This window comes from Myotis yumanensis, unplaced genomic scaffold (assembly GCF_028538775.1).
Source record: "Myotis yumanensis isolate MYYU_CA2020_CCGP unplaced genomic scaffold, mMyoYum1.0.hap1 SCAF_17, whole genome shotgun sequence".
Lineage (NCBI taxonomy): Eukaryota > Metazoa > Chordata > Mammalia > Chiroptera > Vespertilionidae > Myotis > Myotis yumanensis.
In genome coordinates this window covers 42,975,264-43,102,277 of record NW_027223768.1, presented here as the reverse complement: position 1 = coordinate 43,102,277, position 127,014 = coordinate 42,975,264, and the positions used below count along the sequence as shown (strand labels likewise).

At 51.9% G+C, this 127,014-nt stretch overlaps 5 protein-coding genes, 15 non-coding genes and 1 pseudogene across 22 annotated transcripts in view; 12 read left to right on the top strand and 9 right to left on the bottom strand.

Annotated features, from left to right (window-relative positions):
- MPZ (myelin protein zero) overlaps positions 1–3,902 on the bottom strand; it is a 4,649-nt gene extending 747 nt beyond the window's left edge. Inside the window, exons 1-6 of one of the 2 annotated variants that reach the window (XM_070395750.1) lie at positions 3,676–3,902; positions 1,312–1,478; positions 871–1,084; positions 615–750; positions 475–532; positions 1–404 (exon numbers count right to left, since the gene is read on the bottom strand). The exon at positions 1–404 is cut by the window's left edge and continues 747 nt beyond it. In XM_070395750.1, coding sequence (XP_070251851.1) covers positions 303–404; positions 475–532; positions 615–750; positions 871–1,084; positions 1,312–1,478; positions 3,676–3,880 — 882 coding nt within the window. In that variant the 5' untranslated portion in view covers positions 3,881–3,902 and the 3' untranslated portion in view covers positions 1–302. The remainder of the gene's footprint in view (positions 405–474; positions 533–614; positions 751–870; positions 1,085–1,311; positions 1,479–3,675) is intronic. The other variant, XM_070395751.1, reaches the window with a different exon arrangement.
- Positions 3,903–6,508: 2,606 nt separating this feature from the next.
- Positions 6,509–32,357, top strand: SDHC (succinate dehydrogenase complex subunit C). The gene is made up of 6 exons (XM_070397389.1): positions 6,509–6,561; positions 12,997–13,053; positions 15,494–15,595; positions 21,317–21,378; positions 27,393–27,556; positions 31,356–32,357. Exons 1-6 carry the CDS (start codon positions 6,542–6,544, stop codon positions 31,458–31,460), a joined length of 510 nt encoding a protein of 169 aa, XP_070253490.1. The 5' UTR covers positions 6,509–6,541; the 3' UTR covers positions 31,461–32,357.
- Positions 32,358–32,818: 461 nt separating this feature from the next.
- On the bottom strand, positions 32,819–36,079 carry CFAP126 (cilia and flagella associated protein 126). Its single transcript, XM_070397387.1, has 5 exons — positions 36,017–36,079; positions 34,685–34,747; positions 34,477–34,557; positions 33,903–34,079; positions 32,819–33,580 (listed from the first exon to the last, which is right to left on the bottom strand). Exons 1-5 carry the CDS (start codon positions 36,041–36,043, stop codon positions 33,380–33,382), a joined length of 549 nt encoding a protein of 182 aa, XP_070253488.1. The 5' UTR covers positions 36,044–36,079; the 3' UTR covers positions 32,819–33,379.
- Positions 36,080–48,916: 12,837 nt separating this feature from the next.
- Positions 48,917–48,989, bottom strand: TRNAV-CAC (transfer RNA valine (anticodon CAC)). Its single transcript has one exon. It is a non-coding gene; the product is annotated as a tRNA-Val (tRNA).
- Positions 48,990–49,906: 917 nt separating this feature from the next.
- Positions 49,907–51,904, top strand: LOC138995498 (large ribosomal subunit protein eL15-like; annotated as a pseudogene).
- Positions 51,905–54,973: 3,069 nt separating this feature from the next.
- Positions 54,974–55,045, top strand: TRNAD-GUC (transfer RNA aspartic acid (anticodon GUC)). The gene has a single exon. It is a non-coding gene; the product is annotated as a tRNA-Asp (tRNA).
- A 2,443-nt stretch (positions 55,046–57,488) lies between these two features.
- LOC138996558 (U6 spliceosomal RNA) lies at positions 57,489–57,590 on the top strand. The gene has a single exon (XR_011468833.1). It is a non-coding gene; the product is annotated as a U6 spliceosomal RNA (small nuclear RNA).
- Positions 57,591–57,931: 341 nt separating this feature from the next.
- Positions 57,932–58,014, bottom strand: TRNAL-CAG (transfer RNA leucine (anticodon CAG)). Its single transcript has one exon. It is a non-coding gene; the product is annotated as a tRNA-Leu (tRNA).
- A 978-nt stretch (positions 58,015–58,992) lies between these two features.
- TRNAG-UCC (transfer RNA glycine (anticodon UCC)) lies at positions 58,993–59,064 on the top strand. Its single transcript has one exon. It is a non-coding gene; the product is annotated as a tRNA-Gly (tRNA).
- Positions 59,065–59,279: 215 nt separating this feature from the next.
- On the top strand, positions 59,280–59,351 carry TRNAE-CUC (transfer RNA glutamic acid (anticodon CUC)). Its single transcript has one exon. It is a non-coding gene; the product is annotated as a tRNA-Glu (tRNA).
- A 538-nt stretch (positions 59,352–59,889) lies between these two features.
- On the bottom strand, positions 59,890–59,960 carry TRNAG-GCC (transfer RNA glycine (anticodon GCC)). The gene has a single exon. It is a non-coding gene; the product is annotated as a tRNA-Gly (tRNA).
- Positions 59,961–60,444: 484 nt separating this feature from the next.
- On the bottom strand, positions 60,445–60,527 carry TRNAL-CAG (transfer RNA leucine (anticodon CAG)). The gene has a single exon. It is a non-coding gene; the product is annotated as a tRNA-Leu (tRNA).
- A 386-nt stretch (positions 60,528–60,913) lies between these two features.
- Positions 60,914–60,985, top strand: TRNAD-GUC (transfer RNA aspartic acid (anticodon GUC)). The gene has a single exon. It is a non-coding gene; the product is annotated as a tRNA-Asp (tRNA).
- A 796-nt stretch (positions 60,986–61,781) lies between these two features.
- Positions 61,782–61,853, top strand: TRNAE-CUC (transfer RNA glutamic acid (anticodon CUC)). Its single transcript has one exon. It is a non-coding gene; the product is annotated as a tRNA-Glu (tRNA).
- Positions 61,854–79,253: 17,400 nt separating this feature from the next.
- On the top strand, positions 79,254–85,615 carry LOC138995475 (low affinity immunoglobulin gamma Fc region receptor III-like). 2 transcript variants are annotated; one of them, XM_070395954.1, is made up of 5 exons: positions 79,254–79,448; positions 79,831–79,851; positions 80,143–80,397; positions 83,147–83,401; positions 84,443–85,615. In XM_070395954.1, exons 1-5 carry the CDS (start codon positions 79,376–79,378, stop codon positions 84,613–84,615), a joined length of 777 nt encoding a protein of 258 aa, XP_070252055.1. In that variant the 5' UTR covers positions 79,254–79,375; the 3' UTR covers positions 84,616–85,615. The 2 variants fall into 2 exon arrangements, with proteins under 2 accessions (XP_070252055.1, XP_070252054.1); XM_070395953.1 differs by lacking the exons at positions 79,254–79,448; positions 79,831–79,851 and adding an exon at positions 79,860–79,970.
- Positions 85,616–86,542: 927 nt separating this feature from the next.
- On the bottom strand, positions 86,543–86,613 carry TRNAG-GCC (transfer RNA glycine (anticodon GCC)). The gene has a single exon. It is a non-coding gene; the product is annotated as a tRNA-Gly (tRNA).
- A 4,270-nt stretch (positions 86,614–90,883) lies between these two features.
- TRNAL-CAG (transfer RNA leucine (anticodon CAG)) lies at positions 90,884–90,966 on the bottom strand. Its single transcript has one exon. It is a non-coding gene; the product is annotated as a tRNA-Leu (tRNA).
- A 471-nt stretch (positions 90,967–91,437) lies between these two features.
- On the top strand, positions 91,438–91,509 carry TRNAG-UCC (transfer RNA glycine (anticodon UCC)). The gene has a single exon. It is a non-coding gene; the product is annotated as a tRNA-Gly (tRNA).
- A 498-nt stretch (positions 91,510–92,007) lies between these two features.
- Positions 92,008–92,079, top strand: TRNAD-GUC (transfer RNA aspartic acid (anticodon GUC)). Its single transcript has one exon. It is a non-coding gene; the product is annotated as a tRNA-Asp (tRNA).
- Positions 92,080–94,524: 2,445 nt separating this feature from the next.
- Positions 94,525–94,598, top strand: TRNAN-GUU (transfer RNA asparagine (anticodon GUU)). Its single transcript has one exon. It is a non-coding gene; the product is annotated as a tRNA-Asn (tRNA).
- A 16,767-nt stretch (positions 94,599–111,365) lies between these two features.
- On the bottom strand, positions 111,366–117,106 carry LOC138995744 (low affinity immunoglobulin gamma Fc region receptor III-B-like). The gene is given in 6 exon segments (XM_070396406.1): positions 111,366–111,571; positions 112,991–113,245; positions 115,797–115,875; positions 115,877–116,055; positions 116,387–116,407; positions 117,030–117,106. Coding segments are annotated over 6 exon segments (759 nt in total). The 5' UTR covers positions 117,070–117,106; the 3' UTR covers positions 111,366–111,386.
- Positions 117,107–127,014: the final 9,908 nt, after the last annotated feature.

Here is a 127,014-nt window from a genome sequence, read left to right as displayed (position 1 = left end):
GGAATGAATTTTGGAGTGAAACTTACATCTCAGAGGGAAGTGAGGGCAGGGCAGGCAGCTAGAGGGGCAAAGGGAGCCCGGACCCCCGGCTCTGGCAGGGCCTGGGCTGGTCACGGGTCCGAGTCCCGGCCCATCATGTTCTTGAGGGCGTTCTTGAGGCTGGTTCTGCTGGGGGACTTGACTGCGGGCCTGAGCTCCGAGCTCTGCTCGTCCTTGCGAAGCTCCATCTCGATGACCACCACCTGCGCGCCCTGGGGGGCCTCCGCCCCTGCGCCCCGAGCCCCCGCCCGGCCCGCTAACCGCTATTTCTTATCCTTGCGAGACTCCCCCAGCCCCTTGGACTTCTTCTCACTGGCCGCCTTGGTGCTCCGGCTGTGGTCCAGCATGGCGTACAGCACGGGCGTCTGGGGAGGGGCGCAGTCAGTCACCTGCCCGTCCCGCCCGCCCCGGGTCCCGGCCCCGAGCCCCGCTAACCTGCCGGCCGCGCTTGGAGTCCTTCCCAGACTTGTGCAGCTTCCCCTTCTCCATGGCGCTGCGGGGAGACGGGGTGTGGGCGGGGCGCTCCCCTCCCCCTGCCCCTCCCCCCCCCCCGCCCCCTCCCCGGGCGCCCCTACCTGAGCCGCCGCCGCAGGGCCGCCTGCCTGCGCAGCCAGCAGTACCGCACCAGGTAGAAGAGCAGCAGCAGCAGCAGCACCGCGCCCAGCACGCCCCCGACGACCGCGCCCAGCACCACCCCGTAGCGCGTGGGCACTGGGAGGGAGGGACAGTGAGAGACCCGCCGGACCTGCCCCTCCGCTGCGGGCGGGGTGACCCCAGCTGCCTCCGCCCGCCTCCCAGGGCCGCAGACCCGCCCTCCGTCTCCTCGCGCACCTTTTTCGAAGACGTAGAGTGTGACCTTCGAGGTCTTGCCCACGATGTCCGGGGGGTTCTTGACGTCACAGGTGAACGTGCCGTTGTCGCTGTAGTCCAGGTTGTGGATGACGATGGAGCCGTCCTTCCAGCGCGGGTTCCCTACCCACTGGATGCGCTCCTTGAAGGTCCCCACCTCGTCGATGTAGGGCTGCCCCTTGGCGAAGTGGAAGATCTGCGGAGCCAGGGCGGGGCGGTTCCAGCCACAGGCGCGGGGCCTGGGCTGGGGCGGGCGGGAGGGGACGTGCAGACAGGCTCCGGCGGCCAAGGTGGGCCTGCCCGCCACCACCGGGGGTCGTGGCTCATAAAGGACCCTCCCCACCCGCCGCCGCCCGAGTTCTCCTGCCTGTGGCCTCGGAAGCGCCCTCTCCGATGCAGCCCCAGGGTCCCCCAGGCACTCACTGAGATGGCATCGCGGCCCCCCTCGGGCTGGTAGCGCCAGGTGAAGGAGATGTCATCCGAGACCCACTCGCTGGACCAGAAGGAGCAGTGCAGGGTCACTCGGGAGCCGACAGCGCCATGGACCTCCCTGTCCGTGTACACGACAATGGCCTGGGCCAGGGACAGCACTGCAAACAGAGGGGAGCGGGTGCTGGGGGCCCCACACGGACACCGAGTAGGTGAGGGCAGGTCCTGCTCAGGTCAAGTGGGCCGAGAAGAGACTGGGGCAGAAATGATACATTCTGAGGCCCAAGTCTCCCGACTCACTGAATAGCAGATTGAAATGCTGTGTTGGTCCAAGCTTGTCAGCGGCCTGAGCGAGGAAATGGGCAGTGACTGTTCCCTGGGGGACAGCCAGGGGCTTGCGTTTGTCTGCGAGTCTCCCTTTCCCTGAGGCTCAGTTTCCCGTAAGCCATCCCTATGATGCAGGCTTTACAATTTTTTAAATTTATTATAAATTATACAGGTAACACATATTACATTCTTCTTATAAACTATTCAAGCAATAGAGATAAAGCTAAAGTCTCTCTTGAGACCCCCTCAACCAATTCCTTCCCTGTCTGTTATCATTTTTAAAAAATATATTTTTATTGATTTTGGAGAGGAAGGGAGAAGGAGACAGAGAACTGTCAATGATGAGAGAGAATCATTGATTGGCTGCCTCCTGCACGCCTCTACTGGGGATTAAGCCTGCAACCCAGGCTGTGCCCTGCTGGGAATTGAACCGGGGACACTCAACCACTGAGCAACACCAGCCAGGCTGTTATCAGTTTAATGTGTAGCCTTTTTCTGTGAATCAAATTCAATATGAACTTAATAAACTCAAGATATGCAGGTACTTATGCCTAAGAATATGTGTATATAAAATAATATATGTAGGGGTTTCCATGTTGATTCATAGAGACAATCTTCTTTTTAAAAGCTGCACAGTATTTCTCAGTAGAGCAAAATCAAATTTTTCTACAGGAAAAAAAAAAGAAGATAACTAGAAAGTGTTAAGTCTTCTTCCCTGGCCCAGTTGTCCTCACTGCTGAATCTCTGGTTGCCATACTGCTGACCCTTGACCGGGAGATCAGGAAGGAAATCCCCAGGGGAAGCTGGGTACAGCGCAAAACCCCAAGTCCAGAGCTCAGCTGACTGCGTGTGAGCGCTCTGTGGTTCCACCTGCTCACCCTCCTCATGGCCGTTCTGGGTCAGTGCCACGCCCAAGACTCACCCACACAAGAAAGGCCATTCCAGGGAATTGCGTGTGTGGGCTGGCCGAGTGGGGGCAATTGTAGACTCTTTTGTTCTACGAGATGGGGAGCGAGCAGCCAAACAGAGATCCGCTGTCTGAGCAATGTTGGGGGCTCATGCCGCCCCCACATGGTCCTGAATCTCCCACCTCAGCATGTAATACATTGAAAGTTATTCATTGGGTCCACCTCCTCTTCTTCCTGTTCTAATGTCCCCCACTGCCCTTCAGCTCTGCTCAGTGAGTGGGGCAGGTGCTGGGACAGAACACTCCCCCTCTCCACGCCTTTCCCCAGCGTTTCCTCAGGGGCCCCAATAGTCCAGTACAGCCCAGAAGAGTCTGGGTTTGGGTTGAGGACCAAGAAGTTGACAGCAGAGAACGTTGGCCATCCTGAGCAGCCCCCACCCATTTGCCTGCTGCTCCAGAACAGTTCAGAGAAGAAGGACCCGTTCAATCACCCTGCTTTGACCTTCTCTTGCTCACCCAACATCTACCATGGGGCAAGGAAGGGGTCGATCAACTTATGAAGGAAGACAGCTTTCGATGAACAAAATCCTAGAATCTCATAAACCCTTCCTCCCACTCCTTTCGCCCACATATTAGACAACTGATCCACAGAGGGAAACTGAGGCACCCAGAGGCAAAGGACCCAAGGAGCTGGGACCACAAACGTGGGGCCTTTCCTTAGATCACAACCCCTGGATGTTCCCTTCATGGAAACTAAGGGTTGGTACCTCTGTACTAGACCATGAGTAGGAACCAGACTCAGGTGTCTGACCCTGGTCCTTATCTTGCTCTAACATTGCTTCCCTCAGGCCCTCAGCATGGCTCTGGGCCATGTTACCGATTCCCAACCTGGGTCTAGTATGGTCCACCTCAGAGAAGCTCTCTACATTCTCTTTTACCTTCTCCCTTCACAGAATACCTTTATGCCTCCCTCCAAACTATGTATTTTTTCTCTGAATAGAATATCCTCTTCCTGGTCCTTCTCACTCTTTCTTTAATAGCAGTGGGCAGTACAGGGAAGGTAGTGGGAAGTTTGCAGAGAGAACCTGAGTCCCAGGGCCCCAGGCTGGGGTGGTTCCACTTACCCAATGAGGAGAAGAGCAGTGCGGCCAGGATAGAACTGGGGCTGGACAAGGGAGCCCCAGGAGCCATAGCTGGGGCAGGGTCTGCAGGGTTGGGAGAGTGGGGGACCAGGAACTGAGCGGGGGGTTCCTGGAACCCGCTTAAAATCCCCCAGGGCCCCAGTATGAGGGGGCTGTCCTGAGCCAGTAACCAATTGCAGCCTGGCATGTGCAGTTGAGAGGTGGTTGTAGGGGGCTGACTACAGGGAGCAGAAGGAGCATTGTGTCCTCTGGGTGGAGGGTGGGGTACACATACCACCCCATACACAGAGGGCTTTGTGTCTGCTGGCCTCCCCCTGCCCTAGGCTGGAATGTCGAGGGTGGTGGTGAGGGAGAGAGACAGAAAAAGGGACACAAGCACACTTCTCTGAGGGATGGATGGGCAGGGGGACCTGAATCCTAAGGCCACGAGAAGGGGATTCCTCCCCAGATGCCTTGCCTGAGATGACCCCCTAGGGCCCTGGGAGCTACATGCAGGTTTCCCAAGAGAACCTGGGAAGCAGGGGTCACTGTCAGTCTTAGGTGGCAGGACAGGCTTCTTGAGATGACCAGGTCCTTTGGGAGCCTTGTTTGACCCAACTCCCTTCGTCCTGGGTGATTCTTCCCAGATGGAAGCTTTTCTCCCTGGGAAATATCCAGGGAAGAATCTCCTAACTTCTCCCTCTTTGTCGGGAAGTCCTTCAATGCCATATGCTGCAGTCGTAGCCTATTTCAATTTAGAACAAGTCAGTAAAACCATACTGTGCTACCTAATGTAAAATGCGGGTGTGCAGGCAACAGAGAGAAGAATAAAACTGGTCCCCCTTCAAGGAGCTCAGGATCTAGTTTGGGAGGGCAGAGAGAGGAGGGTCAGAGGACAAGCCCATCGACAACTGACCATATGGACTGTGACACCTGCCACAGGAGAGTGCGGAGCAATGTGCTGGGCACCCAGGAGGCACGCTCAGCTGCACAGGCAGGAGACTGTTATGTGACGGAGATTTAAAAAAAGAAGGGTTACTTAACAAATGAAGTTCAGAGGAAGGGGGAGTCATGTCTGGGAGGCAATATTAGCTGTGGACCAACCATGAAGGATCCGTGCCTTTTTGAAAAAGAGAAATGTACCCAGGTAGTGAGAGTATCTAGGCAGGTAGAACAGCGAAAGCAGGGACAAAGAGGTAAGAACGTGCGTGCGTGCGTGCGTTGAGAAGGTCTGTGAAGTATTGGGCATATTCAAGGCAGATCTGGGGCCCTCCACTTGGACTTGGACTTGGACTTGGGGGAACCTGAAGAGGCATCATAGGAAACACGTCTGTAGGAAAGTTGAAGGTGGCTGTGATGGACCTTAACAGTGGATCTAATTTAGATTCTAAGAATTTCCTGAAGAGTTGGGGTAGTGTTTAAAGTTAATAATGGGAGTGTCTATATGCTCAGAGCTGAGTTTTTTTTTTTTAAATATATTTTATTGATTTTTTACAGAGAGGAAGGGAGAGGGATAGAGAGCTAGAAACATCGATGAGAGAGAAACATCGATCAGCTGCCTCCTGCACACTCCCCACTGGGGATGTGCCCGCAACCAAGGTACATGGCCTTGACCGGAATCGAACCCGCGACCCTTGAGTCCGCAGGCCGACGCTCTATCCACTGAGCCAAACCGGTTCTGGCGAGAGCTGAGTTTTAAGACAAACCTGGCCAGGAAATTCATTAGGATCAGAGCTCTCCTGATTGCTGCCTCCTCTCCTCTCCTCCTGGAACCCTCTGAAAGGATTTTGCTTTCCATGGAACCTCTCACACTCCCATCGGAAATGTTTTCCCTTCTCTCTTCCCCTGCCTTTCTCGCACCCCAAGCCCTGGGTAGACTCTGCTTCTTCTCCTGCTTAATTTTTTTTAAATTATTAATTCTCCTGCTTATTTTTAAGATGAGTCCTGGTGTTAAGAGGATTCACTGAATGTTTGGTTTGCATTTCAATGTGAATCTTTCCCATCGATTCTGGGCTCTGGAGTTAGCTTGAGGGGAGAGGTCCCGCTGCTCCTGCTCTAGGACGTGCAGGCTCTCCCGTAAAGCCACAGCGCCCGCATCTCCCCCGGCAGTCCCGGTGGGCTCCATGATTAGTGTTAAATTTGCGTTATGGAAATGCAAAATAGCATTTTCATTTGATACAGAAATAACCGCATTTATGCTATTTAAATCCTGAAAGGAAGGGTGCAGCAGTGTTAGCTATGAGTCAGGTCTGAATATTAATGTAATAATGTTTTGTGGTGGAGAGGAGCTGTCTGGGCTCTTCCCTTCACTCCTCCCCCGCCCTCTGCCCGCAGAGACTCCAGAACCTGCCCCCGCCGGGCCCTGCTCGCCCTCTCCCCGGGGCTCCCAGCGGCTCTGGAGGTGACTGCGGGGCTGGGTCCTCGGAACTGCTCCTCCGCATCAGAGCAGAGCGAGTCCTCGCGCCCACCCAGGCCTTCCGGCTGAGGGCGTCACCCCAAACCCGAGCCCAGGGGTAGGGAGCGCGGCCCGAGGTCAGCGGGCGTCCAGCGGGGCGCAGGCTGCGGGCGCGGAGACCCGCTGCTCCCGCTGGGCCTCCCGGGCGTGTCCGTGCGGGGAGGCTGCGCGCAGACCCGGAGGGAACCTCGCAGGGGCCCCGGGCGTTTCTGCTCCGCGGGGCCGGGGGCGCGCAGGTCCCGGAAGGTCTGGCGCGGCCTCGGAGCGGCTCCCGGCGGTGCTCGGAGGCCCGGGAGGCCCCGGCAGGACTCCGCGGGGAGGCGCGCGCCCCAGCCCCGGGCGGTCACGTGCCGGAGGCCCCGCCCCGCGCCCAGGCCGGGCCGCGCGTCACTTCCGCCCGGGCCGGAAACCAAGATGGCTGCGCTCCTGTTGAGGTGACTTTCGCGTGGGGCGGGATCGGTGCCGGCGTCCCGCCGAGACCCGCCAGGCCGCTGGCTTCGCGGTGACGGTTGTCCGCCCCGTGCCCGGGCGGCGGGAGGCCGTGGGGAGGCCCCGCCGGGACCCCAGCGGCCGCCGCTCCTGCCCTTCGCGGCTGGGGGTCATCGCCGCCGTCTCTCCCCGCCGGATCCCCGGTCTCCCCGCCGCCGGGAGCCGCCCGAGGGCTGAAGCAGGCGGACCTCGGAGGCGCTGCGCGTTCGGTTCCGGCCACGCAGAGAAGCGGGGTGGGGGCGCGGGAAGCCGCCGCTTTGGCTCGTGGGGGGGCCTTGCCTTAGAGAGAGAAGAGCGGCGCCCGGGAGCGACCTGCGGGGGCTCAGGTCCGCGCCCGGGGCTCGCAGTGGCTCCCGACGCTGCGGACGCCTCCTGTCGGCCGGACGGGCAGCGTCGAGCTCCCCCGCTGCGCCGCCGAGAGCAGGAGGCCGGGCCCTCCGGCCGGTGAGGAACCGGAGCTCCGTTTCAGCTCCGTGTAGGGAGGAGCAGGTGCCCGCTCTTCTCCGTAATGTCCGTTCCTTCCGAAGAATCAACACGGGCTTTCTCCCCCCCCCCCCCCCCGCGGGGTGCCTGGAGGTGCTCCCCCCCCAGGTACCGTCGCCGCCCCCCCCACCCCCCCGCCCCCCCAGCTGCCTGGACGGTGCTCCGGCCGCTGCACTCTCCTGGGTCCATCCCCGGTGGCTTTGTGCCAGCCCTATTGTTGGACACTAGTTGTTACAGAAAGTTAGCTTTAATGCCGTTGAGATTTAATTCCCGATTTACCCAAATGTCTCATTTCTCTTTCCACTTAAGTCACCCAGTATAAAAATAGACTTTATTTAGTTTCTCTCTGTTGACAAAATGACTCCTTTTGGAGCTGAGATCAGGAATGAGTCATCTTAGTCCTTTATTTTCCTCCCTGCCTCTTATTTCCACACGAGAGGCCTGGTGCGCCAATTCCTGCAGGGGTGGGGTCCCGCCCATAGGGCAGTGGGGGGAGGGCTGCGGAGGCTGAGCGGGGCGGGAGGTTGGGGGGCCGTTGGGGCCCCATCCGGAGACTGGCCTTCGCCGTGTGCGTCACAGCCACAGGTCCAGGGGGAGTTGTGGTTGCTTGGCTCTTATATATATAGTTGAGCCCTTTTCCCCTAAGCTGTGCCTTGCCCATTCTTTCCAGAATTGCCTCCATAATTGAATGCTTTTGGATTCTTTGATATATCATACTTTGGTAGTGGTGGAATTAACATTTAGCTTAAAATGATCATTTCTAAACAGTTCATTTTAGGAGTTTCAAGATCAGGTTTAGAAGCTGAGGATCATGATCCTCATGAACTGTGTTTAGACATCATCATCTTCAGTTCTGTAGGACTGTCACCACCAGGATTCCATGCCAAGAAGTCGACTTTTTCATTAGTGGCAATCCGAGGCTTTCATAGGAGGGGCACTTCTCTGTTCCTTTCTCACAGGGTTGTTTTTTTTTTTTTTAAATTTCTTTATTGATTAAGGTATTGCATATCCCACCATAACCCCCCTGACCTCCCCCACTCATGCCCTCCCCCCTGTTGTCTGTGTCCATTGGTTAGGCTTATATGCAGGCACACAAGTCCTTCGGCTGATCTTTCCCCGTACCCCCACCCTCCCCTACCTTCCCTCTGGGGTTTGACGGTCTGATCCGTGCTTCTCTGTCTCTGGATCTGTTTTTTGTTAATTAGTTTATGTTGTTCATTGTATTCCATAAATGAGAGAGATCATGGGATATTTGTCTCTCTAACTGGCTTACTTCACTTAGCATAATGTCTCACAGGGGTTTTATAGAAGGTTTTCTTTAAATTAAAAAAAAATTCCTGATGAATTTCTAGTTCTAACTCACTTCACTAGAGGAACTTGGAACTGTTTATAATGTGCTGATTTAACCCAAAGGAAAATACCTTCTAACTCACTTCACTAGAAGAACTTGGAACTGTTTATAATGTGCTGATTTAACCCAAAGGAAAATACCTTCTAAGAAATTAGAACTGGTTTCTAGTGTCACTACTTTATTTGGAACAAGTCAAGGTCATTGGTTCCATGATTATGGACTCCTCATTTGTGAATGAAAATAGTAATAACTTGGGCCCACTGAAGAGGAATATTGCTTAAACATTTTTAATACTTGGTTAAATATTATTAGTTATCAGAATACTGTATGTCATGGCTTTTGAATAGTCTATATTTTGTACTAGAGGCCTGGTGCACGGATTTGTGCACCAGTGGGGTCCTTCAGCCTGGCTGTGGAGGGACCCCCGGAGGGCTCCAGGGCACGTCTAGCCCCTCTCACCAAGCCTTGATTGTCTGGACCCCAGCAGCAAGCTAACTTATCAGTGGGAGCGTCTGACCCCTGGTGGTCAGTGCACGTCATAGCGAACAGTCGAACGGTTGGACACTTAGTATATTAGGCTTTTATGTATATAGACCCACTGCACGAAATTCATGCATGGTTGGGGTCCCTAGCGGCTGCTGGCTGCTGGGCAGGGCCTTCCTTCATTCCGCACCGCCCTCTGGTGGTCTGCACATGTCATAGTGAGCGGTTGAACTCCTGGTCAGTTGAACTCCCGAGGGGACACTTTGCATATTAGGCTTTTATATATATAGATACTTCCTAAGCAGTTCATGGATTAGCCAGTGACTGATAGCCAGCAGAGTAACCCAAACTCCATTGGCGCTCAGTTAAGGAATGACTTGCCGAAGCCAAGGCAGATAGAGAACAGCTGGGCTTCTACGTGACCATGTTCATGCTACTGAAGCCCAAAGTCACCAAGAATCACTAACCTTCTGGGCATTGCTCATCATATTAGATTCTACATGTGAAACATCTCCAAAAATAAGTTTTAACTATATATGTAACATTGTTTTTAAAATAAGCATGCTCATTCACAGACCATTTTCTTGAGCCTCTTCTATGTGTCAGACATTTAGAGGTATAGATGCAAAGTATTCCAGTCCTATCCTTGAGCTCAAAGTCTAGAGGAGATAAAAAATAGGTTAATTATTAAGCATCATAATAGATATAGAGATATGAACAAGTGGTGTGGGCTCTTGACAAGTATAGCAGGTAAGGCTAAAGAAATGGTGAAGTTGCTCAGCTGGTGTGGCTCAGTGGTTGAGTGTTGACCCATGAACCAAGAGGTCATTGGTTCGATTCCCAGTCAGGGCACATGCCCAGGTTGTGGGCTCAATTCCCAGTGGGGGGTGTGCAGGAGGCATCCAAATGATGTTTCTCTTTCATCGATGTTTCTATCCCTCTCCCGTCCTCTCTAAAAAAAATCAATAAAAACATCTCTATATGTAAAAGCCTAAGCGGTTGTTTCGACCTGTTGACCAGTCGCTATGGCACGCACTGACCACCAGGGGGCAGACACTCAATGCAGGAGCTGCCCCCTGGTGGTCAGTGTGCTCCCGGAGTGCCACTCAGCCAGAAGCCGGGCTCACGGCTGGTTAGTGCAGCTGCGGCAGCGGGACCCCCTCTCGACTCCTTGGCAGTGCTCCCAAGTGGCGGTGGCAGGCACAGCGAGCGGCATGGTGCCCAGCTTGGGCTCCTCCCTGGCTGCCTGCCACTTGGTGCACTGCTACATCTCCCAAGGGGTCCTGAATTGCAAGAGGGCGCAGGCCAGACTGAGGGACCCCCCCCTCCCCTTTGCATGAATCCGTGCACTGGGCCTCTAGTATTTTATAAGAAGAAAGAAAGAAATGGTGAAGTTGCCACCTAGGGATTACTGGGTTTTGAAGGATGAGTTTATCAGGCTATAAGGGAGGTTCCAGTCAGAGCAAAGGCATGTGGTCATAAGAGGGGTTGCGCCATGAGGGTGTGATGTAGCATCCAGTGTGGAGAAAGTATAGGGCTAAAGGGAATTCGTTGAAAAATAGGTCCAGAGATTGGATTGGGCAGTGCTGAGAAGGGCCTTGTTTGGCCACAGTAGGAACCTTAAACTATAAGCAGTAGGAAATGGTTAGTTAAAGACTTTTAGGCAGAAAAGCAGTGGAATCAGCTTTGTTTTTTAGTAAGTGAGCTCTGGTAGTTCTGAACGATAGGGAAGAGATGGTGCTAGGGGGATAGTGCAGGAGCTTCTGTGATGGAGCTCCTAGTGAGAAATGAAGAGGATGCGGACTGAAGCAGTGGACTGAAGTTTCTAGATGGTGTTGGTAGGCTTTGTATGCCTTGCATATATGTGGGGCCGGGGGGGGGGGGGGGGGGAGGGGTACGAGGAAAGAAGAAATCAAGGATGACTTGCATTGTAGCTTGGGAGTTAGTTGTGGGCTGATAACCAGAAATCAGAACTTTTGTGCATCCATGATTGCTTTTCACTGAGGCTGCATGTGAAAGCTACACATGTATCTAGTGTTGCTGCTATCCCAGACATTTATGAAACTTTTTGGCATAACATCAGATTAAGTGTAGAGATCATATAAGAGAAACTCATTATATTATAGTCACATCTTATTTTGGGGAAAAAATAGCTTTATTCAATTTGATCATATGGACTTGGCTTTGAATAATTTGTGGGGCTTTTTTCTTCCAAAAATTCAAATTCATTTTCAGCAGACAAATATTTTTATCACCACTGAGGGTTTTAAATAGAATATGATGCAAACTCTAAAGACCTTGGGGAGACCAATGAAATATTAGTATCTTCCATATATGTGGTACATTACAGTTTAGAGAATGCTTTCCCGTATATTTTCTCATAGAACCCTCTCAGCACCAGTGAGGCGAGTAATATCAATAGCATTTTATAAATGAAGAAACTGAAGCCCAGTGCCACACTAAAGTTACACAACTTACACAGACCTAGAACTCCATCGGGCTTTTTACTTTGTCCACTGTTCTTTCTACCTTGCTGTTGTTGCCCAAACCAGAGAAGTTGCAAAAGTGATTTGAGCAATGATCACATTTGGGGGTAATGCATTTAGAAGGGGACAACACTAAATAGAGATGATAATCCTAGGCTTGTTAATTAAACAATAAAAGAAAGGACTACTATTACTTTCTAGCTATCACATGTAAAGTACTATTTCTGGGTGGGAAAAGATCTTTTCAGAATTTCTGGTTTCACATGAAAGGCAAGGATGATAAATACTTTTGTCACATCAAATAAAGTTACGGCGTTTGTGCAGCTGGTTTCTGTTAGAGCCTGTGGAAAGTTGACTTTGGTATTTGTCTGGGAAACAATAGCACTAGAAAGAGAGAGGCTGTAGATTCCAGCCCACATCTGCAAGCTCTTGCTGGGGGGCCGAGGGACTGGACTCGCCTGGTGTGAGGAATGCGAGCCCTGCAGCTTCAGAGTCACAATTACTTCAATTGAAAGAGATTTGTTCCCACTTCTTTCTTTCTGGGAACCTTGGATACACAATGTCCGTATTCACCTCTTGCCTCCAAAGCTGGAAAGAGGGAAGAGCTGAAGGAAGTGTTGGTTGGATTATTTGTCCTTCACGTTATGGGTCCTTCTCGTTTCCTAGTGTAAGAAGGAGGTTCTTGAAATGTTGATGTATCTCCTCTCAGTAAAGGGCGGATGATCGTGAGCTTGCTTAGATCACGGGGTCTTGATAAATCCATATCCCTTTGGTGCCTTGACATAGTGGAGACACAGTGAACCTCTGCAGAGTCAGTGTATTTACATTTTAGTCCCAGAGCTTCTTTCTGATAACTTTCTTAAGTGCTTTTGGAAAGATTTGATACAAGGTGAGTGAAGGGTGTAGTCATCATACTGTGTAAACCCTGAGTCAGTGCAGTTCCTCTTCAGGTAGCATGTCTGGGCACATTTTAGTCTCAGACTTGAAATGTAGCAGCTTTTTTTATTAGAAAACTTGTGTGTCCTCTTCAAGTACCTGCCCTGCAGGTAGTAGAGAAGGCTTTGTGTTCCCATATTTTTGCAGTGTCATAGGAGACTTTTGACTTGGAGTTCATCCAGGTTGTTAGGAACTTGATGTGCTTCCTAATGAGAACTTAGTATTTAGGGCCCTCCCCGCACAGACCCCTGTCTCCACCTCTTAACCCTCTTCTTGCAGAGGGGTCGCTGGTAGCTCAGCTGTGTGCTGGGAGTTGCCAGGGGCTTACCCTGGTCTTTTTTTTTTTTTTTTTAATTTTTTAAAAAACTCATGTCTCAACCATCACCTCCTTTAAGACCTAACTTAAAAAGTCACTTTCTTTATACACTGATCATTTTCTACTTTGTGTTGTGTTTAGCCAAAACTTTATTTTGCATTTGTAAGTGAGATTTGTGAACATAATCTCAAGGACACTGATACTGTCATTGCTTCCATGTTATGTTTAAGTTTCCCCTCAACCCCGAAGTCTATACAGCGCGGAAGCAGAGAAGGCTCTGGGAGGGTCCTGCGTGTGCATTGACTCTGGCTCTCTTGTCTTGCAGACCTGTTGGCCGTTATTGCCTCCATGGCCACCTCAGTCCTCGGCTCTGTATCAGAAAGTAAGTTTCTAAATTTGTGGATATTATTATTTTTAAAAAATATATTTTTTATTGATTTCAGAGAAGAAGGGAGAGGGAAAGAGATAGAAACATCAGTGATGAGAAAGAACCATTGGTCGACTTGCCTCCCGCACGCCCCCCACTGGGGGTTGGGCCCCCAACCTGGGCATGTGCCCCTGACTGGGATCAAACCTGGGACCCTTCAGTCCACAGGTCGACACTCCACCCATTGAGCCAAACCAGCCAGGGCTGTGGATATATTATTAATTTTTCTCCCTCAGGGAAAAGCAATAGATTTTTGGCTTAGATTTTGGGGATACATATGAAAGCAAGACATTGTACATGGTTGGCTGAAAATACAGTGATTGAGGTCACTATTTTTCTCATCTTGTAGTGGAAGGAAAGAAAAAAAATATTTCTTTGGATTCTGGCCGATGTGGCTTTGTTGGTTGGAGTGTTATCCTGTACACCAAAAGGTGGTGGGTTTGATTTCCATCAGGGCATATGCCCAGATTGTGGGTTCAGTCCCAGGTTGGGGCGCATGCAGGAGGCAACCAATCAATGTTTCTCTCTTTCCCTCCCTTCCTGTCTGTAAAATCAAATTTTTTTTAAAGAGTATTTCTTTGGTCTTTTAAAAATTTTCCTCACTTTCAGCTTTTCTGTTGTATTTAACTCCGTTGGTTTAATCCAATTCTTGATTCCTTCCTTGATAACTAATTATTTTCTGATTAGTCTTTCTTTAATGCTTTTTTTTTTCTTGTAAACTTTAATTTCGGGCAGGAATTAATTTTTATATTTTTCTCTGCTATATTCATTTCTAGTCTATTGACTTCAACAGTTGCCTCTGTTATTTTTTTTTTTAACTTTTAATTTTGGAAATGTACATTCAGAAAAGTTTGAAGACTAATACAGTGAAGGTCTGTATACTGTATATTTTAGATTGTGCCATGTGAAATTGGTATTTCCGTAGGTCTAACCTGGTCTAATATTGGTAATTTAATGTGGTTCATTATATATTTAATTTTCGTTATCATTTTCTCTGAGTTCTTTGCAATTGAGTTGCAGGGATCGTGACGCTTCACTTGTAACTACTCATAAGAACAAGAACATGATCTTATATAACACGGTATAGTTATACAAGTGCAACTATCAGTTCAGGAAATTTAACATTGATGTACGTTTATTCACTATACAGTCCATTTTCAGATTTTCTATTTGTTCCAAATAATGTACTTTATAGAAATTTAGTTCGCCTGTTCCCATCCAGGATCTCATGCATTGTATTTGGTTGTCATGTTTCTTTAGTGTCTTTGAATCTGGAACTGTTTCTTAGCCTCCGTTGTCTTTTATGACATCGACAATTTGAAGGATAAGGGCCAGTTGCTTTGAGGAGTGTCTGCCAGGTTGGGCTTGTCTGATTGCCCTATGAGTAGTCAGGTTACCCATTCCTGGCAGGAGGAGAATGTGAGTGATGTGTGCAGCCTCCGTAAATTGGAAGAGGGGCACATGAGGCCATTTGTCTTATTATCAGTGATTTCAACTTTGATCATTTGAATAAGGAAATGTCTGCTAGACTTTTCCAATCTGCAGGTACTGTTTTTTTCTTTTGTAATTAGTACGTAATCTCTGGGAAGATACTTCTCTAGGGGGATGGAGTCATGCTAAGTGTAGGCACATAATCAGTTATGCTGTTGACATAGCTGTTTAACTGTTAGTTTCAGCCCAGTGACAAGGGAAACCAAGAAACTCATTAGAGGCACTGAGCTGAATGCAGTTCTTGATTTTTGTGAACCTGATAGGGAATCTTGAGCCAGTTGAGCAGGTGAGAATGTGTGAGGCAGCACGTGTGGCCTGGGAAAAGGGCAATCCATTTATGTAAATGGTTTTGAAATATTATGTTTGCCCTGATGCCCAAACACAAAGCAGTGGAGCTTCTGTTGGTGGACCTGGGCGTGGGGGGATGAGAAGAAGATTATCCTCTGATATAACCTCATTGGGTGGTTGAGGGTATTAATAACTGAGTCAAACTTGGCATAAAGATAAGGTGAGTGGTTGAACATGTTTTCCTTATACAGTGTTTCATCCAGCCCAACTTTCCTTTTTTGATTTTTAACTTTTTGTTATATAAAAAAATTTAAACCAACTTTACTTTTTTATTTTTTAAACCAACTTTACTTTTAATCATTTAAAAACCTTCTGGTTTGCCCTAGCCGGCTTGGCTCAGTGGATAGAGCATCGGCCTGCGGACTGAAGGGTCCCAGGTTCGATTCCGGCCAAGGGCACATGCCTGGGTTGTGGGCTCCATTCCCAGTGTGGGGTGTGCAGGAGGCAGCCAATCAACGATTCTCTCTCATCATTGATGTTTCTCTCTCTCTCCTTCTCCCTTCCTTTCTGAAATCAATAAAGAAATATATTTAAAAACCTTCTGGTTTCATTTTAGTGCTGTTCCTTTGGGAACCTCAGCCAAGGAAGAGATGGAGAGATTCTGGAGTAAGAATGCTGGTTCAAACCGCCCTCTGTCTCCTCATATCACTATCTACAGGTAAGGGCTCTGGGGCCAGGGAACCTAGCAGGTGGGGGCAAAAGTGCTGGACTGGCCCATGGCCTCCCTGGTTATTTCCCTCAGGCCTTTTATAAAAAGACTAGAGGCCGGGTGCACAAAATTCATGCATGGGTAGGGTCCCTAGGCCTGGCCGGAGATAGGGGCTGAGTGGGGCCTTCCAGCTGCTGGCCAGGGCCTTCCTTTGTTCCGCGCCACCCCCTGGTGGTCAGTGCTTGTCATAGCAAGCGATCATCGAACTCCGGGTTGAGCTCTCAAGGAGACACTTTGCATATTAGCCTTTTATATATGTAGATGGCTAAATTCTATCTTTTGGGCTTATAAGGGTAATCTATCCTACAGAGCTCCCATTTGGAAAGTCCTGGTAAGTCAAAATGTTGTCCATCAAAAAAAAACCTACAAACTATTTTGAAGCAATTTCAGATTTGCCTAAATGTTGCAGAAATAGTACACAGAGTTCAAGTATACCTTAAATGGGATTCACAAGGTGTCAATATTTCTGAGGGCTTTAAAACAAGTGCAACCCTGGTTGGTGTGGCTCAGTGGTTGAGTATTGTCCCATGCACCAAGAGGTTGCTGGTTCAGTCTCGGTCAGGGCACATGCCTGTTTGCAGGCTTGATCCAGTAGGGGGTGTGCAGGAGGCAGCTGATCAATGATTCTCTCTCATCGTTGATGTTTCTATCTCTCTTTCTCCCTTCCTCTCTGAAATTAGTAAAAATATATTTTTAAAAAAAACATTAAAAATGTGCTACTTAAAAAAAAAATGAACAAGTGCAGAGAGGATGATGCAGTTTCTATTACATCTGTAACAAGTTAGCACAATTGTGGCTTACAGCAAACATTGATCATCCAGCGGTTCTGAGGTCAGAGTCTGACAACATCTCCCTGGGCTAAAGTCAAGGTGTGGGCAGTGCTGGTCCCTTCTGGAGGTTCCAGGGCAGAATCACTTCCTGGTCTTTTCCAGCTTCTAGAAGCTGCTCTGAATTCCTTGGCTTGTGGCCCCTTCCTCCATCTTCCTAACCAGCAGTGATGGGTCAAGTTCGTCTTCCATCAACACTTTGACCTGCTTCCATTTCACATTCTTCCCTGACTGTCCTCTTCTGCCACCCTTGCAATTACATTGGGCCCATCCAGATCATCCAGGGCGGCCTTCTTATCTGAAGGTGAGCTTGGTCTGCAGTCCTACAATACTAGGGAGGTTGTTATCTGCCTTCCACTGTCCCTTAATACTTGCGTGTGTGCTTCCTGAAATCAGGGACTCTTCATTGTGCAGTCATCCCAGCCAGACATTAACGCCCGACTGGCGTGGTTCAGTGATTGAGGGTTGACCCCAAAACCAAGAGAACACTGTTTGATTCCCAGTCAGAACATATGCCTGATTTTGGGCTCAAACCCTAGAAGGGGGCGTGCAGGAGGCAGCCGATCAATGATTCTCTCTCATCATTGATGTTTCTATCTCTATCCCTCTCCTTCCTGTCTCTCTAAAAATCAATAAAATCATTTAAAAAAAAAGAAAGTTAACATTGATCCAGTCAGCATCCAATCATCAGGTTCCACACGTATTTTGCTGGTTGTCCCAGTAATGTCCTATATGTAGGTCCACGACCCCACCAGGCCGTGTATTGCTCAGTGGTCTTTTTAACCTCCCTCAGGATGGAACAGTTTTTAGTTTTCCTTATCTTTTATGACCTTGACATTTTTAGAATGTTGCTTATTTTAGGTTTGTCTGACGCATTCTTGTGATTTACACATTATGGGCAGGACTACCTCTGAGAGATGATGTGCTCTTAATCTATGTTTCTGGGGAGGCACCTGGTGGTTTAGTCCGTTACTGCTGATGCAGACTTGCATCATAGATTAAGATGTGTCTGCTAGGTTTGTGTTATTAATACTGAGTTTGTGGGGAGATACCCTGAGGCTATAAATACTCTATTTCTCACCAGACTTTTACCCACCTGAATCGTTATTACTATGATGGTTGCCAAGCAGTGGTTTTTCTAATTCCATCATACCTTCTCGATTCATTTATTACTAGGGTGAGGCTTGCTTTCTTCATTGGTACAGACTCAAGGATTCGTAAAAGGAAAAACTCATTCATAGCTCCTCCACTTTTGTGAAAACAAAAAGAAAACACCACAGTTTCTTCTCAATGTCACCAATGTTTAGGGTTTTCCCCCACACCAACCAGTTTTCCAGTTCTGGGCACCAATTGGACCTTCTGTGATCTGAACACTACCTACCTGACAGTATGACACTAACTGTCTGAAGTTAGCGAAGGCCCCACAGGTTAGGGCTCAGTCCCACATGACTGCCCCACTTCACATAGGTTGAGACCTGTATTCTACTGGCCAGGATCAGTCGGCTTCCCAGGATCCCTGCCTTGGGTTCAGTGATTTGGGCTCACAGAACTTGGAAACGTCTACTTACATGAACTCATTTATTATAAAGGATATTACAAATGATATTGGTTCCTGTGTGTATATAGTTCCTGACCTGAAGATGTATTTAAACCTAAAAACTCTCCAGCCCTAGCTGGTTTGGCTCAGTGGGTAGAGCGTTGGCCTGCAGACCTAAGGGTTCCAGGTTCGATTTTGGTCAAAGGCATGTATCTCAGTTGCAGGCTCAATCCCCAGCCCCAGGTCGGGGCACTTGCGGGAGGCAACCAATTGATGTGTCTCTCTCACATCGATGTTCCTTTCTCTCTCTTCCTCCCTTCCATTCTCTCTAAAAGTCAATGGAAATATATCCTTGGGTGAGGATTAACTACAACAGCAAAAAAAAAAACACACACACAAAAACCAAAAAAAAAAAACACCTTCTCCATGGAGGCTTCATCATATGGGCATGATCATTTAGTAATGCAACCTCAAGCCCCACCCCCTTCCTGGAAGAAGGTGGGGTAGGGCTGAAAGTTCCAAGCTTCTAATCATGGTTTGGTCTTTATGGTGACCAGCCCACATCCAGAGTCACTTCATTAGAACAAAGGATGCTCTTATCACCCAGGAAATTCCAATGGATTTAGGGACTGTGGGTCAGGAGCCTGGGTCAAAGACCAATTGTTAGGACAAAAGATGCTCCTGGCGCCCTGCTACTCGGGAGATAGTAAGGTTTTTTTAAAATATTTTTTAAAATATATTTTATTGATTTTTTACAGAGAGGAAGGGAGAGAGATAGAGAGTTAGAAACATCGATGAGAGAGAAACATCGATCAGCTGCCTCCTGCACATCTCCCACTGGGGATGTGCCCGCAACCCAGGCACATGCCCCTGACCGGAATCGAACCTGGGACCCCTCGGTCCGCAGGCCGACGCTCCATCCACTGAGCCAAACCGGTTTCGGCGATAGTAAGGTTTTAGGCGCTCTGTTTCAAGAACCAGAGCAGAGAGGAGAGGTAGAGGTAGGTAGATGCCCATAGGGTTACACTGTTGCGCTCATCTGTTTTGATGTTGAGGTTGTTCCAGACTTGGCCAGTGGGCATTCTTCAGGGTGGTCCTGTGAAATCATGACCTGGTGCTAGATGTGCTCATTGCTACCAGCTGTCCTTGCTTCTAGACCCTGTCAGTAGATAGAGCTAGGGCACGTGTGTGCACACACAGCATGCATGTACATGTGTGTCTGTTATCTGTGTCCTCAGAAGTAGCACTGATAGCTGTAATGCCAGTGTCTTCCCGAAGATCTCCTTTCTGGCTAACCCAGTGCAGCGTCCTGAGCGCTGCTGCCCTCTTTCCTTGTGTTCTTGCCAGGGAGCTTGGCCATTCTTCAGCCACCTCCACACATACCACAGCCCTTCAGACTTTCCCAAGCCGGATTCCAGAAATAGTTCTGATTGCAGAAATTGGACGAATGTCCAATATTAAAACAGAAGGATACTGATAAGTGATCTCAGTCCTTACTACTTTATGGTGAAACTTTTTCTTAAGACATAAAAGATTTGGGGGAGGATTATAATGATAAAGAACTCTTCAAATTATTCTGAATCTATATTTAAAGCCCTGGCCTTTCTTCATAGGTCATACAACAAATGTAGTGGGCTGGTGAGGTGAGTCTTGTCCGTTTGTCCTGTTTTGAAATTCTAGACACACTTGTGGACAAAAGAGAAATAGCAGTGAACAGGGGGTTGCCTCCAAGGTGACATGTCTGGGAAAGACGCCCAAGAAGTCTGAAGTCATAGTTCCTATTTCTAAGTTCTGGAGTTTTTTGGAGGAGGCATGAAGTAAATGGTTGAGTTAGCAGTTTCTGAAGCACTCTTTGGTTCAATATATTGAGTCAGTTTATCAAAGCAAAAGTGTATATAGGGATTAAGCTATCAGGAGAAAATGAGTTCTTCAAAAGGATGTTAGAAAAAAATTTTAGCCCGGCAGGTGTGGTTCAGTTGGGTATCTTCCCATGCACCAAGAGGTCACCGGTTCGATTCCCGGTCAGGGCACATGCCCAGGTTGCCTGCAGGAGGCAGCCAATTTCTGTTTCTCCCTCTCCCTTTCTCACTAAGCATTAATGAAAACATAACGTTGTATGTCAACTATAATTGAAAATAAAATTTAAAAAAACAGGAGTTCAAGGATGGTTGTATATTATATGAAACAGTGGATAAATAAATCTCACTTAGGTTTCCTTCTACTTCAGTTTTATGCCTGGAGAAACGGAAGGCCCCGGGGTTGTATTCTAGTGACTATTTCCTAACTGTGCAGGTTTATTAGTGTCTTTGACCTTGTTGCTTCTCTTCATGAAAGGAGGTGCTTGCGTTGCCATTCATGCCTCTTTTCAGCTCCGTCAGTGGTACAGTCTGGTCAAAGGGAAGGCTGCTGCTTAAAGAGATCAGTGCTCTTATTTAAAAACGAGAACGTGGACACACATGAATGTGAAAGCTGATTGTTTCTGTTTAAATACTGCCTGTTTCCACAGTGGTTTCTGTTCTCTTGGCAAGAGTGGACTCTAGTGTGGTGTCATCTTCTCCTTTTTTTTTTTTTGTTAATCCTCCCCAGAGAATATCCTGTTGGCTTTTTTTTATAGAGAGTAGAAGGGAGGGGTAGAGACAGAGAGAGAGAGAAACATCGATGTGAGACATATCAATGGTTGCCTGCAACATGCACCCCGACTGGAGCCGGGTTAGAGCCTGCAACCAAGGTACGTACACTTGACCAGTATCGAACCCACTACCCTTCAGTCCATGGGCTGATGCTCTAACCACTGAGAAACTGGCTAGGGCTCATCTTTTTTTTTTTTTTTTTTTTTTTTTTTTTTACAGAGAGGAATGGAGAGAGATAGAGAGTTAGAAACATCGATGAGAGAGAAACATCGATCAGCTGCCTTCTGCACACCTCCTACTGGGGATGTGCCCGCAACCAAGGTACATGCCCTTGGCTGGAATCGAACCTGGGACTTTTCAGTCTGCAGGCCAACACTCTATCCACTGAGCCAAACCGGTTAGGGCTAAAGTATGTTTTTTATTGGTTTCAGAGAGAGGGAGTGAGAGGAAGAGAGAGATAGAAACATCAATGATGAGAGAGAATCATTGATGGGCTGCCTTCTGCACAATCCCTACTGGAAATTGAGCCTATGAACCTACAACTGGGGGATGTGTCTTGACTGGGAATTGAACTGTGACCTCCTGGTTCATGGGTCAACACTCAACCACTGAGCCACACTGGCCAGGCTAGGGCTCATCTTTTCCTTTTTTTAGTTGCTTTTATGTTTCTTTGCAGTTGGTCTCTTCCCATGGCGATGTCCATTGGCCACCGCGGCACTGGTGTTGCCTTGAGTGCAGGTACGTATGTGTGTTCTTGTGCACACACACACCACACGCACACGCACATGCACACACACTTCTGTGAATAACTTTGCTGTTTCTTTAGCTACAGGCACTGCCTTCCTTGCAACTCAGCAACTTGATTTAGAGAAAACGATGAGTCTATTTTAAGCTTATTGTTCATTCATTGCTTTAACAATTAATTATGAGTTTCCATTATGCTCAGGTTCTTTGCTTAGGGATTTTAAAATCATCCTTAGCATATCCTGCTGGCATATTTACTGAAATCACAGTGCAGAGATAGAAATGTAATAGAGATGGGCTGGCTGACTGAAAGTTGACCCAACATAATCTGAGGTCAGTCATCAGCCTTATTCTTTTTTTTTTTTTTTTTTTTTTTATGTTTGAAAAAACTTTATTTTATTTTATTTTTTTTAATTTATTTTTTTAAATTAAATCTTTATTGTTCAGATTATTACATTTGTTCCTCTTTTTTCACCCCATAACTCCCCTCCTTCCAGCTCCCACCCCACCCTCCACCCTCACTCCCCACCCACTGTGTTCATCCATAGGTGCATGATTTTTGTCCAGTCACTTCCCGCATCTCCCACACCCCTTTTTCCCCCAAGAATAGTCAGTCTATTCCCTTTCTATGTCCCTGATTCTATTATAATCACCAGTTCATTCTGTACATCAGGTTATTTATTCACTTGATTCTTAGATTCATTTGTTGATAGATGCATGTTTGTTGTTCATAATTTGTATCTTTACCTTTTTCTTCTTCTTCCTCTTCTTAAAGGATACCTTTCAGCATTTCATATAATACTGGTTTGGCGGTGGTGAACTCCTTTAGCTTTTCCTTATCTGTGAAGCTCTTTATCTGACCTTCAATTCTGAATGATAGCTTTGCTGGATAAAGTAATCTTGGTTGTAGGTTCTTGGTATTCAGCACTTTGAATATTTCTTGCCATTCCCTTCTGGCCTGCAAAGTTTCTGTTGAGAAATCAGCTGACAGTCGTATGGGTATTCCCTTGTAGGTAATTGAGCCTCTTTCTCTTGCTGCTTTTAAGATTTTCTCTTTGTCTTTTGCTCTTGGCATTTTAATGATGATGTGTCTTGGTGTGGTCCTCTTTGGATTCCTTTTGTTTGGGGTTCTCTGCGCTTCTTGGACCTGTAAGTCCATTTCTTTCACCAGGTGGGGGAAGTTTTCTGCCATTATTTCTTGAAATAGGTTTTCAATATCTTGCTGTCTCTCATCTTCTGGCACTCCAATGACTCTGATATTAGACCGCTTAAAGCTGTCCCAGAGGCTCCTTACACTATCTTCACACTTTCGGATTCTTTTTTCATTTTGCTTTTCCAATTGGGTGTTTTTTGTCGAATCTTTGGTTTGATTATTGTACTCCTCTGGTCTGCTATTGGGTATAATATTCTTTATTTCAGTCTGTGTATGCTTACTTTCTAATTTCTTTATCGTAGCATCGAGGGTCTCATTAGTTTTCGTGAGGCTCTGCACAAATTTATGGCAAGCCCTCAAAATTGCGATTCTTAGCTCCATATCCTCCATTTCTGTCATGTTTTTTTGTCTCCGCATCTTTTATGCTTTCTTGGTGCACCCCCTTGTGGTCTCTGTGCGCAGTCTTGTTCTAGCCAAGCCTTAATTGTTGTAGTTAACACTAGAGGGATTTGACCCCCAGGCCGACTGGCTATAGGAATCAGCTGTAAGGAAAACGTCTGCCTTCTGGGGAGGCGCTAATCCAGCCTTTGCCTGAGGCGATCGGCAAATGGCTGTGCGCAGGGCTTGGGCGGGGGGGGGGGGGGGGGGGGGGCGGGATCAACAGGGCGGGCGGAGGGAGCAGTTATGGCCACGCTCAGTCCCGTTCCCAGAGGCTCTGCTTCTCAGAACCCCGGCAGCCGCTGCAAACCTCGGAGAGAAAGCTGCCCTCAGGTTCCAACTGATGCGGGATAATCCCGCTTCTCCCGTTTGAGTCTGGGTCCCTAGAGACTCGCCCGGATCTGGAGCCCAGAGTCTGAGACTCACTCCCGACAGAAAACGACAACCGCGCCCTCAGCCACCAGCCCGCTTTGCGCGCGCACCTCGGTACCTTTGTATTTTCCACACTGCGCCGCCTCTGAGCCTCGATTTGCTGTTCTCTTTCCTTCTAGTTGTAGAGTCTCTCTTCAGCCAGCCTTCCTGTGGTTCTGGGTGATGTCCGTTCAGTCTTTTAGTTGTATTTTTGAAATGGTTGTTTGCGGCAGCGGTCTCTGGTGTTTACCTACGCCGCCATCTTGGTCTCTCAAAACTCCATCAGCCTTATTCTTACAGAGACTCAGTTTTAGCCCCATTCCTTGTCATGCAGAATTGATCAGGCCCAAGGACTGACTCACTCTCCAGTCTCACTGTCTCAGCTACAGACCACAGTGTCTGCCTGTTTGTGTCATGTGAATATAGCCCGGGGTGATTGTACCCTGGTCTTAGTTCATCCTTTTCCGGGAGTGAGGTTTGTTACAGGTTCTGGGATTGGATGCATCTTTCCACAGGAGGGAGATAGTTTGTAAGAGGATCAGCTGTGTTTTAAACGTTCTCTGCTGGAGATATGCTCATAATATTTTTGTTTTTCATAATATGCTCAGGGTTCTTCCTAGGCTTCTTTTGTATTTATTTATTTTTAATCCTCACCGAGGATGTTTTTCCATTGATTTTTAGTGAGTGGAAGAGAGAGGGAAAGACAGAGATGTTGATGTGAGAGAGACACATCAATTGGTTGCCTCCTGCACAGGGAGGAGCCTGCAACCAAGGTATGTGCCCTTGACTGGAATTGAACCCGGGACCCTTCACTCTGCAGGCTGACGCTCTATCCACTGAGCCAAACCGGCCAGGGCTCCTAGGCTTCTGAGGACTATTTTACTGAAGTGGTTGTGGTCATCAGCAAGGCCGGTGGCTTCAGTGTAGGAGTCCTGCATTTAGGGAGCTGCAGCTGAGACAGTGGCAGAAGTTATCTAAAGCCACGTCTCTGCTACACGCAGCCAGATTCGTTTTGCTGGTGACGAGGTGAGGATGGGCACTCCCAGCTAAGATTTGATGCTGTCATTCCTTGGGCTGGGGAAGGGACAGAGTCCTGGCATAAGGATAACTGTGTCACCTGGGAATCCGGGGATGGTTTCTGGTGGTTAACCTACTTGCACTGAAATAACTGGATACATTCAAGATTAGGCTATTTCAACTATAAGTTCATCATCGCTGTATTTCTGCTTGCTTGAGTCTTGTCATTAAATGGATGCTTTCTGCTTAGTGAGGGGTATTGATGAGGAACCTCACCCTGCAAGCACTGGGAGAACAAGAGCAGCTTATTTCTCAGGCTGTAGTTCCCTGTGTTGCCTAAGCGTATCTATCACCACTGAATGGAAACAGTCTGATCATGGCCTCTGATGATAAAGTATTCGTTTGCTGAAATTAAATATATTTTTTTCACAACTGTACTTAGTAATTACTTGTTTTTTTTCTTTACCCCTTTGAATGACCATGTAGTCAGCATGTATCCTGTTCTTCCCGGTTCTCCCTGGCTCCAGGGCGGGAGGTAGTAGCTGTTCTCTGTGGCAGCAGCCCCCATGTTCCCTCCGGTGCTGAAGGGAACAGAGGCCTCCAGGTGGATGACTTAGGCGACTCCGTCAACTCTCTGAACCTCAGTTTGTTCCTTACAAACTGGCACGTTAATAATGCCTCTCCCAGAATTGATGGGATTTCAAGAAACTAGACTCTGGATGTTGACTTACAGGAACAGGGATGAGAAGCATGATCAATTTAATAGCAACAGCCTCTCGGAGAGCGATGTGCACTGGCCAGATGGCAGCGAGGCGAGGCTCATTTGGCCTGAAATGAATCAGTCCCAGCAACGTGATCTTTGCATGTTGTGGCTCGCTTCCAATTTATTTTTCACACATCAGCAAGAAAAAAATTTATAAAAAATATTTTTGAATCATGTCAGGCTTAGAATCTTCTATTTTTACTGTTCTATTACTATTATTTGCCTTTCCTCTTAGATTGAAATTCAGGCCTCCACCGCTGCCTAAATGCCCCGCCTAATCTGCCCCCTGACGCCTCTCTGCCTGAGCCCCCCTTGCTCTCTGCTCCCTCCTCACGGGCCCTCAGGCCCCGGGCGCAGAGCCGCTGCGGGTTTCATTCCCAGCCTGTGCCATGCGTGGTTAGTTTCCTCACAAAAGTGTCATCTCGATGTGCTTTGCTTGCTGCCATATCTGCAGTAGCTTCTATTTCTAGATCTATTGCTAATTTTTAGTTTCATAGCACTGTCCTTCATAGTTCTTATCACACTGGTTGTTTCTTTCATAGTTTTTATTATATAACTAGAGGCCCAGTGCACGAAATTTGTGCACGAGGTGCGGGGGGGGGGGGGTGTCCCTCAGCCCAGCCTGCACCCTCTCCAATCTGGGACCCCTTGGGGGATGTCCAACTGCCGGTTTAGGCCCAGTCCCAGTAGAATCGGGCCTGAACCGGCAGTTGGACATCCCTCTCACAATCCAGGACTGCTGGCTCCTAACAGCTCGCTTGCCTGATTGCCCCTAATCGCTTCTGCCTGCCAGCTTGATCACCCCCTAACTACTCTCCCCTGCCAGCCTGATTGACGCCTAACTGCTCCCCTACCGGCCCGATTGCCCCCAACTGCCCTCCCCTGCCAGCCCGATCGCCCCCAGCTGCCCTCCCCTGCTGGCCTGGTTGCCCCCAGCTGCCCTCCCCTGCTGGCCTGGTTGCCCCCAGCTGCCCTCCCCTGTTGGCCTATTGGCCCCCAACTGCCTTCCCCTGCCGCCATCTCGTGACAACGTGAGGGTGGCCATCTTGTGATGATGTCATGCAGCACCATCTACGCTTTTATTATATAGGATTTGTAATTATTTTGTTTGCTTAATTCTTATAAATTTGTCTCTTATTAGACTGTAGAGAGTGGGGCCTGCGTCTGTCTTATTTACACTCATACGCTCTGGCACTTAGGAAATCTTTATTTACTAAATGAGTAAATAAATGGATGTTTGCATGCAGTGTCCTTTCAGAAAGAACTGTTCATTCCTCCTACCTTCTAATTAATCTCCGGTTACACATTGGAAATTGGGGAATGCTATTAATAGCCTCTCCCCTCAAGGGTGGAGGAGTCTAAGGAGTAAGACAAGTGTTACTATGCATGGTGATAACTTTAATAGAGAGGAGACCCCAGGGGAGAGGCCAGCTGAAGGAGTGGGGGAGCTCGAGGGAAGGATGAGTTGAAAGGTCATGACAAGGAAGTGGAGGAGGGCATTCCAGTAGAGAAGTGACCTTAGCCACAGGCCTAGGGATGGGAAGCGCCAGTCGCTGGAGTGATGACTAGGGCTGCTGCTGGAGAGCAGGGCCTGTGGGAGAGAGCGCGCGGAGTGGCTTTGGTCCGCACACTGGGACTTGGTCCTGTGGCCGTGGGGGTCGGAGAGGTTCCTGCTCTCGCTTCTTCCAGCAGCAGAGCAGCTGGCCGAGACAGGAGGTATTCGTTCAGACTGTAGAGACTTGGTGGCCCATGTAGAATTCCAGAAAGCATGTTGAACTTGAAAAGAATGGTGACACTAGTTTGACTTTAAAATAGAATTTATTGAAAAAGAACTTTACAAACAATTCTTTAAAAGATAGAAAGAGGTGGCTAGTAACACCCTTCCATTGCTTAGGTTCTGTGGGGATTGATATACTCACGATTTTTCATAGTGAAGATGGTGTGGAAATCTGGATGAGACTAGGTAAATTCCTTGAGAACGGCAGGTGAGAACTGAGGGAGACAGAAAGGGTAAATTAGCATGATGAACAGATAGCAATAAAAGGAGTGACTAGGAAAAGCAGACACGGTGCCGAACAGTAGGTGTACAGGGGAATGGAGCTGTGAACGAACTGTGCTCTGGACGCAGGTGCTCCAGCTTGTTGGGTGCTGTCAGAGCCAGCTCAGACGTCACCTTGGTGGTGGCTGGTGGGCAGCTGTGATGGGCTCTCGTGGTTGTCTCCTCAGGGGTCTCTCTTTTTGGCTTGTCGGCCCTGTTGCTCCCTGGGAACTTTGAGTCTCATCTGGAACTGGTGAAGTCCTTGAGTCTGGGGCCGGTGCTGATCCATTCAGCCAAGTTTGCGCTCGCCTTCCCTCTCATGTATCACACCTGGAACGGGATCCGACACTTGGTAAGTTCATTGAGATTCGGGCCTTTCCCGGGTGAAGGGAGTGGAGAGGCTGGGAGGGCTCTCTCCTTCGTTGTCTGGGTTCAGTACTGTTCTGAGAGTTACTTGTGCTGGGCCTTTGCTCAGGGGGTTCCTGGGCAGCTCTGCTGGGGACAGAGCTGAGCAGTGTTAGGCCTGACAGTTTTCAGAGGGTTGTTACTACAAGAGACCCCTGAAGCCAGGCCATCCATCTGGCATGGAAGACATATTTCCTAGACCAGTGGTTCTCAACCTTCTGGCCCTTTAAATACAGTTCCTCATGTTGTGACCCAACCATAAAATTATTTTCGTTGCTACTTCATAACTGTAATGTTGCTACTGTTATGAATTGTAATGTAAATATCTGATATGCAGGATGGTCTTAGGCGACCCCTGTGAAAGGGTCGTTCGACTGCCAAAGGAGTCGTGACCCACAGGTTGAGAACCGCTGGTCTAGACAAAGATGTGGTGCCTCCTGGCTCAGGCACTGTTGCAGGCTCAGGGATTCCATTGTGAGCCAGAGGAACATGGTTGCTGCTTTCAGTCTGACATTCCTGTCAGCCCAGAGTGAGGTGTGGCTGGTTTCAAAATACACTGACTTTTGTATCTTTGTTGTTGTTCATCCTCACCCGAGAATATTTTCTATTGATTCTTAGAGACAGTGGAAGGGAGGTGGAAAGACAGAGAGAGAGACATTGATGTGAGAGAGAAACCGATTGGTTGCCTCCTGCACTCGACCCCAACCATGGCCGGGGATTGAGCCTGCAACTGAAGTACGTGCCCTTGACCAGAATCAAATCTGGGACCTTCAGTCCACGGGCCGACGCTCTATCCACTGAGCCAAAATGGCCAGGGCTGACTTTTGCTATCTTGACATTGAATTGCATTACCTGTTTTTGGTCTTTGTTTATTTTTCACTACTGGAGAAAACAAGGCCATTGTTAACAGAAACTGGGTGCCTATGATGCCAGGGTTTCTTTTATTTCTTTTGTGTTTTTTTTTTAGTTAATTCTCACCCAAGGATATTTTTCCATTGATTTTTAGGGAGAGTAGGAGAGAGAGGGAAAGACAGAAACATCGATGTGAGAGAAGCACATCGATTGGTTGCCTCTTGCATGGGAGGGTGGGGAAGGACAGGGGGACTTAGGTTGGAAGGAACCTGCCACCAAGATATGTGCCCTTGACCGGAATCAAACCTGGGACCCTGTGGTCTACAGGCCGACGCGCTATCCACTGAGCCCAACCGGCTAGGGTGGATCCCAGATTTCAATATTGGGTTTAGGAATGTTTTGATGGCCTGAGAAGCTTGGGATCGGTTTAGACTCGTGTATCTTCTTTATAAAGAAGATCACTCCCTCCTCCAGCACCTTTGAGATTTCGAATTCTGTGTCTCCCCACCCCTAGTCTTGGTTCCTTTCCCAGGAAGACAAATACAGTACAGTCTGGTTTCCCGTTAGCCGGAGCCATCTGTCACATGGATGCTTTTGCCTGAATTGACCTTTTATAGCTTCCATGTCAGAGCCTAGAGACAAGCACTTTGTGTGTTTCAGTCGTGTCCAATAGATAGTTTAAAAGAATAGAAAAGTGGGAGACAAATGACTGTAAACGTCAGTGTGTCTGTCAGCTGTTCTGGGACAGCGCTCAGTATCATCAGTGATGGCTTTACCTCCAGACTTCCCCAGAGCAGAGCCCTCAGGAGCACTGACCAGCTTCCTCGAGCGCGGCCGCCGGGCGGGGCCTTGCATCTGTGGGCTTTCCTCTCAGTCTGGGGGGGCGGGGCAGGGAAAGAATCTCAGAACGAAGGTGTGGTTTTTTGTGTGTTTTTTTTTTTTTTTAAATCCTGGCTGATTCTGATTTTCTTTTAGAGGGAGGGAGGGAGGAGAAGGAAGGAAAGAGAAACATTGATGTGAGAGAGAAACATTGAACCCTCGACCTTTTCTTGGTGGTAGGACGTCACCGAGCCACCGAGCCAGAGAGTGTGGCTTTCCTTCGCCTGTACACCTGCCGTCACTTTTCTCTTAGCAAGTGCGGCTCTGAGTGTGGAGCAGGCGTCTGTTCTGCGCAGCCAGGAGTCTTGTCCCCGAGCTGATGCCTGGTGCTCCAGAGAGCACCTTCCCGCCCGCCCAGCAGGGCTCACACTGTGAGACTGGCCCTGATGAATCTGATCTGGGAGAAGCTGTTTGGGGCTGGGGCGGGGGGCATCCTTTTGGTTTTCTCTGAAGTGCTGCTAATTTAGTCACTTTTACTTGTACATTCAGAGTGTGGGCGGGTGTGTGTGGGGCAGTCATGTGGGAAAGTGTGGAATCTGAAGACCTTCCTTTCACCATAAGGGATATAAGGGATCCATCCTTCAGCAGCTCAGAGCACAATGTGTCAATTCCCTGGGGCACGAGAGAGTCTAAGTCAGTGTTTTTAAATTGTGGCTTTGACCCAATGGGTAGAAAACCAATTAGTGGGTTGCTACCAACAAAAAAAGAAAGTTAAGTGGATTATTACACATAGAATGTAGCACATGGTGATTATAAGTATTGTTTTTTATTTATTTCATGAACTTTTTCTGTGCAGATATTAATAAAATTCAGTTGAGTACATTCAAAGACCTGGTTGGCTCTTTTAAGGCGTTCCTGAGCGGCAGCACCCCCTCCAGCAGCTGGGAGGAGCCTCCGGGGCTTGTGTCAAGGGCAAGGTTTTTATAGGAAGAACGGTCCATCCGGCAAGGGAGGTGTTGACAAAAGAAAAGAAAGGGTTGTTTTTGGGTCAGGGCAGGTCTTCTCTGGGTGGAGGAGGAGGTTTTATCCTGCAGATTGTCTCTTTTCTGTGGGGGATGGAGAGGCCCAGGTGCCAGGTGGCCTTCCTGGTGCTGACCAGCGAGTTCCAGGTGGTTGGCTGAGAGGGTGTTTCTGCGAGTCTGTGGCTCCTCCTTTAACATAAGTGGGTACTAATTAAAAATATATTTCTTGCCCTGGCCAGTGTCGCTCAGTGGGTTGGGCATTGTCCCAGGCACCAGAAGGTTGCCAGTTTGATTCCGGGTCAGGCCACATGCTCAGGTTTCAGGTTCGGTCCTCGGTAGTGTTGTGCAGGAGGCAGCTGGTCAGTGTGGATGTTACACTCTCATTGACGTTTCTGTCCCTCCCTCTTCCTTTCTCTCTAAAAATCAGTACAAATATGTAAAATACATATAAATATTTTTTCTTAGTGGGGGTCACAGTCAAGACAAAATTGAGAAATAGTGTTCTAGATTCCAAAGAGTCTTTTCTAGATGCTAGTTAGGCCTCAGGGCCGATAGCCCTTCTCCAGAGGGCTCTGTGTGACTGTCTCTGGGAGATCATGCCTATGAAATCCCCCTTTTGGAGACTCACAGTACACATCCATGAATTGTTGGGAAGTCTTGCAGTTAAATGTTTACCAAGTTTATCTGACTACACCCCTTTCCCCAGCCCTTTTAGCATTCTGAGGAGAGTGGGGCGGAGGGTCTCGTAACCCTTTCAGCATTCTGAGGAGAGTTTTTGAAAGAACGCACTTTGGGGAATGTTGCTTTTGTCCTGTCCTCACGGGAAAGCTTTGTTGATTCAGTCTGGAAACTTTTGCCCACAGGGCGCGGGTGCCTTTGCTGGGCTGGGCTGCAGGGGTGGGCACCCCGTGGCGGAGGTGTGGAGGGAAGGGCTTTCCCTGGGAGCCAGCTGGAGGCTGCTGCCCGCCAGGTGCAGTCTCCCTCTGAGAAGGGGGTTGTGGCCGTGACCAGGGTCCTGATTGCTGAAATGCTTTCTTTTTCCTTTTTCTGCAGATGTGGGACCTGGGAAAAGGCCTGAAGGTCCCGCAGCTGTACCAGTCCGGGGTGGCTGTCCTGCTCCTCAGCGTGCTGTCCTCGGTGGGGCTGGCCGCCATGTGAAGAGCTCCGCCCCAGCTCCTCCTCCCCCAGATGATTAGTTCCCTGATTTCCTCAGCTCTCTCCTGTTCAGACCTGTGTGCTTGCACTGTCCCTGGAGCTCAGCTGTGAGAAGGGTCCCAGGGCCCCCTTGTTTCTAGATGGGGTGCTGCAGCAGCTCCCTCTTCCTGCCCCCGCTTGCAGCCTGCTCGGGGCCTAGGAGCCCTTATTCTCTCCATATCGGGCCTTGATTTGTGCTGAGGGTCAGCTCTTGGCTCCTCTTCCTGAGACGGTGGAAACAAAGCCAGCTCTGTGGCCTCTCCCATGCCGACTGGGAGTGGGGCTCTGGGTGCCACTGCCTGTGGGTTGTGGCTTCAAGGACAGTTCTGTTCACTGGTCAGACCCAGGGTCCTTAGCCCCCACGTGGTGGGGGGTTAGCCTGTCCTGGCCAGAGGGAGAGAGAGAGGGTGAGTTGGCTTTTGAAGCAGGTGCTTTGGGGAGAAGATACATAGATTTTGATACAAGAGAAAAATCCAGAAAAGTATTGCTGAACCTGTTAAGGGTTATTTCTTTTCCTTGCAATTCCAGAAAAACAAGCTTCTAATTGTCATGTTTTCTAATCGACATTCATGTGACATCTTTTTCTGAAATTAATTAAAATACTAATTTTGTTGCCCTAACCAGTTTGGCTCAGCGGATAGAGCATTGGCCTGCGGACTCAAGGGTCCCAGGTTCGATTCCGGTCAAGGGCATGTACCTTGGTTGCGTGCACATCCCCAGGAGGGAGCGGGGGCGTGCAGGAGGCAGCTGATCGATGTCTCTCTCTCATCGATGTTTCTAACTCTCTATCCCTTTCCCCTCCTCTCTGTAAAAAATCAATTAAAAAAATATATTAAAAAAAAAAAAGAAGTAAAATACTAATTTTGTCTTTGACTCTTCCTTGAAATCTAGAGAAACCAAGAGAATGGTGGTGAGGAGGAGCCAGTTCCCCCTTCCCTCTGGTCGCAGGCATTTCCGTCCCCCAATCTGACCTCTCTCAGGAGAGAAACAATCTGTTTTGCAGCTGGGAAGGTTTTCAGGGACTCAGTACAAGCAGCAGAGATGTCCTGCCACGCAGGCGCCTCCGAGAAGGAGGGAGTGTTGGGAGGACTCACTCCCTCCTGCTCGATGACGCCAGCTTGGGTCCGAAGCTCCTCTGCCAGGGATGGGACCTGCTGGGACGCTGGGTATTGGACGGAGAAGACATGAGAAGTCGTGGGCATAGAAGAGAGTCTTTATTGTAGCCCAAGTAGCTATGGCTAACAAGGAGCCGTCTGACAAAACAGTTCTTCAAAGCAGTCCCAGAAGCAGGCAGCCGCACCCGGCTGGTGAACAATGCATCCTTCCCACAAAGCAGCCTCCCGCATAGGAGCTAGTGTCTGAGCCAGCGCCTGGGGCTCACAGCACACCTGTTCCGCAGGCAGCCATTAGAGCCAGCTACCTGCTGGTCAGTCATACGGCTTATAGCAACTTAGACCAAAGAGGCTGCTCCAAATAGTGGCCTCAGATTCTAGATGAGCACGCTGCGCAGTGCACAGTGAGAGTGTCCTTGGGGTGCTCAGGAGGAAAATCCGGGTGTGGGAGTGGGTGCTGTGATTCCAACGGACCTTCTGGCCATTTCTGGAGTGTAACCAACTTGGTCCTTGTACAAATGTGTCCCCCAAGCCTTTGTCATGTTTCCCCCTTCCCCCAACCCTTCTGGTTCTTGGTGATAAGAGGCAGGAGGGAAAAATCAAAATCAGTACAAGAGTCAACAGTGGTGATTATTTTCCAAATTCACCTTTATTCCTGCCATTTCCCTGACGGGCTCTTACTTCACTCATCTCTAGATGGGCTTCCTCAGTGGGGCCCGCGGAGTCCCAGTTTGCGTTCCTGGCCCGGCTCGAGTAGAACCCACCCTGGTCCTACGTGCATGGGCTTCTGGGTGGGCACTTGGGAGCGCTGGCTGGGCTGAGGGGACCCGGAGTGTGACCTGCTGAGGGGTGTGCACTTGGGGGTTGATCTGGGGAACTGAGGTCTGTGGCTGGGGACCTTGGGATGATGGCTGGACTTGGTGCTTGCTGGACAGAGTTCTGGGGTTTCTTCTGACTGGCTGGGTCCTGGGGCTGTCGGGTGGAATAGAAGAGAGCCTGGTCAGGCCTAGTCATTCCCGATCCAGAGGATTCTAAGTGTCTCTCCCCACACCATGGGCCAAAGGTCGGGCTCCAAACAAGAAGAGTTAGAGCTGATGCGCTGACCCTGGGGAGGTCAGATGGCCTTGTGCTTGGGAGCAGATGTGCTTAGCTCAGCCCTTAAGCACCCAGGTGCTGAGGGACTACATGGCAAGACAGATGGTTAGAGGTCCCTCTGCCGGAGTAGCAGAGGCATAACATTGTGGGGTTGAAATTGAGACGCTGGGATTGGAGGTTAGGTGGGATGAGTAGGTACCTTGCCCAAGATTTCTGGACGAAGCCCATTGGAGGCCTTGAGTAAGTCAGGATTTTTCTGGATCCATTTGGTGAGGGAGGCAGCACCAGCAGCTGTACGGGACGTCAGGGTCACCCGAGCAGGGGGTATCTTCAGAGGCATCTCCCAGGTGCCCATGAAGGAACCCCAAGGACTTGCCTAAAAGGAAGAAGCAGGACTTCTCACTCCTGGCAGTGGCAGACCCTGTATCCATCTGGTTTCCATCCTTTTCCTTTGGGACTGGAAGTGAGCCCCTCCCCCCACTCAGTGACCCTGTTCCGTGGCCTGACCTCTGCTGGCTTCACTTCTGCGTCCTCGGGCTGTTTGGCAGCGTGCCCACTGCAGAAGCATCACCGCCGTGGGCATCCGTTTTACACAGGTCACCCATAGTGCAGGGACCTGGTGCTAATACCCTGCCCTGTGGGTAGACTGGCTGGCAGCTTGGGAGCACTCGTGTTCCAGTGTGAATGAGACCGGACTTAACTTCCCAGGCAGCAGGAGACCGCACCTTCCCCAGTGCTCCAGTTGTTGGTAAGAATGGAGGCGAGTGTCTCACCTTGGAACGGGGCACTGAAGGCAGCAGATGGCCACGGTCGTTGGCGATAATCTGAGTGTAGCCTTCGTGGGAAGGAATGCTCTGGGGGAAAGTGGAAGAGAAGCACTGGGAGAGTGGAGGGAGTATCAGGGCTTGAGTGAGGGCTGAGGGAGTGGAGGATGTGGGGAGAAGGCTGGTGGCAGTGAGTGACGTAGAAACACGTGGATACCTCTTTCGTTGGCTTGGCGAGACACCAGTTCTGCAGATACTTGGGTGAGAATGCTTTTTCGTACTGGGGAGAGAAATGGGGGAAGCCCTCTGAGCTCCAAGCCCCGCCCGGAGATGATAGCCACAGAGTTCGTTGGATTCGAGGATCAAAGGCCTGCACTGCCTGGGGGGCGGTAAGAGGGTGTAGTTTGTTTGGACTAAATGTGTGTTGTCCTAATGGAGCCTCTAGCCCAGTGGTTCTCCACCTTCCTAATGCCGTGACGCTTTAATACAGTTCCTCATGTTGTGGTGACCCCCAACCATAAAATTATTTTCATTGCTACTTCATAACTGTAATTTTGCTACTGTTATGAATCGTAATGTAAATATTTGATATGCAGGATGTATTTTCATTGTTACAAATTGAACATAATTAAAGCATAGTGATTAATCACAAAAGCAATATGTAATTATATATGTGTTTTCCGATGGTCTTAAGCGACCCCTGTGAAAGGGTCGGTCGACCCCCAAAGGGTGGAGAACCGCTGCTCTAGCCACACGTGGCAGCTACTGAGCACTTGAAATGTGACAGTCCACACAGGTGCTTGTAAACAAAAAATACGCGGGATTTGAAGGCCTTGGTACAAAAAAGGGAACGTAAAACATTTGATTGTAACTTCTAAAATATTGATGATTAAATGTTGAAATAATATTTTGAATTTATTGGGCTAAATGAGATTATTAAAATTAACCATTTTAAAACTTTTATGTAGCTACTAGGAAGTTAAACTTGCATTTGTGATTCGCACTATCTTTTTGTTAGACCATGCTTGTCTAGACCAGCGGTCAGCAAACGCTGTGAGCCAGATCCGCCCGGACTGCTGGAGAGAGCGGAGAACGGTTTTTATAGATGAACATTTGCAGTTGATTTGAGAAAAGGGAACACTAAGTTTGTATCCCAATCAAGCAAAATGTTTCTCCCAAAAGAATCCATTCTTTTCATTAGCGTTATAAACAATGGCACTCAGTTGTTACACTCTGAATTTTGTGTTTTCTGTTGTTATGTAATTGTACTTTCTCATTTTGCCACTTGGCCCACAAAGCCTAAAATGTTTAGTTTCTGGCCCTTTACAGAAAATTTGCTGACCACTGGTTTAGACCTTACAAGTAACCCAGAGATGCCCTTTGCTGGTCCCTGGGCCCTCCCTACCCTGAGGAGCTGGGAAATTCTCCCTCACCCCCTCTCAGCCAGCCCGCCGTTCAGTGACCAGAATTCTAGGGGAGGTGTCAGTCCAAAGGTAGAATTTTGAAGGCAAAATTAAAAACGTTAAAGAGATGGAAAAAGAGAACTTACCTGGCTGGCACTGTAGTTAGTGGCCATGATCCTGCGACTTCCTGCTGTTTACATTGGTTGCCTGGCAACTGCAGAAGGCTGGCCTTGGAGACAACCTCCCAATTAGCAGGCAGGCACCTTGGGCTCCTTACTCACTTCTTTGGATGACACTACCCTGACCTTTTTTTCCTAGAAGCTAAGAGTATGTAAATGTGAGAAAATTAGCTGAATAGCAACGCTTTTTTTCTTTTTAAATATTTTTATTGATTTCAGAGAGGAAGAGAGATAGAAACATCAACGATGAGAGAATCATTGATTGGCTGCCTCCTGCACACCCCACACTGGGATCGAACCATGACCTCCTGTTTCCTCGGTCAATGCTCAACTGCTGAGCCACGCCAGATGGGCAGCAACCCTTTTCTTCTAGCATAACTGACCCCGCTTTTATCAACTTCCAGGTGGTCTTTGACTGGAGTGACAAGCCAGGGTCCCCCAGAGGTGTGTTCTTGGGCAGTGTGGTGCAGTGTAGCATGGACTTGAGAGCCAGACCTGGGGGTCGAGGCCTTACTTACCATGGGGACATAGAAGCTGTGTGGCACTGGACACTAGACTCTCGTGGGGATGGCAGAGCCCTGCTTCACAGGGTGAAAGGCAAAGTGAGTACAGAACCAGATAATGCCATGGTACAGTTGGTAGTCAGCACTGCTGAGGCCTGTTTGTAGGGGCCACTACCTTATCTTCCCAGGCACGATAACAAAGGAATAATGTTTTAAAAAGCAGCTGACTCAGATTTGTCCCTGGAAAGAAAAGCATATCTTGGCCGTGGTCCTCACGTGACTCCTTGTCCTCCTCCATTCCCTGGAGCCCCAGGTGTGCTGTGGGCTGGCTGAGGCAGGTGAGGAGCTGGTGCTGGACATGGAACAGGACGATGACAGAACCTAGTGCAGGCAGTCCTGTACAGCACACTGGCCTGCTTTGTTTCCTGGGAGGATCTAAGCCTCCCTCGATTGGAAATCGCTATTTATCTCCCCCATACACCATAAAACACAACTATTATTTTTTTTTAACATTTTTATTGATTTCAGAGAGGAAGGGCAAGGGAGAGAAAGATAGAAACATCAGTGATGAGAGAGAATCATTGATCTGCTGCCTCCTGCACACCCCACACTGAGGATCAAGCCCAAAACCCAGGCATGTGCCCTGACTGGGAATCGAACTGTGACCTCCTGGTTCTTAGGTCGCCGCTCAACCATTGAGCCATGCCGGCCAGGCAAAGAAACTATTCTGGGTAACAGCACTTCCTGAGGAGTCCAGAGGACAAGCTGCAGGCAATCAGAGCAACTGAAGAGACATCAGTGCCTCTCCCTAGCGGTGACGGTTAACTTCTGTTTACCTGCATGGCTAAGAGTAAATGGTGGTTATAATGGAAGCAGTGTAGTATGTGGTAGCTATGTGCTTCCACAGTATACAGGGTGGCCATAACGTCTGGAAATAGATACTATCCTATCTAATAATAGACAAACATGGTAATTAACTGTACCTCTGACACGCTTCCCATTGGCTAATCAGGGTGATATGCAAATTAACTGCCAACCAAGATGGCGGCTGGCAGCCAGGCAGCTGAAGCGAACAGGAGGCTTGCTTGCTCCAGTGAAGAAGGAAGCCAAGGTTTCCCGCCTGCCGCTGCTGGGCTCTGAGCTTGCATTCTAAGCAACTATGTTGCAATTATAGAAGCTAAACAAACCCCATGCTTTCAGCAAGTTGGCAGAGCTGGAGTTGCAACAGTGTTTCAATTATAGAAGCCAAACAAAGCCAGATACCTGCTTTCAGCAGCCGAGGTCTCAGAGCTGGAGCTGAGCCTCAGAGCTAAAGCCGGCTCTCAGCTCCAGTGACAGCCATAGAAGGTAAATACATTCCAGAATAAAAAAAGAAAAAGAAAAAAAGGAGAGGTTGGGAGCTTCAGTCACCCACCAGCCTGAAAACGACCCTCAGCCCCTCACCCAGACTGGCCAGGCACCCCAGTGGGGACCCCCACCCTGAAGGGGGTGTGACCAGCTGCAAACAGCCATCATCCCCTCTTCCAGGCTGGCCAGGCACCCAAGCAGGACCCCCACCCTGATCCGGGACACCCTTCAGGGCAAACCAGCCGGCCCCCACCCGTGCACCAGGCCTCTATCCTATATAGTAAAAGGGTAATATGCCTCCCAGCACCGGGATCAGCGGAGCCGAGAGGCCTCCCAGCACCGGGATCAGCAGAGCAGCGAGGCCTCCTAGCACTGGTATCAGCGGAGACTCGAGGCCTCCTGGCCCCTGGAGCAACGTGACAGGGGGCAGTTCCCAAACCCCCTGATCACCCTGCAGCTCTGTGTGTGACAGGGGGCGGGGCCACAACCTCCCTATCCGCCCTGCTCTGTTCGTGACAGGGGAAGGTGCCCCAACCCCCTGATCGGCCCTGCTCTGTGCCTGATAGGGTGGAGCTCCCCAACCCCCTAATCAGCCCTGCTCTCTGATCGGCCCTGCTCTGTGCCTGATAGGGGGGAGCTCCCCAACCCCCTGATCGGCCCTGCTCTGTGTGTGACAGGCTGTGGCGCCCCAACCCCCCCATGGGCCCTGCTCTGTGTGTGACGGGGTGGAGCCGCAACCTCCCCATCGGCCCTGCTCTGTGTGTGACAGGGGGCGGTGCCCCAACTCCCCTATCGGCCCTACTCTGTGTGTGACAGGGGGGAGCTCCCCAACCCCCTGATCGGCCCTGCTCTGTGCGTGACAGTGGGGAGCTCCCCAACCCCCTGATCGGCCCTGCTCTGTGCGTGACAGGGGGGAGCTCCCCAACCCCCTGATTGGCCCTGTTCTGTGCGTGACAAGGGGGAGCTCCCCAACCCCCTGATCGGCCCTGCTCTGTGCATGACAGGGGGTGGCGCCGCAACCTCCCCATCGACCCTGCCTTGAGTGTGACGGGGCGGTGCCCCATCCCCGCAATCGGCCCTACAGTGAGTGTGACTGGGGGTGGCATCACAACCTCCCGATCTGCCCTGCTCTGTGCATGACAGGGGATGGCGCCCCAACTCCCCAATCGGCCCTGCTCTGAGCCCGACCAGGGGCTGCACCTAGGAATTGGGCCTGCCCTCTGCCACCCAGGAGCAGGCCTAAGCCAGCAGGTCGTTATCTCCCGAGGGGTCCCAGACTGTGAGAGGGCACAAGTGAGGCTGAGGGACACCCCCCTCCAGTGCACAAATTTTTGTGCACCGGGCCTCTAGTCCTATCTAATAAAAGAGAAACATGCAAATTGACCATAACCCCGACACCCTTCCCATTGGCTAATCAGCAGGATATGCAAATTAACTGCCAACCAAGATGGCGGCCGGCAGCCAGGCAGCTGAAGCGAACAGGAGGCTTGCTTGCTCCAGTGATGGAGGAAGCCAAGTTTCCCTGCCTGCCGCCACCCAGCTCTGAGCTGCACTCTAAGCAACTATGTTGCAATTATAGAAGCTAAACAATCCCCAGAAACCTGCTTTCAGCCAGCCGGACCTCAGAGCTGGAGTTGCAACAGTGTTTCAATGATAGAAGCTAAACAAAGCCCAGATACCTGCTTTCAGCAGCCGAGGTCTCAGAGCTGGAGCCAAGCCTGAGAGCTAAAGCTGGCTCTCAGCTCCAGTGACAGCCATAGAAGGTAAATAAATCCCAGAATAAAAAGGAAAAAAGAAAAAAAAGGAGAGGTTGGGAGCTTCAGTCGCCCGCCAGCCTGAAAACGACCCTCAGCCCCTCACCCAGACTGGCCAGGCACCCCAGTGGGGGCCCCCACCCTGAAGGGGGTGTGACCAGCTGCAAACAGCCCTCAGCCCCTCATCCAGGCTGGCCAGGCACCCCAGTGAGGACCCCCACCCTGATCCGGTACACCCTTCAGGGCAAACCAGCCAGCCTCCACCTGTGTACCAGGCCTCTATCATATATAGTAAAAGGGTAATATGGAAACTGACCCTAACAGCAGAAGGACTGGGAATGACTGGTCACTATGACACACACTGATAACCAGGGGGCAGACGCTCAATGCAGGAGCTGCCCTCTGGTGGTCAGTTGCTCTCACAGCGGGGAGCTCTGCTCAGCCACACGCCAGGCTGATGGCTGCCAGTACAGCGGTGGTGGTGGGAGCCTCTCCTGCCTCCTCAGCAGCGCTAAGGATGTCCGACTGCAATTTAGGCCTGCTCCCCGCTGGCAAGTGGACATCCCCCAAGGGCTGCCGGGCTGCCAGAGGGATGTCTGATTGCCATCTTAGGCCCAATCCCCCGGGGAGTGGGCCTAAGCCAGTAGGTGTTCATCCCCTGAGGGGTCCCAGACTGCAAGAGGGCACAGGCCCGGCTGAGGGACCCCCCGACAAGTGCCCAAATTTTTGTGCACTGGGCCTCTAGTCCTATATAATAAAAGGCTAATATGCAAATCGACTGAACAGCAGAATGACTGGTCGCTATGATGTGCACTGACCACCAAGGGGCAGACGCTCAATGCAGGAGCTGCCCCCTGGTGGTCAGTGCACTCCCACAGAAAGAGTGCCTTTCAGCCAGAAGCCCTGAGCCAGGCTCACAGCTGGTGAGTCCAGTGGCAGTGGCGGGAGCCTCTCCTGTCTCCATGGCAATGCTAAGGATGTCCGACTGCCAGCTTAGGCCCACTCCCTTCTAGCTCTCTATCCCTCTCCCTTCCTCTCAGTTGGAATCCCTCAAGGGCTCCCAGATTGCAATAGGGCACAGGCTGGGCTGAGGGACCCTCCTGAGTGAATGAATTTTGTGCACCAGGACTCTAGTTATTTATAATGTACTGAAATATATCAACAAACCATTCATATGTATTCATTTATATTTCCAGATTTCTTGGCAACCTTGTACACATAGTACAGCTATCAATGAGGAGAGGTTAAGGAGAGTATGTGAGACGGAGAATAGGCCCTGATTGTCATCCACAGTTTTAGGAATAAAACTTAGGTGTGAGGGTAGAGTAACAGGAAGGGGTTAAGAGTACCCGAGAATTTCAGTGTTGTGCTGTGTGGGGAACCTAGTCCTCCTGGGTTTCTCATTCACATTGACACAGTGCTCCTGACACCAGGCCATCCCGTGACACCAGCTGGTATTCCACCATTTAACTCAGTTCTGACACCATTCACCTGGAGAGAGCTCAGGCCCACAGGTTAAGGGCTCAGCCAATAAGTCCGCCCCCACTTCAGAGGTCATTCAAGTCCAGGTTGTCACCTGTGCTTCTGACCCATCCACTGTACGTCAGAGGTTCCCATGACCCTCCTCAGGTCCACCTCATTTGCTTGGGCAGCTCACAAGGTTTAGGCAAGCACTCCACTTATTGTTTACCAGCTCATTGTAAAAGGGCATGATATCCCTACCCGGTTTGGCTCAATGGATAGAGCGTTGGCCAGTGGATGCACAGGTCCTGGGTTTGATTCTGGTCAGGGCACATGCCCGGATAGTGAACTCGATCCCTAGTGTGGAGCATGCAGGGGCAGCGGATCAATGATTCTCTCTCATTGATGTTTCTCCCTCTCCCTTCCTCTCTGAAGTATGTATTTTTTTAAAAAATATACTTTATTGCCCTGACTGGTTTGCTCAGTGGATGGAGCGTCGACCTGCACACTGAAGGGTCCCAGGTTCAATTCCGGTCAAGGGCATGTGCCTTGGTTGCGGGCACATCCCCAGTGGGGAGTGTGCAGGAGGCAGCTGATTGATGTTTCTCTCTAGTCGATGTTTCTAGCTCTCTATCCCTCTCCCTTCCTCTCTTTAAAAGATCAATAAATATATATATTGAGAGTTAGAAACATCGATCAGCTGCCTCCTGCATACTCCCTACTGGGGATGTGCCCACAACCAAGGTACATGACCTTGACCAGAATTGAACCTGGTACTCTTCAGTCCACAGGCCGACACTGAGCCAAACTGGATAGGGCTGAAATATGTATTTTTTTAAGTTACATCTTTATTGTTCAGATTATTACAGTTGTTCCTCTTTTTTCCCCCCATAGCTCCCCTCTACCCGGTTCCCCCCCACCCTCCACCCTCATCCCCTCCCCACTGTCCTCATCCATAGGTGCACGATTTTTGTCCAGTCTCTTCCCGCATCCCCCACACCCCTTTCCCCCCCAAGAATAGTCAGTCCACTCCCTTTCTATGCCCCTGATTCTATTATAATCACCAGTTTATTCTGTTCATCAGATTATTTATTCACTTGTTCTTTAGATTCACTTGTTGATAGATGTGTATTTGTTGTTCATAATTTGTATCTTTACTTTTTTCTTCTTCTTCCTCTACTTAAAGGATACCTTTCAGCATTTCATATAATACTGGTTTGGTGGTGATGAACTCCTTTAGCTTTTCCTTATCTGTGAAGCTCTTTATCTGACCTTTATTCTGAATGATAGCTTTGCTGGGTAAAGTAATCTTGGTTGTAGGTTCTTGGTATTCATCACTTTGAATATTTCTTGCCACTCCCTTCTGGCCTGCATAGTTTCTGTTGAGAAATCAGCTGACAGTCGTATAGGTACTCCCTTGTAGGTAACTGACTGTCTTTCTCTTGCTGCTTTTAAGATTCTCTCTTTGTCTTTTGCTCTTGGCATTTTAATTATGATGTGTCTTGGTGTGGTCCTCTTTGGATTCCTTTTGTTTGGGGTTCTCTGCGCTTCCTGGACTTGTAAGTCTATTTCTTTCACCAGGTAGGGGAAGTTTTCTGTCATTATTTCTTCAAATAGGTTTTCAATATCTTGCTCTCTCTCTTCTTCTGGCACCCCGATAATTCAGATGTTGGTACGCTTGAAGTTGTCCCAGAGGCTCCTTACACTATCTTCGTATTTTTGGATTCTTTTTTCATTTTGCTTTTCTGGTTGGGTGTTTTTTGCTTCTTTGTATTTCAAATCTTTGGCTTGATTCTTGCGATCCTAGTTTGTCCTTTTTCATAACCTCGAGTTTCTCACTAGATTTCTTGAGGGTCTCACTACATTTATCGGCGGTCTCTCCAGACTTTTTGAGGGTCTTACTAAATTTATCGGTGGTTTCTAGAAAGTTCTTGAAAAACCTTAAAAGTGTGGTTTTGAACTCTATATTCAGTCGTTTGCTTTCCTCCATTTCTGTCATTTGTGACCTGTTTCTTTGTCTCCGTATTTTTTATGCTTCCCTGTGTTGGTAGAGTGGCTTTGTGTGCTAGGTGTCCTATAGGGCCCAGTGGCTCAGCCTCCCCAATTACCTGAGGAGGACACTCTTGGTGCACCCCTTTGTGGGCTTTGTGCACAGTCTTCTTGTAGTTAAGCCTTGATTGTTGTTGGTATTACTGGGAGGAATTGACCTCCAGGCCAATTGGCTGTGAGAATCAGCTGTGTCTGCAGTGGGAGAACTTCTGTGCTGAAGACACCCCTCTGGGACAAGACTTGCTTCAGTGGGGCTTTGGTGCTCACTGAGTCTGCCCCCTGAATGTGTCCCTTATGGATCTGAGGAGTTATAATTGGATGGTCCCACTCTGACCACTGGGTACACTGGCTCTTGGATCTAAGGAGGTGCTAATTTAGCCTCTGCCTGAGGCTACCCAGCAGGAGCTACGAGGAGATCTGCAGATTCCCCTTCCTTGTTTGGGAATTGGAGGTGCCCAAATGAGGCCCAGCTGTGAAGCAATGCAAGCTGCTGTGGGGCCTTGGGCCTTCTCTTGGAAGTTCTGGGTCTGTCTGGCCCAGCTGCAGTTTGTTAGGTAATTTTCAGATTGCAAAGGGCCCGGGCATTCATATGCAAAAGCCTCTGCCACAGCCTGGGTGGAGCGGGGTCTCAGGGGATCAACAGGGCTGAGCAAGCAGCTATGGCTGATCCTCAGCCCTGCCCTAAGGGGCCCCGAGTCTCAGTGTCCCAGTAACACTGCAAGCACCTTTGAGAGAAAGCCGCCCTCAAGTTCCGAGTTCTGCCCACTGCCAGACAGTCCAGTTTCTCCCTGTATGAGTCTGGGTCCCCAGAGACTCACCCGGAACTGGAGTTCAGAGAAGTCGGGGGCTTGTGACTCCCTCCCGATTAAAAAAGACAGCTACGTCCTCAGTTGCCAGCCCTTGCCGCGTGCGCCTCAGTTCCTCTGCACTTCCGCAGCTCCTCTGAGTCTCAGTGTGCTTTTCTCTTTCCTTCTAGTTTTAGAATTTCCACTCAGCCAGCCTTCCTGTGGTTCTGGGTGATGTCTGTTTTGTCTTTTAGTTGTATTTTTGAATTTGTTGTGGGAGGCAGCAATTTCTGGTGTTGACCTATGCCGCCATCTTGGTTTCCTCTGAAATACGTATTTTTAAAAAACAATGTGATAGAGGGTACAGGTGAGCATCCAGGCGGAAGGGGACTGAGGCAAGGGCCATGGGAAGGGCTCGGGCTTCACTCTGCCCACACCTCCACGTGCTCACTCACCTGGAAGGTCTCGGGACTTTTATGGAGCCTTCATCACATAGGCCTAATGGATTATTAACTCCATTCCCAGCTTCCCTCCTCTCTGGAGGATTGTGGTGGGACTGAAAATTCCAAGCTTCTCATCATGGCCTCTCAGGTGACCAGTCCCATGCCGGAGCCACCAGAGTCACCTCATTAGAATAAAGACCCTTCTGTCCCTAGGAAATTACAACAGTTTCAGGATCGGGAATCAAACCAGTGACCTCCTGGATCCTGGGCTGCTGCTCAGCCACTGGAGCAGGGCTCATTTTCTTTCTTAGCCCAAGTCTCCCCCATGGGAGAGCAGTTTCAGAACTAGCCCCCACACCCTGCACCACAAAGGAAGAAATTTTTGCCCCTGTCTGCTTCGGCCACACCCTTCAATTGCTCAGGTATTAGAGTCACGGGGTGTGGGGCAGATGATGAGCCACGGAACAGCAAAGAGTCAGCAGCAGTTTTAGAGGAAGTAGGGGAAGAGGCGTGAGAGGCTCTAAGAGCCAAGATTTGCTTTTTTCAGCTGAGAATCAGGAAGAAACTTCAGCTTCTTGGTGGAGGATTGCCATGACCTCTGGCCAGAAAGAGGTCATACACAGCCATGTCTCTGTGTACCTAGGGAAATACCCCACAAGGCGTTGCCTGGGAGAAACCCTGGTGAGAAATAGTGCTGGGTAGTGATGCAGAGTGGGTCTCCTGAGCCAGGCCAGGCTGATGGGTAGGAGGGGGAGGCATGTCCCCTGCCCACAGGACTCCCCGGTCTCACTGACCACTGATGTCAGGTGACATGGGGGAGGGGGAGCTGGCACATCCTCTTCAGTTCCTGGAAGAGACTAGCCCACCCTGAACGTGGCCTCCAGCGGGATGAGGAGAAAGTCCTGTGTGTGGACCACCCTACATCTCATGGTCTCAGCAGTGAACTCCCCAGGGGCGGCGCGGGGGTGGGGCGGTTGCTTAGTGCTGAACTTCCCCTAAAAGTACGGACCATTTTGTCACACGGTGGTCTCGCCTTCTATAGAGAACGTTTGAGGGCTACCACCTCAGCATGTATCTCTAATTTCCTTTACAGTTTTCAATAACACAAAAAGTAATGAACACTAAAAAGTCTAGGTTCCTAAGTTCATTTTTCTGGTCCTATAAAATCTAACTCCTTATACAGTGAGATCATATGGTATTTGTCTTTCTCTGACTTTTTTTCACTAAGCATAAGTGCCTTCAAGGTCCATCCATGCTGTCACAAATGGCAAGATTTTATTCTTTTTTAAAAAATATATTTTATTGATTTTTTACAGAGAGGGAGGGAGAGAGATAGAGAGTTAGAAACATCGATGAGAGAGAAACATCGATCAGCTGCCTCTTGCACACTCCCCACTAGGGATGTGCCCGCAACCCAGGTACATGCCCTTGACCAGAATCGAACCTGGGACCTTTCAGTCCGCAGGCCGACGCTCTATCCACCGAGCCAAACCGGTTTCGGCAAGATTTTATTCTTTACTAGAGGCCCAGTGCACGAAATTTGTGCACAGGTAGGGTCCCTAGGCCTGGCCGGCAATCAAGGCTGATCAGGTTCTCCGCCTCCTGGCCTCCCTGCCTCCTCCTTCCCTCCTTCCCTCGCTCCTTCAATGCTCCACTGCTGCTGCTGGTCACCCACCATGTTCCGTGCTGCCCCCTTGTGGTCAGTGCATGTCATAGCGAGCAATGGAACTCCCAGTCTTCTGGTTGAACTCCCAAAGGGACAATTTGCATATTAGCCTTTTATTTTTTTTTCTTTCTTTTTTTTTATTCTTTTTTAAAAAAAATATTATAATAAGTATTACAAACGGTATTACATATGTGTCCTTCCCCACCCCCCCCCCGCCCTTGACAATCCCCTGCCCTCCCTTACCCCCCAGTGTCTTATGTCCATTAGTTATGTTTACATGCATGCATACAAGTCCTTCGGTTGATCTCTTACTCCCCTCCCTTCTGCCCCGAACCCTCTCTGGCCTTCCCACTGCAGTTTGACAATCAGTTTGAGGCAGCTCTGCCTCTGTATCTATTATTGTTCAAAAGTTTGTAATGGTCTTTATTATCCATGAATGAGTGAGATCATGTGGTATTTTTCCTTCATTGACTGGCTTATTTCACTTAGCATAATGCTCTCCAGTTCCATCCATGCTGTTGCAAATGGTAAGAGTTCCTTCTTTTTTACAGCAGCATAGTATTCCATCGTGTAGATGTACCAAAGTTTTCTAATCCATTCATCTGCTGACGGGCACTCAGGCTGTTTCCAGATCTTAGCTATGGTGAATTGTGCTGCTATGAACATATGGGTGCATATATCCTTTCTGATTGGTGTTTCTGGTTTCTTGGGATATATTCCTAGAAGTGGGATCACAGGGTCAAATGGGAGTTCCATTTCCAGCTTTTTGAGGAAACTCCATACTGTCTTCCATAGTGGCTGCACCAGTCTGCATTCCCACCAGCAGTGCACAAGTGTTCCTTTTTCTCCACATCCTCTCCAGCACTTGTCGTTTGTGGATTTGTTGATGATAGCCAGTCTGACAGGTGTGAGATGGTACCTCATTGTTGTTTTGATTTGCATCTCTCGGATGATTAGTGACTTTGAGCATGTTTTCATATGTCTCTTGGCCATCTGTATGTCCTTTTTTGAAAGGTGTCTATTTAGGTCCTTTGCCCATTTTTTGATTGGATTGTTTATCTTCTTTTAGTTAAGTTGTATGAGTTCCCTATAAATTTTGGAGATTAGGCCTTATCAGATATGACGTTGGCAAATATGTTTTCCCACGCAGTGGGTTTTCTTGTTGTTTTGTTAATGGTTTCTTTTGCTGTGCAGAAGCTTTTTATTTTGATGTAGTCCCATTTGTTCATTTTCTCTTTAGTTTCAACTGCCCTAGGAGCTGTATCAGTGAAGAAATTGCTTTGGCATATGTCTGAGATTTTGTTGCCTTTGGATTCTTCTAGAATTTTTATGGTTTCCTGTCGTACATTTAAGTCCTTTATCCATTTTGAGTTTATTCTTGTGTATGATGTAAGTTGGTGGTCTAGTTTCACTTTCTTGCATATATCTGTCCAATTTTCCAAACACCATTTATTGAAGAGACTATCTTGGCTCCATTGTATGTTCTTGCCTCCTTTGTCAAATATTAATTGAGCATATTGGTTCGGGCTAATTTCTGGACTCTCTATTCTATTCCACTGATCTATATGTCTGTTCTTGTGCCAGTACCAGGCAGTTTTGAGAACAGTGGCTTTGTAATACAGCTTGATATCTGGTATTGAGATCCCACCTACTTTGTTCTTTCTCAGGATCGCTGCAGCTATTCGGGGTCTTTTTTTATTCCAGATGAATTTTTGGAGAGTTCGTTCTAGATCTTTGAAGTAGGCCATTGGTATTTTAATGGGAAGTGCGTTGAATTTATAGATTGCTTTGGGTAGTATGGACATTTTAATGATGTTGATTCTACCAATCCAAGAACATGGTATGTTCTTCCATCTCTTTATGTCTTCCTCTATCTCTTTTATTATATAGTGTGATGGCTGAATGGTATTCCATTTTGTGTGTGTGTGTGTGTGTGCGCGCGCGCGCATTTTTGTTATCCATTCATTCATCAGTGGACACTTAGGTTGTTTCTATGTCTTGGCTATCTATAATAATAAAAGTGTAATATGCAAATCGACCAAATGGCCGAACAGCAGAACAACTGTCCGGATGACCACACTATGACACCCACTGGTGCCAGCCAGGCCAGCCAAGGCGGGTGCAATGCGATTGGGGGCCTGCCATCGCCCCACGATTGCCCCGCAGAGGGAGGCCCAGGCCAGCCAAGTGATTGCACCCCAAGCCTGTCCCCCACAGAGGGAGGCAACCAGTGAAGGGGGAAGGGGCGGAGGGGGGAAGCGTGCATAGATGGCAAGCAGTGGCAGCAACGGTGCAGGCCAGCTGCGGGGGTGGGAGGGGAGAAGGAAAGCCCTGATAGGCCCTGATCACCCGCCAGGCCTAGGGACCCTATCAGAGGGGTTGGGATTGCCAGAGGGCTCAGGCCGGGCTGAGGGACACCCCCCCCCCCCCCACCCCATGCACGAATTTCGAGCTCAGGTCCTCTAGCTGTAAATAGTGCTGGGATGCAGATCTGTTTTGAATTTGTGCTCAGTTAAGACAGCTGCTGGCTCCTTCCCCTGGCCCAGAGCTGCCCTGGGGGCTGATCCTCAGTTGCCTTTTAAAGGAACAGCTCAGGGAGGAGGTGCACACGGGGGAGGGGGTGAACACAGGGCAGGAGGTGGCCACCCGGGAGCAGGTGCCCGGCACCTACTAGTAGTCCCCCTCCAGCGCCCCTTCCCCCCTCCCTCCCACCGTGTGTGGCCACATGGGGTCCACCACCCGGGGCTGGGGCGGGGCGGAGCCAGGAGGAGGGTGCTCAGGGCAGACCAGACTTCGGAAGTGCCTGACCAACAGGGACTGATGGGCATGGGGAGGAGGCTGGCAAAAGGGGACCGTGGCTGTTCCCGCCCGGTTTCGAACCGGGGACCTTTCGCGTGTGAGGCGAACGTGATAACCACTGCACTACGGAAACCTCCAACAATGAAACTGTTTGCAAAGCCCTTAACAGTCCTCGAGGGCGCGTCCCTGCCAGGTGCCACCCCCAGCAACCCACATCCCCACTGCCCGGAAACCGCAATCCTCTCTCTGCCCGCTGGGCTCTGGGCCCCGCGGTGCTGGCCAGCGGTGCCCCCGGAGCAGCCGGGCAGGGAGCGTAGTTCCCTGGCGCCCCGGCCGGGAAATGGTGCCAACGACAGGCAGCAGGAGACCTGGGAACTTGGCCAACACAGGGACTCCAGCTCATATTTGAAAAAATAAAAATACACCTTACATTTGCCAGCACTTGATTCAGGAGGCACTTGTCGAGGAAAAACTCAGTTTGCTCCTTCCTATGTCTTTCTTTCCTGGGAGTCTCGTCACTAACCGCACAAACACCCCCCACAGTTGACTGTAGGACACCAGCGGGTCACAGAGAAGTGCTGGGCGCGGGGAAGCCCCGCACACGTGAAGGAGTGGCCGCTGTGTGCGGTGAGGGGTCTCTCAGGACCGGAAACGCACAGGCGGAGGGAGAGGTCGTGTGGAGGTGTCCCTTTTCCGCACTTTCACGTTTAGTTTCTAACACTGCAATGAAGGAAGTGTTAAAGGTGTTTTAAAATGTGTAAAGACAAAGAGACTGAGCTAAGTAAATCCGACAGCCGTTAACGTCGGGCTATACCTGGTCTTACAGGCACTGCACCCTCTCATCTGAGGAAGCCGGAGAGAGTGCAGACCCACCCACCCCGGAGGCCCGAGTGAGAGAGTGGGCCTGCAGGGGTGCAAGAAACCCCTGTGGATGGCGTTTAGGACCCCAAACACCTTGTTGAAAATGTCAGCCGAGGTTAAATGACCTTATCTTCTCAATGGTGTGGAGTGAAATTATCTGGGGAGGCAGGGAATGGAGACAGTTTGGGGATGAAACAGGTGAGAAAGGCATTAGAAAATGAAGAAGAGGATGAGAGAATCACTAAGACAGCAGTGACCACTAACCTGCTGTTGGCTGGTGCAAATGCCCAGCGCACTGCAGTGGCCCCTGCTGACTGGCTGCTCCCACAGCTGGGGTCTGGCAGGAGCCTGGAGAATGTGGGTGTGGGCTGAATAAGCAAAGGAGAGGGAGTTGGGGGTGGGGGGTGAGAACCCCAGGATGGTAGGTGACCCGCCTGAGCCCCTGTAGAACTCGAGAGGCATCAGAAACACCAGTGGCCTGAGCGCTCAGTGGGTAGAGAGTATATCAGGCTGAGCCGCTCTAACAGAAAATCCATAAATCAGCTTTAATAATGAGGGAAACTACCTCACATTCCAGGTAAGTCTGGGTTTGATACAGGTCCCCAAATTATTTTGCTTCTCTTGGTCCTTCCTCAGTGTGGACTCCATTCCTAAGCAGGCTGTTCACTCCTGTTCTCAAAACACCACCACCAGCGGCTTGGCCCACAGGCTCTGATGCATCTCCTGCAGGAACAGGGCTTCTTCCTCCCAGAAAGCATTATTGAAGAGATAAAGGGGGCCGTGCTGCTTCGTTTACCAATTCAGGCCTCTCCTGAAGTCAGCGGTGGGATTAATCCCGCTCAAAACCCATGGCTGACAAATTCTGAGCATCTCTAAGAAGAAAGAAGGAGGTAGAAATGCTGAAGTGGTACCTTCAAACGCACTAGACCAGGGGTGGGCAACCTTTTTGTGAGTGCGTGCCAAAACCAGCAAAATCTCTGACTCAAAATTCTTCTGCGTGCCAACCCTAATTTTTTGAGAACATGTTACGCCTACTTGATATCTCTTAAGGTGTACGTATGTGAAGAACCTTGAAGAAATAATAAAATTCATTCGAGCGACAAAAACACAGTATATGATGATGAAAAATACATTCATTTTTTAATGTATACATGTACACTGATAGTCCGACAGAAAACTTTGACTCCGTTTGATATTATCAGGGGGACTTTTGCTGCTGCATCACTGATGACAGAGATTTTACATCAGGTTTATATTTCGTGACCTTCAGAGATATGCACGAGCTACTACTTTCATCCGTCAGGCTACTCCTATTACCAGACTTAACAAAATTCATCACTGAGAACAAAGATTCACAAGCGTATGAAGGCAGAGGCATAGAAATTGCTCTTCCCCTCTCTTGTCAATCCATGTCTATGGTCTTTAAGATAACTTGTTATGTAAAATTATTTCTTTATCTAAGATGCACCTACACTGAATTTATTTGAAAAATAAAAAAGTCGATATTAAGAAAAAAATTGTAGCTTCCTTTCCATCTGGCCGCAGCCATCAGGTAAACCAAGATGGGAGCTATGGAGGAAGAAGCAGTCGGACGCAATGCGCTTCCTTCTCCCGGGGCGCTGCTGGCAGTACCGCCAGCTCTCGCGCTCCACAGGGCGCCGCGCCCCACCCGGCCGGACAAAGCGCGCAGGCCGGGCTACAAGGCCAAGCAAGGTTACGTCATATCGGATTCGTGTGCGCCGCGGTGGCCGCAAGCGCCCTGTTCCTAAGGGTGCGACCTACGGCCGGCCTGTCCATCAGCGTTAACCAGCTGAAGTTTGCTCGAAGTCTTCAGTGTGTTGCCGAGGAGCGAGCTGGACGCCACTGTGGGGCTCCGAGTCCTGAATTCTTACTGGGTTGGTGAAGATTCCACGTACAAATTCCTTGAGATTATTCTCATTGATCCATTCCATAAAGCTATCAGAAGAAATCCTGACTCCCAGTGGATCACCAAACCAGCCCACAAGCACAGGGAGATGCCAGGGCTGACATCTGCGGGCCGCAAGAGCCGTGGTCTCGGGAAGGGCCACAAGTTCCACCACATTATTGGTGGTTCTCGCCGTGTAGCGTGGAGAAGGCGGCAACACTCTCCAGCTGCACCGTTACCGCTAATATAAGTAACGTTTGTAAAATCCTTACCTAATAAACAATTTAGGACAGTCATGTCTGCTTAAAAGTGTTCTTTGATTTGTTAAAACTAGTCTGCAGATTGTCTTATGAATGCATTGTCACATTATAAAAGTTAAAGTGCAATAATGTTTGAAGACTATAAGTGATGGTGTGTCTCATTACTCATAAGATAGCCGCTTTCTTGTCGAAACCGGTTTGGCATGGTGGATAGAGCGTTGGCCTGCGGACTGAGGGGTCCCGGGTTTGGTTCAGGTCAAGGGCATGTGCCTGGGTTGCGGGCACATCTCCAGTGGGGGGCGTGCAGGAGGCAGCTGGTCAATGTTTCTCTCTCATCGATGTTTCTAGCTCTCTATCTCTCTCCCTTCCTCTCTGTAGAGAATCAATAAAATATATATTTTTTAAAAGATAGACGCTTTTGCCAGGACCGGTTTGGCTCAGTGGATAGAGCGTTGGCCTGCGGACTGAAAGGTCCCGGGTTCGATTCCGGTCAAGGGCATGTACCTGGGTTGCGGGCACATCCCCCCGTGGGAGATGTGCAGGAGGCAGCTGGTCGATGTTTCTCTCCCATCGATGTTTCTAACTATCTATCTCTCTCCCTTCCTCTCTGTAAAAAATCAATAAAATATATTTAAAAAAAAAAAAAAAAGATAGACGCTTTTGTCTTGGCTTTATGTCAGTGATTTTCAACCGTTTTCATCTCATGGCACACATAAATTAATTATTAAAATTCTGCAGCACACCAAAGAGTAATGTTTTGCCAATCTGACCAACAATAGGTATTTTGATCCATTCTTTTTTAACTTGACAATCTAAGCGGGCTAGAGGTGAGTGCCCCTGACTAGTCAGGTATTGCATGTTTTAAAAATTGTGTCCCACCAGTGTGCCGCAGTACACTGATTGAAAGTCGCTGCTTTATCTTACTAGGGAGTTTCCTGTGTCAGTGCTTGGTATAGGTGTGACATTCTGTGAAGGAGTGCAAAACTAGCCAGTAGATTTGTTGGTGCATGTGATGAAACCTACAGCTTTATTCGGGTAATGCAGTGCTCTCTGCTTGTTTACTCTCAAGGGGCTGTTTTTTGGAGTTTGAATTTTGCTTGGAAATGTGAAAGATAACCTAATCCATTCTCATGGTCCTGTGCAGAAAAATGAAAGTTAAGTAGGGGGTTCACATTTTTTAGATTAACCCAATATAACTGCTGCTTCTGAAAGAAGAAAAGTTTAAAAGGATGCCACCATTTTTTAGGAGAATTGAATGATTCTGTTGAAAGAGGGTTCTCTTAAAATTAAACACTCTAGTTTACCTAAACAAAACTGGTTTGGTCTCTGTAGTACCATTCACTTTCACGTAAACATTAGAAGCCCTGATTCAATCCCATGACGGAATTTCCTGCAAAGTAGTAATAGTAATGACATTGGTGTGTATTGAAACTGATGGAAATTGAACAAATGAGAAGGGGAATTAACTTTAAGGTGTGTTGTGTTATAACTATTATGAACCCGTTAGCCACGTTAAGGGGGAAAATGCGGTTGACTTTACTTAAGGGTACTTGTGCTTAGTTCGTTTAGTCTTATAAGTCATCTTGGGCCAACCCACTATATCCATTATTCCTATCATGTTACTGAGCACAGTCATGTATTGGTGTCAGTACAAGTTTAAGGTTTCCAGTCTAACCTGGGGCATTGTCTACAGTTATTTTTCTCATCTCTGCTCAAACTACGCTCAAAATCCTTACCATTCCACAAACTTTCCAGGCCTCCAATTGTGCTCACCTTAGTGGTAAAGCATACCACCACATTATGTTTGCCTCTTGTCTTAAAATAGACTAGGCTTCTGTTTCCCAGGGTGAATCTGAGCGTGTAGGAAATATAGAAGAGGAATTGGCTCCAATTTCCAATTCTGGGTTTGCTGACTTAATAGGTAGTTTGGTTCTAAAATCCTAATTGCTGGTTTCCTTTTTTAACCAATTTTTCTTATTTTCTTCATGGGTCTTAAAAGGCTTGGTTAAGTGATTTCCAGAAAACATGTAGCAAACTCATAAAACCTCTTAAGACCTAAATTCCTTTCCACTCAAATCTCAAACCATCTGTTTTGTGTGTAGAGGTTGTTCAACTAAAGGAATAAATGTCTGTTAAACTAAAATAAATAAATAAATAAATAAATAAAAATTGAAAATGGAAGATTATAAGAGAGGGTTTCCCGTGCCAGCAAAAGTTACTGGCGTGCCATGTTTGGCACGCGTGCCAGAGGTTGCCCACCCCTGCACTAGACAGAAGGTAAGAGCAGTATCATGGAATGGGGGGAGGTGGGCACGCGCTCTGTGGGGCGCGTTGGGAATCAGAAGCGCGAGCCTTTGGCAGCTGAACTCCACCTGCCGCGCCTCTGCCGGGGGTGCGCAGGCCAAGTCTGCAGGGGCCGCAAGGGTGCAGCCGGAAACAGCTCCATGGTCGGAAAGGGCTGCGATGGGTGCCGATCGTGGGCGCCAGGGGTTTTATTTGGCAAGCCAAAAAATAGGATGGCTGCCAGGAGTGGAATTTGAACCCAGGCCTCCAGGAGAGACTGCGACCTGAACGCAGGCCTTAGACCGCTCAGCCATCCTGACCACAGGTTTAGCTGTATCAGCGCTCACGTGGCTGAGACCCATCGCGAACCCCTGTGCCTTCCCCGGCGTCGCTGGAGTCAGGCGGCGGTCAGGGTGCCCTATGGACGGGCCGCGCGGCCGATGGGAGCAGGGACAGCTGACTGGCCTAACTCGGCGGCCGTCCATCCTGGGCCCGGGCGCGACGCCGGCCCACGTGCTTCTCCTTGCGGTCCCGCTGGCCTTTTCGGGCCTCTTCCCGGCGCAGCCCCCGCCTTGGAGGCCACGGGCGCCGCGCTCTTGGTTTTCAGCGCCACCCGTGTCGTGGTTGGGTCGGGGACAGGCTCCGAGTCATCTCCAGGTCGCGTTGCCGGCTGCTTTGCTGGAGGACGCCATTGGTTTGACATCAGGGGGGGCGCAGGCGGACCCTTGCACTGGGCAGGGCGTGGAGGGCAGTGCAGGCGCCGGCTGGCGGCCGCAGATAGGGCCGTGTCCAGGGCCCCTACAGCCGTCCTCGTTAGTATAGTGGTGAGTATCCCCGCCTGTCACGCGGGAGACCGGGGTTCGATTCCCCGACGGGGAGGTAGCACATGCATTTTATTTTGGTCGCTGGCTCCGCCCTTGTCCTCGGTGCGAGTTCTGGGGGGGCCGTACGGCCTGGACCTTTTGCGAGGCTTCGGGGACCTGGTGCCCACTGTTCGCTGAGGGCTGGATCCTAGGAGCTGGGCCTGGAAAGGCCTGGGGATCCTGAGCTCTAGACGCTGGGGCGCGACTGCGTGCGAGTGCGGGACACGAAGGCTCGTAGTGTTTTGAGGCAGGAAGAGAGCGGGGCACCTGGTGGTGAGGGACGACAGGAGGCTGAGCTTGGAGACCAGGGGCTGGAGCGGAGGGCGCCCTGGAGGCGCAGGCGCGGCTCCCCCGCCCTCCCTGCTGGTCGGGATTCGGTGCTCTCACCTCCGCAGCCCGGGTTCGATTCCCGGTCAGGGCAGCTTTTTCTTCTCTTCACGTCCGCGCACCCGCTTTTAGCCAACGCTGGCTTCCTTCCCCCCGGAGCCCGGTGTTTCCCCTCCTCCGCCTCGGGAGCTGCCTCTCTCCTAAACCCGAGGGGCCCGCGCGCTCCCGCTCTGCAGCTGCTCGGGCGTCGGCGGGACCCTCCTCGCAGGGACAGGCCGCCCCTTCGGAAGGGAGTCCCGGGAGGGCAAGGCGTTGTCGGACCGCCTGCCAGAGCCCGCGGCGCCTCACCCGGAGGCTCCCGACAGCAGGGCCGCCGGGCCTTTCCCGCGGCTAGCCGTTCGGACCCGCTGTTTCCATCGTGGGTGGCAATGGGCCCAGGGGGGCCGTGTGCGCCCGGCAGGGAGGTGTGAGCGCGGCGTCCGGAGAGCTGGCCCACGCTGCCGACTCCGACGCCAGGAGATGGGGGGGCCGCCGCGCTCCAGCGCCGCGCTGGGGGAGGAGGTGGAGGCACAGGGGGCAGTGGAGTCCTAGCCACATCGTGTGCACCTCGCATTCCGAGCGCTCTCCATCCTCCCCCAACGCGGCGGGAACGTTAGGAAAGCACCTCCCGGTCCCCGTCCCCCCGCCCCCCACGCCTCCCACAGCGACCTGACTCCGACCGCTGTCCCACTCCGCGCCCACGCCCGGTTCGCCGAGCGAGGTCTCGTCCCCATCACCGTCTTTCCTGCCGGCGCCCCCGGCGCCCCGCGCGGTCTCTGTCCCGCCAGAACCCTCCTCGCTGTCGGCGCAGAGCCGACCTCTGTCCGCGCTGCTCCCCCGCGGCCAGCGCGCACTCTCCAGCCATTTGCACAGATCCTGTCGCAGGACAGGATCCCCGCGTCGCCCGCGGCGCTGCGGTCACCGCAGGCAGTTCCCTCCCGGGCTGGCCCCGGTGCGGGCGGGTGAGGGTGAGGAACGAAGGAGTTGGTGCCCTGGGTGGCCTTCCACGAGGGGGTGAAGGCAGGGCCGACCGACTCCATGAACACGGCGGAGCGCTGGGCTGCGCATTTGGGGATGTGAGAGGAGGAGGGTGTGCTGTGGGGGTGACAGGCGGGGGCGGGGAGGGGGGGCTCGCAGTGCTCCGGGGGGTGGGGAGGGGACGCTGGTGGCGGCCCTGGCGGATCCCGTGCTGTGGTGGTGGTGGTTGCGCTGGGCCCAGAGAGTCGGTTTTAGGGGTGGCGCTGCCTGCCAGTGTTTGAAAACGGTTGCCCTGATCGTGATGAAGGGCATGTGGGCTGTGCATTGAGATGAGACAGTGAATTATTTTGCACCGGCTCCTGCGCCATGCTGACCTTGTGACCCTCCAGGAAGATGCTGTCTCCATCTCCTAAGAGTGGCCGCATTCCTGCTCCTGGTTGTGCCAACACGATGTAATGGGGGGGGGTGGGGGTGGTGCGATGCTGGATCAAGCCAGAGCGCCAGGAAAGGCGGTGAAAGGGAAAGGCGGGTGTGCGGGTGCCAGTCACTTGAGGAGCAGGAGTGTTCTCTGTAGTGAAGGGCGTGACTCAAGCCGTGTGCTGGTGAAACGGGACAAGGGAGGTGTTGGGCGCAGGAGGGGCTGAGCAGTCAAGATGTGGGGCTGCGGTTCAGCTCCCAAGTCCAGTGGGTCCCATGTTGTAGCAAAAGGAGAGGTGTGTGGGTGGTGCAGGTGCAGGTGCAGGGCCGGTGTCTTACGGGGAAGTCTGAGCTGGGAAGCTGGATGTCTCGCTTGCAGACCCAAAATGGAACAGTGGGTTGCAGGGGCCGGGAACTGAAGCCGGGCCTCCCCAGCGGCCCGCAGGCCAGAGTCCTACCAATGAGCCACTCATGCACTAACAGCAACTGTGATAGGCCGGCCACTGCTCACCCCCCGCTGTGGCACCTGTTCCATTTGTGCGGAGACAGAGGCAAGGCCTGAAACAGAGATGCCAGGCAGTCAAAGGTTCTAGGGCACAGCACAGAGCCAACGGGGACAGAAGGACTCAGGCGAACTCGCCAGCCCATCCTCCATTTCCTCCATCGTCCAGGGCCGCTGCAAGACTGTCAGTGTCTGCTTGCTTCGGCAGCACATATACTAAAAGTGGAGACACAGGGAAGATTAGCATGGCCCCTGTGACAAGGATGACACTCAAATTCGTGAAGCATTCAAATAAAGAAATAAATAAATAAAGACAAACTGTCAGTGCCACCAGAGGAGGCCATGGACCAAGCTTAGCTGGCTCCCGGGTCAAAGCCCGGCAGGCCACGTATGGTGGGGGCAGCTAAGTGCCCACAGTCCCTTTAGCGACTCCCCAGGCGCGACCCAAAGTCCCTCCAGCGTCTGGGTTTTCCGCCTATTTGTGGTCGGGTTGGGAATGGCGGTGAACAGAGGGTGTAAGGCGGAGGCCAGAGTTTGCAGGGGCCCTAAGGGTGCCAGTCAGGAACCGACTGTAAGGCGGGAAAAGGCTGTGATGGACGCAGTCCAGCCGGGGGAAGCTCGTGCAAAAGCTTAGACAGCTGTCAGGAGTGGGATTCGAACCCACGCCTCCAGGGGAGACTGCGACCTGAACGCAGCGCCTTAGACCGCTCGGCCATCCTGACAGTAGGCTCTGGCGGGTCGGCGCTCACGTGGCTGGGACCCAGCTGTGAACTCCTGTGGCCTCCACCCCGTCTGTCCGGTCCAGGTGCCCAATGGACGGGCGTTAGCGGGCGACGGGGAGCAAGAACAGCCGACTGGCCTGGCCCGGCGCCCACGGCCTCTCCCCTTCCTGGGCCCGGGCACGACGCACGCCAACCCGCTCCGCTTCGGGGCCTCATTCGCCCTCTTGGGCCTCCTCCCGCGCAGCCCCGGTGGGAGGCCACGGGCAGCGCGCACTCGGAGGTGTCAGTGCCGCCGTGTCGTGCTCTGTAGGAGGCGCTGTTGGTTGGGTGTCCGGTCGGGGACCCACAGGGCTGCATTGGGGAAGGTAAAGGGGGCGGGGAGGGGGGGAAGGGTAGGAACTACTGTGCCTGTCCTTCTCAGTATAGTGGTGAGCGTCCCCGCCGGTCACGGTCACGCGGGAGACCGGGGGAATCCCGACGGGGAGGCGAGTCCCTTTTGGTCGTTGGTACAGCCTCTGTCCTGTAGCTTGCCGATAAGAGCCCCTTTTCGCTCCTTCGCCCTGCGTCGAGGCCCAAGGCCTCAACTGGTGGTGCCGGGTGTTCCCCAACAATCCCTCCCCCCACCTTCCCTCCCGCAGGCACGCAGGGGCATCCTCCCGCCAGCGCAACGTCTGTGAGCGGCCCTCCCAAGGCGGCTGGTGGAGGGGAAGCGCAGCTGGTGGGCGGAGGATGCGCGCCCCGTCGGTGCGGGCGGTGTCGCTCAGTGAAGGTGGGTTTGGCGACTCCAGAGCTGGAGACACGACCCGGGGCAGCGGCGTGGAATCGGAGGGACCAGGAGCAGTCGGCCAGCGACAGCGCCCCGGAGAGGCAGTTGGATCGACAAACTAGAGCAGCTACTGAGGCTGGCTCGGTTGGTAGCCGCAGTTCCCCGCGCTGGTGCCAGTTAGGACTAGAGCTTCTAAGGGTTCTTCCCGTGCGGCGTTGGTGGTATAGTGGTGAGCATAGCTGCCTTCCAAGCAGTTGACCCGGGTTCGATTCCCGGCCAACGCAGCGAGATAGTAGTTTTGCTCCTGCGAGGACTGTGGACTCTGGGACCTGCGACCTGGGCCGTGTTAGCGCCAGCAGGAGGCGTGTAGTGTTTTTGGGTACGGAGACAGGGCGGCTGTACTTGGAAAAGCAAGGAAAACTGGAACTGTGGAAACGCCAAGTGGGTGGCCCAGAAGTGCTTTATACATGAGACACAGGCTCACTACAAACTGTACAGCTCCCTGGTGGTCTAGTGGTTAGGATTCGGCGCTCTCACCGCCGCGGCCCGGGTTCGATTCCCGGTCAGGGAAAGTTTTGTCGTGTCTCTCCAGCACGGGCACACTCACATTTTAGGCAAAGCACTCTGACCCCCCCCCGTCCGCCCCGCCAGTTGATGCCGTTCGATGTTAATGGTGGAGCAGCCGCCCAGTGTTTGAAAAGGGAACGTGGGGAATGCTGTGACATGAGACGAATTATTTTCCACCTACTTGTGCGCCATGTTGACTTGTGATCTTACAGGAAGATACGATGTCTCCATCTCCTGAGTGGCTCCATCCCACCTCCTGGTTGTGTTGTGCCCGCTCGGTGTAATTTTGAGAGCGTAGGGTGGGAGAGAGCTAGAGCTGATGAAAGGTAGCGAAGGGGAGTGCGCAGGTGCCAGCTATGTGCGCCGCCATTGGTGTTCCCTGTAGTGAGTGGCGTGACACAAACGGTATCTGGTTGATGAAGAGGGACCAGGGAGGTGTCGGGCGTGGAGGCTTCGCTCCGTAGTCGTGTTGCAAGAGGTATGGCGGAAGGAGTCGGAGGTGCTCTTGAGAGCGGTGGTACTAAAAAGAAAAGGAAACTGACTGCATGGGCCGGGAATCGAACCCGGGCCTCCCGCGTGGCAGGCGAGAATTCTACCACTGAACCACCCATGCACTGACAAGGGCAGTGCTAGGCCCCACAACACCTATTTCTTTTGAGCAGGCGGCAGCGGGGGACCTAAAACCGAGGCTGCAGGCACGTCTATGACCCTTGCGCGGCGCACAGCCAACCGAAGGACCCAGAGACCCAGGCAGACTCTGCGGCCGATGCTGCGTGGTCGCGGCGGTCCACGGCCGCCGCGAGACTGTCAGTGTCACCAGAGGAGACCAGGAGCTGGACCAAGCCCGGCCCGCGCTGGGATCCCAACCCGGCAGGTGACGTGTGGAGGGAACAGCTGTGCTCCCACAGTCCCTCCAGCGTCTGGGTTTTCCGCCTATTTGTGGTCGGGTTGGGAATGGCGGTGAACAGAGGGTGTAAGGCGGAGGCCAGAGTTTGCAGGGGCCCTAAGGGTGCCAGTCAGGAACCGACTGTAAGGCGGGAAAAGGCTGTGATGGACGCAGTCCAGCCGGGGGAAGCTCGTGCAAAAGCTTAGACAGCTGTCAGGAGTGGGATTCGAACCCACGCCTCCAGGGGAGACTGCGACCTGAACGCAGCGCCTTAGACCGCTCGGCCATCCTGACAGTAGGCTCTGGCGGGTCGGCGCTCACGTGGCTGGGACCCAGCTGTGAACTCCTGTGGCCTCCACCCCGTCTGTCCGGTCCAGGTGCCCAATGGACGGGCGTTAGCGGGCGACGGGGAGCAAGAACAGCCGACTGGCCTGGCCCGGCGCCCACGGCCTCTCCCCTTCCTGGGCCCGGGCACGACGCACGCCAACCCGCTCCGCGTGGGAGGCCACGGGCAGCGCGCACTCCGTGTCGGGGTCGGGGTCGGGCTCAGGCTCGCTCACCGGCTGCTTCATTGGGGGCCGCAGGGATTCAGGGTGGAGCTTCAGCGACGGGCAGGGTGTCCCGGGCAGGTAGGCGGGAGCCTCGCGCACCGGGCGGTCTATGAACCCGCCCCCGCGCCGTCCTCGTTAGTATAGTGGTGAGTATCCCCGCCTGTCACGCGGGAGGCCGGGGTTCGATTCCCCGACGGGGAGGTCGTGCAGCTTTTTTGGTCACTGGCGCAGGTTGAAGACGTGGGCCCTTCTCGCCCTCTGCCCTGCTTGGGGGCCCAGACCCCCACTATTTCTGGTTGGGCCCCAGCACCCCGCTCCCCGTCACTCCGACCGGCGCTCGGTCGCCTAACCCCAGCCAGGCCTCCCGCCGCCGCAGCTCCTGCCCAGCGGCCGCCAGCAGTACGGGGGAAGGACTGGCGACGGAGCACAGCTGGGCCGCTGGTGGTCGGGGGAGCCCCGTCGGTGCGGGCAGTGTCACCCGGTGGAGAAGGGCTTTGGGGACCAGGGCGCTGGAGACGCTGCGGCGAGGAACCCGAGGACAGGAGCAGCCGGGCAGCGAGAGGCCCCGGAGGCGGGCGGGCCTGCAAGGGGAGCGCTGCGCGGAGGCGGCGGGGCGACTCCGTGGCTGAGCATCGGGCCCTGCTCTCGGAAAAGGCTGGGACTCGCCGCAGAGCGGCTGCGGGAGGGAGGGCGTCGAGGGCAGGGGGAGGCGTGAGCTGTTACCCACAGGGAGGTCGGTGGGCAGGGGTGAGCACCGCGGCGGGTCTTGACCCGGCGCCATTCCCGGCCCGCAGCTGAGTGCTGGGCCCGGGGCTGCCCCTGGGTCGTGGGCCTCCTGCAGGGCGCGCGGCGGCGGTTTCTGAGGGCGCGGCGGGCGGGGAGGCGCGGGCACGATGGGCAGGGCGACGGGCAGCTGCACCGGCAGGCGGAGGCGCTGGCGCCGGAGGGGCACGGAGGCGCGGGAGCAGGAGGCGCGGGCCGCGGCTCAGCCCGCCGCTCCCTGGTGGTCTAGTGGTTAGGATTCGGCGCTCTCACCGCCGCGGCCCGGGTTCGATTCCCGGTCAGGGAAGCTTTTCTTAGTCCTCGAGCCCGCATCCCACCCACCTTTTAGCCGACGCTGGCCGTCCTCCTCCTCCTGGCCACCTGCTCCCTGCACCTTTGGGCCCAACCTGCCAGTTCACGCCTCCCATCCCTGCCCTCTGCCGCCTCGCCTGCTGGAGGCCTGCGGCTTTTCCCCTCCAGCGGGGGAGCTCGCCTGGATCCCGACCCGACCCCGAGGGGGGCCCGGGGCGGCCCGTCTGCCAGCCGTGGCCCCCGAGCACGTAGCCGGCCGCTGCAGGACTCGGACTCTCCAGCATCGGGGACAAACCTCGCCATCAACAGCCCCCGCCGCCCCAGAGGGGTCCCAGGGAGGGGTTCCCGGTGGAAACGGCATCTATACCTTCCCGTGGGTCACCCCGCCGGCTGCGTGCTTTCTGAGTTGATTGCTTTTATGTATTTTCTCCGGCTGGTGTATTGTGGTGCAGTGAGCTGTCTCACACCACCTGCTCTGTTTTCCACAAGATGGAGCTCTCCAGCTCTTCTTACAATCAATCATGGGGGATCTTCTCAGCCAGTGGAATTGGAACCTCAGAGATACGTCCAGGAACACGGCATTCGTGTCCCTGCGTTTTGACAAATCTTTTAGTTGGGCCTCTGGTCTCGGGACCTGGAGTTCTTGCCCGTCAAGGGGCTTCTCTTCACAGGACCGTTTATTTGAACAGAACTGGCAGTGCCCCCTGGGGTCCCGCTCCATCCTGCTGCTGACCTCACCCTGCTCGCCAGCGTCTGTCACTCTCCAGGCCGGTCCAGGTGCCTGTGTGGCTAATCTATGGGGTTGAGTTTAGGTTCCAAGCATGAGAGTTCATTTCAGCAAAGTGGTTCTTTGCTGTCTTCATTCCTGTGGTGGCAGGTTCCCTCCCTGGCTGTGGCCCAGCATACAGATGTAGTTTTGGCGTCTTCACCTGTGTCCCCGTCCTGCTCCATGTAATGTGGACCACCCCTGATTTCCCGTGTGTTGTGTGAATGCTAAGCTTTCCAAATATTTCACTATGTCTACCCCTACCTCTACCTCTACCTCTATCTCTATCTCTATAATCCTATCTAGTAATAGAGAAACATGGTAATTAACCGTAACTTCGCTACCCTTCCCATGGGCTAATCAGCGAGATATGCAAATTAACTGCCAGCCAAGATGGCGGCCAGCAACCACACAACTGAAGCGAACAGGAGGCTTGCTTGCTCCAGTGATGGAGGAAGCCAAGGTTCCCCACCTGCTGCTGCTGGCCTCTGAGCTTGCAGTTTAAGAAACATTGTTGCAAATATAGAAGCTAAACAATTCCCAGAAACCTGCTTTCAGTCAGCCAGCCCGAGCTTGGAGTTGCAACAGTGTTTCAATTATAGAAACCAAACAAACCAAGGTCTCAGAGCTGGAGCCGAGCCTGAGAGCTAAAGCCAGCTCTCAGCTCCAGTGACAGCCATAGAAGGTAAATAAATCCCAGAATAAAAAAAAAGAAGAAAAAAAGGAGAGGTTGGGAGCTTCAGTCACCCACCAGACTGAAAACGGCCCTCAGCCCCTCACCCAGACTGGCCAGGCACCCCAGTGGGGACCCCCACCCTGAAGGGGGTGTGACCAGCTGCAAACAGCCATCATCCCCTCATCCAGGCTGGCCAGGCACCCCAGTGGGGATCCCCACCCTGAAGGGTGTGTGACCAGCTGCAAACAGCCATCATCCCCTCTTCCAGGCTGGCCAGGCACCCAAGCGGGACCCCCACCCTGATCCAGGACACCCTTCAGGGCAAACCAGCCGGCCCCCACCCATGCACGAGGCCTCTATCCTATATAGTAAAAGGGTAATATGCCTCCAGAACCTGGGATCAGCGGAGCTGCGAGGCCTCCCGAACCCAGGATCAGCGGAGCCGCGAGGCCTCCTGGCACCAGGATCAGCGGAGCCTCCCAGCACCGGGATCAGCGAAGCAGCAAGGCCTCCCAGCACCGGGATCAGCGGAGCAGCGAGGCCTCACTGCCCCTGTGTCAAGTGGAGCCTCGAGGCCTCCCAGCACTGGGATCAGCGGAGCAGCGAGGCCTCCTGGCCCCTGGAGCAGCGTGACAGGGGGCAGCACCCAAACCCCCTGATCGCCCTGCGGCTCTGTGTGTGACAGGGGGCGGGGCCACAACCTCCCTATCCGCCCTGCTCTGTTCATGACAGGGGAAGGCGCCCCAACCCCCTGATCGGCCCTGCTCTGTGCCTGATAGGGGGAAGCTCTCTAACCCCCTGATAGGCCCTGCTTTGTGCCTGATAGGGGGAGCTCCCCAACCCCTTGATCGGCCCTGCTCAGTGTGTGACAGGGTGCGGGGCCTCAACCCCCCCATGGGCCCTGCTCTGTGTGTGACGGGGGGTAGCCGCAACCTCCCCATCAGCCCTGCCCTGAGTGTGACAGGGGGGAGCTCCCCAACCCCCTGATCAGCCCTGCTCTGTGCGTGATAGGGGGCAGCGCCCCAACCCCCTGATTGGCCCTGCTCTGTGTGTGACAGGGGGTGGTGCTGCAACCTCCCCATCGACCCTGCCTTGAGTGTGACAGGGGGTGGCGCCCCAACCCCCCAATCGGCCCTACCCTGAGTGTGACTGGGGGTGGCATCACAACCTCCCGATCTGCCCTGCTCTGTGCATGATAGGGGGCGGCGCCCCAACTCCCCAATTGGCCCTGCTCTGAGCCTGACCAGGGGCTGCACCTAGGAATTGGGCCTGCCCTCTGCCACCCAGGAGCAGGCCTAAGCCAGCAGGTCGTTATCTCCCGAGGGGTCCCAGACTGTGAGAGGGCACAAGTGGGGCTGAGGGACACCCCCCCGCCAGTGCACAAATTTTTGTGCACCGGGCCTCTAGTCCTATCTAATAAAAGAGAAACATGCAAATTGACCATAACCCCGACACCCTTCCCATTGGCTAATCAGCAGGATATGCAAATTAACTGCCAACCAAGATGGCGGCCGGCAGCCACGCAGCTGAAGTGAACAGGAGGCTTGCTTGCTCCAGTGACAGAGGAAGCCAACGTTCCCAGCCTGCCGGCCTGCTCTAAGCTACACTCTAAGAAACAATGTTTCAATTATAGAAGTTAAACAAGCTCCAGAGACCTGCTTTCAGCCAGCTTCGGCCTCAGAGCTTAGAGCTGCAGTGATGGCAACAGAGTTTCAATTATAGAAGCCAAACAGACCCAGAACCTGCTTTCAGCCCTCAGAGCTGGAGCCGGCTCTCAGCTCCAGTGACAGCTATAGAAGGTAAATAAATCCCAGAATTAAAAAAAAAGAAAAAAAGGAGAGGCTGGGAGTTTAAGTTGCCCTCCAGCCTGAAAATGGCTCTCAGGCCCTCACCCAGACTGGCCAGGCACCCCAGTGGGGACCCCCACCCTGAAGGGGGTGTGACCAGCTGCAAACAGCCATCAGCCCATCATCCAGGCTGGCCAGGCACCCAAGCGGGACCCCCACCCTGATCTGGGACACTTTCAGGGCAAACCAGCTGGCTTCCACCCGTGCACCAGGCCCCTATCCTATACTACAGGCAGGGCAGGACAGTGCGAGCTGCCATCTGGGCCCCATGTGCAGCCCTGGGCAGCGGGGCATAAGCCCCGCCCCCAGCCAGGACCCCTGTGTGCCACCTGAGCCCCCAGCCAGGACCCCAAGCCACCTAAGCCCCGCACTGCTAATCCCCGCCCCCAGCCGGGATCCTATGACTATTGGAGAGCAGGAAAGTGCCGCTGGGCCCTGGGTCGCTGTGGTGATCCGGCCATCAGTAAGTAGAAAAGTGCGGCTTGTAGGCAGCCCCCAGCTGCGCCTGATAGGCAGCAGGAAAGCAAGCCTGGCCTGTGGGCAGCCCCCAGCTGGGCCTGCTCTCCGGTTGCCATGGAGACCTGGGAGCAGGAAAGCCCGGCCTGTGGGCAGCCCCCAGCTGGGCCTGCTCCCCGGTCGCCATAGCGATCCGGGAGCAGGAAAGCCCGGCTTGCAAGCAGCACCCCCATCCTGGCCATAGCTCACGGGAGAGTACAACATGCAGTGGAGGCCAGGAGCCTGAGAGATCAACACAGAGGGGCTCCTGCTCCAAGCCTCCATGGTGTGGCTGGGGGCAGGCCCCCAGCAGACACACACACACACACACACACACACACACACACACACACATGGGACGCCTGCTCTGAGCCTCTGCTGCCAGACTGTGGCCATCCACTGAGGACTCCCGGACTGTGAGAGAGGCAGGCTGGGCTGAGGGAACCCACCCCCCAGTGCATGAATTTCGTGCACGGGGCCTCTAGTCTACACTAATAACAGAGAAACATGCAAATTGGTGTCACTCTGCTACACCCACAAGCCACGCCCAACAGCCAATCAGGAGAGAGTATGCAAATTAACCCAACCAACATGGCAGTGCCACTGAGTGAGCAGGAGGCTTGGGTTTCCCCCAGCGATGGAGGAAGCCAAGCTTCCAGCCCACTTGGCCAGACCTGGCTTCTATTCAAGGCTACAAAGTTTCAATTATAAAAGATAAATAAATCCCAGGTACCTGCTTCCCTCTGCTCAAGGAGGCGCTGAAAAGAAAAAAAGAAAAAAAAGAGGGGCTGGGAGTTTGGGTCGTCAGGGGCCGTGGCCAGCCTGCAAAAAGCCATCAGCCCCTCACCCAGGCTGGCCACACCCTCATGGGGTGAGAGTCCCTGCTGGGGGGCTTAGCCAGCCTGCAAACAGCCATCAGCCCCTCACGCAGGCTGGCCACCACCCCTCCCCCAGCGGGCACCCTCACCCCATGGGGGCGAGACCCCTTGCCCAGGCCGCTCCATGCCCCAAGGAAACCCCCACCCTGATCCGGGACACCCTTCAGGGCAAACCAGCCGGCCCCCACCCGTGCACCAGGCTTCTATCTATACTAATAAAAGGGTAATATGCTAATTAGACTGGGAGACCTTCCAGAAGACCTTCCGGACGTTCTTCTGGACAAAGCCATGGTGGCGGGGCCGACGTAGAGGCAGTTAGAGGCCAAGAGGGGAGGACAATTGTGGGTGATCAGGCTGGTGGAGGGCGGGGCCATTGGGGGTAAGCAGAACAGCAGGGCCGCCAGTTGGGGGCAAGCAGGCCATCAATGGGGGTCAGTTGGAGGTGATCAGGACAGTGGGGGGGGGGGCAGTTTGGAGTGAGCAGGCCAGCAGGGGGCCAGTTGGGGGCAAGCAGGCCAGTGGAGAGGGAAGGTGGGGGGGAGCAGGCCAGCAGGGGGGGCAGTTGGGGGTGATCAGGCTAGGGGGGCCATTTGGGGGCAAGCAGGCCAGAAGGCAGAGTGGTTAGGGGCAATCAGGCAGGCAGGCAGGCAGGTGAGTGGTTAGGAGCCAGCAGTTCTGGATTGCGAGAGGGATGTCCGACTGCCGGTTTAGGCTCGATCACTGTAAACCGGCAGTAGGACATCCTTCAAGGGGTCCCAGATTGGAGAGGGTGCAGGCCGGGCTGAGGAACACCCTCTCCCCCATGCATGAATTTCGTGCACTGGGCCAATAGCCCTCCTATATAATAAAGAGGTAATATGCAAATTAACCCTCACACCCTCACAAAGATGGCTGCCTACAACCAGGCTGGCAGGGGGGTTAGTGAGGGACAACCAAATGACTGAACAGCAGGCTGTGTGGGGCGACCAGGCTGGTGGGGGGGGGGGGGATGTGAGGAGCGATCAGTCCGGCAGGGGGGCAGTAAGAGGTGGCCAGGCCGGCAGGGAGGGGGCAGTTAGGGGCAACCAGCTGGCAGGGGGAGCAGTTAGGGGCAATCAGGCCAGCATGGGTGGGGGTTAAGTTAGGGGCAACCAGGCAGGCAGGCAGGTGAGCGATTAGGAGCCAGCAGTCCAGGATTGTGAGGGGGCAGTCAGACATCCCCTGAAGAGTCCCAATTGGAGAGGGTGCAGGCTGGGCTGAGGGGACCCTCCCCTCTGTGCATGAATTTTGTGCACTGGGCCTCTAGTCTATATAATAAAAGCCTAAGGGACTCTTATGGTGGAACAACCAGAACAACCGGTCACTATGATATTCACTGACCATCAGGGGGCAGACAGTCAACTCAGGAGCTGCCCCCTGGTGGTCAGTGTGCTCCTACAAGGTGAGCGCTGCTCAGCCAGAAGCCAGGCTCACAGCTGGCTAAAGAGCAGTGAGCCTATCTGTAAGGAGCAGCGAGCAGGTGGTAAGGAGCGAGGGGTCCCAGACATCCCCCAAGGGGTCCTGGACTTGGAGAGGGCACAGGCCCGGCTGAAGGATCCCACCTCCAGTGCACAAATTTCATGTACTGGGCCTCTAGTATCAGAATAATCATAGTCACAGTCTATTTCCTGGTTTCATAGATCTGTCTTTTGGAGCAGCTGGTGTCATGTTAGCTACATATGGTTCTTTTTTTAAAAAATACTTTTTATTGATTTTTTACAGAGAGGAAGGGAGAGAGATAGAGAGTCAGAAACATCAATGAGAGAGAAACATCGATTAGGTGCCTCCTGCACGCCCCCCACTGGGGACGTGCCTGCAACCAAGGCACACGCCCCTGACTGGAATTGAACCCAGGACCCCTGAGTCCACAGGCCGACGCTCCATTCACTGAGCCAAACTGGTTCTGGCTATATATGGTTCTTTATGTTTGTTGCTGGTATGCTTCTTTCTGGCACATTGTGGGAAAATGGTTTGGGTCCCTGGGATGTGGCTTATGGGAATCTCAGGCTCACTGTTTCTTTAGTGCCTCTGTACATCTCGATACAATTGTGATGGGTCAAATATTCAGACTTACATATTTCAAACCATGGTACCAGAGCAATTATAACAGTGGTGTGGGTAGATTATTTCTTTGTATGACAGAGTCACATGTTTTTTGTTTTTTTTTTAAATGATTTTTAGAGACAGGAAGGGAGAGGGAGAGAGAGAGAAACATCAATTGCAGGTGGTCTACAGGTGAACGGTGACGCAGAGATGAGATCGGCAAGCAGGATGAGTTTTAGAGAAGCAGAGGGCTACTGCTCGCTCAGGCAAGTAGCAAAACCTCCAAAGTTCTCATGGCTTTTATTGGGGAGTACAGCAAATAACAATGGAGTACAGCAAGTGACAATGGTAAACAGGCATGCCTATGAGATCATCTGAGCTAAGTTATACATTAAACTATTAATTTCCCATGTTATACAAAGACCCTTCCCACCTGCAGCAGTGCACCCTCCCTGGCTTTCCATGCCCTCGTGGACTGTTTATCACCTCAAGGAAATTCTGCCTCTGAACAATAAATCTTTCGTGCAAGACTTTGTTCTGATGTGGCCCTCTTGCAGGCCCCCGCCTGTTCTTGGCAGAACGTCCTCTTCTAGTTAACTTCTCATTCCACTTGACCGGCTACATCAATGATTATATGCACCCCTATGTTCATAGCAGTGCAATTTACAATAACTAAGACTTGGAAACAGGCTAAGTGGCCATCAGCAGGCGATAAAAAATCTGTGGTATGTTTACACAATGGAATACTGCGGGGCAATACAAAAGAATGCACTCTTACCATTTGCAACAGCATGGAGGGTCCTGGAGAGCATTATGCTGAACAAGATAAGCCAGTTGGAGAAAGATAAGTATCACATGATCTCACTCATATGTGGAATCTAATGAACCAAATAAACTGATGATCAAAAATAGACCCAGAGATATATAGAAACATGAACAGACTGTTGAACCGCAGAGGAAGGCAGGGGAGGGAGGGTGGGTGGGAAGAGATCAACCAATGAACTTGTACGCACATATGTATAACCTGTGGACACAGACAATAGGGTGGTGAGGGCCTGGTGGGGGGATGGGAGTGGCTGGAAGAGGGTAATGGGGGAAAAGGAGGACCTATGTAATACTTTCAACAATACTAGTAAAGATTTTTTTAAAAGAAAAATAAACATCAATGATGAGAGAGAATCATTGATCAGCTGCCTCCTGCAGGATCCACATTGGTGGTGGAGCCGGCAATCTGGGCATGCGCCCTGACAGGGAATGGAACCGTGACCTCCTGGTTCAACCACTGAGCCACACCAGCCAGGCAAGTCACGTGTTCATTTAATGAAAGACATTCAACTGCTCAAAATCCCCATATGCAGGGTTAAAGGGCAAAAATAGAACAACAAAAACATTTGCAATATTTGGACAAGGGAAGTCAGTTATATTCTCTATCATGTTTTCTCAGAAATCAGTAAGAAAAGGAGACCAGGACAGTTGACAAATATGTTACGTCCATGAGGGTATTCATAGGTGGAGTTCAGATAGACAAGCCCTGTGCCCTCCGGGCAGTAACCTGTGGGCTAACTAACGCCAGCTTGCGATGTGGCCCGCTTGCAGGCCCCCGCCTGTTCTTGGCAGAACGTCCTCTTCTAGTTAACTTCTCATTCCACTTGACAGGAGCACTTCCATACTAAGAGCAAAAGTGAAAGGATTTTACTCCCAATACATGGCAGTGGCTTCATAGTGTCCCTTAAGATTCAAATCTCCTCTGAGCCCCAGAATGTGACCTTATTTGGAATAGGGTCTTCGCAGGTGTAGTTAGCTGAGGACCTCAAGATAAAATCATTCTGGACTTACGGTGGCCCCTAAATCTGATAACTGGGCTCCCTGTAAAAAGAGGGTCGGACACATAGACACACAGGGAGGCCATGTAAGGCGGAGATGGAGGCAGAGCCTGAAGTTACTTTGCGACAAGCCAAGGGATCAAGGGCGCCCCCAAAGCTGCCCTGAGGCAAGGGAGGGTTCTTCTCAGAACCTCTGCCCGGAGGCCCTTCTGACTGTCCCCCCCACCCCCGCCCCTGGCAGTGACCAGCTGGTCTGCAGGGAGGGGGCCTGTGAAGAAGTGAGCTGATGCTTTGGTCTGAGGTCTGGCCTCTGAGACTGTGAAACAATACACTTCTGTCGTTTCAGCCCCGGAGTTTGTGGTACTTTGTGAGGGCAGACCTAGAACACCACTACAGGCTGTCCCCAGAATGTGTGCATGCACTTTGAATAATGATAAAGGCGTGTTTATTAAAATACATTTCACAGAAACCAAGATGGCGGCATAGGTTAACGCCGGAGTTTGCTGCCTCGAACAACCACTTCAAAAATACAACTAAAAGACGGAACGGACATCATCCAGAACCACAGGAAGGCTAGCTGAGTGGAAGTTCTACAACTAGGAGGAACCGAGAATCAGAGGAGGCGCAGTGCTGAAGTAAAATACTAAGGTGCGGAGTGCGCGCGGCTCGGGCTGGTGGCTGAGGGTGCGGTTGTCTGTTTCAATCCGGAGGGAGCCTCAGACTCTGAGCTCCAGATCCGGGCGAGTCTCTAGGGACCCAAACTCAAACGGGATAAGCGGGACTGTCTGGCTTCGGTCCCTCCGAGGTTTGCAGTGGTTGCTGGGACAGAGAGGCAGAGCCTCTGGGGACGGACTGAAAGCAGCCATAACTGCTCCCTCCTCCGCCCTGTTGATCCTGTGGGACCCGCCCCGCCCAAGCCCTGCACAGAGCCATTTGCTGGATAGCCTCAGGCAAAGGCTAGATTAGCACCTCCCTAGAGGAAAGAAGTTCTCCCACTGCAGACACAGCTGATTCTCACAGCCAGTTGGCCTGGAGGTCAAGTAGTAATTACCTACAACAATCAAGGCTTAACTACAACAAGACTGCGCACAAAGACCACAAGGGGGTGCACCAAGAGTGTCTACCTCAGGTAATTGGAACACTTAACACGGAAAGCCACTCTATTGACACAGCGAAGCATAAAAAAAATGCCGAGACAAAGAAACAGGCCATAAAGGACAGAACTGGAGGAAAGCAGGCTACTGGATATAGAATTCAAAACCACACTTTGGAGGTCTCTCAAGAGGCTTCTAGAGGCTGTCGATAAACTTGATGAGATGTACAGGAAATCTAATGAGACCCTCGATGGTGTGATAAAGGACCAACTAGAAAGTAAGCATACACTGACTGAAATAAAGAATATTATACAGACTCCCAACAGCAGACCAGAGGAGCGCAAGAATCAAGTCAAAGATTTGAAATGCAAAGAAGCAAAAAACACCCAACCGGAAAAGCAAAATAAAAAAAGAATCCGAAAATACGAAGATAGTGTAAGGAGCCTCTGGGACAGCTACAAGCGTACCAACATCAGAATTATAGGGGTGCCAGAAGATGAGAGACAGCAAGATATTGAAAACCTATTTGAAGAAATAATGGCAGAAAACTTCCCCCACCTGGTGAAAGAAATGGACTTACAGGTCCAAGAAGCGCAGAGAACCCCAAACAAAAGGAATTCAAAGGGGACCACACCAAGACACATCATAATTAAAATGCCAAGAGCAAAAGACAAAGAGAGAATCTTAAAAGCAGCAAGAGAAAGAAACTCAGTTACCTACAAGGGAATACCCATACAAATGTCAGCTGATTTCTCAACAGAAACTTTGCAGGCCAGAAGGGAATGGCAAGAAATATTCAAAGTGATGAATACCAAGAACCTACAACCTAGATTACTTTATCCAGTAAAGCTATCATTCAGAATTGAAGGTCAGATAAAGAGCTTCACAGATAAGGAAAAGCTAAAGGAGTTCATCACCACCAAACCAGTATTATATGAAATGCTGAAAGGTATCCTTTAAGAAGAGGAAGAAGAAGAAAAAGGTAAAGATACAAATTATGAACAACAAATACGCATCCATCAACAAGTGAATCTAAGAATCAAGTGAATAAATAATCTGATGAACAGAATGAACTGGTGATTATAATAGAATCAGGGACATAGAAAGGGAGTGGACTGACTATTCTTGGGGGGGAAAGGGGTGTGGGAGGTGCGGGAAGAGACTGGACAAAAATCATGCACCTATGGATGAGGACAGTGGGTGGGGAGTGAGGGCGGAGGGTGGGGCGGGAACTGGGAGGAGGGGAGTTATGGGGGGGAAAAAGAGGAACAACTGTAATAATCTGAACAATAAAGATTTAATTATTAAAAAAAATACATTTCATTTTCACAACTGAGCTCTCAGCTGTTCAAGTGTGGATACATTTTTTGGAACACCCTGTATGCTGAGTTAAATATATTATTAAATTAATTTGTCCTTTTTTTAATATCCCCTCTTGAAGAGGCCCTGACTCTCCCTCTTCAATGCCCTACAGACAGGTGCATGGGCTTCCAAAAACTTGTGCAAACCCATTGTAAACACAACAAGCCCATTTTTTATCACATAATGTGGGGGGTAAGGTGTTGTGGACCTACAGGAACCTCCCGCCGTTATACATAATCTGTAATAATAAAAGGGTAATATGCTAATTAGACCAGACAGCCGAACGATCTTCCAGATGTCCTTCCGGATGACCTTCCGGACGAAGCCGGGGCTGTGAGGGCCAAGTCCCTTGCATGAATTTTGTGCATCAGGCCTCTAGTTATTAATAACAAACTACAACGTTCGCTATTGACTGGTTGCTATAATCGTGTTGTATTCATTTCTCTTACACCTCTTATGCACAGGAGCACCATTTCTCTTCACTAATACTAGTGGTGAATATTTTAGCAGCTGATGGCCACGTCATTAGTCTTGGACTGACTTGTTTGGTGTGCACAACAGGAAATATTTCGCTTTCAGAGAACAACAAAAATAGGTTTATTTGTGTTATGCTTATTAATCTGTGCAGTTAGTCAGTGTCTGGTAAGTTAATGTTCAAGAAAAAATATTAATTTTTATTAAAATGTTCTATTATTTTACGTTAACAATTACTCATTTATTTCAGCCCTCTGTATTCAGCATGTCTCTATAGAAATAAACCTATGTTTCTATGAAAATGGAAGCTTTTGTTTTTTTGCGGCCACATACACTTACACCTTGTTTATTTGGCCCGTGCTCGCCTTTGAGTTTGACATGCTTGGACTAAAGGGTCTCAGGCTGTGGGCTCTATCTCCAGTAGGGGGCGTGCAGGAGGCAGCTGATCAATGATTCTCATCATTGATGTTTCTATCTATCTCTCCCTCTCCCTTTCTCTCTGATATCAATAAAGATATATATATTTTTAAAAGAGTTACAGTGGAGGTGGACAATGGCGGAATCTGGGAGAGTGCATCACTTATTGGACTTTTTCTCTGAAGTGTTTTTGTTTGAAGAATAGCTTATGCAATCCTGCTTTGCTTAGGCAATAAACACCAAGGAGATGAGCCCCCAGTAAGATTGTAAGTCAGATGCCTTTAGCTTCCCATCACTCCCCTGAGACCCGCCCGACTGCTCCTTCTGCCTCTGATGCAACGCCAGCGGGGGAAGCTGGTTCCTAGCATGTTAATGACGCCTCACCAAGAGAAACTGTTGACTGCAAGAAAACAAAACCCACTCAAACCAGATTAAGTAAAGACAGGCAGACTGTCAGCATGTGGAGGAAACGCAAAGACATCCAAAGGCAGGCGCCCCAGCTGCGGGCTGGAAGTGAAACCGAAAGTGGGTTTGGGAGCCGGAACCAGAAGACCCGCTGCTTTTCTCTGACTTCTCTCCAGTTCCAGCCATCTCTCGCTCCCCATCTCTCCTTTCCCTCCGCGCCCTCCCCCTCCCTGCCCTCTCTCACGTGGTCCTCACATGGTCTGTTCAGTTAAGTACCTGCCACCATCTAACAAAAATCTGCACCTGATTCATCTTTGTCACTTGAACTCTCCTCCGTGGCAGCGCTGGGCCTGGGCGGCGGGGGGTGGAGGCCTGTGAGGAGGGGAGGCTCCAGCCCTCAGCCGGCGCGCGGGCGGCAGTGCCGATTGTCTCCTTATAATGCGGCGAGTGTGTCTGGATGTATAACAAGCATTAATGTAAAAATGACACACCTGTAATTTCATAAATGCTAGAGAAACCACCCCTTTAGGTATGGGATGATTTGCTGCTTTTATTTATTTTTTTGTACTTTCTAAAATGTGGCTACTAGGGAATCGGGGTCTATGTGTGTGGCTCATAGTGCATTCCTGTCGGAGAGCGTTGCTCTGCAGCCGCGGTCCGCACTGAATCGCGTCTATCAGGTTTACCAGGAGCTGTTTCTTCCCCAAGCCTCAGCCTGGTGATGCCTGTGGACCCACGTCCTGGTTAACACGGAAAGTCCATCTCTAATTAGCAAATGGCAGCAGGCATGGCCTTTGATATTCACCTAAAACATTCCCTCCGTCGTCTCCAGCTCTCAGACTCTCAAATCCTCTTGATGGTCTAGTTGGGAGAATTCTCTGACTTTGACACTTGATACTCTTTCCTGAACATAATTTTAAATTTGTCCTTGAAATCCATAAACCTCCAGCCATAGGTATTTTTTGCTGCCAATATACCAACACCCACCCATCAATCCTGATCCCGCAGGAACCATACCTGCTTGATTTTGCTACGAGGGGAGAAGCAATAAAAAGATGCTATGTTCTGAAATCAGTCAATCAATGAGCACAGCAACATTGTTCTATGAGGTACAGAGGGCCTCTTAGTACCGATTATTTGGATGGTTTTCTAGGTAAATACTATCGTGACTGTACTCCCTGGTGTCAGACTCCAGGGCCCGTATTTTTGTTTCGTTTATAAATTGGTGCAGGTGCCCTCATGCACTTCACGTGATGTCGGGCCTGGAAGTACTTCCTCATCCATCTGCTAATGAGAGAAAACATACACCTACGCTTCAGGGACATATTCCCTCCAAAGTGCCATGTTAGAAATGTTCGCACCAAGCCTTCGTTCTGACCATTACTAGACAGAAGAGTCAGTACCGGAGGCCACCCAGTGGGACTCGGGGAATGAAATCTGATGCTCAAGGAATGTGATCATTCTTGTCTTCTCGGGGCCACGTACACACTCCAGGAAAGTGAGTTACACATCTATGAGACTCTCTGGCCTAGAGAAACTCCCAGTCTGATGATCTTGTGAATTATGGAAAGACAGACAACATGCTAGATGGACAGATAGATCGACATGGTCACCTGCAGGTACTGAGTGGGAAGTGCAGGTGAGAGTGGAGGCGGGACCTCAGGGGGTGTCCTGGGGCAGCTTCAGCCCGGTCTGGGCCAGGGCTTCCTCATTTATGCACATGAAGGCCTTGGGCTTTAGCATTCTCTGCCTGTGGTTCTATGAGTGAACCCTCTGCCCTGAAATTCCAGTGTCAGTAGCTTGAATCAGCTGGCACCAGATGTCACACTTTGCCTTTATTTTCTTCTTTGTTATGAAGCAGAAATGCCCGCACCGTTTCTCATAAAATCAGATTTTGAAATGATTCGGACGCGGACACTCTGTCCCCCCTGCAGAGTGAGGGGCGCGTCTGGCCACCATTTGGGTGATGCTCACCTGACCACCCAGGCCCAGCGACAGGGTCACAGCCCGACAGAGAATGCGAAGCTGGCATTTCGGTCAGCTCAGGAGGTGGTGCTAGAGGCGGCAGGAAGGGTGTGTGTGTGTGTGTGTGTGTGTGTGTGTGTGTGTGTCAGAAAGTGTGAGAGTCACGGAGCCCGGCTGTAATGTGACCGTGACCAGATTACGACCAAATAAGGAAACTTCACGCCCAGACGCCCGCCTGCGCCTTCGAAGAAGCCTGGCGAGGAGGGAGCGTCCAGGCTCGCACTCCGGAGCCGCCAGGTCTGGGACAATCTCTGCTGAAGAGAGAAACAGGTGAGATCGAGCTCCCATCACGTGGAGAGGGAGTCACCTTCCAGCAAAAGTCAAAGCTTAAAACCCTCGGGACACTCACAAACATGAGCCCTCTTTTAATTGAGTTGTTATTAGGTCCTAGACCAGCGGTTCTCAACCTGTGGGTCGCGACCCCTTTGGCAGTCGAGCAACCCTTTCACAGGGGTCGCCTCAGACCATCCTGCATATCAGATATTTACATGACGATTCATAACAGTAGCAACATTACAGTTATGAAGTAGCAACGAAAATAATTTTACGGTTGGGTCACAACATGAGGAACTGTATTTAAAGGGCCAGAAGGTTGAGAACCACTGACGTAGGCAGTGTCCATTTTACAGGTGAGAAAACTGAACTTTGAGAGCTAAGTGCCCTCGGAAACATTTTAGACAGTCAGTGGCGCGTGTCTGTCCACAGGGCGGTGCGTGTCATCCACATGGCGGTGCGTGTCATCCACATGGCGGTGCGTGTCCATCCACATGGCGGTGCGTGTCATCCACAGGGCGGTGCGTGTCATCCACATGGCGGTGTGTGTCATCCACAGGGCGGTGCGTGTCATCCACAGGGCGGTGCGTGTCCATCCACATGGCGGTGCGTGTCATCCACAGGGCGGTGCGTGTCATCCACATGGCGGTGTGTGTCATCCACAGGGCGGTGCGTGTCCATCCACAGGGCGGTGCGACCGCTCTCCAGAGCTCCCGCTTGAGATACTGAAACTGTCCCCCTGTACAAAGCAGCTCCCCCCGCCCTCCCCGCCCCCGCCCCTGGCAACCACCATCTGCTTTCTGTTTTCCGAGTTTAACGCCTGCAGATTCTTCCTAGACGGGTGCCTGTTGTGACTGCTGAGTTCCCCGGCAGAATGTCTTCAGGTTCCTCGATGTCGTAGCCGGGCAGGAGCTCCTGTTAAAGCCGAATAACATTCCGTTCCGTGGATTACAGACCACTTCCTGCTTGTCCGTTCCCCGGAGGTGACACCTGGCTTAGCTGTTGGGAAGAATGCTGCAGTGAACACGAATGTGCAGATATCTGAGATCTTGCTTTCAATTCTTTTGGAAAAATAGCCAGAAGTAGGATTGCTGGATCATGTGGTAAGTTCTATTTTTAATTTTTTTTGAAGAGTCTCTATACTGATTTCCATAACAGCGGCACCATTTTACATTCCCACCAACAGTGCACAGGATTCCGATACCTGCACATCCTCACCAATGCGCGTTAGTTCCTGTCTTGTTATGTTTTGTGGGCATTCTGCTGAGTGTGAGGCGATGATATCTTGTGGTTTTGATTTGCATTTCTCAACAGTTAGTGATATTGAACGTCTTTTTCATGTGTTTGTTGGCTATTTATATGTCTTCTTTAGAGAAATGTTTATTCAAGTCTTTTATCCATTTTTATAAATCAGGTTACTTGTTTTTGTTGAGTTGTAGAAATTCTTTATATATTATAGATATTAAACTCACCAGACAATGGTTTTCTCTCATTTGCACTCTGTTGACTGATATAGTTGTTGTGTTTTTTAATATATTTTTATTGATTTCAGAGAGGAAGGGAGAGGGAGAGAGAGAGATAGAAACATCAATGATGAGAGAGGATCATTGATCTGCTGCCCTCTGCACGCCCCCCACTGGGAATGGAGCCTGCAATCTGGGCATGTGCCCTAACCGGGAATCCAACTGTGACCTCCTGGATCATAGGTCGTCACTCAACCACTGAGCCACGCCAGCCAGGCTGATGTAGTTTTAAAAAATTTTTTTAAAATTGATTTCAGAGAGGAAGGGAAAGGGAGAGAGAGAGAGAAACGTTAATGATGAGAGAGAATCATCAATTGACTGCCTCCTGCATGCCCCCTATTGGGGATCAAGCTAACAACCCAGGCATGTGTCCTTGACTGAAATTGAAACCTGGGACCCTTCAGTCCAGAGGCCCACACTCTATCCACTGAGCCTAACAGGCTAGGGCTAATACATAGTTTTAAGTATGATGTAGTTCCATTTGTCTATTTTTGCCCCCATAATCTGACTTTTAACGGTTTTTTCATGTTGTTCTACTGACTTACACTATACAGCTACCTGCACAGGATATATAGCCTTTATTTTACGGCTCTCTTAACAAAATTACCTTTTAAAAATATTTTATATGTTTTTATTGATTTCAGAGAGAGGAAGGGAGATGGAGAGAGAGATAGAAACATCAATGATGAGAGAGAATCATCGATTGGCTGCCTCCTGTACATCCATCCCCCACTGGGGATCGAGCCCGCAATCGGGCCTGTGGCCTGTGCCCTCCTGGTTCATGGGTCTACGCTCAACCACTGAGATACGCCATCTGGGCACAAAATTATTTCTTGAACTTGAAAACTTTCTTCTGTGTTTGGAGGCTTGGAGGAGTCGGGGGTTTGAAGTGCAGATGAAGGAGGGACAGTGGTGTCTTTAGAGAGTGTCTTGGGTTGGGTGTTGCCCCCAGATAACTACTCCCTTTGGTTGTGGTTGTTTAACATACATCCTTATTGGTTGCAGACATAAACGGGTTTCTCCATCTTGTCTGGGTCACACTCCTTTAGAGCTTTCTGTACCAGTAGAAGCAGCACAGCGGAGCCTGGGAGGCACCGACCTGAGACCCACAACAAGGGCCCCGCCCCCAGCGCTGCTTCCTGGGTGTCCCTGGTTTGCTCACTTGCACCATCACCCACCAGGAGTCCCACAGTACAAACCAGCTGCACAGGAAAGGGTTAGTCTCAAAGCAGACTGGACGGTCATTTGATTGTGCTGCTGACTCGTTAGCAGAAATGGAGTCTGCTGACTGTTGAAAGTTCTGTGAGAGGGTAAACCAGCTTCCTTCCTCTTTCCTTGGTTCATCTCCTGAACCCTGCTGGACGCAGGCCCAGTTCTGCGTGGACTTTGAAGACCAAAATGCTTCAGGATGTACATCCCAGTCACCTGCGGCTGCTTCAACCACTGACAGCTTTAGTTTTGCTGCTGCTGTGTGAGTGAGGCCCCTCTGGGGTAGGGTGGTTTCTGCCAGGGACCTGGGTGGTGAGGAGCAGTCTGGGGCCCTTGGAGCTGGGGAGGGATCAGCAGCAGAGAGAGAAGCCTGACTCTTACCCATCGGCCGGGCCCTAAGGCCACAATTCAGAGGTCCTTCCACAGTCTCTGCACCAGACGTGCACGTGGCCTTTGTGGGGGAGACAGGGATGAGACTAGGGCGTGAGCAAGGAGCATCTTGCAGACATCAAGGGAAGCAGGCTCTTGTTGTGGGTCCTCCGGGAGGAGGGGTGCAGGCTCCCCCTTCCCCGCCCCCACACACAACTGCATCTACCCCCGGGCTTCCTCTGCACCCCCGCTGACCGCCCTCTTCTCTTTCACAGCTTCCACAGACCGGGGAGCTGGTGAGTCTGCTGAATGCCGCCTGGGATTTATGGTGCTATTGCCTGTCCCACCAAGAGCAGTGCTTGGGCTCAGCATGGGCAGTGCCCCCTCTTTAGAGGGGCCTGGGGTTGGATTCTTGGTAAGACTCCTGCTGGATCCACAAAGACACAAAGGGATGAGGCTGCCAGAGTCTCATGGGTCTGTAGTTGGATCTACAGTGGACTCTGGCCCGAGGGCCCCTGGGAGCTCCTTTGGAATCCATGGGTCTCCAAGGTCACTGAGCTCCAGCCCTGTCTGCTCTCTGCCGCCAGGTCTCCAGAAGGCCGTGGTGAGCCTCCAGCCCCCCTGGTTCCAGGTGTTCCCCGAGGATAACGTGACCCTGAGCTGCCAGGGGGCCCACAGCCCTGGGGACAATTCCACCCGGTGGTTCCACGATGGGACCGCCATCCCCACACAGGTCCAGCCCAGCTACAGCTTCAAGGCCAGCAGCAACCACAGTGGGGACTATAGGTGCCAGACGGGCCAGACCAGCCTCAGCGACCCTGTGCACCTGGACGTGACTTCCGGTCAGTGGAGGAGCTGGGAGGCCTGGGAGGCGGACCTGAGAGCTGCTGGCCTGGCAGAGGGTTTGGGAACGGGGTGGCCGTTTCTGGGAAGTATGGCCCGAGCTGTTGGAAGTGGTTTCTGCCCAGTCATTTCCCCTCGCACCCCCGCCTCCTTCGCTTCTATGTGGGTTCCTCGGAGTATGTGAGGTTGCTTGGCCTCAGTCCTGATTGAGCAAGAAGGTGACAAGGCCACAAACAGGCCACCGGGGGTGAGAGAAGCAGGAGGAAATATTTGTTCCAGACAGCCTTCCTGCCTCATGGCAGCGTGGTCAGCGCAGTGGCTAGAGACCCACAGAAGGCAAAGGCCCTGGGTGGGCATGCCTGGCATGGGTGAGGAGGAACACACGAGGCCGAAGTGGGGGGGATTATGAATTTATTAGGTCATCTGGACACCGGATGGGCTGAGCCCCAAAATGGTGCCAGATTTTTAAAGACTCTGGGCGGCATCTTCTGGGCAGAGAGCTCTCTGTGCAGGTCTGGATTGCGGGGAAGTTGGAGGGGAGAGAGAATGGTCCATTGTGAAGTGGCCTGAAGGTCAGTTCCCAGGGGAGGGTACCGGTTCCGTTATTTGATCAGACCTCACTGGGAGGCCTTTCTGCCCAGGGCAGGAGGCCAGGGGGAGGTGTGATCTAGAAGATGAAGGCAGAAGTTGGGGGAGGCTTGGATTTGGTGCAATGACGTCATCTTTGTTCCTGAAGGAGATGGGAACTCATTAGATGGTTTACATTGGTCTGACTTAGGGTTACATATGTGTCTGAGTGTTCAGTCCAATAGATTCCATGGAGAAATCCTCCTGCGCACGAGCCACGCCCACCCAGTGTGTGAAAATGTGAGCACATTTACCCTGCAGTTGACTTTGATTTGGGCCGTATGCCCTGCGGATGGCTGCACGGAGGCAGGCAGTGCTAAGTCCTGTGTGAGGGGGCTGGGCCGTCTTCTAGGTCCTGTTTCCCGAGAGCCCCGTTTCTGTCGATGGAGCCCCAGTGAATGGGCAATCAGTACTGATCAGGGGTCAGAACAGCGCTCCCAGCCTGGGCGACTTCGGCCTGGGAATTATTTTGAGCTGAAGGTGATGGAGACCCAGCCGGGTCCTGAGGAGCCCTTAGTTCTCCCTGAAGAAATGTAGAGTTATCACCAGCAAGAACTATGCATGGCCCACCCAGAGGGCAGGGCACGCTGCTAATTACTGGACATCTTCTCCTCGTATGTCCTGCCATGACCTTCCTCCTCTCCCAAGCCCCCGTGCCTTCCTGCACCTCTAGCTCAGGTCATACACCCCTCATCATCCTTCCTGTCTCTCGTGTCTGTGTGACCCCGCACATACTAGTCTGTGTGCGCTTAAGCTCATGGTTTCTTGTCACTCTGTCCTGTGCTATTTAATTATTAAACAAACAAGAACCTACAAGGTTCTCTTCCTCCACCCCCCCCCCCCCCACTCAACCTCAAAACCTGCCCAGTGACGTCACAGTTCCCTGTCTGCTCTCTGGTCCAGGGCTGTCCCCAACAGCTGGTTGTGCTTCTGACTTTTCCTACAAAAATGCAAAACTTGAGATTTTAAAAACCTTTGCTCTGAAGGGTTGTTAGAGGGAAGCCACCTGGTCCCCGCCCTTCATGGTGCAAAGAAATGCAGCCACAGGCCTCCGGGCCCAGAGCCCAGGGGAGCCCAGGTCAGAATCCCACTCCAGGTTTGCCTCCTGCTGACTCATCGCCGACACCTTGTCCTTCACAGTCCGACTGCGGTTTCTTAAATAAGCGCTCGTTTACCTGAGGCGCAGTGCGCTCCAGTCTTTATTTTCATAGGAATTAGAGCGATTGGGTTTTTCTAGTGTCTTCGAAGCATTTTCTATAGCAGTGGTTCTCAACCTTCTGGCCCTTTAAATACAGTTCCTCATGTTGTGACCCAACCATAAAATTATTTTCGTTGCTACTTCATAACTGTAATGTTGCTACTGTTATGAATCGTAATGTAAATATCTGATATGCAGGATGGTCTTAGGCGACCCCTGTGAAAGGGTCGTTGACCGCCAAAGGGGTCACGACCCACAGGTTGAGAACCGCTGCTCTATAGACTTGTCCTCCCAAGCACTGACCTTTTGAATCTGGTGCCTCTGCCGTCAGTGAAGGGAGGGGGGTTCGCAGTCGGGGTGGGAGAGCGATTTCCCACTGGAGGCCTGTGCTACTGCCGCTCTTGTTCCGAGCCACCACTGAGCCTGGACTCCAGGCTCACACCTGTTCCCTGCTGCTGTGGCTGGAGGTGGTGAGGCCTTACCAGGCTCCCCTGGCTGCTCCTTCACTTCCCAGAATGTGTTCAGAAGCTGCCCTCCCATTAGGAGCCCAGACCCTCACGCTCGCCCTGGAGTTGCTGTGTGTCCTTGGTCGCCCTCAGAGGAGACGTGAGGGTCCCTTCCGGCACGGTGGGCACTTCCTGCTCCGTCACCTCCGCGGTGCTGGGGGCACTCCCCCACCCCCGGGGGGGCAGCTTCTAACTCCTCACCTGGCTCCTGAGGGGCTCCTACTCTTTATATTTCAAACTCCACAAGACTTCCTTCCTTCAGGCCCCAGACTCACAGGTAAGAGAACTCGCACACCTGCCAGGAGGCATCTCCCATGGCTGGGCCCACATCCTCTCGCTCCTGGGAGTAAGGCAGCCCCCACAGGAGCTGCAGGGCCGCATCCAGCCTCAGACCCTTTCCTTCCCTGTGTCTTTCAGCCTGGCTGCTGCTCCAGACGCCCCGCCTGCTGGTCCTGCAGGGGGCCCCCATCGTGCTGCGCTGCCACAGCTGGAAGAACTGGCCCCTGTACAAGATCCAGTTCTTCCAGGACGGGAAACCCAAGTGGTTTTCATACACGAACGCCAGCTTCTCCATCCCACACGCGAACGCCAGCCACAGTGGCGCGTACCACTGCTCAGGGCTCCTAGGGCAGATGCAGCACACTTCGCAGCCCGTGAACATCACTGTCCCAGGTGGGAGCCCTGTCCAGGTGCAGGAGGCGAGGGAAGTGCTGGGGATGAGGTCTGTTCCCTTGTTCACTTCTCCCCAAGGCTGTGCCCCGTCACCTTTTATATTCACGATGCACCTTAAAAGCTTCGAGAAGCCTTGTTGTAAAGAAAACTTTTAAACTAAATTTCATAAGGCATTTGCAAAACCTATGTGACCACACAAACCTTTTCCTCTATGACTATGTGGGGGAGGAAAAATGTTCTCTACTCTTTAAGCTTCTCTCATCTGGTTTAATAATTAAAATGACATGAGATAGGTTAACAAGAAAATGAGCAAATTCAATTACACACCTACGTATGGGGACCCACAGACATGAGAGAATCAGAGACAGAAAGGGATAATGAGGGACATAAGACATTCTGAGCTAAGGATGAGGTGAGGCACGGTCGGGGGAGGGAGGTTTGGCGGAAGGTCATTGCAGGATGGTAAGAGCAGATGCTCAGTACTGAACTAGTTTTCTCTGCCCTCTACATGGGCCATAAAAAGTTATTTCTGGCCCTAGCTGGGTTGGCTCAGTAGATAGAGCTTCGGCCTGTGGACCCTTGGTCCCGGGTTCAATTCTGGTCAAGGGCATGTACCTCGGTTGCAGGCTCCTCCCTGGCCCCAGCCCTGGTCGAGGCTCGTGCAGGAGGCAACCAATCCACGTTCCTCTCACATTGATGTTTCTCTCTGTCTCCCCTCTCCCACTTTCTCTAAAATCAATGGAAAATGTTTCTCATGAGCCCACAGGGTCTCGATTGCCTTCAGCTCAAAACATCCACATGCCAAAGTGGCACCGCGTGGGGAGCCCCTTCAGCTTCTGTCAATGTCCCTCCGGGCAGACTCAGCTCAGCTCCCCGGGGCAGGTGCTGAGGGAGCTTTACGTGGAGGCAGGAGTCTCGGACCTGCTGCTCCGGCCAGGCTGCTGCCCTGGCCTGGAGGACTCCACAGGGGGAGGGAGCCCTGGGGACCCGGCTGTGGATTCTGACCGTGGCCTTTAACAACTGTCGTTTCTCCACCCGCAGCCCTGTCACCCGTCCTTCCTCCGTGGCCCCAAATCGCGTTCTGCCTGGTGATGGGGCTCCTGTTTGCAGTGGACACGGGGCTCTATTTCTTTGTGCAAAAGGAACTTCGAAGCTCAGCGAGGGACTGGAGGAGTGACAAAGTCACATGGACCAAGAGCCCTGAGGACAAGTAACGCCTCCTGGCACCTGTGAGAGCTACAGGTCTCCGCAGGCCAGACCTCTGTCCCTCCCAGCGCCTCCTGGTGGGCGAGCTGGAGCTGCGAGGGGCCTGGGGGCAGGAAGGGCCTGTAAGCTCAGAGCCGAGCCACCCCCAGGCTCTCCCTCACCGACGTCCTGCTGGTCAAGAGGACTGACCTGTGTCTTCACAGGCCTCACAGAGGCTCCTCACATACACACGCTCACCAAGTCCTGCTTCCACTTTCACACCAGCCCGGCACCTGAGTGCGGCTCGGCTCCCGCAGGTCTGTTCTCGCCAGAGCCACCTCTAAAGTGCTTACCGGCCACTTCTGTGCTCCAAGCCACGCAAAGCGTCCCCTTGCACTTACGAGTGAAAGCTCAGGCCTTCGCAGCGCTCTCGGGCCTCACTGCCTCCACCTCAGCTGCTCCTGTTCCTTGCTTCCTTCACACACTGATCATACTTCTGCCCAGGGGTTATGTTATTCCCTGTTTCTGGAATGTTCTTTCTTACAGACGTGTCGTCATACGTCATCATGGACTTTACCCAAATGTCACCTATCAGTGGGGTCTCCTTGATCATCCAATATGGTTCCACTCCCCATTGTCTCCTGACCCCCTCGCCTGCTGTGCTGTTACCAAGCTCACCTGCTGAGGGTTTGCTGCCCAGCCTGCCCGCCCAGGAGAGCAGGGCCTTTGCTCACTGCTGTACACCACGGCCCAGCGCAGTGTCTGGCACGTGATAAAGAACTCGGTGTTCATGGAATGAGTAAAGTCTTTAGCAAATTTAGGGGATTTTAAATCTAGAAATGATGTAGTGCAGTCTCCTCATTTTAAAACGGAGGGAGCAGTGGCCGGGATGCTTGAAATGACCTTGCTCAGGATGTACAGGTGGGTGATGTCACCGCTTTATAGACACGGACCTTGACGGACACGGTTCTGGACACGTTTTGTTCTACAACTTGCTTTTTGTCCTCAGCCATCAGCCTCACCCCCACTTCACAGCGCCTATTGAAAGTCATCACTTTAATGTCTGTTCTGCTTCCCACGATGCTCACACGAAGCTCCTACACGTGAGCAGGACTGTGCTCTGTGAGGTCCGAGTTAACAGGGAAGCAGTGGGCGACCCTGGAGAGTGTGATGGATGCGGCAGTTGATGCCCAGGCTCGGAGGTGCGGGCTTCTGCGCTGGGCCTGGAGCTTGGGGGGGCGGGGGAGGGGGCGGTGCTAGGGGGTTTTGAGCCTCAGGGCTGGGAGGGAAGGTGGAGGGAGCTGGGACAGGCAGTCCCTGAAGAGGCCAGGCCACCGGCCCCTTCTCTCTCAGGCCCTTGGCTAAAATGCCCCAACTCCGCCCAGGCCGGTGGCCTAGACCCGAGAGGAAGGGATCCGGGAGGGCAGCCTGGAGGAAGCGAGGGCTGACTGAGAGCTCCTTCCCGTCCCCACACCTCCCCAGGCCCCAGCTTCCTGCAGGAGAAGAGCCATCTGAGGAGAGAAGAGCCACTTTAGCTTCTTCTTAAACACAGTGGTTTCATTTGAATCAGGCAAATCACAAAGGTTACATAAAAGCTGCGGCCCGGGACGGAGACCTCAGGGCGCCCCTGCGCCGCAGGCCGGATTCCACCCCGAGAGGTGGCGAGGGGGTGGCTCGGCCCCTGCGCTTCACGCCTCCGTCTCCACCTCCGCGGCTCCGAGGGAGCAGACGCCAAGCAGAAACCTGAGTTCAAACAGGTCATCCCGGGTTCAGGACCCGCAGGGGTCCCGCCGCCAGCGATTGGCCACAGGGGGATCGGTCTCCGCGCTGGGTCCCCGCTGTTTTGAAAGCGATCGCTGGGGAGTGGGGACCCGGTCGAAGAACCCAGCCTTCAGCTACTGGCTCTCCGGTCTCCATGTTGTAAGCGCCAGGCGGTAAAAGGGGAAAACAGCAAGTTGCATTGGCCGGGAATCGAACCCGGGCCTCCCGCGTGGCAGGCGAGAATTCTACCACTGAACCACCAATGCTCGCGGGGGGGAGCTCTTGCAGCATCTCTCTTCTCCCCGGCGGTACCTTTGGGTCCATCGGCAGCGGGCGCCCAGACGCCCCTCTGTTCCCAGTCTAGGAGGGTGCCCGTCTGTTTCAAGGCGAAACTGTGCCAAGACTTGAAAACAGCGATTGCACTGCCGGTGCGAGCCCACCGCCTCTGCCGCCGACCCGCGACTCCCTGGCAGGCCGGCCGGACCCTCCCGCAGCTACGGCCCGGTGGCCCCGCAGCGGGGGCTGATCTAGCTTTGTTCATGATTAGGCAGGTGTTTGGGAAGAAGGTCACAGGGCGAGGGCCTGTCTCACCGCATCATGTCAGCGGTTGTGGAGTCTTCGTGACTCATCCAGAAGCAACGGGAGAGCCAGGCCGGGCCCTGCTCTCGGGGAAGTCGGAGCACAGGGGCTTGGAGTCAGGTCAGGGGTGAGCCTGGGGCGAGCTGCCGCTGCCCGTGGCTCCCTGGCTGCAAGCCTCGTGGGGTCCTCTGGGGCTAGGAGATGCCTTTGGGGGAGGAGGTGGGGGAGGAGGAGGGAAAGGGACGGCGCGGGCTGCCTCCAGCGGGAGAGCAGGCCCTGGTCCTTTGTCTTGAGGCTTTTCCTTCTCTCTTGCAGGCGGGAATCTTAGGGGAGGTCAGAGGGGAGGGTTCCAGCAGAACAGTCACCAGTGTTCCAGGCGGGCTCCTCCAGGGCCGTGGTCTCCACCGATGGGTCAGTGTCAGGGCAGGGTGTCGTCAGGCATCACGGCTGGTCCAGGTGCCGCCCTGGAGCTGCAATACAACTGAGGCCTAGCTGTCTGGCATCTCCAGGGAGGGGACCTCCTGCGTCTGCTGTACGTTGCTCTGCAGTTTGTTCAGCTCTCTGCCTCAGGTTCCCTGTTCCACCTGCCCTGGCTCGCTGGCCTGTTTCATTGACCTCCATCATGTGGCGCAGGTCCAACTTGGCTTACAGTTTTCATGGTCTCCTGTGAGTGCACCACCGTCGTGTTCAGTTCACATTTTGTAATTTAACTATTTTAGCCTTTGTTCTAGGCACCTTGTAAGTGCTCAAAGGATCCAGAGTAAAGGGGGCCTGGTGAGAAGAAGGGACAGAACAGTCCAAGTTAAATGCCAACCTTCAGAAAGACAGATGAGATAGCCCCCTGCTAACCACACTCAACAAGCACGTGGAGCCGCTGGAGGTCTTACAATGCGGTTCGGAGGTCTAAGGTCTGCATTGCTAATAAGCTCCCAGGCTGCCTCACTAACAGCAACACCACCTCCACTGACTCCAAGCGCAGGAAGAGGTCGAAGGCCTTCCCCAAGATCAGAGTCTAGGAAATAACAGAGTGCAGTTGGCCCAAGGCCTTCTGTCCTCACACTCAGGGACCACACACACTCAACCTCTTCCGCTTGACACTCTCCCTCTTCCCCATCACCAGCTGCTCCCAAATCAGAAACTGGCTTCTTTGCCATCATCAAGAAAAAGCAGTTGAAATAAGCAATTCCATGACCGTACCTTTCCTCTCTGTGACTCTGCCCAACCCTATTTCACCTGGTGAGTTCTTTTCCTGATTTTGGTGACTCGGCAAACCTACTGAATTTGAATTGGTGGTGGGAGTGGGTCGGAGTTGGGAATCTGAGGCTTTGACACCACTGCCTGAGCACTGAAAAGCCTCAGGCCAATTACAGCAAACTGAGGGCTCTGTAGCTGAGGGATCTGGGTTGAGGCCTTTTCTTTTTGTCAGAGGAGTCACTGCTATCGGCCTGCCCTAGTGTGCTTGGCATATAGAAAAGGCTCGATGCATTGCTGTTGAAAAAAGAAATGAATAAAAAGATGGTGGTGTAGCTAAACGCCGGTACTCGAGTCCTCCCACAACCACATCAAAATTACAACTAAAATACAGAACCATCATTCAGAACCTCCTGAAATCTGGCTGAATGGAAGTCCTACAACTAGAGAAGTAAAGAAAGTACACTGAGACTGGTTGGAGGGGTGAAGGGGAAGGATGGGCTGGTCCGACAGCCATGTGTGGAGTTTTTTTCGAGCAGGAGGGATATCTCAGCTGCAGAGGCCTCCTGGGGGAAACAAGGAGTCCCAGCCCCACACCAGACCCCTGGCCCACGGCTCCAGAGCTGGGAAGTGATATCCCTGTAATGTTGGGCTGTAAAAACCAGCAGGTGCCGAAACCGGTTTGGCTCAGTGGATAGAGCCTCGGCCTGTGGACTGAAGGGTCCCAGGTTCGATTCCGGTCAAGGGAATGTACCTTGGTTGCGGGCACATCCCCAGTAGGAGATGTGCAGGAGGCAGCTGATCGATGTTTCTTTCTCATCGATGTTTCTAACTCTCTATCTCTCTCCCTTCCTCTCTGTAAAAAAAATCAATAAAATATATTAAAAAAAAAACAACAACAACCAGCAGGGATTGTGGCTGAGTGACACAGAGGCTGCTGGAGCTCCAGGCAGTGCCTCTTAAAGGGAGAAACTGGATTGTCTGGCATCAGGATATAACTCAGGGTAATTTTCTCCCAGATGGGAGTGCTTGCTGGGATCATTGTTCCTGAGCTGGGACCTCCCAGTCCCAGAGTTGACTGGCAGCCATATCTGAGTGGCCCCCACTGTTGGCTCTGCCCTGGTGATTCCCTGAGATCCAGCCCTATCCAATTTACAGCCCCACCCAAGCTGTTTGCAGCAGCTTTTCCATGTGAATGGCCTGTACTAGCTCAGGCTTCAGACTTTAAAAATCCCTCAAGCAAGTAGCAGCTGGTATCAGTGTGACCCAAACCTATCAAACCTATCAATAAGAGGCCCAAGACCTGGTACTAGCAGCAGCCTGCCTTGCTTCACAGGTGGGCCTCTCCTGAACACTTCCTAGCCCAATACAAGTAGCAGCCATCTGCAGATCGCTCTGTAGCTCCAGCTCAGTGGCCCCAGGCAGTGGCTGATTTTGCACCTTCGGGGGAGGGGCAGAGCCAGTATACCCAGTGGACAGCTTCAGACCATAGCGTACACATCCACAAGTGACACACTCAAAGGGAAGACTCAGCGAGCACCCAATCAGAAGAGCAAAAAGAAAAAAGAATCCAAAAATATGAAGATAGTGTAAGGACAACTTTAAGTGTATCAACATTCACATTATGGGGGTGCCAGAACAACAACAGAGAGCAAGATATTGAAAACCTATTTGAAGTAATAATAACAGAAAACTTCCCCTACCTGATGAAAGAAATAGACTTACAAGTCCAGGAAGTTCAGAGAACCCCAAACAAGAAGAACGCAATGAGGCCCATACCAAGGCACATCATAATTAAAATGCCAAGGGCTAAAGACAAAGAGAGAATCTTAAAAGCAACAAGAGAAAAACAGTTAGTTACCTACAAGGGAGTGTCCATATGACTGTCAGCTGATTTCTCAACAGAAACTTTGCAGGCCAGAAGGCCTCTGGTGGGCGGGAGAAGGCAGGTGGGGGGGCAGCGGGAAGGGAAGAGGACCGGAGAAGGTAGCCTGCCTGCAGATCAGAAGGAAACTTGATTGCAAGAAATATTCAAAGTGATGAGTAGCAAGGACCTACAACCAAGATTACTCTACCCAGCAAAGCTATCATTTAGAATTGAAGGTAAGATAAAGAGTTTCCCAGACAAGAAAAAGCTAAAGGAGTTCATCATTACCAAACCAGTATTACATGAAATGTTGAAGGGTATTCTTTAAGAAGAGGAAGAAGAAAAAAGATAAAAAATATGAACAATAAAATGGCAATAAATAAAGATCTGTCAACAATTTAATCTAAAAATCAAAATAAACGAACAATAAATCTAATGAACAAAATAAACTGATGAATAAAATAGACTCAGAGGCATGGAAATATGGAACAGACTTACGAATCTCAGAGGGAAGTGGGGAGGGGGAGGTGGGAAGAGATTAACCAAAGATCTTATATGCATATATGCATTATCTAGGGACACAGACAATAGGGTGGTGAAGGCCTTGGGTGGGGCGGGAGCCTGGTGAAAGAGGACAATGGGGAGCAAAGGGGGGGGGACTCTCAAAAATAAAGATTTTTTTAAAAAAGAAATAAATATTACAGAAAAAAAGAGGAATAAGTAGGCACTGAGAAATTGGAGTCTAAAGAAAAGAAAAAGTGTTTTTCATAGTCAGGGGTAGACCTTAGTCTCAACTGTTCCCTAATTTCATAGACCGTCTCCTGCCTACAGAAGAAATACTAAGTTCCATATTTAAGTGCAGAACAACCTTCATCTTCGGAGGGAAAGAAAAGCTATCTTGTCAGGAGTGGGATTCGAACCCACGCCTCCAGGGGAGACTGCGACCTGAACGCAGCGCCTTAGACCGCTCGGCCATCCTGACGCTGCGAACATTGGCCTCTATTTAATTCTAAGGTTACATATCTTACAGCGCCCTGTCATGATGTCAGGTGACATCAGTGTGAAGTTTATGATTTTAAATAAAATAGAGCTGTTCCTGGACTCCTTCGCCAAGCACGGCCAATAGAACTGCCTCCGACACCCCCCTGCGTCACCATCCTAAACTGCAAAGACCTATTTCCCTGGCGCCTCTTCTCTGGCGGGCCGAGCCACGCCTGGTGGCCCCTTGCCGACGGTCTCCCTCCACCCTCGTCTCAAATCGTGGTTAGGGTCCGACGCCGGTGGACCCGGTGCTGGGGCGCTACATGGCCGAGCGGACAGGACGAGTGAGTACGGGATGCATTTTTCTCAAAGGACACCTCAGGGTCACGAACAAAACAAGAATAAACAGGTGAGAAAGGTCCACGGCTTGCACTAGCCTCATGTATGGATTTCTGAAAAACCTGGCCCGGAGGCGTTGGTGGTATAGTGGTGAGCATAGCTGCCTTCCAAGCAGTTGACCCGGGTTCGATTCCCGGCCAACGCACACGTGTTTTTCTCCGCTCCACGAACAAACTGGGTGTATTAGCTCACTCCCTCCATCATCAAGTTTATGAAATCTAAGCCCTGACCAAGTTATTCGGGTGAAAATAGAATGAAGTTTTGGTGTGTGTGTGTGTAGCACACATACTGGTGTGAAGACTAAGTGTGAAAAGGAATCTGATTAATGTGTTCATATTAGTTACATGTTGAAATGATGTTTTGCACATATTGGGTTAAATAAGGTAGATTATGAAAATTATCACCTGCTTCTTCTGATTTTTTACTGTGACCATTGGGAAATTTAAATTTCTATCGGACTCCCATTACGTTTTAGTTGTGTCCCCTTGCGGGCGGTCTCCCCTCCATCCTCCACCCTCCGACGCCCGTTCTAGACAGCAAATGTACAACTTTGCCAGCAACTTGCATCTGTCATCTAACAAATTACTCCGGAAGCTTAGAAGTAGATTCCTAAGCAGTAATTTTGAATGAACCACTGTGCTTCTCCTCGTTAGTATAGTGGTGAGTATCCCCGCCTGTCACGCGGGAGACCGGGGTTCGATTCCCCGACGGGGAGGCTGTGTAGTTCTTTTTTCCACTCTCCCTCCAAGACTTTTGTCTACGTCCTCCCTTTGCTGAAACAAAAATTATTCTTGCAGAATGCTAGGTTTTTTGCAGAGTTCGTCTCGCCTGAGAATTTCTTGGATGACGGGCAACAGTTCTGGTGAGCGCGATTTGACTCTGGTTCTGTGTGAGGTGCGTTGGATCACTAACACTGCAATCAAGTTTCCTCCTGATCTGCAGGCAGGCTACCTTCTCCGGTCCTCTTCCCTTTCCGCTGCCCCCAACCTGCCTTCTCCCGCCCACCAGAGGAGAACCCAGGGTCCCAGCTCTGCCTTCAGCCCCAAACTCTAAATTCCCACCGTTCCTTTTTGTTCATCTTGCGCACCGATGTGCGGCGGTGGCAGCCGAGTCCCCTCCGTGACCACCCCGAAGGCGCGCCAACTGGTGAACCGGTCTCCCTACAACGCCTTTCTGTCTATTCCAGGCGGTACCGAGACGTGAGCGCGGGTCTGACCGAGACCTGCTTTTATCACCAACGAACAGGCTGCTGGTCTGCAATGTGACGGGGCCACCTCTAAGGTTTAGAGACCTTTGGCGGCCTTGAGTTCTCTGCAGTAATCCCTGCACTGGCTCCTGGCACATAGTATATGCTCATTTTTTAAAAGATGCCATTGCTCCTGGATATAATAGTAATGTATAGCCCTTGTAGACAATATGGAGAATAGACAGAAAGAAAAGCCAGCCATCTTTTTATTATCCAGGAAATCCTTATTAATATTTTGAGTATGTTTACTTCTGACATTTTGAAATGAGAAATTGGAATCATACTGTGTATATTTTTAAACCTACTTGAGTGTTTACTTTAAAATGTGAATATTTCTATATTCTTTAAATATTAGTCTAAAACATTATTTAAATGACTTCCTTGTGTTGTACCCTATGGCTACATAATAATTTCTTTAACAATTCTCCTCCTTTTGAACAGTTATGCAGTTCCAGTATTTTCCTGTCTCCTCTGGGGTGGCAGCTCTCGGCCTTCTGGCTGTTACTTCCCTCTGGCCCCCTGGAGTCTGCTCAGTCGGCACCCCGTTCCAGGGTCAGCCACAGACGTGAGAGCAGATGTATGTGCAGGCTCGGCTTTCCCGGACCAGGCGCTCATCTCACTGGGCCGCGCAGGAAGCGCTAGACCGCAGGGCGGCACAGGAGGGACAAGGAGGCTCTGCATGGAGGCCTCGAGGGGCCTGCGACTCGGGTGACAGACAGACGGTGCTCCCGTGCCCAGTGCGGCGAAGACTCGGTGTGGCAAGTGCCTAGATACGCCCGGGGAAGGTGATGGGACTCACGAACCCTGTGGCCTTGAAATGGCCCAGGGACAGAGGGGCAGAAGCTTCTCTCCTCTGGGGGAGAGGGGGAGGGCACTGATCCGGAGCCCGGTTGATGACGTTGGAAAAGCGGCCTTTGCCCTCCGAGATTTGGGTTCGATGTAACCTTGTGAAAGTCATTCAACCACCGGTCCTAACACGCCTGCAGAAACCTTTCAGAACCGCTGGGTGGAAGATGTTAGGCTCCCTTACTTAGGTTTTGTATTTTGCAGGACACAGTTGGTTGCCAGGGTTCATGTCCCAGCATCAAGAAGGGTTCAGGAATCTGATAAAGGCTGAGAGCAGATGACACAGAAATCCAGAGACTAATAAAGAGTCCGGAGACGAGTTATAATTTTGAAAGGCATTGGGGGTCAGAGGACCTTCAGCTAAAGGAACTGAAGAGTCCCTCCTTGTCTAGGACCCTTGCTTTTATTAACACAATTTGTCCTAAGGCAAGGTGGAGATGATACACTTCAAAGGGTGAGGTTTCAAAGGGTACAGAAGCATTGTCAGTTTGGGGACTAGCCTACGGCTGTTCAGGTGTTTGGCCAGTAGGAGGCAATAACATGTAGATTAAGATGCCTTTCAGCTGTCTGGCAGCCACAATCAGTTTCCTATTCAGGTTTGGGGAAATGCCTTCAGCCATTCCCAACAGGTGACTACATGTGTGACTCAACCCTGTGGAGTCCCCAAGTCTCATCAACCTTTTGATGAAACTCTTGAAATTATGACATGCTGGAACTGGTCTAGGCAGTTGGTATTTAAAATTTTCACAATAAGATTATTATGAGTTAGTACTAGCACATGTACACAGGAACTAATAAATTGTCTAGATCAGCAAAAAAGTTATGGACGTACTTCTCTGAGCAGAACCAGTGAACTCCGGAGCACAGGGAGCACGCACCTTGGCTCCCCAAAGACCCCTGTCCCTCCATCCTCGACGCCCCCTTCCTGAGCCTCGGGATCCCAGAGGGGAGCGCGGGCGGGACCGTCCTCGAGCTCCCAGGCCGCCTCGACCACGAGTGTGTTCGGAGATGTGGCGCCAGGACTTTGCTGTCGGTTAACTGACTTGCCAGGAAGGCTTTCTCGCACCTGTCTCTGTGGCGCAATCGGTTAGCGCGTTCGGCTGTTAACCGAAAGGTTGGTGGTTCGAGCCCACCCAGGGACGCGGGTGTCCGTTTTGAGCCCGGGCCGTGCGTCCTGACGCCTGCTGCCCTCTTTTGGACGAGGCTCTCCAGCACCCGCGCCGGGACGAGGCAGGCACTCCATGCCTCCGGGCAACTGCCCGTAGGTGCCGGCTGGACTGGCTTCCTCGCTCGTGGGGAACCTGGGCCGGCAGTAATCGCCCAGGGGTCTGCGCGTGCACGGACTTATTTGGAAAGGTCAAGGGATAATTAGGGGCGCCGCCTTCAATACACCCCTAAGTCTCCCCTGTGAATCCACAGCCATTTGCAGCCAGGGCTCAGGATCTAAAGGAGGGGCCACGCACCAATGAAAACACTAGACAAGAAATATGAATTTAGAAGGCATGGGGGCCAGGCGGAAACTTCCCTCTAGTGGAGAAGCTCCCTGAAAACTGGGTCTCCTCAGCTTTTTATTCACTTGAATACACATTTGCCCTTTAGGAATGCCTACAGGCAGATCAAAGATAAAGTTTGGTTAACAGTAAAAGGGTTATCAGGTTAGGGAATTGCCTTGAGCCCTGCTGACTATCGCATTAATATGCTAACTACTGCTGGTCTTAGCCTCCAGCTCTCCCCTAAGGGAATTCTGATAAACAGGCAGGAGGCCTTCCACACTCCCCTTTCTCAGAATTCCTCCTCCCAACTTTCCAACGGTGTCTTTTGTGCTCCCCAACACTCTAGTCGATCCTGAACTGCCTGCTCTTTCTCAGCCCCCCTTCACCTGTCCTGCTGCCTCTCCCAGACCCCAGCAATCCCCCTGTTGTCAGAAGGAGTTTCGGGGTGCCCGGCGCCACCTGTCCTGCAGCAGGATGTGGACCACTGCCTGCCAGCACTCGCCATCCATGCTCTTATCCACTGGCCCAGTCACTTAAAAACAGGTTCATGCGTCAAGGGTCGCTGCCCAAGAGACCGTGTTGCTGCTCTGCTGCGCCAGGTGCTGTGCAGCTCTGCGACTGCACTGTCTGGCAATGCCATGGCCAGGGCTCCAAGTTGGCCCTTGAAGGTCACCGCCCAGATGGCTGCGTAAAGGACATAAAATGCTGGATCATGATGTGCACACCCGAAACTAGTATGGCATTCTGTGTCAACTGTAATTAAAAACAAAATTTAAAAAAACAGATTGAGAACTAAAAATGACAATAATCTAAAAAACACCTCAGGCCCTTCCTTTCCATTGCAGAGCAAGAGAAAATAGAGTTGGGGGTGTTATGCCCAGATTTTAAGATCCCCAATAGACCACCAGGGAGCCAGCCGAGTCCGATGCAAAAGCAAAGAGTCTTTATTCGAGCTAGCTCGGCTCCCCGACCACACTCACAGATGCAGCAGCAAGCGGCAGAGAGTGAGCTAGCCCTGTGTGAAGAGGGGTTTTATAGGGGGGTTGGAGTAAGGGGAGGAGAAAGGACTGTGGGCCCTGCCGATTGGCCAGGCACAAGTCGGTGTATTGTCATTGGTTAGTTTAAAGAAGTCCTGGGTGTGGCTAGCAGAGGCTTGGGCTTCTGGGAAGAAGCTCCTTGCCAAGCACATGGCTGCTCAAAAATGGAGGATCCTGGGTAAGATGGAGGGCTTAGCCCTCTCCCTTTCATTCCCCCCTTTGTCTTGGAACTTCCGGCTCAGTCATGAGGCAGACGCTTCTTGACAAATTGAACTAGGATTACAAGGGGTCCGGCGAGGTCCGCTGTCTTCCTGAGGGTGATCTGCAGCGGGTGTGTCTGGTTAGAGGTCATCTTCCACTCAGGTTCCCTGCTGTCCTGGGCACAGAAGGAGTTGGGCTTGTGACCTGGCAGAGACAAACTATAACGAATGGTCTGGTGGAAGGGAAAGAAACCATTTTAGCTTTAACAACTTCTATTGAAATAGGATTTTTCTTCTTAAAATTCCTCTATGGCTATCAAAAAGCCAAATCAAGACTAATTTATCTACTGTATTCAATTTGGCCTGATGTTTGCATAAACACAACAAGAATGGTAACTGACTACCTTTGCTGGAATTTGATGATTGAATCTTAATGTGCCCCGTAGGGCCAGGAAGCCAAGCCATCCAGCTGCCATCAGGCCCGCCTGCAGTATCTGCTGAGTTAGGTGAATCCCTTACCTGTAGCAACTCCACCTGAGCCCACGCGCTAGGCTTTAAGGCCCATCTCAGTAGCCCTCCTACTTGTTGCAGCCCAGAGTGAGTGGGGGTTCCGCAGGGATGCAGAGACATCCTTAATGCTCCCCTTCTACTCTGACCAACCACCAGTGATGGTAGGGTATGGGCCTGACACTCCAGCGCCAGCCATCTTCAGGGCTCCCAAGCAGGATACCAGGCTTTCTTCGTGGCATTCTTACTGGCTTTAAGTCTTTAGAGTTCAGACAGGGCTCTTTAAAACATGATACTCCAGTCAAAGTTTTCCGTTAATAAAACTACTATTAGGAACCAGTCTTATTGAATCTATGCAAAGAAATGTATTTCCATGACTTATTTAGCATTGCCAAATTTCAGAGGAATTATATAAGGAGAAAAACATACTGATCTGCTCTAAGATTTTCTGATTTTTCTTGCCAATTCTTTCTAGCGACGAACACAGTCTGTCCAATCTCCTTAAAATGCATTCTGGCATGGGAGAAAGTTGTTTTGCTGTACATAGGTAGCTCAACCCCTATACAACTGGGCTTGGATCTCTGCCCAGCAAACTGCAGTCTACAAACTCAACATTTAGCCTCTGGTTCTCCTAACCTAACGAGGTTTCGGCCAGTCTCTGAGTCAGACTCCTCCTCTCTTGGAGAATTTTAAAGTCCCGATGGCTTCCAGGTATAGGGAGAGTGCCCTTTTGTTAACCTTGTTTATTAGATTCTAATAAACATTGAAAACAGCAAGTTAAACAAAACACAGTCACAGGCAGGGTTGGGGCCAGTAAATCTCTCCACCCTGCGGAGCTGTGAGCCCACCCCTGAATGTCCCAATCAGACTAGAAAGCCACAAATACCTTTAAATCTACTCTGGAATTCCAAAATTTCAATCCAACATAGAAATATCATAGAGCAAATCAAAGTCCCTAGAACACAAACATAGACAGAAATTTTTGCTAGTTAGGCAGGCCGATTCCACCTCTGACAGAGAGCAAGCACCCTTTGGGAAAAGAACCCAGCGGCCGCTCAGGGGTGTTTTGCTATCGGTCAGAGCATTCAGCCTAAAAGAACATTCCCCATTAAAAACTTTGAGAAGGTTTTTTTTTTTTTAAGAAAACAAAACAAAACAGAAATAAACAAAAACACTTTTACACAGGCGCATGCCACATTTACAGCACAAAATACCAACAAATCAGTTTCAATTGTGCAGAGATACAGAACAAGTCCCTGAACAGAGGCAGTAGAAAACTACCTAGGAACGCTTCTCTTCTACCTTTTTAAAAAGATAGGCCAGATTCGAACTCTTAGCCAATCCAAGTTTTGACTTCCCTCCTGGGAGTCCCAGAGATGGTGAATACCGTCTAGAAGCCATTCCTCCAGATACAGGACAAGTCCCTTAGAGATCCTTGATAATCTAGATCAGTAATCCATTCACACAATCCCCCAAAAGTTAAAGAGGAAGGAAAGAACCATTCAATGTCCTCCAAGAGGATTTTGGTGAAATGACAAAATCAACAGATCACAAAGGTATTGATTACACCTCAAGGTTTGGAATGAGGAACCTGGTTTGCAAAAAAGCAGTTTACAGAAGCAGAATTAAGCATGTTAATTATAGTTTTGGGTCTTGGGGTCACTGAATTGACAGAAATACATTATCTAGAGCCCTCGGGTAACCTGGGTTAAACTTAGGCATGTTATCTAAATTACAGTCCTGGGTCTCCAGAACACTGAGTTGACAAGTTAACTGGAGCCCTCCGACCCTGGGACAGCTGCGCTGTCCCTCCCAGGCAAAGGAAAAATGTGCCCTCTAAGACCAGTATGAAACCACAGTTTCTACCTGAAATAATTGTTACCATACTTTAAAGACTTTGACATAGTATTAAATAAATCTGCGAGGCAAGCACACTTCCTGCCCCATCCATATTTCTGTAGTAAAACTCTGCCTTAAAGCTCCACCCCTGAAATTCCATACTGCCTCAGTGAGCAGACATTCCTTTTGTGATTGACTAAATCAGAGGGAGGGGCCTTTGCTGTTTCTAGATGGTGGCCCCCAGGGGAGCAGCAAGCCATGCGGCCAACATGGCGGCTGCCAAGTCACGCAGCCCAAAATGGTGGCTGTCTAAACTGTTCTCTGACAGAAAAGATGATTTCCTCATTCTCACAATAAACAAGGGAAGAGCAAACCAAAATCCCTTAAAGATAGATGGCCAATATTATATTGCAGACAAACAGAAATCTCATTAGCTGTTTATACCTTTTATAATTATCTTAAAGAATATCAATTAAATTTAAACTGGTTTTTGTCAGACCAATAAGCAAAGGCATTTAGCTACCACAACTACACAATTTTCCCCAATTCAATCCGAACCTTAAACTTTTAGCTGGCAAGTCAGATATTCAGCATTTCTTAATCAGTAACACTTTTAAGAATAAACTTCAAAAATGCAAGACATAATCAACCAACAGATTCAATTCTGTCCTCTAGATTTTTCATGAGGCAAATTAGATTATTGAATTAGATTTAGTAAACTTTACTTTTTATTTTCAAGTGGCTCTGGAAAACCACATTTGAGCCTTGCAAAACAGGTTCTGGCCTACCTGGTCTTTTCAGATGTAAATTGACCACATTCTTTAAGATTTTGCTACAGGTGGGAGGTGACTATCCAAATCCTCCATTAAGAAAAGCTTTCTGAGAATCGAAGATGGCGGCATAGGTAAAACACCGGAGACTGCCGCCGTGGACAACCACTTCAAAAATACAACTAAAAGTCGGAGCGGACATCAACCAGAACCACGGGAAGGCTGGCTGAGGAGAGTCTCTTCAACTAGAAGCAAAAACAACAGCATTCCGACGCTCAGCGGAGGCGCAGTGTGGAAAATTTAAAGGTACGGCGGTGCGGTGGTGAGGGTGCGCGCGCAAAGCGGGCTGGCGGCTGAGGGCGCGATTGTCGTTTTCAATCAGGAGCGAATCTCAGACTCTGGGCTACAGATCCGGGCGAGTCTCTAGGGACCCAGACTCAAACGGGAGAAGCGGGACTGTCTGGCTACGGCCCCTCCAAGGTTTGCAGCGATTGCTGGGACAGAGAGGCAGAGCCCCTGGGGACGGACTGAGAGCGGCCATAGCTGCTCCCTCCCCCCCCCCCCCCCCCGCCCTGTTGAGCCCGCCCCGCCCAAACCCTGCGCACAACCATTTGCCGACCGCCTCAGGCAAGGGCTGGACTAGCACCTCCCCTGAGGACTGAAGTTTTCCCACAGCTGATTTCCACCGCCAGTCGGCCTGTTGGTCAAATCCCTCTAGTGTTAACTACAACAATTAAGGCTTCGCTAGAACAAGACTGCGCACAGAGACCACAAGGGGGTGCACCAAGAAAGCATAAAAGATGCGGAGACAAAAAAACATGACAGAAATGGAGGATATGGAGCTAAGAATCGCAATTTTGAGGGCTTGCCATAAATTTGTGCAGAGCCTCACGAAAACTAATGAGACCCTCGATGCTACGATAAAGAAATTAGAAAGTAAGCATACACGGACTGAAATAAAGAATATTATACCCAATAGCAGACCAGAGGAGTGCAAGAATCAAACCAAAGATTCGACAAAAAACACCCAATTGGAAAAGTATAATGAAAAAAGAATCCGAAAATGTGAAGATAGTGTAAGGAGCCTCTGGGACAGCTTTAAGCGGACTAATATCAGAGTCATTGGAGTCCCAGAAGATGAGAGACAGCAAGATATTGAAAACCTATTTCAAGAAATAATGGCAGAAAACTTCCCCCACCTAGTGAAAGAAATGGACTTACAGGTCCAAGAAGCGAAGAGAACCCCAAACAAAAGGAATCCAAAGAGGACCACACCAAGACACATCATCATTAAAATGCCAAGAGCAAAAGACAAAGAGAAAATCTTAAAAGCAGCAAGAGAAAGAGGCTCAATTACCTACAAGGGAATACCCATACGACTGTCAGCTGATTTCTCAACAGAAACTTTGCAGGCCAGAAGGGAATGGCAAGAAATATTCAAAGTGCTGAATACCAAGAACCTACAACCAAGATTACTTTACCCAGCAAAGCTATCATTCAGAATTGAAGGTCAGATAAAGAGCTTCACAGATAAGGAAAAACTAAAGGAGTTCATCACCGCCAAACCAGTATTATATGAAATGCTGAAAGGTATCCTTTAAGAAGAGGAAGAAGAAAAAGGTAAAGATACAAATTATGAACAACAAATATGCATCTATCAACAAATGAATCTAAGAATCAAGTGAATAAATAACCTGATGTACAGAATGAACTGGTGACTATAATGAATCAGGGACATAGAAAGGGAATGGACTGACTATTCTTGGGGGGGAAAGGGGAATGGGAGATTCGGGAAGAGATTGGACAAAAATCATGCACCTATGGATGAACTCAGTGGGTGGGGAGTGAGGGTGGAGGGTGGGGTGGGAGCTGGAAGGAGGGGAGTTATGGGGGGAAAAAAGAGGAACAAATGTAATAATCTGAACAATAAAGATTTAAAAAAAAAAAAAAAAAAAAAAAGAAAAGCTTTCTGCCGAAACCGGTTTGGCTCGGTGGATAGAGCGTCGGCCTGTGGACTGAAAGGTCCCAGGTTCGATTCCGGTCAAGGGCATGTACCTGGGTTGCGGGCACATCCCCAGTGGGAGATGTGCAGGATGCAGCTGATCGATGTTTCTCTCCCATCGATGTTTCTGACTATCTATCTCTCTCCCTTCCTCTCTGTGAAAAATCAATAAAATATATTTAAAAAAAAAAAAAAAAAAGAAAAGCTTTCTTAATTAACAAAGGACCGATTTTTTTTTATCTTGGAACAACCTTTAAAAACTGTTCTTTATTATGGAAATGCCAATCCTGCTGCTAAAATCTAGCCAGCATCTTTTTTCCTTTGGGTAGAATTTGCCATCTTTCCCAGGAAATAATCAGTCTTGGGGTTTTATTTTGTACATTTGTAAAGAGATTCCAGCTCAAAACTCTATCTAATCCGAAATCGGACAATGCGCGCATTAGTTTCAAGCCACTTTTCTCTTTACACGTGCACAGAAATCCCAGATGCATTTTTAAATTTTGTAAAACTTTTCAATTACAAGAACTTTAAATTATTTGCTACTACCACTAAGATCTGCACTTGCGGCTGCTCCAGCCGGGCCTGCGCCCTAGGCTTCAAGGCTCACTGCAGTGGCCCTGGAAAATCACACCTGAGGCTGGCAAGCAGGTTTGGCCCAGCCCTTGACTTCAAAACGACCATAATGCTTATAGGAGTAGTTTGAGTCTGTCCCATAATGTCCGTCCAGTAAGTCCACAGAAAAAAACAACACAAACACAGACAACTAAAGGGCCCCCAAAAAGTACAGCCTTCCAACTCCATGGAAGCAAACTCGAAAGCTAGACAATGGCCTTACGCTAAACCGGCGGGAGCGACCCGCCTCGTCTCAAATCCGTGAGGGGAATACACATCCCTCCTGGGGATCGGAACGTCTTCTGACTCTCCCCGCCCGTGGTCCTTCAGCAGTGCGTCCACCTAGACCGCTTTGGGCACTACAGAATTTCATAAGTGAGCTCACACAGGACAGAATATATAACACACAGAACAGAATACACAACACACAGACACCTACCTTGGCCAGTCAGACTCTCCAGATTGGGGGTCCCTCGAGGGTCTTGGGGATCCCAGACGAGCCCCCAAATGTTATGCCCAGATTTTAAGATCCCCAGTAGACCACCAGGGAGCCAGCCGAGTCCGATGCAAAAGCAAAGAGTCTTTATTCGAGCTAGCTCGGCTCCCCGACCACACTCACAGACGCAGCGGCAAGCAGCAGAGAGCGAGCTAGCCCTGTGTGAAGAGGGGTTTTATAGGGGGGTTGGAGTAAGGGGAGGAGAAAGGACTGTGGGCCCTGCCGATTGGCCAGGCACAAGTCGGTGTATTGTCATTGGTTAGTTTAAAGAAGTCCTGGGTGTGGCTAGCAGAGGCTTGGGCTTCTGGGAAGAAGCTCCTTGCCGAGCACATGGCTGCTCAAAAATGGAGGATCCTGGGTTAGATGAAGGGCGTAGCCCTCGCCCAGGGGCAAGATGGAGGGCGTAGCCATCGCCCTTTCAGGGGCAAGCCCCTCAGCCCAGGCTGACCTGCCAGGGTGGGTGTGGGGACGATGGAGCTGTGAACACAGAGGGGCTCAGAGGCTCTGCTTCTTTTTTTAAAATTTAAATTCTTTACTGTTGAAAGTATTTCATATGTCTCTTTTCCCCCCACTGACCTCTTTCCATCTGCTCCTGCCCCCCAGCACATGCCCTCACCCCTACTGACCATGTCCACTGGTTATGCTGATATGCATGCACACAAGTCCTTTGGTCTCTGTTATGGTTTGGCTCAACGAGATACACCGCCGACTCAGAATTTAAATTTAAGAGCCTTTATTAAGCTGGCCAGCTGACCACAGTGCCTATCTCCCCCTCTGGGAGCTTTGGAGCATGTGGCAGAGATTAAGGGTGCAGTATGATCCTTTATAGCAAAACAGTGTTAAAAAAATACAAAGCATTTCATTAGCTGTTCCTTAGAAGTTCACAGAAAGTTCATAAGCACAAAGGGGAGGTAAACGGAGTCACACCTGGCTGGAGCATATCATAACATATTGTTTTTCTAAGACAATCTAGCAATTTTTCTCTGCCACGGTTCCTGACCCTAATACAATCGGTAACCTTTTCCAGGCCGCAGTCCCTCCCCCTCCCACATTCTGTAACCCTTCCATGCCGCAGTCCCTCACCCTAGCACATTCCCTACTGGTCTTATGCCCGAATCAAATCTTTGATTCAGTGCCCTCCTCTATGATATGAAATTGAGGAGGCATTTGGCAATGTAGGGGTCGAGCCACCGAGGAAGAGTTCGCCATGGATGGTGAAGAATTGGCCAGGGTCTCAGCGGTTGAGATAAGAGTCTTAGTCCCCACATCTTTCTCCTTCCCATTGGTCAGTTCACCAGGCGAGAGGCATGAGGAGGACGGGGTTACAATTTCCAGTGCCTCTTTCCCACGACTTTGATGGAAGTTGGAGTGCTCAGTACCACCACCTGGTAGGGTCCATCCCATCTAGGTTCCAGGCTGCTAGGGTCGTGGCACTTCACCCAGACGAGATCACCCAGAGAGAAGGCAGGCTGTGTTGGACTGGATTTCAGCACGTCCTCCTCCCGTATGGCTCTCACCACCCGTTGTGCTGATGTGGCGCTGCTCTGCAAAGCCTGTAAGGACTTTAGCAAATTTCGGGTAGACAGCCAGGCAAGATCTTCCTCCCTTAGGCGAGGAAGGAGAGGTGGCGACCTGCCAAACATACAGGGTGCACCTAGCTCTGAGGAGAGCAAAAAGGAAGGAGACTTACCCAGTTTTCGCCAGTCTTTAGTTTTAACTTAGGTAATGTTTTCTTTAAGGTCCGATTCATCCTCTCTACCTGTCCAGAACTCTGTGGTCTCTAAACATAATGCAATTTCCAGGCAACCCTCAGGGCCTTAACTATAGATTGTATAACTTTGGTGATAAACGCCAGGCCATTGTTGGACCCCATATATAATGGTAGGCCAACCCAGGGGACAACTTCAGTGAGGAGTTTCCTAACTACTACCTGTGCTGTCTCTGCCTTGGTTGGGTATGCCTCAGGCCAGCCAGAGAAGGTATCAATGAAAACCAGCAGGTACTTATGCCCTCCTTGTCCGCCTGGTATCTCAGTGAAGTCCACTTCCCAGTGTTCTCCGGGGTTCTGACCTCAGAATCGCTGTCCTGGCGCGGCCACAACAGGGGGCCCTTGGTTCACCGGGGCACACACTTGGCACCTCCTAGCCAAGTCTTGAGATATTTTCTGGAGCTTTGGGATGTAAAATTCTCTTCCTAGTAGTTCTAATAGCTTCATTCCCCCCACGTGGGTGCTCTAGTGGGTCTGGGAAGCGATGGTCCGCCCCAGGGCTTCTAGCACTATAGGCCTCCCATCTGGCAGAATTAGCCATCTAGCCTCTCTTTCCCGGGTCCTTAGTTTCTCAGCTAGCCTCTGCTCCTCTGGCAGATGAGTAGGCTTCTCTGGGAGCCTTCGTGCTGGCAGGGCTACAAGAACTTCTAGGGGCCCTACTGGTCTTTTAGTCAATTCCTTGGCCCCTATATGGCTGCCAGGTGGTTAAGTATCTCAGGAGCTTTTTCCTTTCCTCCTGAGGTCAGGAGACTTCTTTAAGGTGGCTCCCATGTCCTCCTGTAAGGGCAGTGTGAGGAGATATATCCCTGCATTCCCTGGGTAGGTCTGGCAGGGTGAATGCTGGGGCGCTCACCAGGGCTTCTTTCTAATTCTGGCATTGTAGATCTCCCCTGGGTCCTCCTCATGTCACTACTGCCGCCTCCCGCATACTGGGTACCTTCCTCTACGAAGCTGCTCCCATCCGTGTAGAGGGTCTTATCCGGATTCTGCAGGGGCTGGTCCACAAGGTCCTCACGGAAGGAAGTGAGGGTAGTCAGTGTCTCCTCACAGTCATGCAAAGGGGCCTCTGCCTTCTTGTCAGGGAGGAGTGTGGCAGGGTTCAAGGCAGCTGTTTTTAGGCAGCTGAAATGTTTACTCTTTTTCCCTTTCCCTACCTGAGGGCCTGAGTGAGTGCTATGAGTTCCACAAGGAAGTCCACCTTTTGACCCCCCATTGTCAGGGTAATTCTGGGCTCCTGGGGGCCAGCTGAGCCCCGACAACCCCAATCCATCTCCTCCACCAGCATGGGAGGGAGTCGGTTCCCCAGCACGTTCAGGGCCCTCCCTTTTCCAATGTCCTTCCTTTCTGCAAAATGCACATTGATTTTTCCCAAGCCTGGGTTGGACTCCTTTTCTTCTGCGAGGCTTTTCTTTGCCCTTGTTGTCTCTCCGGCCCCTTGGGCCTCCCTCCTCTCTCAGGGCCAGGAGGACCTTGGCCATCCAGGTGTTTAAACCTGCCGTCGGGTCCTCCCTGATTGTCAAAAACCTTCTGGGCCACCTCAACCAACATAGAGATTGATTTATCCTCAAAGCCTTCTAACTTCTGTAATTTTTCCTAATATTTGGGGCCGACTGGGAAACAAATGCAACATTGACAGCCCTCCGACTTTCCGGGTCATAAGGGTTAGGCCCCTGGACTGTCTCTGTCACCTTAGAGAGGTTTGTGGGTCTCTGAGCAGCAGCTGGGATGCCCCCCCAATAGAGTCTGGCGATACCGATAGAGAGCCTCCTTTCCCCTGTCACTATAGGGGTTCCAGTCAGGTCACCTGGAGGGAAACACAGCCTCTTAATCTGTCTTTTAATGGTAAGAAGAAATTTACAATGTGTCTATCTTTAAATAGACAGTTACAGCTGTCCCTGTAATAGGGCTCCCCTTACATGGTTTGTTCTCTTAGAATGGACTAAAGGAGCTTAATTTCCTTATAGGGTCTTATATGTCACAGGACCTCACAGGGTCTGTAATTCCTGTAACAGAGGGCCAGTATTCACCACTTTATTAACCCCCTCTGTTCTAGACAGGCCTTCCCCAGTTTCCTACAGTTGAGGTTTTGTGCCACCCCTGACATGGGCATGGTCACACAGGCCTGCAAGACAGTATACAGGCTGCTAACTGTCAACTGTCTCTCAATAGAGAGCAAAATCTAATGGGTTCTTCCTGCTCTCCCTGTAGGACCAGGGGAGCCTTTCCCTTCTGGGGCCCAGCCAAAAGAATTGTCTGTCTCTGTCCCAATTTTCCCCTCAGGAGGCAAGCCCTCATCCACCGGGGTTTCTTGGACAATATGTCAACCCAAACCTGAATATAAGGAATTTGATCAGGATGCCCTGGGCGGCCGTAAATGACATAATGGACCCGGTAGGCAGTGGTCAGATCAAAAGACTCTGCATCCGGCCACCCCTCTTGGAAAGTGGGCCACTCCCATTCACAGAATCGCTGTAAATCAAAAGCATTAACATTATAACTTTTAAATCTACCCCAGAACTTCAGTTTAATACAGTAAATTACAACCTAGGTAAGAGCAACTGATAGACAGAAATCTTTATTAACTAAGTGGGCTGATTCCCCTTAACAGTGAGCAAAAGACTCCGAGAAAAATAATTCTCGCAGCTGCCGAGAGACTATTTGCAGACTATCAAGGGGCCAGCCCAAACGTTCAGCCAAGAGTATCAACAGAAAGCAGAATAAATCAAAGTAGCTTTTACTTCACACAGACCAGTAATGATTTACACTTTCTTAGTAGACTAGCCCAGGCTGGAGCTGTATCCAGTCCCCCTTCTCTGTAGTAAATTGGCTAGTCCTACACAAACAAACTTTGTCCTAACCCCATGATGATCGGTGGCAAGAGACAGACAAGGGAGGGGGTGACCTGTTTTCACAGATCCTCACTCAGATGCCCGCCTGACCGAAGTTGTGGAGCCACACAAAGGAGAGGAGAGGGCAGGCCCCCTCCTTCCACACTCACACACTTTCACCAGACATTTATTCAGAGTTTAAACAATCCATCTAACTCCTAACAATTTCCCAATTCCTGATGGAGCTCTATAGCTTCCCGGGAGGTGATCAAGCTCCCCTTCCACTCACCCGGAGTGGGCCTGACTGATAGGGGGTCGATGAAGATGACTGACCCTATCCCATTTGACAAAGACAAAGACAACAAAGAACAAAGACAAAACAAATCAGCCAAATGCAACCTAAGGTTGCCCGGAACCTGCAGCTCACTCCTTGAAGTCCTGAAAATTTTTCAAAAAACATTGCAGCAGGGTGTATACAGAAGCAGACAACTTTTTGACAATAAACACCAAGACAAACAAACACTAGACAGACAAACCCAGCGCAGCCTACAGCCGCACGAACCAGGGACCCCGGCCAACCACGACCAGTCTCTTACCTCTCTTGAGAGTCCAGGTGGCTCGGTTTCTGAATTGAAAGTTTTTGGGTGGACTGGAGGCCTCCTTGGTAGTCGTTCTCCACAGGTGTGGGGTATCTTGCTGAGTGCCCAGTGACAAGTGGGGGAGAGCCTCTTGCCTTGAATAGGGGGTCCCTCTCATCCCTGCCGGGCAGAGCCTCCTGTCCTAAACAAGGGTCCCTCTCACCCCTGCCAGGGGAGAGCCTCCTGCCTTAAATAGGGGGTCCCTCTCACCCCTGCCAGGGGAAAGCCTCCGGCCCTAAATAAGGAGTCCCTCTCCTCCCTGCTGGGTATCTCGCTGCGGGCCTCCAAATGTTATGGGTTGGCTCAGCGAGATAGACCACCGACTCAGAATTTAAATTTAAGAGCCTTTATTAAGCTGGCCAGCTGACCACAGTGCCTATCTCCCCCTCTGGGAGCTTTGGAGCATGTGGCCGAGACCAAGGGTGCAGTATGATCCTTTATACAAAACAGTGTTAAAAAAATACAAAGCATTTCATTAGCTGTTCCTTAGAAGTTCACAGAAAGTTCATAAGCACAAAGGGGAGGTAAACGGAGTCACACCTGGCTGGAGCATATCATAACATATTGTTTTTCTAAGACAATCTAGCAATTTTTCTCTGCACGGTTCCTGACCCTAATACAATCGGTAACCTTTTCCAGGCCGCAGTCCCTACCCCTCCCACATTCTGTAACCCTTCCATGCCGCAGTCCCTCATCCTAGCACATTCAGTTAAGTTTCTTATGTTTCATTTCCTCCCCCTAGCACAGTCATGCAAAGGGGCCTCTGCCTTCTTGTCAGGGAGGAGTGTGGCAGGGTTCAAGGCAGCTGTTTTTAGGCAGCTGAAATGTTTACTCTTTTTCCCTTTCCCCACCAGAGGGCCTGAGTGAGTGCTATGAGTTCCACAAGGAAGTCCACCTTTTGACCCCCCATTGTCAGGGTAATTCTGGGCTCCTGGGGGCCAGCTGAGCCCCGACAACCCCAATCCATCTCCTCCACCAGCATGGGAGGGAGTTGGTTCCCCAGCACGTTCAGGGCCCTCCTTTTTCCAATGTCCTTCCTTTCTGCAAAATGCACATTGATTTTTCCCAAGCCTGGGTTGGACTCCTTTTCTTCTGCGAGGCTTTTCTTTGCCCTTGTTGTCTCTCCGGCACCTTGGGCCTTTTTCCTTGCTATGGCCGGGAAGACCTTCGCCATCTGGGTGTTTAAACCTGCCGTTGGGTCCTCCCTGATTGTTAAAAACCTTCTGGGCCACCTCAACCAACTTAGAGATTGATTTCTCCTCAAAGCCTTCTAACTTCTGTAATTTTTCCTAATATTTGGGGCCGACTGGGAAATAAATGCAACATTGACAGCCCTCCGATTTTCCGGGGCATTAGGGTTAGGCCCCTGGACTGTCTCTGTCACCTTAGAGAGGTTTGTGGGTCTCCAAGCAGCAGCTTGGATGCCCCCTAATAGAGTCTGGCGATACCGATCAAGAGCCTCCTTTCCCCTGTCACTATAGGGGTTTCAGTTGGGTCTCCTGGAGGGAAATGCAGCCTTTAATCTGTCTTTTATTTGTTCTCTTAGAACGGACTAAAGGAGCTTTATTTCCTTATAGGGTCTTATATGTCACAGGACCTCACAGGGTCTGTAATTCCTGTAACAGAGGGCTAGTATTCACCACTTTGTTAACCCCCTCTGTTTATTGTGGCCAGTTCTTCTTTCTAGCTACAAAAACAGTCTGTCCAATTTCCCTTAAAATGTATTCTGGCACAGGAGAAAGTTGTTTTGCTGTACACAGGTGCTTAACCCCTATACAACTGGGCTTGGACCTTTGCCTAGCAAATTGCAGTCTATAAGCTCAATATGCAGCCTCCGGTCCTCCTAACCCAACGAGGTTTCGGCTAGTCTCTGAGTCAGGCTTCTCCTCTCTTGGAGAATTTCAAAGTCCTGATGGCTCCCAGGTCCAGGGAGAGTTCCCTTTTTTTTGCCCTTTTGTTAACCCTGTTTATTAGTTATAGGGCCCTGCTTTCCTTGTCTTCCTACTAGTCCCCTTTATGGCAGAGTAGTAACCAGGCCTCTTCCAAGGGAGTGCACTGGAAGGGGATATCAGCCCCTTCCCTTCCAGCAGCAACAGGTACTGAACCCTTTCAGTACATTTGCAAACAGGGACTTTTTACTAGCTCTATTAGGAAGGCTAGTACCAGTCTTGTATTGCTTGTTGTAAAACACTCATTTCTCACTGGGCAGCAGCAGCGGGGCAGCTCTAGTGTTAGGTAAATTTCTGCTGTTCTCCACTTTCTCGCTGCTGCTGCTGCTGCTTTTTTTAGGGCCCCTGCAGGCAGCTCAGGCATCCAGCCCCCCTTCTTTGTAGTAAATTGGCTAGTCCTACACAAACAAACTTTGTCCTAACCCCATGATGATCGGTGGCAAGAGACAGACAAGGGAGGGGGTAACCTGTTTTCACAGATCCTCACTCAGATGCCCGCCTGACCGAAGTCGTGGAGCCACACAAAGGAGAGGAGAGGGCATGCCCCCTCCCTCCACCCTCACAAACTTTCACCAGACATTCACTCAGAGTTTAAACAATCCTCCCAATTCCTAATAATTTCCCAATTCCTGATGGAGCTCTATAGCTTCCCGGGAGGTGATCAAGCTCCCCTTCCACTCACCCGGAGTGGGCCTGACTGATAGGGGGTCGATGAAGATGACTGACCCTATCCCATTTGACAAAGACAAAGACAACAAAGAACAAAGACAGTCAACAAAGAACAAAAAAGAACAAAAACAAATCAGCCAAATGCAACCTAAGGTTGCCCGGAACCTGCAGCTCGCTCCTTGAAGTCCTGAAAATTTTTCAAAAAACATTGCAGCAGGTTGTATACAGAAGCAGACAACTTTTTGACAATAAACACCAAGACAAACAAATACTAGGCAGACAAGCCCAGTGCAGCCTACAGCCGCACGAACCAGGGACCCTGGCCACCATCGTGGCCGAGGGTCAGGACCAGGAGTACTGCTGCGTCCAGCCCTCCGTATAGGTCCTTCTGTGGGACGTCCCAATTCCAGTTTAACGACCAGTCTCTTACCTCTCTCGAGAGTCCAGGTGGCTCGGTTTCCGAATTGAAAGTTTTTGGGTGGACTGGAGGCCTCCTTGGTAGTCGTTCTCCACAGGTGAGGGGTATCTCGTTGAGTGCCCAGCGACAAGTGAGGGAGAGCCTCCAGCCCTAAACAAGGGGTCCCTCGCCTCCCTGCCGGGTATCTCGCTGTGGGTCTCCAAATGTTATGGGTTGGCTCAGCGAGATAGACCACCGACTCAGAATTTGAATTTAAGAGCCTTTATTAAGCTGGCCAGCTGACCACAGCGCCTATCTCCCTCTCTGGGAGCTTTGGAGCATGTGGCAGAGATTAAGGGTGCAGTATGATCCTTTGTAGCAAAACAGTGTTAAAAAAATACAAAGCATTTCATTAGCTGTTCCTTAGAAGTTCACAGAAAGTTCATAAGCACAAAGGGGAGGTAAACGGAGTCATACCTGGCTGGAGCATATCATAACATATTGTTTTTCTAAGACAATCTAGCAATTTTTCTCTGCCACGGTTCCTGACCCTAATACAATCGGTAACCTTTTCCAGGCCGCAGTCCCTCCCCCTCCCACATTCTGTAACCCTTCCATGCTGCAGTCCCTCACCCTAGCACAGTCTCCCCTCCCCCTGCTTTGGTCTCCCCTCCCCCCTCCCCTCCTCCCTTCCCTCTGAGGCTTGAAGGTCAGAGGGTCTTCGTTTATTGCTCCTGCTTGTCCTGGAGGCTCTTGCTCCAAGTGACGTTGTCATTTGTCCTGTTCCTCAATAAGCTTCGAAGGCCTCTCCGCACAGAGAAGTACAGCCCCGTGTCCACGGCAAATAGGAGTCCTGGCAGCAGGCAGAGCAGGACAAGGTGCCCTGGGTAGACGGGTGAGATGGCCAGCGCTGCGTGAGAGGCAGAGGGCGGAGAAATGGCTGTTGTTAAGGCAGAAATTTGGAATCACCTGCCTTTGCTCCTCCCACTGGCATCTGCCTGGCTAGGCTGAGCGAGGCCGCCACTGGGAGGGCCAAGCACATTAGGATGCTGGGCTTGGTGTGGATTTGTGAAAGTTGTCAAAGTTTAAGTTGGTGTGAGAACATTATTTCTTAGTTTCAGTGTCTCAAAATTACACTCATTGCTCTCCCCACATTGCTCCTTGTCGCTCAAGGAAATCTGACCTGACAAACAGCGAGCCATTGACATTTGCTCCTTATCGGCAGGAACTAATCGGCCAAAGGGAGTGAGGTGGGGGCCGGGCTCTCACCCCTGAGCCCCTGATGACTCATTTCTTTAGACTCATTTCTTGCCGCTGTTTATAGACTGGAAACATTTTACTGGATTTAAAATATAGAAATTATATATATATTATAGTATATAAAATCTCAGAGAGAAAGGGAGAGGGTGAGAGAGATAGAAACATCAGTGATGAGAGAGAATCATTGATCAGCTGCCTCCTGCATGATCAGGGATTGAGCCCACACTCGGGCGTGTGCCCCGACCAGGAATCAACCATGACCTCCTGTTTCATAGGTTGATGCTCAACCACTGGGCCACTGTGGCCAAGCTATACTTGATTTTTTATTTCAACTTTTAACTCTTAATTTTGATTTAATTTCAAACTGACAAAATGTTACCAGAATCATACAAAGAACTCTCTCATAGTCTTTTCCTACATTTACTAAGTGCTAGCATTCTGACCCAGTTGCTTCATTATTTGTCTTTTCTTTCCCTCACCAGTTGAGAGCGTTTTTTACTTTAAATTTAAACGCAATGAAATTATTTTTATACAAATGATGGCTTTGCTGTGTTAAAGTCTCATTAGGTGTGGATCTATCTCTGCTTTGCTATGTGGTCTCCGTCTGGTTCCAGGTGGACGTTCTGTGGCACCAGGAAGTCCAGGAGCTGTGTGCACGCGCACACGTGTGTGTGTGCGCGCGCGCGCGCGCGCGCGCGCGAGGCTCTGGCGGAGGGGGAGCTCTGCTCTGCTCCGTCCTGGGCCCACGCCGACCTGAGACACGGTGCGTGAACAACGCTCACACGGATCGAGCGGCTGCATCCACTGGCTTCGCCCTTTGCTGTGACCTGAGGACAGGTGACCCCCCACCCCCACCCCAGCTCCTCCTGCCGCAGTCAGCGCTGCCCAGTTCACCCACTGTTGGGGTCCGTGGCCAGCAGGGGGCGCTGCTGCCGACGCCCTCAGCACAGCGTCCCGCCCAAGGACGGTGCCCCACACTCGTCAGTTGTCTTGGTTACAGAAATTGGGGCTCAGAGAGACTCAGTGGTCTAGCAGCGCCCAGGTCTGGCCGTGCCCCTGCAGCCCTCACCTTCCACCAGGACGACCACCGCCTCGGAGGACACGTTCAGCTTCCCGATGAGGCCCCGGCAGAAGTAGGAGCCGTTGTGCTTGAGGGACGCCCTGGGGACGTGGAAGGCGGAGTTGTTGTAGGAGAACTGCCTGCCTCTGCCGTCCTGGAAGTACTGGACGTTGTGCACGCGCTTGTTCTTCCAGCTGTGGCACCGCAGCACTAGGGGGTCCCCCTCCCGCAGCTTCCACCGCGGGGCCTGCAGCAACAGCCAGGCTGGAAGACAGACCGCCGGCCCCAGGACAGACGTCAGCGCCAAGCGCGGGTGGGAGGACACGTGCCCCAGATCCCGCAGGTGGGAGGCAGCCGGCAGCCCTTCCCATCAGCTCGGGGCCACGCCGAGGTCTCTGTCTAACCGGCGAGGGTCGGACTGAGCACAGAGGCTCGGGCCAGGGGAAGCGAGAGGCAGGCCGGAAGCCACCTGCCAGGCGGGGCTGCCTGGGCTTGGAAGGCAGGTGACAGGGGCCGGCACAGCCCAGATCACCCCGTCAACAGCCCCTGGACAGGGCGCTTTGCTGCTTTAGGGGAAAGGCCGTCTTCAGAGGGAAGGAGGCTGCAGGAGTATCGAGACTCGGGCAGCAACAGGGCAAGGCCACTGGTGGGCCCAGGAGTGGCTGCAGGTGCCCTGAAGGACTAAAGGGCAGGAGGAGAGGGAGGCAGGGCTGGAGGTGCGGTGAGATCTGGGAGTTTCTGAGGGGCCACCGGGCCTGTGAGCCCAGCCTTCTGGAGAGAAACTCCTAGTCACCAGGACACTGTTCTTGGCGGCCTCGCCGGGTAACCAGATTCCACGCTGATAGAACGTGGACTCAGGGCCAGAGGCGAGCTGGACCATTAAAGATGAATTGCAGACAATCTCTAAAATGACATGAGAGCCTGGCCAGTGTAGCTCCGTGGTTGAGCGTCCACGTATGAACCAGGAGGTCACGGTGCAATTCCCAGTCAGGGCACATGTCCAGGTTGCGGGCTTGATCCCCAGTGTGTGTGTGGGGGGGGGGGGGGGGGGGGGGGGGGGGGGGGGGAGGGGAGGGGTGTAGAAGTCAGCCGAGCAATGATTCTCTCTCATCATTAATGTGTCTGTCTCTCTCCCTCTCCCTTCCTCTCTCTGAAATCAAAACAAATATATTTAAAATGACATGAGAAACATCCATGAGACAATGTTAGGCTAAAAAGAGAATGCAAGAAGGACGCACCCACAGAACACAGAAAGGAAGACCACACTTCGTCTTCAAATATTGACGCGGTTTCTCCCTTTTACTTTCACACATTTATGAAAACCCAAATGGCTTTTGTGAGAAGAACAAAACAATAAAACTAATTATAATTTAAAGAATATGTGACCTGATGCTAAACAAAATTGGTAGAACATAAAAATCCTCTACCTGGAATATTTGCCCAATAGAAGGTAACCTTCGTTATTTATCAATAAAGACCACTTAGCAGAAGAAGCCACATCCTGTACACCCACTTACCGCGTGAGCAGAGATGAAGCGTTAGTAGCATAACGTGCTGGTTGTAAGATTATGTGCATGTGCATGTGGTCTGGTGACTTTTGGGAGACACACTTGTTCCTGTTTGTCCTGTCCTGGACTCATGTGTTCACTTGACAAAAACTTTATCAAGTATGTACCTGTGATGTGCAAACTGGGAACACCCAGATGACCAGGACCCGTGATCCTAACCCCACAGAACCTGTAGTTTAGACTCAGAAATATCCCAATCGAGAGTGGTGAGTGCTGCACAGTCGGGACTGCAGGGACTGTGAGCCGGAGCCGAGGGGCCGCCAGAGGGAAGTGATGAAGAGGAAAGGCCCTCAGAGGAGAGGAGGGAGATGGGTCCCCAAGGGAGACCGGGACCCACCTGGAGAAGTTAGCAGTCATGGTCGCAGCTTAACACAGTCCTCACTGACTGGCCTTCTGAAGCCAGTCTCTAGAGCCAAGTTCAAGACAAACTGACAACTCTTAGACTTGACTTTTCTATTGCTTCCTGTTGGCAAATCCCCATTTTATTTGGTCTTAGGTGGCACTTTGCTCCCAGCCTGCTAATAACTCCGGGAGCTCTGTGTGTGAGTGTCAGCTCCGGGATGGGCAGCGGCAGAGGAGCCGCCCAGAGCTGCCCAGCTCTGAGGCAGGTCTGCTCACATGGGCTCTCCCTATGGGCTTGCTCTGCCCCTGTCCACTGCACACATGGGCAGCCTTGCTGAAGTCAGGCTTGCAAGGGGACTCGGTAGGTACAGGCCTGTGGTGCAATTCCAGGGACACAGCAGAGTCCCTGCCTCAGTGCTCCCCTACCTGCCTCTGGTGCCTGAGTCCCACCGACCACACACTTTCACTCCACAGTCGCTGTGCAGGGCGCACCAGGATATGTGTGTCGGGGCAGCTTGTATGCTGGGAGCCCGAGTGTGGTGCTGATGGAGAGAGAGATGACCCTCGGCCATTAGGGGTGGTGTGGGACAGCTTAGGGGTTTGTGGGCCTGAGAGTGAGGAGATGGAGGTCCTGAGAACAGGTCCTTTACTTCATGCAATGAATACTACTGTGTGTCCTCTGTGGGTGCTGCTCCCGGCCCTGGGCGGCAGTCCTGTGTCTCTGCTTGCCAGGTGTGACACCCGGCCCACCTGGGGTAGGACCCAACGCTGACACACCTCACAGGGGTCACGGATCATCGCATCTTAGTTCTAACCCCTCGAATATCACCTGGCTCTGCCCCAGCCTCTCCCGCCTCTTGTGTCACCCTTTATTGGCGACTCCCGTCGTCCCCATCCCCACTCACCGGCACGGACTTGGAGCTGCACCGGGTCACTGAGATTGGAGAGGCTGGTCTGGCACATGTACTCCCCGCTGTCGTTCACCGCTGGCTGATTCGATGAAGTAGCTGGAGGTCCAGTTTGGCAGGAGGTGACCATTGTGCCACCACCGTGTGGAACTGTTCCCCTCGGCCTGGGCACCCTGGCACCTCAGAGTCACATTGTCCATCTCGAGCAGCCTGTCCCATTCCGGATGCAGGGACATCACAGCCTTCTGGACACCTTCTGAGGAGACAGGAGAATGTGGGCGAGGCAGGGGTGGGGGGTGGAGGTGGGGGGGCTCCCCACCCTGCATTCCCGACCCGCCCTGCCAAACCACAGTTGGCAGCTCCGCCTTGGTCTGGGACTCGGCCTTAGAGCATCTGGGCTTGGAGGCACTTGGCCCCACTTTTGGCCTCTTTATGTTGAGGAAAACTGGTTAGAGGATCATAGGGCCAAGCCCCACCGTGTTGGGACAATTGTCCCCGCTGGCCCTCCACCTGCGCGGCCACAGCCCGTGGCTACTGCGTCCTTGAGGGCCTCACGGGATCAGTCTGACACCTGGAAGCAGACTCACCAGCTCCGGTGCTGGCTGACGCTGCAGAGAAAAGAGTGAAACAAAAATTGAGCACAGCAGGGAGTAGCGGCTGCAGGGGCTGAACTCCCACCCCTGCCTGCCTTGCCCCTGAGCCTGCGGCGCCTGAACCAGGATACAGACAGTGGCCAGCTGTCCCGCTGCCTACACTCTGGTCTCCGATGTCTGTGACTCCTGCACCGCCCCCATGGTCCACCCAAATCCCTGTTTTCAAAAGCACCCCGTTACTCCTCGGTCCCCGTTCAAACTCCCTAATTAATGATCCGGATTGGATTTCCCTGAACAAAAGCCTAGAAACAACCTCAACCCAAGTCCCCTGGAAAGAATAGAGATTAAAAGTCTTAGAGAGGAACCCTAGGATGTCACTGTGGAAGAGACAGACCTTAGGGACCGTCTGTCTTGTCCCTACTCTTCAACTTGCAGGTAGGGAAACGGAGGAGGAGGCATCGCAGCAGCCCCTTCACCTCCTGATGGGCCCGAATCAGCCGGCGTCCTCCCTGTCTCTAGCCTGCGAACGGTTTGTCCTACAAGCCAAGTCTAGGGCTGCCTGTTGACGCGAGGAGGGTCCCGTCTGGGGCTGGTCCCAGGGCGTCCTGAGTGTCTCCCTCAGCAGCAACTGACTTACCCAGAAGCAGCAGGACGGCGGGCGGCAGCAGCTGCCACATGCTGGCCGTGAGAGCGAGTGCCCGCTCGGTGCTGACAGTGACCTCGCTGGCTTGAGAGAGGAAGTCAGCAGCCTCCCCCTGCACCCCACTACTCAGCGGGTTCCTTTTTCTGGGAGCATCATTGACTCCTGATCGCAATTTGGACAAGAGAGCCCAGGGTGGGGGCTGAGGGCAGAGCCTGGGGGAGAAGCTGGTGGGTGTGTCCCTTTGGGTCAGTGCTGAGACCAGGTGACAGTCCGTGGGGCACCCTCAGCAATCTCAGCGCATTAGCCCCACCCAGCGGGGCCGGGGCCACCCAGCGCCAAGAAGGGGGTAGCTGGACCGGGGACAAGACTGGGAAGAGGGAGGGTGCTCCCCAAGGGTCTCTATCTCCATCTCAGCCCTTCTCCCTCCTGTCCGCTGCCTACGCACAGAGAGCAGGCATTTCAATCTTCAGACCCGACAAGTGTCCCTCACCCCATATTAACTCCATCGACATTTTCTTTCAAATTAAAAATGCCCATGCCCTGGGTGGTGACCCACAGGGGCTCCTAACTTTCGGTGTGAATTTGACCACAGGTTCCCATGGTCTGTGAAAAGAACCCCTGGCCGTGGGGGAACCGGGCGTGGAGTTACTTTAACAGCCCAGGCGAGAGCAGGGCTGTCGGTCAGGGACGTGGCCTGCGCTGGAGGCGTGGAAGCAGGTGGGGTGGGCAGGACGTGGGTGAGCAATGGGCAGGGAGGGGTGGCAGAGGGGTCTGGGCGAGGCTCAGCTTGGATGCGGGTGATCAGGAGGATGGCGTCCGTTTCATGGACTTGGAGACGGGGAGGAGGAGCAGGCTGGGTGGGGAGAGTGATGGGGTGCAGGTGGTGGTGGTGATTTCAGGCGAGATGTCAGGCAGGCAGGGCACACGTGGCCCTGGAGCTCAGAGGACAGGTCTGGACAAAGGGCAGACAAGTGGATGTTTTAAACTTTTGATAAAAGCTTTAGGTCCTCTCCTAAGAACAAAGGAAAATGTACCCCCTTTTCCCTGTAAGTCAAGGGGCTCCCTGTGAGGCCCGCCAAGGCTCTAGGTCAGGGTAACCACGGATGAGAATCTGACTAGAGAGCGTCGGAAAAGGGGAACCAGGAGAGGACGGAGGATCGGGACAGAAACTTGGCCCTCGAGGCGGCACCAGCGAGAGTTGCTGACACAGCAGACCCGGAGGAGGGGGGGGGCTCCCCGCCCTGCATTCCCCTGAGCCTGCCCAGAGGCCCCCTCTTCAGGGAGGGAAGTCACAGTGCGAAGGGCTGCAGCACAGCCCAGCGCGGCCCTGGGAGGCTCGGAGGGTATTCGCTGAGCAATTCCAGGGGCCGGGGTGGGGGACAGAAGCTGAGAAGTGTTGGTTGAAGCCCGAGTGGAGACAAGAGTGTCCTAGTGAACGACTAGTCCTTTAAGCATCTCGGTGACCGGGAGCCCCCCGTTCTTACCAGCATCTCGTTCTCTCTGGGGGAGCCCTGACCTTGAGTAGCCTAATAGGAAGTGGTTATTGCTTCCACTACAGAAACCCAAGGGGCCACACGCCCCTATTCCCACCTCGAGCCAGTGTGATGGGCTAAACTGTGTTTTCCCCAAATTTACACGTTGAAGCCCTAACCCTCAGTAGCTCAGCATGTGACTGTTTGGAGATGGGGCATTCCAGGGGGTTATTACGCTAAAATGAGGACTTTAAGGTGGACCCTCATCCGACAAGACTGGTGTCCACGGGAAGACATCAGGACAGACATGCCCAGGGCCGGCATGTGAGGACACGGAGAAGACAACAGCCTCTACACGGGAGGGAGGCCTCGGGGAAACCAGCCCGACAACAGCTGGACCTCACTCTTCCAGCCCCCAGAACTGTGAGGAAATAAAGGTCTGTTGTCTCAACTACGTCACCTGTGGTGCTTTGTTATGGCAGCCAAAGAGCAGCCACATGACCCACGCGTGGCCGTGTGTCTCCGCTGGGACGGCGGGTCTCAGTGGTCACAGCAGTGGGTCGGCTGGCCTGCCTCCAGTTCCCGCCCAGTCAATCCCTTTTCTTCCTAATATGTCAGATTCTGAAACCGCTGCTACAATCAGAGCCTGAGGGACACGCGGGGAACCTCCTAGACTAGAGGGAGATTTTATTTTGTTTTACGTGAGAGGCTTGGACTTGCCCACAGGTCACTGTGACCACTGCACTGCCAGCTGGACAGTCATGGGGGCCACCCAGCTTCCAGGGTTGGAGACATAGGTCTCATCTCTCTCTTTAAAAAAATTTTTTTTTTCTGATTTCAGGGAGGAAGGGAGAGAGAGGTAGAAACATCAATGATGAGAGAGTCATTGATTGGCTGCCTCCTGCACGCCCACACTAGGAATGGAGCCTGCAAGACCTGGAATTGAACTGTGACCTCCTGGTTCATAGGTCAACACTAAACCACCGAGCCACGAGCCACGAGCCACGAGCCACGAGCCACGAGCCACGAGCCACGAGCCACATCAGCCAGGCAAGAAATTTAGGTCTTTTCACAGATCATGGGAATCTGTGATCAAATTCACACCGAAAGTTTTAAGTAAATATTCTACTTGTTCATTTTAATAGCAAAATATAGTAACCTCTAAACTACAAATGCAAAAGAGACCAAAATCATTTAATGAAAACGTTTACTGTTGTGTCTGCAGTAAAAAGAGGAGAAGAGCTAGGAAGGGTCCTGCCGAGTAAAAAAGGGGGAGAGGGAGGCTGAGAGGGAGCCCTGGAGACTGACCGGGGCTAGAAGACCCAGAAGAACCAAGGGAACCGAGGGAGACGAGGGAGACAAGGGTCCGGGGAGAGAGGGCCTACAGCAAGGCCCGCCCAGGGGTGTGGGAGCCCAGGCAGACGGATGTCAGGGAAGTGACGGTGGGGACGATGAGAGTGAACCCCCAAACCAGGAAGAGATGCATGGAGGCAAAAGGGGCGGAACCAGAGGAAATGGAAGTAGCTTGTGCGTGACCTTAAGCCCCAGCCTGTTTATTTTTCTGTGGTCATCACACTAAGACGCCTGTTGCCATAGGAGAGATTTCCAGAAATGTGGTGCTGCCTGCGAGCTAGCTCCAAGCCCTACCCCCCTCAGCCCGGCTCCAAACCCCCCCTCAACCCGGCTCCAACCCCCCTCCCTCAGCACGGCTCCAAGCATCCCCCAACCCGGCTCCAACCCCCCCCCAACCCGGCTCCAACCCCCCCAACCCGGCTCCAAGCCCCCCCCAACCCGGCTCCAACCCCCCCCAACCCGGCTCCAACCCCCCCAACCCGGCTCCAAGCCCCCCCCAACCCGGCTCCAACCCCCCCCAACCCGGCTCCAACCCCCCTCCCTCAGCATGGCTCCAAGCCCCCCCCAACCCGGCTCCAACCCCCCCCAACCCGGCTCCAACCCCCCTCCCTCAGCACGGCTCCAAGCCCCCCCCAACCCGGCTCCAACCCCCCCCAACCCGGCTCCAACCCCCCCAACCCGGCTCCAAGCCCCCCCCCCAACCCGGCTCCAACCCCGCTCCCTCAGCACGGCTCCAAGCCCCCCCCAACCCGGCTCCAACCCCCCCAACCCGGCTCCAACCCCCCTCCCTCAGCACGGCTCCAAGCCCCCCCAACCCGGTTCCAAGCCCCCCCCAACCCGGCTCCAACCCCCCCCAACCCGGCTCCAACCCCCCCGCAACCCGGCTCCAAGCCCCCCCCAACCCGGCTCCAAGCCCCCCAACCCGGCTCCAACCCCCCCCAACCCGGCTCCAAGCCCCCCCCCAACCCGGCTCCAAGCCCCCCCCCAACCCGGCTCCAACCCCCCCCAACCCGGCTCCAAGCCCCCCCCAACCCGGCTCCAAGCCCCCCAACCCGGCTCCAAGCCCCCCGCCAACCCGGCTCCAAGCCCCCCCGCAACCCGGCTCCAACCCCCCCCAACCCGGCTCCAACCCCCCCCAACCCGGCTCCAACCCCCCACAACCCGGCTCCAAGCCCCCCCCCAACCCGGCTCCAACCCCCCACAACCCGGCTCCAACCCCCCACAACCCGGCTCCAACCCCCCACAACCCGGCTCCAAGCCCCCCCCCAACCCGGCTCCAAGCCCCCCCGCAACCCGGCTCCAACCCCCCCCAACCCGGCTCCAACCCCCCCCAACCCGGCTCCAACCCCCCCACAACCCGGCTCCAAGCCCCCCCCCAACCCGGCTCCAACCCCCCCCAACCCGGCTCCAAGCCCCCCCCCAACCCGGCTCCAACCCCCCACAACCCGGCTCCAAGCCCCCCCCCAACCCGGCTCCAAGCCCCCCCCGCAACCCGGCTCCAACCCCCCCCCAACCCGGCTCCAACCCCCCCCAACCCGGCTCCAAGCCCCCCCGCAACCCGGCTCCAACCCCCCCCAACCCGGCTCCAACCCCCCGCAACCCGGCTCCAAGCCCCCCCCAACCCGGCTCCAACCCCCCGCAACCCGGCTCCAAGCCCCCCCCAACCCGGCTCCAACCCCCCCGCAACCCGGCTCCAAGCCCCCCCCAACCCGGCTCCAACCCCCCCGCAACCCGGCTCCAACCCCCCTCCCTCAGCACGGCTCCAAGCCCCCCCAACCCGGTTCCAAGCCCCCCCCAACCCGGCTCCAACCCCCCCGCAACCCGGCTCCAACCCCCCTCCCTCAGCACGGCTCCAAGCCCCCCCAACCCGGTTCCAAGCCCCCCCCAACCCGGCTCCAACCCCCCCCAACCCGGCTCCAACCCCCCCCAACCCGGCTCCAAGCCCCCCCCAACCCGGCTCCAAGCCCCCCTCCCAACCGGCTCCAAGCCCCCCCCAACCCGGCTCCAACCCGGCTCCAAGCCCCCCCCCCCCCAAACCCGGCTCCAACCCGGCTCCAAGCCCCCCCCAACCCGGCTCCAACTCCCCGCAACCCGGCTCCAAGCCCCCCCCCCAACCCGGCTCCAACCCCCCCGCAACCCGCCTCCAAGCCCCCCCCCAACCCGGCTCCAACCCGGCTCCAAGCCCCCCCCCCCCCCCCCCCCCCCCCCCCCCCGCCTCCGGCTCCAATTGAAAGATCAGACGGAGGCCGCAATCTAGGACTACAGCTTTATTAGAGGAGAAGGACCTGCCGGGCTGTCTCGCAAGGGAGGACAGCAGCACGTGCAGGGTGGGCAGCCTTTTGAGGGGCGGAATGGGAAGGGGTGGGGGCCTAGTGTACTCAGCGCACACTGATTGGTGGCTTACCGCATTGTCCATACAGGACAAGGGCTTAGGGTATTTGGCGGTTCAATGTATGGTCCATATAAGGTGCCTGGTTAGGCACTCAGGTATTTCCAGGCTGCAGGTTACGTCATACTCCGCCCATCAGTTGGGGGAAGGGAGGATCTATCACCAACCACCCTGGCCAGCCTGGCCTCCAGCCCCGCCCTGAGGCCCCACAGCAGGATGCAAGCAGACCCCGCCCCCAACTGACCGCAGCGTTCCCCGCAGACGGGTGGGGTGCGAGAATGCCCCGGCGCAGGAGGAAGTGAGCCCGGGCTCTGGTTTCGGTCTGACAGGTGTCCGCCCCTCCCGTCTCGAGCGCTTTCCTCATGGAGGGAGGTGACCGCTGTCGGTCCGCGGCAAATCCCACTGAGAGCGCAGGGCTCCCTGGCAGCGCCCCTCTCGGATGGGGAGTCACTGGACGCCGGGAAGGCTCGGCTTCACTCTCAGGCCCGGGCAGGACCGGGAGGGGCCCGCACCGCCTCCTGAGCGGGAAGGGAAGCGGGGGGGGGGGGGGGGGCTGTGCGGCGGCGTCGGCGGCGCCTCGGGGCTGGGCCACACGATTGACTTGGCCGTTGTTGCTGAAACCATGATTGTTTCACAATGCGCCCTTATGTAATGCATTCACAACGCGCCCTGATGTAATGCGTTCACAACGCGCCCTGATGTAATGCGTTCACAGCGCGCCCTGATGTAATGCGTTCACAGCGCGCCCTGATGTAATGCGTTCACAGCGCGCCCTGATGTAATGCGTTCACAACGCGCCCTGATGTAATGCGTTCACAGCGCGCCCTGATGTAATGCGTTCACAACGCGCCCTGATGTAATGCGTTCACAACGCGCCCTGATGTAATGCGTTCACAACGCGCCCTGATGTAAAGCGTTCACAACGCTCCCTGATGTAATGCGTTCACAACGCGCCCTGATGTAATGCGTTCACAATGCGCCCTGATGTAGTGCATTCCCGCTGTCACATGAGTGGGGCGACTCGGAAGCAAGCGCAGAGACAGGGCCTCTGCCCGAGGGCCTCCCGCCCTCGGAGAAGAGGCGTGTCCCTCGGGAGCGCCCGGAGCAGGTGTTCACCGGGCACACACTCACCGTGTTTTATTTTTATATTTACACATTTTATTTCATGACTTTCTGCGACTTTATTTTTGATGCTAATCCCCACACACATAGGCACACAAATACACACACACCACTCAGCGCCCACGTTCCTTTAACAGGAGGAAGATGCCGGAATACGTGCGAGGCAGGTGTTCTGTTCGGAGGCCGAGCTCTGCCTCCTGGCAGAGAGGCCTGTGCTCCCCGAGCTGCCTGCCCCTGGCCGCCCCTCCTCCTGCCCCTCCTCCTGCGGGTGGACCAGGGTTCTGTCCCAGCCCCAGGGGTGACTTTTGTTTGGTCTAAACCAGAAGTTCTCACATTTGAGCTGCGTGAGTTCCCGGGAGGCTCGGTAGGACCCGTTGGAGGCCTCACTCAGGTTTCCTGATTCGGGCGCTGAGAATTTGCCTTTCCAGTGAGTGTCCTGCTGATGCTGCTGGTCCCAGGATTACACTTGGAGAACCAATGTGCTTACCAGTGATTGACTCAGGACTGAACACGGACCCAGCTCTGGACAATGAACTCAGGAAGGCAACCTGCTGTGGGGATTCTGGGGCTAAGAAGCAGTGTTGCAGAAGACCCAAGAAAAACCGAGTGACGCTTTAAAGAAGTGGAGGAACACTGCTTTAATTACACCAGCAGATTCCGGGAATAATTTCCAAATCAGAGTGAAGTGACACCAGAGGCTTCGCTTTTTATAACCTTCTGGGGTCATTGTCTTGCAGATATGGTTCCACCTCCTTTCCTGGGCTTACAGGAAGGCCCCCAGGTGTCAATGATCTGTCCTGGGGCCAGCGGTACTCCCCCCCCCCCCCCCCCCCCAGCAATGCATTGTTCACAGTTTTTATGGCCTGACATGCCTTGCAAGACCAGTTTCCTCCTCATTCCCCCCTCCCCTCCTTGTCCCACAAGCTTCTTTTAGCCTGTGGAGCAACAACTATGGGATGTTATGGTGAACAGGGGTGACGACCGCTCTTAGCTACTTCCTGCTGAAAGGGACGATGACCAAGGGGTTAGCATCTCGCTTCTTCCTCTCAGAGGGGTTTGTAGGGAGTTCTTCTGGTTGCAGGCAGGTAGAGGTAAGTAGTGGTCCCACATGTGTAGAATGTCCCTGCAGGGGGCACCAGGGGTAGGTGGTGTTTTCAGCCTTGGGGTAGAGTTGCATAGTTCATCTGGGAGGTGACCTGTTGGATGTTGGCCCTGGGTACTGCTGAAACAAATAGGAGCAACATTAGTTAGCTGCACATTGGCTGTGACAGGTCCTATGATTTTTTTTTCCTTCCAATAAAATACCCCCCCCCCCCCCCCCACGTGCATTTGGTAGCAGAGTCATAACATGCCACAGTCTGATAAGTATAGCTAACCAAAATCTGGCTTGATGGGGCTTTTCCGTAGACTACCCGGTCTAGCATATTTGGGTAGCGAGTTTCTAAGCAAGGACACGTGGCAGTGGCCCCTATGGGAGGCAAGTATGTGCAGCTAATATTATTAGTGGGAGCATGTCATTCCCTCTATTTCTGTTCAGTAGGGGTCTACAACAGTGAACCGCTAGGACCAAGAGTAGTATTATGACTATTCCTGCCAGGCAGATGTAGCCAAGGACGGCATGACAAGGCGTAGTCCAACAACTCGTGATGAGGCTTTTGTTCCTTGCTGTGTGGGAAACAGTAATTTTATGGTTCTTTTGTGTCCCAGCAAGAGCAGATGAGTCCTCCTCCTGTTACTAGTCTCAGATTCCGCTGGCACTCATAAAAAGACAAAATGAGAATTATTAGAAAGATAAAACCAATGATTATCCAGAATTACCAGAGCATATTACCTTTAGGAGGACATAAGAAAGATTAGTGTTAGGGAGAACTCAGCAGGGTGTTATCTGAATTCCTTGGAGCAGGTTGATCGGCCAGGTCCACTGTCTTCTTGAGGGTGATCCGCAGGGGGTGTTTCTGGTCAGAGGTCACCTTCCACTCAGACTGGAGGTCACTCAGCTGGTGGGCTGCCTTCACCCGGGAGTGGTGGATCCAGGTGTTCAGTCCTGCAACCTTAAGAGCTGTGGGGGCGGTTAATATGACTGGATAGGGTCCCTTCAGGTAGGCTTGAGGGGCTCCTTTTTCCAATCCTTTACCCAAACCTGGTCTCCAGATTTATAAGGATGTCCAGCTGTTCCTAGAGAGATGGGTAGTCGGTCAGTACCCACCTGTGGACCTCACAGACAGTTTTTCCAAGTCCTAGTAGTTGTTTCTGGATTTCTAAGTTTCCTATTTCCCCCAAATCTCCCTTTGGCTGAATTAAAGGAAGGGGTCTACCATATAGAATTTCAAAGGGAGAGAAACCTACCCTGGCCCTTGGGGCACAGCGTACCTGCAAGAGTACAAGAGGCAAGATATCTGTCCAGGGTAAGGCTGTCTCTTGGCATAGCTTAGCCATAGCCTGCTTTATGGTCCGATTCATGCGCTCTACTTTCCCTGAATTCTGAGGCCTGTAGACTGTATGTAGGTTCCATTTAATTCCTAAAGCCTTAACTACCTGTTGTACTATTTCTGCTACAAAGGCTGGGCATTTATCAGACCCTATGGTCAGAGGCATTCCATACCATGGAATTATATCCTTCAGCAATGACTTAGTGACTTCTCTCGCCTTTTCCGTGCGAGTGTCCTAAGGGAAGCTTATCGACCCAGCCTGAAAAGGTGCAAACAAAGACTAGCAGATATTTATTTCCTTTGCTAGGCCCTATTTCTGTAAAATCTACTTCTAAGTCCTCAAAAGGAGCTTGCCCACAGCTCTGAATTCCTATCGGTTCCACAGGACCCTGTTTGGCATTGTTCTGAGCACAGAAGAGGCAACGCTGAGAGACTGAGGCACACAAGGAGGGAAGACAGGCAATTAGGTAGTATCTGCCTGAAAAGGCGAGGGCTAGGCCCTCCACCTTCCCCCAGGGTAAGGGCCATCTTCCCCCAGGGTAAGGGCTACGTCCTCCATCTTACCTTGGCCACGTGTTTGGCAAGGAGCTTCTTCCCGGAAGTCTAAGACTCTGCTAGCCACACCCAGGAACAAGACATCAACTTGCGCCTGGCCAATCGGCAGAGCACAGTTCTTTCTCCTCCCCTTACTCCGACCCCCCCTATATAACCGGTCTCTAGGCGGGGTTCTTGCTCTCTCGGCCACTTGGTTTGCCGTTGTGGCGGTGAGTCTGGTGGATGGAGAGCTCAAGCTAGCTTGAAATACAGATTCTTATGCTTTTGCATCGGATTGGCTGGCTCCCTGATGTGGTTTCTTGGGAATCTTGAAGTCTGGGCATAACACTGCCTATCAAAGCTTCTAGGGCAGTCTTCCTTAAATGAGTGAGTTCATGCTGCTGAAGAACTACCTTATGGGCTAACTGTTCTGGGACATAGACCCTATGATCTGGGAGTATCCACCAGCCTTCCTTTGTTCTCTTGCCCCCTTCTTGCTGGGCCCATTTCTCTTCCTGAGGAGTGTACTTTGGAGGTTCAGGTAATTTGGGGCCAACATGATCCATGCCGGTGCTGCTTGTTCTTTAGCAGCCAACTTGGCCGCGGGTCAGCACACTGGTTTCCTTCTGACACTGAGTCATTCGAGCATGAGTCAGCCAGTGCTGCCCCTTGCTTCCATC

Bases quoted from the DNA above. Each gene is read 5' to 3' on its own strand.
- CFAP126 (XM_070397387.1), bottom strand. From the start codon at position 36,043: ATGGCCACTAACTACAGTGCCAGCCAG. The intron at 34,558-34,684 runs GTATCCACGTGT...ACTTTCCCCCAG, and splicing joins TCGCCAAGCCAACGAAAGAG to AGCATTCCTTCCCACGAAGG. The intron at 33,581-33,902 runs GTACCTACTCAT...TCCACCCGACAG, and splicing joins GTCCAGAAATCTTGGGCAAG to CCCCAGGACCCAGCCAGTCA.
- LOC138995475 (XM_070395953.1), top strand. From the start codon at position 79,865: ATGCCGCCTGGGATTTATGGTGCTATTGCCTGTCCCACCAAGAGCAGT. The intron at 79,971-80,142 runs GTAAGACTCCTG...CTCTGCCGCCAG, and splicing joins GGCCTGGGGTTGGATTCTTG to GTCTCCAGAAGGCCGTGGTG. The intron at 80,398-83,146 runs GTCAGTGGAGGA...TGTGTCTTTCAG, and splicing joins GCACCTGGACGTGACTTCCG to CCTGGCTGCTGCTCCAGACG.
- SDHC (XM_070397389.1), top strand. From the start codon at position 6,542: ATGGCTGCGCTCCTGTTGAG. The intron at 15,596-21,316 runs GTAAGGGCTCTG...GTTTCTTTGCAG, and splicing joins CCTCATATCACTATCTACAG to TTGGTCTCTTCCCATGGCGA. The intron at 27,557-31,355 runs GTAAGTTCATTG...CTTTTTCTGCAG, and splicing joins GGAACGGGATCCGACACTTG to ATGTGGGACCTGGGAAAAGG.